Genomic DNA, 144179 nt, shown 5'->3' on the forward strand with positions numbered 1-144179 from the left:
TTTTTTTACAGCCATCTTCTAATTAATGATTTGGAACAATTTTTAAAATGGTTGTAGATGGTTTGAAATTCTTAGGAAAATGTCCAATTTCATATTTTGGTAGACTTGACCATTGTTTACTTTTACTGAACTAATATTTTTGTTTTTTGGTTTTTTTCTTTTTGATTCTCTGTTACAAGGAATGCTTGACTGGGCAAAGGAATAGTGAGATTCAGTTGCAAATTAGATTCCTCACAAATAAAAGATATTCATGTATTTTTTAAAAAAGGAAACAGTACATATTCTCCTTTGGCACTTAATTATTTTTGAATATTCTTGGTCATCTATTGGTCTCAGTCTCATATATGACTTGGATATCAGATTATCGGAGATATTTATTGTAAATGTTTTCTTGCTGCACTGTTTGTATTTGCATTTTAGTTGTATATACTTTTTCATGTAAAATGTTTTACATTTTATATACTAGAAATTTCACCATAATTGTCACAATTGGAAAGTATACCTCTTTTTCACCCCAAGACAACCTGGATGGTTGATGGGAAAGGTCTGTTGCATCAGGCTGGAAGAGGAGCGCAATACAGTGTGGGCCACACAGGCAAAGACTGGGCCTTAGTGAACTTCAGGGGACTGAATCACTAACAGTTGAAGCAGTTTTTAGACTTCTCAACCCACAAATGCCAAATACAACTTAGAAGGTCAGTAGGAAAAGTCTGTCAAACCTGGGCGAAAGAGGAGCTCTGATTGGCCCCAGTCCTGGCATAGCCCCAGGTGGTGGCTGCTTCCAGAACTGTAGGCCCACAGACAGAGCAGGGATCAAGTGGCTGATCAGAGGGGGATTTCAGGGATCTCTTTGCTGGTGCTGTGGCAGGATTCTCTTGCTTTGCCTGTACTTGGATCTGGGCCACAGTCCTATTTAGTGGTCCTGGGCCAAGGAGGAGTGCTGGCACGGTGGAGCTCATGGTGGCAGTGGAGAGGGAATCCTCCTCACAATTCCAAGGCAGAAAAGAGTGCTTGTGGTCACTCATAGACCACAGCACAGGTCAGGAAAGGAGTAAACACCTAGCCCTTGTTCATACCACCTTGGAACAACTGAAAACTTGCAGGTCCCTAGAAGTATCTCTGAAAACAGCTGTACAACACCCCCAAAGCCTGTAAATGAATATTTACCAAAATTATTAATTGCCCAGATTAAAGGAAGAGGAAATAAAATATTTAAATAACTTCATTTTAGAAAAGAAATTGAACAAGTCATCAATTAACTCCCTAAGATAAAATGTCCAATGCCAGATGGATTTACAAGAGAATTCTACCAATCATTTAAAGAACCAATAATTCCAACACTTTATAAACCAGGATGACCCAATAGAATGAAATAAAATTGTAGACCAATTTCATTAATGAATATTAATGCAAAAATTTTAAATAAAAAATTAGCAAATAAATTAAAGTAGTTATCAGTCACACTATAACCAGGTGACATTTATACCAGTAATGCAGGAATAATTCCATACTAGAAAATTGGCAACATAATTGACCATATCAATAATAAGCCAACAGAAATCATATGATTATCTTAATAGATGCAGAGAAAGCTTCTGACAAAATTAAGTACCCATTCGCTCTAAAAGTACTAAAGAGCATAGGATTAAATGGAACTTTCCTTGTAAAATCATAATTAGTATCTATGTAAAACCATGAGTAAGCTTTATAAGTAATAGAGATAAGCTAGAAGATTTCCTAGTAAGAACTCCTTTCCTGACCTGTGCTGTGGTCTATGAGTGACCACAAGCACTCTTTTCTGCCTTGGAATTGTGAGGAGGATTCCCTCTCCACTGCCACCACGAGCTCCGCCGTGCCAGCACTCCTCCTTGGCCCAGGACCACTAAATAGGACTGTGGCCCAGATCCAAGGATGCCCATTATCACCACTATTATTCAATATTGTACTAGAAATATTAGCTTTAGCAATAAGAAAAGAAAAAGAAATTGAAATTAGAATAGGCAAAGAAGAAACAAAGCTATCACTTTTTGCAGATGTTATGATGGAAAATTTAAAGAATCCTAGAGAATCAACTAAAAATCACTTGAAATTTTTAGCAACTTTAGCAAGATCCCAGGATATAATGTAAATTCACACAAATCATCATCACCAGTAAAGCCCAACCCCAAGAGATAGAAAAACCCCACTTAAAATAACTGTAGACAATATAAAATATTTGGGAGTCACGATGCTAAGACTAACCCAGGAAGTATATAAACACAATTACAAAACACTTTTTACACAAATAATATCAGATCTAAACAAATGCAAAAATGTCATTTTTTTCCTGGGTAGACTGAGCTAACATAATAAAAAGTGACAATTCTCCCTGAATTAATTTAGTGATTCAGTGCCATACCAAGCAAACTACCAAAAATTTTTGATAGAGCAAGAAAAAAATCATAATAAAATTCATCTGGAAAAACAAAATGTTAAGAATATCAAGGGAATTAATGAAAAAAAGTAAAAAAAGAAGGTGGCCTAGCCATACCAGATTTAAAACTATATTATAAAGCAGCAATCATCTAAACTATTTGGTATTGGATTAAAAATAGAGTGATGAATGAGTGGAAAAGATTAGGGACACAAAACACAGTAATAAATAACTATAGAAAGCAACTGTTTGATAAACCCAAAGACTACAGTTTCTGGGATAAGAACTCACTATTTGACAAAACTGCTGGGAAAACTGAAAAGTAGCATGGCAGAAACTAGGCATAGGCCATCATCTCATACTGCTTACCAAGATAAAATCAAAATAGATGCATGAAGGGTGGCAAGATAAACAAATTAGGGGAACAGGGAATGGTAAAGCTGTCAGATCACTAGAGAAGAAAAGAATTTATGACCAAACAAGAGATAGAAAACATTGTGAAATGTAAAATGGGTAACTTAATTACATTAAATTAAAAAATTTTGCACAAACAAAACTAATGCAAGTAAGATTAGAAGGAAAGCAGAAAGATGGAAATGATTTTTACAATCAGTGTTTCTGATAAAGGCCTCATTTCTCAAATATATAGAAAACTGAATCAAATTGATAAGAATGCAACTCATTCCCCAATTGATAAATGAGCAAAATATATGAACTGGCATTTTTCAGATGAAGAAATTAAAGCTATCCATAGTCATATAAAAAAATCTCTAAAACAGTATTGATTAGAGAAATGCAAATTAAAAGAACTCTGAGGTACTACCTCATACCTATCAGAAATGGAAAATGAAAAGTATTGGAGAGGATGTGGGAAAATTGGACACTAATGCATTGCTGGTGGAGTTGTGAACTGATACAACCATTCTAAAAAGAAATGTTGAACTATGATCAAAGGGAAATCAAACTATACATATCCTTTCATTCCAAAATACCATTATGAGGTCTGTATCCCAAAGATATCATAAAAAGGGGGAAAGGACCTACATATACAAAAATATTTATAGCAGCCCTCTTTGAGTTGGCAAAATATTGGAAATTGGGGATGTCCATCAATTGGAGAATGGCTTAACAATTTGTGGTATACAAATGTAATGGAATGCTATTGTGCTATAAGACATGATGAGCAGGTAGATTTCAGAAAAAACTTGGAATTACACAAATTAATGCTGAGTGAACTGAGCAGAACCAGCAGAACATTGAATACAGCAATAACAACAGTGTGTGATGATCAATAATGATTGACTTAGTTCTTCTCATCAATAAATTGATCCAAGACATTTCCAAAAGACTCATGGACAAAAATGCTATCCTCATTCAAAGAAAGAACTATGGAATCTGAATGCAGATCAAAGCATAGTATTTTAACTTTGTTTTTTTTTTTGTTTCTTTGTTTTTTGTTTGTTTTTTTCTCTCGTAATTTTTCCCTTTTATTATGATTCTTCTTTCAGAACATGACTAACATGGAAATATGTTTACATGATTGCCTATTTATTAAACATATATCTAATAAATCTAATACATTAGATTGCTTACTGTCTTGAGTGGAAAGGGTGGAAGGAGAAACAATGTGGAAAGTCAAAATTTTATTAAAAATGAATGTTGAAAATTATCTTTATGTGGGTTTATTTTATATCTTGCAACTTTGCTATATTTGTTTATTTTTTCAAGTAAATTTTTACTTGATTCTTTAGATTTACCATCATATCATCTGCAAAGAATTATAGCTTTGCTTCTTTGCCTATTCTAATTCCTTCAATTTCTTTTTCTCTTCTAATTGCTACAGCTAACATTTCTAGCACAATACTGAATAACAGTGGTGATGATGGACATCTTTGTTTCACCCTTGATCTTATTGGAAATCTTTCTAGTTTATCCCCATTGCATATAATGCTTGCTGATGGTTTTTGATAGATGCTATCTATCATTTTATGGAAGACTCCATTTATTCCTATGCTCTCTAATGTTTTTAATAGGAATGGGTGTTGTATTTTGGCAAATGCTTTTTCTGTATATAATATATGATTTCTGTTGGTTTTATTGTTGATCAACTATGGTGATAGTTTTTCTAATATTGAACCAGCCCTACATTCCTGGTATAAATCCTACATGGCCATAGTGTATTATCCTTGAGATAAGTTGTTGTAATCTCTTTGCTTATATTTTATTTAAAATTTTTGCATCTATATTCATTAGGAAAATGGGTCTACAATTTTCTTTCTCTGTTTTGGTTCTTCCTGGTTTAGGTATCAGCACCATATTTGTATCATAAAAAGAATTTGGTAGAACTCCTTCTTCACCTATTTTCCCAAGTAGTTTATATGGTATTGGAATTAGTTGTTCTTTAAATATTTGATAGAATTCACTTGTAAATCCATCTGGCCCTGGATATTTTTTTCTTAGGGAGTTCATTGATGGCTTGTTCAATTTCTTTCTCTGAAATGGTATTGTTTAAGCATTTTATTTCCACTTCCATTAATCTGGGCAATTTATATTTTTGTAACTATTCATCCATTTCATTAAGATTGTCAAATTTATTGGCATACAGTTGGGCAAAATAACTTCTATTTATTGTTTTTATTTCCTCTTCATTGGTGGTGAATTCACCCTTTTCATTTTTAATGCTGGTAATTTGGTTTTATTCTTTCTTTTTTAAATCAAATTAACCAAAAATTTATCTATTTTATTGGTTTTTTTTCATAAAACCAGGTCTTAGTTTTATTTGTTAATTCAACAGTTTTCTTAAGTTCAATTTTATTTATCTCTCTTGGTTTTTTAGAATTTCTGATTTGGTATTTAATTGGGGATTTTCAACTTGTTCTTTTTCTAGCTTTTTTTAGTTGCATGCCCAATTCATTAATCTCTTCTTTCTCTATTTTATTCATATAAGCATTTAGAGATTTAAAATTTCCTCTAAGGATGACTTTTGCTGCATCCCATAAGTTTTGGTATGTTGTCTCCTTATTGTCATTCTCTTGGATTAAGTTATTGATTGTTTCTATGATTTGTTGCTTGACCCACTCATTCTTTAAGATTAGATTATTTAGTTTCCAATTAATTTTTAATCTATCTTTCCATGGCCTTTTATTACATGTAATTTTTGTTGCATCATGACGTGAAAAGGATGCATTTAATATTTCTGCCTTTCTGCATTGGGTTATGAGGTTTTTATGCCCTAGTACATAGTCAATTTTTGTGTAGGTGCCATGTACCACCAAGAAAAAGGTGTAGTCTTTTCTGTCCTCATTCAGTTTTCTCCAGAGGTCAACCATATTTAACTTTTCTAAGATTCTATTGATTTCCTTAAATTCTTTCTAGTTTATTTTGTGGTTAGATTTATCTAGTTCAGAGAAGGGGGAGGTTGAGGTCCCCCTCTAGTATAATTTTGCCATCTATTTCTTCTTGTATCTCCCTTAACTTCTCCTTTAAGAATTTGGCTGCTATAGAACTTGGTACATTTATGTTTAGCAATGATATTTCTACATTATCTATGGTAACTTTTAGCAGGATGTAGTTTCCTTCCTTATCTCTTTTGATAAGATCTATTTTTGCTTTTTTCCCTTTCCTTCCTCTGTAGAATTTTGGTTTCAATCACCATCTCCCTAAATCTGCCTTCCCTTCTATTAGACCCCTCTCTGTTCTTTTCCCTTTACCCTTTCTACTTAGTATAAGGCAAGTTATATTTCTATACTTAACTGATTATGTTATTCCCTCTTTGAACCAAATGTGATGAGAGTAAATTTCAAACAATGCACATCTCCCTCTCTTCTTTCCTTCCATTGTATTTGGTTTTTATGCTCTTTCATGTGATGTAATTTATCCTTGTCCGCCTCCTCATTTCTTCTTGTTCCAGTACAATCCCTTTTCTCCACTTAATTAGATTTTTTACCATCACATCAAAGTCAACTTAAACCCACACCCTCTGTCTAAGTATGCCACCTTTTAAATGTCATAATGATATTACAGTTCTTACGAATTACAAGTATCATCTTCCCTTGTAGGGATGTGATCAGTTTGCCTTTATTAATAATATGATGCCTTTTTTTTTCTTTCCTGTTTACCTTCTTATACTTCTCTTGAGTCTTGTATTTGAAGGTCAGATTTTCTGTTGAGCTCTGGTCTTTTCATCAGGAAGGTTTGGAAGTCCCCTATTTTGTTACCTTTTCACCTCTTCTCCTGAAAGATAATGCTCAATTTTCCTGCATAGTTGAGCCTTGGTTGTAATCCAAACTCCTTTGCCTTATGGAATACTGTATTCCATGCCCTCTGATCTTTTAAAGTAGATGATGTAAGATCTTTCATAATCCTGACTATGGTTTCATGATATTTAAATCATTTCTTTTTGGCTGCTTGCAGTATTTTCTCTTTGATCTGGTAGTTTGGGAATTTAGCTACTATATTCCTTGGAATTTTCAATCTGGATCTCTTTCAGGAGGTGATTAGTGAATTTTTTCCATGACTAATTTGCCCTATGGTCCTAGGACTTCAAGGCAGTTTTCTTTGTAGGATATTGTCCAGGCTCTTTTTTTCATCATGGCTTTCAGGTAAACCAATAATTTTTAAATTGTCTTTCCTGGATTTCCAGGTCAGTTGTTTTACCAATGAGGTATTTTACATTTTCTTGTATTTTTTCATTCTTTTGTTTCTGTTTGACTGATTCTTTCTTTCTCATAGAGTCATTAGCTTCTGCTTGCTCCATTCTAATTTTTAAGGAGTTGATTTCTCCTATTAGATTTTGTACTTCCTTTTCCATTTGGCCCATTTTAATTTTTAAGGAGTTCTTCTCTTCCTTGAGTTTTTGTGCCTCCTTTTCCATTAGGCCAATTGTATTTTTTAAGGACTTGTTTTCTTCAGTGTACTTTTTTCCCCATTTGTCCAGTTGCATTTCTTAAAGACTCATTTTGTACAGTCAATTTTTGTCCTTCCTTTTCTAAGCTATTGACTCTGTCTTGCATATCTCTCATTTTTTTTCCCAATTTTTCTTCTACCTTTCTTATTTGAATTTTAAAATCCTTCTTGAGCTCTTCCAAGAAGGCTTTTTGGGCTTGAGACTAGTCCATATTCCCTTTTGAGATTTCCTCTATGGTTATATTTGCAAAGTTGCCCTCTTCTGAATTTGTGCCTTGATCTTCTCTGTCCTCATAATAAGAACATATGATTATTTTCCAGTTCTGCTTTTTGTTCATGGTGTTTGCCTATTTTCTGATTATTTATAAAAAAAAAAAACTATTGAGTTCTCCTGCTGGAGGAAAGGGGGCACTTACTCAAGCTTCTTTTCCTGCTCACTGGGGCCTTGCCCTTGATTGTTTGCTTCCTGTTCACCCAGGCCTTACACAGGAATGTTTTGGTGCTGGTGGGTTTCTGTCAGCCTGCAGTTTTCCTTCTCTAGTTGTGTTTTCAAGAGTTGTGTTGAGGCACTGGGTTACTTGACTGCTGGAGAATACCATCACCTGTGATCATTTTCCAAGCCAGCATCTACCAGTTCCCCTTCTTGTATTGAGGCTGTTGGGTGGGTCCTGGAGTTTGCGCTTGCCTGTTCCACCAACCTGGGTCTCAGCATCTCCCCCTGGTGTGCTGAGGTGGGGCTTGTCACTGACTTGCTGAGATGTCTCCAATCCTCTACTGCTCCCCCTCCTCCAGAGTAAGAAAGGCCTTTCCTGTTAATCTCCCAGGCTTCCTAGGATACAAGACTGCTGTGCCCTGTCTTTTTACTGACTTAGAGTTTTTCCTAGGTAGATATTTTCTGGGCTTTCAGAGGTCAATAAGGGAGGACGGGAGCGATTGACTTCTTACTCCACCATCTTGGCACACAAATCATCAGCATTTCTACATATTATTAACAAAGCCAAGCATTAATAGATATAAAGAGAAATTCCATTTTAAATTACTGTACACATTATAAAATATTTGGGAGTCTTCCCACCAAAACAAAACCAAGAACTATATGAACACAATTACAAAACACTTTTCACACAAATAAAGTCAGACCTAAATAATTGGAAAAAAATCAGTTGCTCATGGCTAGGACAAGCTAATATAATAAAAATAACAATTCTACCTAAATTAATTTACTTATTCAGTGCCATACCAATCAAACTACCAAAAATATTTTATAGAACTAGAAAAAACAATAACAAAATTCATCTGGAAGAACAAAAAGTCCAGAATATCAAAGGAACTAATGAAAAGAAATGCTAGATAAGGTGGCCTAGCCATTCCAGATCTTAAATTTTATTATAAAGCAGTAATCATCAAACTCCTTGGTACTGGCTAAGAAATAGAGTGGTGGATCAGTGGAATAGGTTAGGTATGCAAGACACAACAATCAATGACTGTACTAATCTACTATTTGATAAACACAAAGACTCAAGCTTCTGGGATAAGAAATCACTATTTAGCAAAAACTGCTGGGAAAACTGGAAAAATGTGTGGTAGAAATTGAGCATAGACCAACATCTTACACCCTATAACAAGCCAAAGTCAAAATGGATACACAATTTAGAAATAAAGACTGATACTATAAGCAAACTAGAACAACAAGGAATAGTTTATCTTTCAGATCTATAAAGAAAGGAAGAATTTATGAACAAACAAGAGGTAGAGAACATTATGAAATGCAAAATGCACAATTTTGATTACATTAAATTGAAAAATTTTTGCACAAATAAAGTCAATGCATCTAAGATTAGGAGGGAAGCAGAAAACTGGGAAAGAATTTTTATAACCAGTTCCTCTGATAAAGGCCTCATTTCTAAAATATATAGAGAACTAAGTCAAATGTATAAGAATACAAGACATTCCTTAGTTGATAAATGCTCAAAGGACATGAAGAGGCAGTTTTCAGAGGAAGAAACTAAAACTATCTATAGTGATATAAAAAAAGTTCTAAATCACTATTGATTAGAGAAATGCAAATCAAAATGACTCTCAGGTACCACATTGCACCTATCAGATTGGCTAACATGACAAAACAGGACAAAGATAAATGTTTGAGAAGATGTGGGAAAATGGAAACACTAATACATTGTTGGTGGAGTTGTGAAATGATCCAACCACTTTGGAGCTATGGCCAAAGGGCTATATAATTATGCATAACCTTTGACCCAGCAATACCATCTCTAGGTCTGTATCCCAAAGAGATCATAAAAATTGGAAAAGGACCTACATGTACAAAAATATTTATTGCAGCTCTTTTTGTGGTGGCAAAGAATTGGAAATTGAAGGGATGCCCATCATTTGAAGAATGGCTGAACAAGTTATGGTATATGAATGTAATGAAATACTATTGTGCTTTAAGAAATGATGAGCAGGCAGAATTAAAAAAAAAACTTGGAAAGACTTACATGAACTGATGCAGAGTGAAATGAGCAGAACTGGGAGAACATTGTACACAGTAACAGCCACATTATGGGATGACTAACCTTGTTAGACTTGGCTCTTCACAGCAATGCAAGAATCTAAGACAACTCCAAAAGATTCATGAGGGAAATTGTTATCCACATCCAGAAAAAGAAATATAGAGTCTGAATGCAGATTGAAGCATACTATTTGCTCTCCTTTTCCTTTGTTGTTTTGTTTTATTGTTTCAGTCTTGAGGTTCCTCTCATTAGCTCTAATTGTTCTTTACATCATGACTAGTGGAACAATAGGTTTAACATGAATGTATATGTAGAGCCTATATTGGATTGTATGCTTTCTCAAAGTGGGGAGGAAGAAATGGGTGGGAGAGAAAATTTAAAACTCAAAATTTTATGGAAATGAATGTTGAAAACAAAAATAGATAAATTTTTAAAATTATAAAAGAATGATTTTATATGTAATTGGAAAAAATGAAATACTATTTCAAAAATATATAAACAATGTAGCATCTGGGACCACTTCCCCTGAATTTGCCAATGCTAACACCTTCTGCTTATGACTCATATTTATCTAACTCATAGTCCTACATAACCTCAAATTTTATAAAGTGTTTTCCTCAAAACACACTGAGAAATAGCATGTAGCACTAAAAGGATTGCAAAATGCTCTATATGTGTTATCTCTTTAGATTCCCTCAGAGCTATTATTTCCACCAGGTAAACTAAGGATGAGAGAGCCCAGGGCCATACAGTCAGTCAATAAACATTTATTAAGTATCTACTATGTGTCAGGTGCTGTGCTAAGTACTGGGACTACAAAAACAGGTGAAAGACAGTTCTGATCCTCAAGCAACTCACAATCTAATGGCAGAGACTATATTCAAACAAAATGTACAAACAAGCTTTATATTTGAAAATAGGAAATGATTAAAAGTGGTAAGGATTTGGAAATTAGGAATAAGAAATTTTGGGAAAACTAGAATTAAAATAGTTTGGGAAAGTCTTCCTATAAAAGATAGGGTTTTAGTTGAGGATTGGAAGAAACTAGGGAAGCCAGGGGAGATGATGAGGAGGAACATTCTAGGTGTGGGGGAACAGGCAGAGAAAAAGTTCAGAGGGGAAAGATCACATGTGTCATTAAGAAAGTGCAAGGAGGCCGATCTTGCTGGATTAATGAAGATCTGAGGAAGTATAAGATATAAGGAGAATGGAAAATTTCAGGTAGGGGTAAAGTTGTGAAGGATTTTGAATGCTAAGAGAATATTTTGTTTTTGAATCCAGAGCCAATGGAGAGCCACTGAAGTTTAGTGAGTAAGGAGGTGCCTTGGTTGGACCTGCACTTTAGAAAATCACTTTGGCAGCTAAATAGAGGAGTAGAATGAGGAAAAACTGGAGGCAGGCAGACTCATCAGTAGGCTTTTTTAATAGTCCAGGCATGAGGTGATGAGGGCCTATATCAAAGTAGTAGCAGCATCCAAGGAGAGAAGGTGTTGCAAAGGTGAAATCATCAGACCTTTGTACGAAATTGGATATGAAGGAGAGAGATAGGGAGAAGTTAAGGATGATACCCAGGTTGCCACTCTGAGGGACAACTAGAAAAAATTGTCCTCAACCATAAAAGGAAAATAAGGTGGAGGTGAGAATTTAGAGTGAAAACTGAGTTCAGATTTGGACATGTTCAGTTGAAGATGTTTACGGGACATCTCCTTTTTGATTCCTGAAAGCCAGCTGGAGTTGTGAGATTGTAGGTCAACAGAGAGGTTGATTTCAGAAATGATTTCAGAATCATTTGCAAAGATATGGTCATCACATTCACAGAAGCAAATGAGATCACCAAGTAAAGTAGCATAGAGTGAGAAGAAGGCCTAGGACAGCACCCAGTGGAATACTTATACATAGAGTGTATGACTAAGATGAAGATCCAGCAAAGGACACTGAGAAGGAATTCTCTGATAGGGAGAAAGAGATCTAATAGAGAGTGGTGATCTGAAATCTAGAGAGAAAAAAATATTAAGGAGAAGAAGGTGATGGACAGTGTAAAAGGTCTCAGGGAGATCAAGGAAAATGAGGGTTGAGAAAAGGTGAATTGTTTGGTAGAGAGCTATGGAATTCAGTGGAATGATGAAATTGGGATCTAGAGCATGTGGAGTGAAGAAGTGAGTGAGAGGAGAGAATGGAGAGACCTTCATTGGAATCAGATTTTTCAAGTAGGTTGACTCCAAAGAATGGAAGAGATATGGGATTAGTTAGAGGGGATGGAAGGATGAAGGGTGGGTCTTTTTGAGGAGAGGGATACAAGAGCATGTTGTAGGCAGAGGGAAGCATCTTGTAGACAAGGAGGGATTAAAGATAAACAATAAAGTAGGGATGATAGAGGGGGTGATGTATTGGAGGAGATTAGATAGAGGGGGATCACTTGTGAAGGCAGAGAGGTGGGCCTTAGTAAGAAGGCCTTAGTAATGAAGTATCTTCATTTGAGATAGTGGTGAAAGAGAACATAGTAGCAGAAGACATCTGAGTGACATGAAATGAGGAAGAGAGGATTATAAGGCATTCATGGCAAATGACCTCATTTTTTTTCTGTAAAATGTGGGGCAAAATTTTCAGCTAAGAGAGTGGGGGGAGTGGGAGCCAAGGGAAGTTTTAGGAAAGATGAAAAAGTTTGGAATTGGTGGAGATTCGTATGGAGTGTGAGATAGTGAGTTTATGAGGGATATTGAGATAGGATTGCACAGCAGCATGGAAGGCTCAGTTGAGGTTCTGTAACATAAATTGGCTAAGTTCCCAGTCAGAATGGCTGCATAATTTTCTCCACTTACATACAACAGCATTTGTGTAAGAGTCAAGGCAATGAATGGTAGAAGTCTTTCAAGGTGCATTCTTGGCAGGAGATATTCAGTGATATAATTAATGGGCCAGGAATTCAAGGGAAGAAGACAGTTGGATTGGTTCACTAAGGGTCAAGAAAAGAGGAGAGAATGCCTAGTTCACAGGTGATATCTGGGAAAAAACTGAGGAATCAAGGGATTCGAGAGTATCTTAGGATTCAAAGTCATGTCTTCGTAATGCCATCTCTACCACTCTGTCCACTTTGTCTAGCTAGAACAAGTCTCATCATCCCTATTTTATTGATGAGAAATATAAGATTAACAGTTTAAGTTACATGCCCAAGGTCACAGACAGCTCATACCAGGAAGATCCTTGATTCAGACTTAGGTTTTCTGACTAAAGTTGCTCTTAAACAACTCACACACTTCCCATCCATAAAGAGTCAATATCCCTATGAAAACACAAATGAAAACCATAAATGCTAGAATAACTGTTTAATGCCAATCTGAGGATTTTGAGGACCAGGAGCTAGGCAAACCCAATACAAACATGATGTCACATAAGGAATGGAGGAAAGCATTCTATGCTTAAATAGCTTCTTTGTCATAATTCCCTGCACCCCAAATTTCACTATTTTGTTCATTTTGGTGAACTCTATAGCCCCAAAGGTCCTTCTTATCTTTAAATCTATTATCCTGTGAAAATACTTATAACATTGGGACAGCAGACACATGAATATCAGTCATTAACTTCTGAGTGAATTAATGTGGTAGAATGAGCATAGAGTCAAAATTCAGGAAGTTGAGCTGCCAATTCTGGTCAAATCATTTAACCTCTCAGTGTCCTTCAGGCTCCTCCTTAAGGCCATTGCCTCATCTGCATTGTTTGAGATAGTGTTGTCTCCCCCACCCGGAAATCCTTTTACCATCAAAATCAGGAATCTGTTCCAAAAACAAAGCTTAGGAGACTGAGGTTCTAGTATGATCTTGAACCTCTCAATTAATCTTTTGGATCCTAATTCCTTCATGTATAAAATGAAAGGCTATAGAGACAGACTCAGTTATTAACCTGAGGTTCACAGATCCCCATGGGGGAGGATAATTTACAGGAGATCCATGAACTTAGATGGGAAAAATTACTACATCTCTATTTCAATATAATTAGTTCTTATTTTATCCTGTGTATTTTATTTTCTTCTATTTTTTTTTCATTTAAAAACATGTATAAGGTCCATAAGACTTTACCAGACTGTTGAAGAGGTCCATGGGAGACAGAAAACAAGTTAAGAACCCCTGGAGTAGGTGGACTCTAGGTGCTTTCCACCTATAAAAGAGGATTATTCTGTGAGCTTTTTGTGTCTGAGAGTTAACTGAGACATCCCTGTGAGAATGAGATAGAAGAAAGTTAAATTTTGATGAAGGTTGGAAAGGAGGCAATGGAAAGGAGAAAGAGATAGGTTAATAGTATAGTATGATATCTAGGGTGAACAGGCCTGAATGAGGTGATGAAAATGGGAACTATAAAAGAAGAGATGAGGAGCAGCCCAAGAGCCATGGGTACTCTATAGATAGGAATTGCTGCTATGGAAAAAAGAATTAAAGGCCTCAGCATTCTCTCCTTTTTCTCTTCATTGAAAGAACACCAACTGGTATCATCAAGGCATGGGAACTGTGTCGAAATTCTGCCACACACTCAGATTTCTGTTTCTACTAAGGATAGAGTTAGACACTACATCTATCACTAAGTTCTTTTTAATTGAATGTCTTCCACACTAATGAGTTATTGGAGCCTTTGTCAACCAGGCCTGCTGACAGAGCAGGGTGAAATGATGTAAGGACATTTAATAGTAATACAACTTTTTTTCAATAGTATTTTATTTTTTTCCCATTCACATGTCAAGACAATTTTCAGCATTAATTTTTACAAAATTTTAATTTCCCAATTTTTTCTCCCTCCCTCCCTCCCCTCTCCTCTTCCTAAAATGCTAGGCAATTTGATGTAGGTTATATATGTGCTATCATGTAAAATATAGTTTTATATTAGTCAAAGTTTTGAAAGAAGAAATACATCAAAAAAGAAAAAAAACAACAAAAAAAAATAAAGTGAAAAAAGTATGCTTTGATTGGTATCCAGACTGCATCACTTCTTTAAATTGTTTCTCCTGGATCTATTTTGCAGATCAGTTGTTTTACCAATGAGGTATTTTACATTTTCTTCTATTTTTTCATTCTTTTGTTTCTGTTTCACTGATTCTTGATATGTCATAGTTATTAGCTTCCACTTGCCCAATTCTAATTTTGAAGGGGTTGTTTCCTTCTATTATATTTTGTGCCTCTTTTTCTATTTTGCCTATTTTATTTTTAAGGGGCTCTTGTTTTCAGTGAGTTTTTGTGCCCCCTTTTCCATTTGGCCAATTTTATTTTTTAAGGACTTGTTTTTTTCAGTATGCTTTTTCCCATTTGCCCAATTTTATTTTTTTATAACTTGTTTTCTATAGTCAATTTTTGTCCTTCTTTTTCTAAGCTATTGACTCTGTCTTGCATAACTCTCATTTCTTTCCCCATTTTTTCTTCTACCTCTCTTATTTGACTTATAAAATCCTTCTTGAGCTTTTCCAAGAAGGCTTTCTGGGCTTGAGTCCGGTTCATATTCCCCTTTGAGGTTTCAGACATGGGTATATTGACAATGTTGTCCTCTTCTGAATTTGTGCCTTGATCTTCCCTGTCACCATAATAAGAAGTTTTGGTCACTGTCTATTTCTGCTTTTTGCTAATGGTGTTTGCCTATTTCCTGGCTTTTAAAATTGAGCACTCCTGCTGGGGTCACTGACCCAAGCTTCTTGTTCTGTGAGCCCGGGACTGGGTCACTGGCTTTGTGTGCTGGGGCCTCAGGTGCTGGCAGCTGGAGGCTGTAGGGGTCTGGCAGCTTACCTGGCACTTAGCTGGGGTCAGCAGTACTGGAACTCTCAGCATGGGGGTGGGAAGTCTGGCCCCTGGCGGACACTTGCTCAACTGGGCTTTTTTAAAGTACTCTTTAAAGTACTAGCTGCTGGAAGATGTCTGCCAGCCTATCCCTAGGAGATCATAAAAATAGGAAAAGGACCCATATGTACTAAAATATTTGTAACAGTTCTATATGTGGTGGCAAAGAATTGGAAATTGAGGGGATGTCCATCAACTGAGGAACAGCTGAACAAGTTGTGGTATATGAATGTAATGGAATACTATTATGCTGTAAGAAATGATGAGCAAGTGGACTTCAGAAAAACCAGGAATGACCAACACAAACTCATGTTGAGTGAAGTGAGCAGAACGAAGAAAATGTTGTACACAGTAACAGCAACATTGTGTGATGATCAATGATGATAAACTTAGCTCTTCTAAGCAATACAATGATCCAAGAAAATTCCAAAAATCTCACAATGGAAAATATAATCCACATCCTGAGAAAGAACTATGGAGTTTGAATGCAGATCAAAGCATACTATTTGCTCTTTTTATTCTGTCTTATTTTGTTTCTTCTTTCTTGTGGTTCCTCCTATTGGCTCTAATTCTTCTTTACAACATGACCAATGTGAAAATATGTTTAATAGGAATGTATATGTAGAGCCCACATCAACTTGTATATCATCTTGGGGAGTGAAGTGGAGAGGGTGGGGGAGGAAATTTAAAACTCAAAAGCTTATGGAAGTGAATGTTGCAAACTAAAAATAAATGAATAAAAAATATGGTCTCCCCCCCTCCACCAAAAAAACCCCACCTACTCAGAAGTCCAAAAAAGGCTTCTCTAAAACATTCAATTTAACTAACCATGAGGCATGTTATTCAGGGTCCCAGACACTTCAAGCTTTAGCTGTTGCCTCCATGGTCATAGCCTGGATCATGACCCCAATGGGAGGGTCCTATTTTACTGGCTGAGACAGAATGCTATAAAATCCCTTCTTCTCCTTGGGCTGGAAAGCCAATCAGTTGCAATCTGCTTCACAGAACAGCAGCTTTTCTAAAGGGAGCAGCTTTAGGTATCCTCTACCTTCACTTCTATACCTAGTCTCATGATGCTACCACAGTCACAATTAGAATTAGACCAGCCTGTGAGGAAAAGGAGCACCCTAACCAAGAAATAGATAACTTAACCACATAATTTAGGGCCCCTAGCATATTTGATCCTAACCTATGAGGTTCATTACACTCAGGAGTCTCTCTAGAAACTCAGGCTCCACTCTGCATCCTTGGTACAAGAAGCAACATAGGAATGCATCTTGGATCATTAAATCCCATGCAATGCAATTCTACTATCATCTTGAACTCCTCATGGATTGCTTCCCTAAATGCCTCACTTGATTCTTCTGGCCAGTTTCTGTGGCCATAGATTTCCCTGAATGCGGCTGGGGCATCTTTTACCACTACAAATGCTCCCTGTGCCAAGTGGAGTGATGGAGCCTGCCCCAACAAATCAGGGATCAGACCCCTGACCTTTGTCCCAAAAAAAGGCAATTGTAAAGGCATCTATTCAATTTCTGGGAAAGCCTGGGAATCCCAGAATAGCCTCTTGTTCCCATGCCTGTAAGCACTCTATTTCTTGAGTTTTGTTCACTCTGCCTGGGATTCATCCTCTAATACCCACATCTTTGCAGTTGAATTGCTCCTTTCCTCAGAATTGTTATTCTTCTTATGCTGCTATACTCTATATCACAGCCTTCCTTCCTTCAGAGAAGGTCTCAGCCCCTTTGTTTAGATGATGCTGGAATTATCCCTATTTCCAGAGAACCACTCCACTGAAGTTCTTCTCCAGTTAAGATAGGCCCTCCAGTGACAGTGGAGGCTCATATTCATGTTATTGAGCCTCTGTTGACAACCATGTTGTCCCTAGCTGGTACAACAGCTACAGGTGGTTCCCTCTACCACTCTTTCAGCAACTTCTTGGTTGTGTTAACCACAGGTCAGGAGAGTACTGGTAGCCTCATCAACAGTCTCCCAGTGCAGATTGATTCACTTGCCTTCATGGTACTGCTAATTTACGAGGTGTTTGACACTCTAACTGCCAAGCAATGAGAGGCATGCACTGTCATTGGGAAAGAATGTTGTTTCTAGGTCAACCAATCCGCTCACATAGAGGAAGACCTTAATGCTCTAAACAGGCAAGAAAAAGAATTATGGAACAGGGGCCAAAACATTCTGAAGCAGGTCTCCCTCTCACCTTCTTTTGACTTATTCTCCTGGTTACCTAGAAACTTTGGCAGTATTCTCCCCTCTGCCCTCTCTGCTCTGATGTTTCTCCTCCTTATTTGCCTTGCCATTTATCTTGGTATTTGTCTTGTATCTCAGCTATTCACTCCTGCCTTACATAAAATCAAAACCATTTCTTGGGTGGATACATCTGCTTGGTCTACAGTGCCATCTCAGGCTTTGATTGGAAGGAGGAAATGTCAGGGAATTTATGATTCTCATATTAATTAATATGATAAGTTTTAATGATTATACTATCTAGATGGGTTGGAACTCCCATATTTCCAGGAGATTCTGACTTGGGAGCCATAGCAACAAGCAACATGGTACAACAGAAAGTGATAAATCAAGAACTCCTGACATACTAGCAATTCACAAATTCCTGGGATTATAAATGCCAAGTGAACTGAACCAGAAGCTACTGCACTACTGTTCCCATCATGCTAACTCAGGTTCTGTACCTGACTGATTGAATAATCACAAGACTCAATGACACTTAAGGCTTGAGACAATCAACTTAAGAATTATCATAAGGGAACAGGACTCAAGAGCACCTGTATTGTTCCTAAAATGGCTGCAGCCATGAGCCTGCCCTGAGAACTGTTTGAAGACCAAAGAATGATTGTGTTGTGATCTGACCTCTTGTGGGTTTTTTTAGGTATATAAATTCTGCCTTTGCATGGCAAGAGAAGGTCCTCTCCCAAGGTAGACTTCCATAAGCAAATTCATTTTCCTCACTCTGAAATTAATTAAACCACTACTTGATTCCTGACACATCTGCCTCTTGCCTGCTCTGTTCAGCTCTGGCTATTCCCAGGTTAGAGACTGGTCAAGTCTGGACTACAATATAAAATTCTTTTGACATATATAGTTCTTTGAGTGATGTCTCCACCAGTAGACTGTCAGCTCCTTGAGAGCAGAGATTGCTTATTTTTCATTTTGTTTTGGTTCCTTTCTTTGTTTTCTGCCTTTCTGGACATGTAAAGGCTTAACATGGTGTCTGGCATACAGTAGGTCCTTACTAAATGCTCATTGACTGACTGAGAGTGCTTTGGGGGATCATCAGATTTGCTCTTAGATTTTTAGCTCTATTCAGTAATAGAGGAAAAGAGAAAATCAGACTCCATTCCAAGGAGATAATTAGATTATATAGGAGTTTAAGGAGCTCTGAACATTCTATTTCTCTTTATCCTTCAAGTATGATGAACTTTGCAGGAGCTCAAAAATATTTATGGTGTGCATGGTCCCCTTTGGGGACTTAGGATTAAGTTACTTAGTCCACATCAGGGCTGTGCACCCACAGAATAATCTGGAATCTGCCAAGCACTAAGTACCTGGGGACCATATTTCTGCCCCTGTATCTAGAACCCAGCACGTTGAAAGTTGAATGAAACAAAACACCATAAAGAGAAACAGTAGTCAATGTTAAACTAGTAGTATATTTATTGTTAATGTAAAGAAATGATGGGGTAGATCAAGAGTACTGTCCCAATATCCAGGTCCACATGAGGACTTCAAAGGTGCCTCCTGATTTCCCATATTCTTTTTCATGCACTGAAAGAAGAAAGGAAGAGGCTTAGAGGAGATGAATTGTGCTTGATTTGGTCCCTTGGCTAATGGCAGTGGCAATGACAAAGTCATATATTAATGAAATTTTAAAAAGAAAACAACATAGAATTTGGAGAGAGACTCTGGGCAGGGATGGGTATGGGTAGCATAAAAGAGAAGAGGAAAAGAATAGGTGAAGTTTTGCTCTCTCTCTCTCTCTCCCTCCCTCTCTCTCTCTCTCTCCCTCTGTGTGTGTGTGTTGGTGTGTGTGTGTGTCTGTCTCTGTATCTCTCTTTCTCTCTCTTTCTCTTTCTCCTCCCACTCTGTCTCCCCTTCCCTATCTCTATATCTCTGTCTCTGAGTCTGTCTGCTTCTCACTTTCTTTGTGTCTTTCTCTCTCTATGTCTCCATCAGGGAGAATGGTGCTGAAATAAGCAAAGGTGAGCAGATAGTTGGGAGAAAAGTGTGATGAAGAGTCAGACCAACAAAAAAGGGTAAAGAGCTCTAATTTTTTTTTAAAACAGATATGTCAGTTGACAGCCAGTACATGGTCAAACATAGACATTGGTTCACTCAGAACAATGAAATACCTTGGGATTGAGGAGAGTGGATGAACTCCTTACTGGCCACATGGATGGCTTCTCTGCTGTCCACCTGGATGGCCTCCATGCTGACCCCCTGGAGGACCTCCCTGCTGTCCACCTGGAAGCCCAGGTTTTTGGTTACCACCTTGCTGCTGGCTGGGGTTCTGATCATCCTCCTGGGAGTCATTTGGTGCTGGTACACCTAATGGATCCTCTGAATTTTGTTCATCCTCTAAGAGGAGACAGCACAGGTAGAGAAAAGTCAGATGAAGGAAAAGGCCTGATAGGCAGTGGATGCAGACAGAATGGTTTGTGTCATAGGCCAATTGTCCAAAGGATGGAGCCCTTGGTACCTTCCCAGTAGTGATGATTGAGGGTGACCCAGGCTTACCTGGAGAATGTCTAATAAGGGTGTAAACAATCCAGGCTTGTCCCATGCTCACAGTAAGCTTGGACAGGATTATGTAATAGATGATCTTATAAGTGATTGGCAAGGAAGTGATGGACTAATTAATGACAGCAACAGAAGGCATTCACAGTTTACTATATCAAAAGAAATCCCTCTATATGTGTCTTGGTCACTCATGTTTCTTACACATGAATCCCCTTCTTTGTGAATGCCCACAAGTCCTGTATGTATTGATACTTCCTACATATTTCTTATGCAGTTGCCCTCTTCTACTTAGTTTATATGAAGAAAAGTAAATTCAAGCTCCATGAAACTGTGAAAGTATTTACATTACATTATATTTTTTATCCTTCAGAATGAACTGTGTCCATCAGTCATTATTTATTAAGTGCCTAAAATGTTCCAGGTTCTATGACTGACTGGTACAAAGTAAAAGTTCTCAGTGGTCCACCACCCCAAACAACCTCCTAACATGATCATAGATTATCTATGTCCCCCACCTACCCTTATCAGTGAATTGAGCAGAGTTCAGGCCCAACAGGACTACTGAGAAGAGGAGCAGTAACCACTTGGTAGCAGCCATGATAACGACATTACCTGTACTGCATGGACCAAAGGCAACTGCTCTTATCCCTTTGAAATGTGAGTCTCTGATCTGAAGGCATTGTTCATGTCCAGATCATTCTCATCCCTATGTTTTGGCTCGATTGAGTTTGAGAACTTGCAAAAGTTTCTACCCAAAAAGTACTGCCAAATATAATACACTACCAAATAATGCCAAAGCCTTTGAAGCCACCCTGCTCCAAAACACCAAATATAATGTTGTGATTACAATAATGCGTAATATTCAATTTTGTGATTTACCTCCCATACAGAAACCTGGGTTCCTTCAGGGTATTTTGATATCCCATATTGTGCAAGTCATTTAAATGTCATTGACTCAGGTTCTTTCACCAGCCTTCTTCCAGTACAGAGGATGAGCCAGTGAGGTCAATATACAGTGGAAGGATAAAATAACAGAAATGAAGTCACTAGTATCAATAATTTTACAGACAAGCTCTCCGTTCCATCCCCTCCTTTTAGAAACTACATAAATATTAGCAGCTGTACTGTACTCTTTGGTCACCTGAGGATACCATGCATTATGGGACCAAGCTACATACCTCTTTCTTTCATTCCTTCTTCACTAGTATTAAATATTTCACTAGTATTAAATATTTCCCAAATATTAAATTAAATATTTCCCAAAACTTAACTAAATTAATTTTCACTAAATGTTTGATGTTCAGAATCCATTCTTCCCCAAAGCTAATGTATCCCTCTATCCTGCTTCCAAATATTCTGCTCACCCAAATTCTCAAATCATGAACTACTACTCTAGGTGAAGAACCTTTCCCTCTTAGTCCATTCCCTTCACAGATTCATAGGTCAGTAAGAACTAGTTCGTAGACGTAGAGTGGGAAGGGATTTTAGAGACCATATAGTACAATCACCTTATTTTCCACACAAAGAATATGGAGCTGAGTAGGTGAGCTGACTTGTACATGGTCAGAAAATAAGTAGCAGAGCCAAGGTGCCAATGATTACCTATCAGTTTCTTCAGTTAGGGAGAAATGATTCATCATTTATTATCCAGAACTGAGATTGGTCATTACAATTAATGATAATTGGGTTTTTTATTAACATTACTATAGCCATTGTATTTATTGTTCTCCTATTTCAGCTTATTTCTCTCTATGTGAGTTCACAAAATTTTTCCTCTGTTTCTCTAAATTTATCATATTCTTCATTTGTGATAATTAAATAAGTAGCTCATTATATTTATATGATCATAATTTGTTCAGCCATCCTCTAGTAGAAGGGCATTTACATAATTTCAACTGTTGTTTTCTATAATTAAAACAAAGTTATAAATAGTTTCTTACATATAAGATTGTTCCTTCTGACTTTGACCTCCTTGACCTATACGCCAAGTAGTGAGATCAAGAAAAAGGATATAAACAAGTTATTAACTACTCTTTCTTAATTCTAAATTATTTTGAAAAATATGTGGACCTATTCACAACTTGACTGAAACTGGATAAATGTGTCTATCTTCCCACTGTTGTTCAGTCCTTTCAGATGTGTCTGAGCTTTTGTGATCCCATTTGGTGTTTTCTTGGCAAAGATACTGGAATAGTTTGTCATTTCCTTCTCTGGCTCAAAATACTGATGAAGAAATGAAGCAAACAAGATTAAGTCACTTGTCCAGGGTGACAGAGATAGTAGGTGTTTGAGGCCAGAATTGAACTCATGAAGATTAGTTTTTCTCATTCTACAGTTCATCACTCTATCCACTGTACCAGTTTGTTGTCTACTATCCCTCAAAAATAATTTGGATCCATCTTAAAATAACTTTATGTTTGAAAATTGTAAGGGTAAACATCAGAGTTGTTTTCATTTACAATCATCTTATAATTGATTTGGAATAATCTTTAAAATGGTTGTACATGGCTTGAAATTCTTTGGGAAAATATTCGATTTTATATTCTGGGAGACTTGGCCATTGTTTATTTTTACTGAACTAATATTTTTGTTCTTTTTCCTTTTGATTCTCTGTTATAAGGGATACCCGACTGGGCAAGGGAATGGTGAGATTTATTTGGAAATTGGATTGCTCACAAACAAAAGACATCAATGTATTTTAAAAAAAGAAACAGTTCATATTCTCCTTTGGCACTTCCTTATTTGGCAATATTCTTGGTCGTCTATTGATCTCAGTCTCATATATGGCTTAGATATCAGATTATCAGAGATATTTATTGTAAATGTTTTTCCTGCTGCACAGTTCCTCTTCTTATTCTAGTTGCATTTACTTTATTCATTTAAGTGTTTTACATTTTGTATACTAAAATTTCACCACAGTTGTCACCATTCCTTCCTTCTTCATTTGTTTCTTTGTTTCTTCCTCTCTTCCTTTGATTCTTTCCTTTGTTCTTCCTTCCTTCATTTTTTTTCTTTCCTCCCTTCCTTAATTCATTCATCCTTCCCTTCTTTCATTTCTTCCTTCCATACTTACTTCTTTCCATTCTTCCTTATTTCCTTCCTTCCTTCTTATCCTCCCTGATTCCATAAGTTTTTACATTTAGGTTACTATCCATTTAGTCCTTATTGTCACACTTGGTCATATATTTAGGATTTTTTAATGCATTTTATACAGCAATTCTTGTCATTGATTAACCAGTCCTTCCCATGATATTTATGTTCTTATGTGTATAGAATAATGAACTGTTGGCTTATTTGGTCTGTTTCATTTATCTATTTTAAAAATTTTAACTAATCCCAAAGAATTCTGAAAATAATTACTTCCTAATATTGTTTCATATTTTATATTAGATTAACTTCATCCCTGCTTTTTACTTCCTTGTGATTCAATATCTCTTGTTTCTCTCAACAAGTGTTTTATTTTGACTATTTCTAACAAGTAACCTCTTAGTAGTTTAATTTTTATGTCACTAAATGTATAAATTAATTAAAATAGTAAAGTCATTTTATCCAATTGATATGCCCTAATATGGAATAATAAATTTGTCTTTAATTATTTTCCTTATTTCTTTCTGTAAAGAAAATTTCTAATGGTAGCTATATAAAACCTACATGTGTGTATGTAGATTAACTTCAAAATATCTTATATATTTTATAGATACATTCATTGAACAGACTTTGCTTTTCTATAAGTTCCTTCTCTTTTTGTTAGTATATAAGAATAGTTACTTTTATGTACTTATTTTATATCCTTTTTCTTTACTAAAACTAAAAATATTCTCACTTTCTCTGATGATTGTCTGGAGTTCCTAAGTAAAATGTCATGTCTTCTTCAAATAGTAATTTTTTTTATTCTTTGAAATTAAAAATGATTCTTAACAATAAAACATAAAATATTTCCTTATATAAGGTAGAAAAGAAAGAAGAGGGCAGTGTGTGAAAACATCAATATCTATTAGATACAATTTGCTTTAAACATACACACAGACATATATGTGTTACATGCATATATAATAAATTCAACATGGAGGTTTCAAAGTTGTCCTATAGTTTGTTCTCTTGTTAACTTCTTTTTGTCTACTGTTGGGCAATTTAAAAATACATTTTATTAAACTCTTTTGCTTTTGAAATCACCAAAATTATTTCTCCTAGTATCAATTTCTTTCCATGAGAGTCCTTCAATATAATAAATAATGTTTTTAAGGAAAAATATGTGACAGAAGAAAAGGGAGAAAACATCAAACCTGATCAACATATGGAAAAAGTCTGAAAATATTTAGAATGCACTTCATTCATGCACCTTCCACCTCTACAAAGGAGCGGGGTGGGAGTATCTTCTCATATCTCTTCCATGGATCACTTTTTTTTAATTTTACAATTTGGAGGTACAGCCAAGATGCTGAAGAGAAGTCAGGAAGTTGCCTGAGCCCTCCTCAGTTTCCCTCTGAAATAACATTAAATCAGCCCTTTAAAGCAATTCTGAAGCAATAAAACCCAGAAAAGATGAAAGGAAACAATATTCCAGCCCAAGAAAACTTAAAAGGACTCAGGAAAGATTTGTCTCACTTCTCTAGAAGGGCAATGCAGACAGGCACAGGTGGTGTCTGGGCAAGCCAATGTCAAGCTCTCAGCAACCAAGGCCTATGGTCCTGGTTCCATAGGGCAGTGGTACAGTAGACAATCCATGAGGCCTATAGTCCCATTGCAGGAAGCAAACTGCCAGTACCAGAATCCAGTGCACAACTGACAGGAGTAGGCTAGGTCACCCCAGCAAAGTGAGTGAGACACCAGCCCAGAAGGCCGCAGAGTCAATATCCAGTGACAAAGTACCTGGCCACCAGCACAAGAAGCTTAGGACAGTGCCCTGGTACCTCTGGAACAGAGCTCCATTTGAAAAGTCAATAAATCATCTAAAAATGGAACAAAAAAAGAAAGAAAGAGCCCTGGCAATATATATAGCTGTGATAGAGACAGGGAAGATAAAAACACAAACTTAGAAGAGGACAACAGTGTGAATATATGTACATGCAAAGACTCAAAGGGAAATACAAATTTGTCTCAAGCCCAAAATGTCCTCTTGGAAGAGCTTAAAAAGGATTTTAAAAATCAAAAAAGAGATGTAGAAGAAAAAATGGGGAAATAAAGGAGGCTTATGCAAGAGAATCATAAAAAAAGAATCAGTAGCTTAGAAAAGGAAGCACAAAAATTGACTCAAGAAAACAACTTTTAAAGTACAACTGGAGTAATGGAAAAGAAAGTTCAAAAGCTAACTGAAGAAAACAATTCATTAAAAATGGAACCAGGCAAATAGAAGGTAATGACTCTATGAGACATCCAGAATTAGTCAGACAAAATCAAAAGAATGAAAAATTAGAAGAAAATGCAAAATAGCTCATTGGAATGATGACTGACCTGGAAAATAGATCCAGGAGAGAAATTTAAGAATTTTAGGACTACCTGAAAGCAGTGATCAAAAAAATCTGGGACAGAAATTTCAAGAAATAATCAAGGAAAATTGTCCTGTTATCCTAGAACCAGAGGGTAAAATAGTCACTGAAATATTCAACTGATCACTTTCTGAAAGGGATTCTAAAATGATACCTCCATGGCATATTATTGCCATATTCCAGAACAATCTGGTCAAGGAGAGCACACTGAAAACAGACAGAAAGAAACAATTCAAATATCAAGGAGCTACAGTTAGGATTACACAGCACATAGCAGCTTCTAAGTGAAAGGATCAGAGAGCTTGGAATATGATACTCTGGAAATTAAGGGAGCTTTAATAATAAGCAAGAATTAATTGCCCATGGGCAGCTAGGTGGCACAGTGGACAGAGCACTGGCCCTGGAGTCAGGAGGACCTGATGTCAAATCTAGCATCAGACACTTGACACTTACCAGCTCTTTGACCCTGGACAAGTCACTTAACCCCAATTGCCTCAAAAAAAAAAAGAATCAGTTACACAGCAAAAAATGATCATAATCTTTCAGGGAAAAATTAGACATTCAATGAAATAGGAGACTTTCAAACTTTCCTGATGAAAAGACCAGAGCTGAATAGAAAATTTGATTTTCATATAAAAGACTCAAGAAAAGCATAAAAAGGTCAACAGGAAAGAAAAAAAAATACATGTTATTCAATAAGGTTAAATTGTTTACATCCCCATAAGGGAAGATGATACTTTTATCTCTTAAGAGCTCCATCTCTATTAGGGTTGTGAGAAGGAGAATACATAGACAGAATGTGTGGGTATAAGTTGACTTTGATGCAATGACATAAAAATTTAGGGGGTAAAAGAAAAGGATTATACTAGGAATAAAGAAAAGAAAGCAGCAGAATGGGGTAAATTATATTACATGAATATGCATAAAAGAACTATTACAATAGAGAGAAAGAAGGGATGGGTTGAGTATTGTTTGAAACTTACTCTCATTGGATTTAGTTCAAAGAGGGAATATCATATACAGTCAATTGGGTATAGAAATCTAGCTTACCTATTGGGAAGCAGGAGGGGAAGGAGAAAAAGGGGTGGGTGATAGAAGGGTGGGCAGATTAAGGAAGGCTTGGTGAGAGGCACTGGTGAAGAGAGACGGTGAAAGGAGAGAGAAAAGTATAATGAAAGGAAAATTAAGATGGATGGAAATACATAGTTAGTAATCATAAACGAGAATGGGAATATGGTGAACTCTCCCATAGAATGGAAGTGGAGAGCAGAGTGGATTAAAAACGAGAATCTTATAATATGTTGTTTACAAAAAACAAACAAACAAACAAAAAATTTGAAAGAGAAAGACACATAGAGTGTAAAGTTAAAAGGCTGGAACAGAATATATTATCCTTGAGCTGAGGTATAAAAAGCATATATAGTAATCCTGACCTCAGACAAAACAAAACCAAAACTAGATCTAATTAAAAGACACAAGGAAGGATAATACATCTTATTAAAATGTACCATAGTGAAGTAATGCAGAAGAAACACAGCAAAACTATGCTAGTGGGAGACCTCAACTTCCCTCTCTCAAAACTAGATAACTCCCACCACAAGATAAAAAAGAAGTTAAAGATGTGAATAAAATTTTAGGAAATTTAGATATGACTGACCTCTGGAGAAAATTGAATGGTTATAGAAAGGAATATTTTTTTTGTTATTAATTTATTTAATTTTAGTTTTCAGCATTCCATTCCATAAGATTTTGAGTTCCAAATTTTCCCCCCATCTCATCCCTGTCCCCACCCCAAGATTATATGCATTCTGAATATCCCTTCCCCTAATCTGCCCTCCCTTCTATCTCAACCCCCTTCTCTTATCCCTTTCCCCTTCTATTTTCCTGTAGGGAAGGATAGAGTTCTATACCCCATTGCCTGTATATCTTATTTCCCAGTTGCATGTGAAAACAATTTTTAACATTTGTTTTTAAAACTTTAGGTTCCAGCTCAGATTCTTATAATCTAGCCAACAGCTCACTAACATTCAGACTCCTTAATAGTCTTCCCAATATGACGGATGTTCTAATAAACCTTATCTTTGGCTGAAAGAAGGCTTGGGTCAAATTCTTTCAGGCAGGACATGTGTGTTGTGATTTTGGAGTTCCAATACCCCTAAACCCCTAAACCTCAACATTTTGGTGGTCCATATTGGAAACAATTTTTAGAGTCAGCATTTCTGGTAAAGGCATCATTTCTCAACTATATATAGAATTGAGTCAAATTTATAAGAATTCAAGTCATACCACAATTGATAAATGGTCAAAAGAAATGAATAAGCAGTTTTCAGAAGAAGAAATTAAGGCTATCTATAGTCATATGAAAAAAATGCTCTAAATCACTATAGAATAGAGAATTATAAGTTAAAACAATTCTAAGGTACCATGTCATGCCTGTCAGATTGATTAATATGACAGAAAAGGAAAATGATAATTCTTGGAGAAGATGTTGGAAAATTGGGGTACTAATGCATTGCTGATGGAGTTGTGAACTGATCCAACCAATCTAAAGAGAAATTTAAAACTATGATAAAGGGCAATCAAACTACACATATGAGGTCTGAATCCCAAAGACATCATAAAAAGGGGAAAAGGTCCTATGTGTACAAAAATATTTATAGCAGCCCTGTTCATGGTGGCAAAATATTAGAAATCTGGGTATGCCCATCAATTGAAGAATGACTGAACAAGTTGTGATATGCAAATGGAATGGAATGCTATTGTGTGATAAGAGATAATTAGCAGGCAGATTTCAAAAAAACCTGGAAAGATTTATGTGAACTGACACTGAGTGAAGTGAGCAGAACCAGGAGAGCATTGTACAAAGTCCCAGCAACAGCATGTGATGATACAATGATTGACTTAGCTCTTCTCAGCAACATATTCATCCAAGACAATTCCAAAAGACTCATGGCAGAAAATGCTGTCTATATCTAAGGAAAGAACTATGGAATCTGAATGCAAAACAAAACATAGTATTTTGACATGTTTGTTGATTTTTTTCTCTCATGATTTTATCCTTTTCTTCTGATTCTTCTTTCACAATATAACTAAGATGGAAATATGTTTACATGATTGTTCATTTGTAACATATGTTAGATTTCTTGCTGTCTTGGGTGGCAGGGAGGGGAGGAGAAAAAAATTTCAAAATCAAAATTTTATAAAAATGAATGTTGAGAACTATCTTTATACCTAATAGGAAAAAATAAAATACTGTTTCAAAAATATATAATATGCACAATATAGAATCTAGAACCAGTTCCCCTGAATTTGTCAAAACCACCCTTTCTGCTTGTGACTCATATTTATTTAGCTCATATTCCCACATATCCTCAAGCTTTAAAAAGTGCTTTCCTCCAAACAACATTGTGAGAGAGCATGTAGCTTTTAAAGGTTTGCAAATTGCTTTACATGTGTTATCTCTTTAGATCTCCAAAACAATTCTTGTGAGATAAGTGTTATTATTACTAACCCCAAATTATAAGCAAGGAAACTAAGGATGAGAGAGTTTGAGTAAGTGTCCTAGGGCTGTCGACTCAGTCAATAAACATTTATTAAGTGCCAACTATGTGTCAGGTGCTGTGCTAAGTGCTGAGACTACAAAAACAGGTAAAAGACAGTTCTGGTCCTCAAGCAACTCACAATCTAATGGCAGAGACTACATTCAACAAAATGTACAAACAAGCTTTATATTTGAAAATAGGAAATGATTAAAAGTGGTAAGGATTTGGAAATTAAGAATAAGAAACTTTGGGAAAACTAGAATTAAGAAAGTTTGGGAAAGTCTTCCTATAAAAGATGGAGTTTTAGTTGAGGATTGGAAGAAGCTAAGGATGCCAGTGGGGATGATGAGGAGGAACATTCTAGGTGTAGGGGGACAGGCAGAGAAAAAGTCCAGAGGGGAAAGATCACATGTGTCATTAAGAAAGTGCAAGGAGGCCGATCTTGCTGGATTAATGAAGATCTGAGGAAGTATAAGATATAAGGAGAATGGAAAATTTCAGGTAGGGGTAAAGTTGTGAAGGATTTTGAATGCTAAGAGAATATTTTGTTTTTGAATCCAGAGCCAATGGAGAGCCACTGAAGTTTAGTGAGTAAGGAGGTGCCTTGGTTGGACCTGCACTTTAGAAAATCACTTTGGCAGCTAAATAGAGGAGTAGAATGAGGAAAAACTGGAGGCAGGCAGACTCATCAGTAGGCTTTTTTAATAGTCCAGGCATGAGGTGATGAGGGCCTATATCAAAGTAGTAGCAGCATCCAAGGAGAGAAGGTGTTGCAAAGGTGAAATCATCAGACCTTTGTAAGAAATTGGATATGAAGGAGAGAGATAGGGAGAAGTTAAGGATGATACCCAGGTTGCCACTCTGAGGGACAACTAGAAAAAATTGTCCTCAACCATAAAAGGAAAATAAGGTGGAGGTGAGAATTTAGAGTGAAAACTGAGTTCAGATTTGGACATGTTCAGTTGAAGATGTTTACGGGACATCTCCTTTTTGATTCCTGAAAGCCAGCTGGAGTTGTGAGATTGTAGGTCAACAAAGAGGTTGATTTCAGAAATGATTTCAGAATCATTTGCAAAGATATGGTCATCACATTCATAGAAGCAAATGAGATCACCAAGTAAAGTAGCATAGAGTGAGAAGAAGGCCTAGGACAGCACCCAGTGGAATACTTATACATAGAGTGTATGACTAAGATGAAGATCCAGCAAAGGACACTGAGAAGGAATTCTCTGATAGAGAGAAAGAGATCTAATAGAGAGTGGTGATCTGAAATCTAGAGAGAAAAAAATATTAAGGAGAAGAAGGTGATGGACAGTGTAAAAGGTCTCAGGGAGATCAAGGAAAATGAGGGTTGAGAAAAGGTGAATTGTTTGGTAGAGAGCTATGGAATTCAGTGGAATGATGAAATTGGGATCTAGAGCATGTGGAGTGAAGAAGTGAGTGAGAGGAGAGAATGGAGAGACCTTCATTGGAATCAGATTTTTCAAGTAGGTTGACTCCAAAGAATGGAAGAGATATGGGATTAGTTAGAGGGGATGGAAGGATGAAGGGTGGGTCTTTTTGAGGAGAGGGATACAAGAGCATGTTGTAGGCAGAGGGAAGCATCTTGTAGACAAGGAGGGATTAAAGATAAACAATAAAGTAGGGATGATAGAGGGGGTGATGTATTGGAGGAGATTAGATAGAGGGGGATCACTTGTGAAGGCAGAGAGGTGGGCCTTAGTAAGAAGTAAGGTTACCTCTTCATTTGAGATAGTGGTGAAAGAGAACATAGTAGCAGAAGACATCTGAGTGACATGAAATGAAGAAGAGAGGATTATAAGGCATTCATGGCAAATGACCTCATTTTTTTTCTGTAAAATGTGGGGCAAAATTTTCAGCTAAGAGAGTGGGGGGAGTGGGAGCCAAGGGAAGTTTTAGGAAAGATGAAAAAGTTTGGAATTGGTGAAGATTCATATGGAGTGTGAGATAGTGAGCTGATGAGGGATATTTAGATAGTAGGACTGCATAGCAGCATAGAAGGCCCAGTTGTTATTGTATAACATAAATTGATAAAGTGCCCAGTCAGAATGGCTACATGATTTTCTCCACCTTCGCTCAGCAGCAATTATGTAGGAGTGAAGGTAATGAATGGCAGAAGACATCTAAGGTGTATTCTTGACAGGAGATAATGAATTATATGATTAAGGGGCCAGGGACTCAAGGGAAAAGGACTGTTGAATTGGTTCACCAAGGGGCCAAGAAAAGAGGAGAGAGTGCCTAGTTCACAGATGATATCTGGGAAAGAACTGAGGAGTCAAGGGATTTGAGAGTATCTTAGACAGGATTCAAAGTCATGTCTTCTAATGCCATCTCTATCATTCTATCCACTCTGTCTAGCTAGAACAAGTCTTATCATTCCTATTTTATTGGTGAGAAATATAAGGTTAACAGTTTAAGTCACATGCCCAAGGTCACAGACAGCTCATACCAGGAAGATCCTTGATTCAGACTTAGGTTTTCTGACTAAAGTTGCTCCTAGACAACTCACCACCCCCCATATATGAGTCAATATCCTTATGAAAACACAAATGAAAACCATAAATGCTAGAATAACTGTACAATACTAATATGAGGATTTTGAGGACCAGGAGCTAGGCAAGCCCAATACAAACATGGTGTGACCTGGGGAATGCAGGAAAGCATTCCATGCTTAAATAGCTTCTTTGTCATAATTCCCTGCATCCCAAATTTCACTATTTTGTTCATTTGGGTTAAGGCATTGTCTCTTGTTAAAACTCAAAATGAGGGAATACAATTCTATAGCCCCTAAGGTCCTTCTCATTTTTAAATCTATTGTCCTATGAAAATGCATATAACATTGGGACAGCAGACACATGAATATAAATCATTACCTCTGGGTGTGAATTAGTGAGAAGCTGATGTGGTAGAACAAGCAGAGTCAAAAGTCAGGCAATCTAACTGCCAACTCTATTCAAATCATTTAATGTCTCAGGGTCCTTCAAACCACTCCCTAAGACCATTACCAAATATTACCTCATCTGCATTGGTACAGATAGATCCCCCGCCTCTGCTGAGAAGTCTTTATACCAGCAAAATCAGAAATCTGGTCCAAAAACAAAGCTTAGGAGACCCAGATTCTAGTATAATCTTGTACCTTTCAACAAAACTTTCTGGACACTAATTCCTTCATCTATAAAGTGAAGGGATAAATGAGGCAAACTCAGTTATTAACTTGATGTCCAGAGAACCCCATGGGGGGGTAAATTACAGGAGGTCCAAGTAGTTAAATGAGAAAAAAAAACTACTTCTCTATTTCAATACAACTAGTTTCCTTTTTAAGCCTGTGTATTTTATTGTGTTCTATTTTTTGGATTTAAAAATATGAGAAAAGATCTGAAAGATTTTGTCACACTGCAGACGGGATCCATGGGAGACAGAAAGGAGGTTAAGAACCACTGGACTTGGTGGACTCTAGGTTTCCTTCCACCTGTAAAAGAGGATGGTCCTGTGGTCTTTTGTATCTGAGAGCTAGCTAAAACATCCCTGTGAGAATGAGAGAAAAGAAAGATAAATTCTGATGAGGGTTGAAAAGGAGGCAATGTGTGGAAGAGATAGATTAACAATATAAGATGATATCCAGGGTGAACAGGCCTGAAAGAGGTGCTGAAAATGGGAACTATAAAAGAAGAGATGGGAAGCAGCCCAAGAGCCATGGGTACTCCATAAATAAGGGTTAGTGCTATGGAAAGGAAATGAATGCCTCAATAGCCTCTCCTCTCTTCTCTTCATTGAAAGAACAACTATTGGTATCATCAAGGCATGGGAACTGTGTCGAAATTCTGCCACACACTCATATGTTTGTTTCTACTAAGGATGGAGTTAGATACCACATCTATCATTAAATTCCTTTGAATTGAATGTCTTCCCCACTAATGAGATATTAGAGCCTTTATCAGCTAGGTCTGCTGACACAGTGGGGTGAAATGATGTAAGGACATTTAATAGTAATAGTATTTTATTTCTTCCACAATTACATGTCAAGACAATTTTCATCATTAATTTTTACAAGATTTTAAGTTCCAGATTTTTCTCCTCCCCTCCTTCCCTTCCACTCTTCCTAAAATGATAGACAATTTCATATAGGTTAAGCATGTGCTAACATGTAAAACATATTTCCATATTAGTCAACCTTGTGAAAGAAGAAACAAATCAAGAAAAAAAAAACATGAAAAAACATAAAGTGAAAAAAATATACTTCCGTTTGCTTTCAGAGTGCATCAGTTCTTTAAATTGTGTCTCCTGGCTCTATTTTGCAGTTCAGTTGCTTTACCAATGAGGTATTTTACATTTTCTTCTATTTTTTCATTCTTTTGTTTCTCTGACTAATTCTTGATATCTCATATAGTCACTAGCTTCCACTTGCGTAATTCTAACTTTTAACACATTGTTTTCTTCTATTAAATTTTGTACCTCCTTTTCCATTTGGCCCATTTTACTAAGTTCTTCTCCTCCATGAGTTCTTGTGCCTCTTTTTCCATTTGGCCAATTCTAATTTTTAAAGGGTTGCTTTCTTCAGTGTACCTTTTTTTTCTCAGTTGGTCAATTGTATTTTTTAAGGACTTATTTCCTACAGTGAATTTTTGTCCTTCCTTTTCCAAGCTATTGACTCTCTCTTGTATACCTCTTATTTCTTTTCCCAATTTTTCTTCTACTTCTCTTATTTGACTTTTAAAAGCCTTCTTGAGATCTTCCAAGAAGGCTTTTTGGGCTTGAGTCCAGTTCATATTCCTTTTTGAGGTTTCAGATGTGAGTATATTGACAATGTTGTCCTTTTCTGAATTTGTGCCTTGATCTTCCCTGTCCCCATAATAAGAAACTTTGGTCATTGTCTGTTTCTGCTTTTTTGCTCATGGAGTTTGCCTAATTCCCAGCTTTTAAAATGGAGCTCTCCTGCTGTAGCACAGTGGCACTGACTCAAGCTTCTTGTGCTGGGAACCCAGGACTGGGTCACTGGCTTTGTGTGCTGGGGCCTCAGATGCTGGCAGCTGGAGGCTATAGGGTCTCGCAGCTTACCTGGTGCTTAGCTGGGGTCAGTAGTACTAGAGCTCTTAACATGCAGGTGGGGAGTCTGGCCCCTGGAAGACACCTGCTCAAGTGGACTTCTTTAAAATGCCTTAAAGTACTGACTCCTGGAAGATGTCTGCAAGCTGGGAGCTGTGCCTCCTGGAGCTGTGCTGAAGCACTGGGAGATTTTGCTCCTAGAGAACAATATAGCACTTGGTTGCTTTCTGAACTGGTGTCTTACCCTTTCCCAGCTGATGTCTGAGATTTTCCCTGCCCTTCTTGAGGCACTCAGGGGTCCTGTTGTTTATGTTTGCCTGCTTCACAACCTTGGGGCTCAGGATCTCCACCTGGTTTGCTGAGGTGGGGCTTGCTGCTGGCTTACTGGGACTCCTCCCTTCTTGTATTTGTCCCCATCCTTCAGAGCATGAGGGGTCTTTCCCATTAATCCCAAAAGCTTCCTGGGCTACAAGACTGCTGCAACTTGTCTTTATGCTGGCTCAGCTGTTCTAGGGTTTTTCCTGGGGTGATAGGTTCTGGGCTTTCAGAGGTCAGTAAGATCAATATCTCAGAGATGCTTTTTATTTCCATTTTTCTAATCAAAAGTGATTTAGAGCACTTCTTAGGCCTATAGATAGCTTTGATTTCTTCATCTGAAAATTACCTGTTCATTTCCTTAGATCATTTCTCAATTGGGGAATGGCTTGTATTCTTTTGTTTTAACTGTTTTATTATTTATTGCAGCAAATTTTTTTTTGCACATAATAGTATTTCCTTTGTTACAAATTACATATAAAGACAGTTTTAACATTCAGTTTTATAAAATTTTGATCTCCAAATTTTTCTCCTTTCATCCCTTTCCACATCCACCCCAAGACAGCAAGCAATCTGATATAGGCTCTACATATACATTCATATTAAAAATATTTCCACACTAGTCATGTTGTTAAAGAAGAATCAGAACAAAAAGAAAAAAAAACCAAGAGAACAAAAAAAAAACCAGACAAAACAATTGAAAAGGGGATACTTTGTTATGTATTCAGATTCCATAGTTCTTTCTCTGTATAGTGATGGCATTTTCCATTATGAGTCTATCAGAATTTTCTTAGATCATTGTATTGCTAGAGCTAAGTCCATCATTGTTGATCATCATACAGTGTTGCTGTTGCTGTGTACAATGTTCTCTTGATTCTGCTTACTTCACTCAACATGAATTCATGTTGGTCTTTCTAGGTTTTTCTAAAATCTGTGTGCTCATCATTTTTTTTAAACTATATTGTTCTGCTGTATTCATATACCACATCTTGTTAAGTCATTCCCCAATGGATGGGCTTCCCCATAATTTCCAGTTCTCTGCCATCACAAAAAGAGCAGCTATAAATATTTTTGTACATGTGAACGAATGGCCTGCATTCTTATAAATTTGCTTCAGTTCTCTATATATTTGAGAAATGAGGACTTTGTCACAGGCACTTTGTCAGAGACAGAGTGTTTCCCAACTTCCTGTTTTCCTTCTAATCTCTGTTGCATTGGTTTGGTTTGTGCAAAAGCTTTTTAATTTAATGTAATCAAAATCATCTATTTCACATTTCAGAATGATCTCTATCTCTTGTTTGGCCATGAGCCTGTAACTCACCTAGCTTCTCCTTTAAGAATTTGGATGCTGGACCAATTTGTCCATATATGTTTAATATCAACATCACTTCATTGTGTTGTACTATTTTTTTCCTTGACCTGATCTTTAATTTGGCTAAAATGTTCCAAGAAGCTTTTATTTTTGGATCTCTTTCCTGAGATGATGGGTGGATTTTATTAAGTCTATTTTGCTTTCTGGTTCCAAGACATCAGGGCAGTTTTTTTTCATAATTTCTTAAAAGATGCTTTCAAGTTTGTCCTTTTGATTATTGTTTTCAAGTACTCCAATGATTCCAACATTGCATCCCCTGGATCTGTTTTTGAGATCAGTTGTTTTTCCAATGAAGTATTTTACATTTTTCTGTATTTTTCATTTTTTGAATTTGTTTGCTGATCTTTGATGTCTCATAGAGTCATTAGCTTCCACTTACCCACTTCTAACTTTTAAGGAGTTGTTTTCTCCAGTTAGTTTTTGTACTTCCTTTTCCATTTGGCCAGTTCTACTTTTCTTTTTTTTTAATTAATAAATTTATTTATTTTTAGTTTTCAACATTCACTTCCACAAGATTTTGAGTTCCAAATTTTCTCCCTATCTTGCCCCTCCCAACACCCCAAGATGGCATGCATTCTGAATACCCCTTCCCCTAGTCTGCCTTCCCTTCTATCTCTCCTCCTCTTTTCTTATCCCCTTCTCCTTCTATTTTCCTGTAGGGCAGGATAGATTTCTGTACCCCATTTCCTGTATTTCTTATTTCCCAGTTGCATATGAAAACATTTTTTTTGAACATGTGTTTTTAAAACTTTGGGTTCCAAATTTTCTCCCTTCCTCCCTCCCCACCCACCCTCATTGAAAAGGCAAGCAACTCACCACAGGTTATGCATGTGCAGTTATGCAAAACACTTCCATAGTAGACATGTTGTGAAAAACTAACTCTATTTCCCTTAATCCTATCCTGCCCCCCCCATTTGTTCTATTCTCTCTTTTGACTCTGTCTCTCCTCAGAAGTATTTGCTTTTGATTACCCCCTTTCCCAATCTGCCCTCCTCTCTCATCCCCATACTCTCTGGTCCCCTTCCCACCCTATTTTTCTGTAGGGTAAAACAGATTTCCATACTCAACTGAATGTGTATGTTATTTTCTCCTTAAGTCAAATCCTATGAGAATAAGATTCACTCATTCCCTCTCACCTTCCCCTGTTTCCCCTCCACTGTAAGAGCCTTTTCTTTTCTGGTTTTTTTTGTCAGATAATTTACCCCGTTCTACCTCTCCCTTTCTCCTTCTCCTATTATAATCCTCTCACCCCTTAATTTTATTCTCCAGATATGACCCCTTCATCTTTAGTTCACCCTGTGCCCTCTATCTATCTATCTATCTACATACATATAATTTTTTTTTCCTCCAACTACCCTAATACTGACATAGGTCTCATGAGTTACAAATATCATCTTTCCAAGTAGGCATGTAAACAGTTCAACCTTAATAAGTCTTTTATGATTTCTCTTTCCTGTTTACCTCTTCATGTTCCTCTTGAGTCTTGTATTGGTAAGTCAAATTTTCTATTCAGCTCTGGTTTTTTCAACATGAATGCTTGAAAGTCCTCTATTTCACTGAATGACCATTTTTTTACCCTGAAGGATTATACTCAGTTTTACTGGGTAGGTGATTCTTGGTTGTAATCCTATCTCCTTTGCCCTCTGGAATATTATATTCCATGCCCTGCAGGCCCTCAATGTAGAATGCTAAATCTTGTGTTATCCTGATTGTGTTTCCACAATACCTGAATTGTTTCTTTCTGGTTGCTTGCAATATTTTCTCCTTTATCTGGGAACTCTCAAATTTGGCTGTAATATTCCTAGGAGTTTTCCTTTGGGGATCTCTTTCAGGAGGAGATTGGTGGATTCTTTCAATTTCTATTTTGCCCTCTGGTTCTAAAATATCAAGGCAGTTTTCCTCGATAATTTCTTGAAAGATGATGTCTAGGCTCTTTTTTTGATCATGGCTTTCAGATAGTCCAATAATTTTTAAATTGTCTTTCCTGGATCTATTTTCCCGGTCAGTTTTTTTCCAATGAGGTATTTCACATTGTTTTTTAATTTTTCATTCTTTTGGATTTGTTTTACAGTGTCTTGATTTCTCATAAAGTCACTAGCTTCCAATTGCTCTATTCTAATTTTAAAGGAAGTATTTTCTTCAGTAATCTTTTGGACTTCCTTTTCCTTTTGGCCAATTTTGTTTTTTAGGGCATTCTTCTCCTCATTGGCTTTTTGGACCTCTTTTCCCATTTGGATTAGGCTATGTTTTAAGGTTTTATTTTCTTCTTTTTATTTTCTTCTTCTTTCTTCTCTTTATTTTCTTCTACTTTTTGGGTCTCCTTTAGCAAGCTGTTGACTTGTTTTTCATGATTTTCTTGCATCACTCTCATTTCTCTTCCCAGTTTTTCCTCTACTTCTCTTATTTGCTTCTAAAATCCCTTTTGAGCTCTTCCAAGGTCTGAGATTGATTCATATTTTTCTTAGAGGCTTTGGATGTAGGAGCTTTGGTTTTGTTGTCTTCTTCTGGTTGTATGTTTTGATCTTCTTTGTCACCCAAGTAAGATGATATAGTCTGACTCTTTTTGTGCTGTTTACTCATGATTCCAGCCAATTACTTGAGTTTTAAACTCTTTGTTAGGGTAAGAGTCTGCTTCCAATGTGGAGAATGTATTGTTCTAAGTTTTGGGGATTTGTACAGCTGTTTTCAGAGATACTTCTAGGGACCTGTAAATTTTCACTTCTTCCAAGGTGGTATGATAAGGGGCGAGGTGTTTCCTCTCTACTGCCACAACAAGCTCCACCATGCTAGCACTCCTCCTTTCCCCAGGACCACCTCTCAGAACTGTGACCCAGATCCAAGCAAGGGCAAAGCAAAAGATTCCTGCCTCAGCACTGGCAGAGAGATCCCTGCAATCTCTCTCTGATCAGCCACTCCAGTCCCTCTCAGTCTGTGGGCCAGAAGCTCAGGAGGCTGCTGCCACCCCACTTGCAGGCTGAGACCTAGCTTCTCTCTCACCGCAGTCTCAGATTCTTACCACTGACCTTCCAAGTTATCTTTGGCATTCATGGGTTGAGAAGTCTGGAAACCACCACAGCTGCCTGTGATTCAGTCCTCTGAGGCCTGCTCCAGGTTTTCTGCGGCCTGCGCACCCACGCCAAACTGACTACCTTTCCCAGCCTGGTTCTATATACCTTTCTGATCAATAATCCAGGTTGTCTTGGGCTGGAAATTTGTTTTGCTCTGTCTTTTTGTGGGTTCTGCTACTTTAGAATTTGTTTAGAGCCCTTTTTTTAACAGGTATTTGAATGGGTTTGGGGGAGAGCTCAAGCAAGTCACTGCTTTCATTCTGCCATCTTGGCTCTGCCCCCCACCCCACATCCATCCATCTTCAAAAGTCCCATTTCTACTTTTCAAGCAATTGTTTTCTTTTTACAAACTGTTCACTATTTTTTTCATAATTTTCTTGCATTACTTTCATTTCTCCCCAATTTTCTTCTACCTCTCTGATATGATTTTTAAGCTCCTTTATAAATTCTTCCATGAGTTCTTTCTGGGCTTGAAACCATTTACCAATTTTCTTTGGGGTTTTGCTCTAGATATTTTAACATCATTCTTCCCTTCTGAGTTTATGTCTTTGTCTTCTCTGTCAGGCCAATAACTTTTTAGGTCAGATTCTTTTTATTTCTTTTTTTCTTTTTTTTTCATCCTTTTTAACCTTTGCCCTTTCTTTTAAATTTGAGTTCTGCTCCCAGAGTGGAAGGGGCATTTTCTCATACTTCTTGTGCCAGTGGCTGCAGGATCTGGCTCTTTACCTTGAGCTGCCCTGATGTTGCCCTGAGGCCCATGTGGGACCCTTGTATAGATTGCTAGTATTTGTGGATTGATTGAACTTGTTAATTAAGTAGTGACATTGTTTTTGAGGGTTCCCCTTTCAAACAGTGCAAATATGATGTGAGAGTGATGAGGAGCTAGTAGCAATTTCTATTAGCCCACCCTAAGAGCAAATAAGCACCTTTCAATTGTATAAGAAATATGGTATTGGCCCCCCTCAAAAAACAAAACAAAACAAAACAAAACAAAACCACTCACTCCAAAGCTCAAAACAAGGCTTCTCTAAAACATCCAATTAAATTAACTGAGGGGCATGTTATTCAGGGTCCCAGATACTTGAAGCTTTAGCTGTTGCCTCCATGTTCAAAACCTGGATCATGACCTCAATGGGAGGGTCCTATTTTACTGGCTGTGACAGAATAATACAAAAATCTCTCCTCCTCCTCATACTGGGAAACCAATCACTCACATTCTCCTCCACTGAGCAGCAATTTCTGTAAAGGGAACAGCTTGTATCCCTTACCTTCACCTCTATACCTAGTCTCATGATGCTACCACAGTCACAAGTGTTAAAATACTTAGATGTAGATCTGCTTGTGGGGAAAGGGAGCACCCTAACCAAGAAATAGAGAACTTAAGCACAGAGTTTAGGGCCCCTAGCATATTAGACCCTTACCTATGAAGTTCATTACATTCAGGAGTCTCTCTAGAAACTCAGGCTGCACTCTGTATTCTTGGTAAAAGCAGCAACATAGGCATCCACCTTGGATCATTAAATCCCATGCAGTGAAATTCTACTGTCATCCTGAACCCCTCATGGGTTGCTTCCCTAAATGCCTCCCTTGATTCTTCTGACCAGTTTCTGTGGCCACAAATTTCCCTGAACAGGTTTGGGGTATCTTTTACCACTAAAAATACTCCCTGTACCATGGGGGGCAAGGGGGCCTGCCCTAACAAATCAAGGATCAGACCCTGACCTTCTTCCCAAATAAAGGCAATTGTAAACATATATATTCAATTTCTGGGATATCTTGGGAATCCCAGAATGTCCTCTTGTTCCCATGCTTGTAAGCACTCTATTCATTGAGTTTCATTCACTATACCTGGAATTCATCCTCTAATACCCACATCTTTGCAGTTGAATTGCTCCCTTCCACAGGACTGTACTTTTTATGCTTCTCTACTCTATATCAAAGCATCCCTCCCTTCAAGGAAGCTCTCAGCACCCTTGTCTAGACTATGCTGGAATTATCCCTATTTCCAGAGTACTACTCCACTGAAGTTCCTCTCTAGGTAAGATAGTCCCTCCAGTGATAGTGAAGGCTCACTTTCATGCCATTGACCTCTCTTGTCCCTGACTAGTGCCACAGCCACTTTGGCCCTCCTGTACCCCTTTCAGGAATGTCTCAGCTGAGTTAACCATGGCTCTGGAGCATGGTGATAGGCTCATCACCAGCCTCCCAATGCAGGTTGACTCACTTGCCCTCCTGGGCAAGTTCACCAGGTTTTTGACATCCTAACTGCTGAGCAATGAGGATCATGTACTGACATTGGGAAGGAATGTTGTTTCTAGGTCAACCAGTCATCTCTCATACAGGAAGATTTAATGCTCTAAATAGGCAAGAAAAAGACTTACAGAATAGGGGCCAAAACATTCTGAACCAGATCTCCCTCTCATCTTCCTTTGATGTATTCTCCTAGTTACCTAGAAACCTTGGCAGTATTCTCCCCTCTGTCCTGTCTCCTCCGAAGTTTTTCCTCCTTATTTGCCTTTCCATCTCTTTTGGTATTCATCTTATATCTCAGCTATCCATTCTTGCCTTACATAAAATCAAAACCATGTTTCAGGTACATGTACCCCCTTTCTCTGCAGTGCCATCTCAACCTTTGATTGGAAATAGGAAATATCAGGGGATTTATGATTCTCATATTAATTAATCTGATAAGTTGTAATGATTATACTATCTAGATTTGTTGGAACTCCTTTTTTTCCAGGAGATTCTGACTTTGGGAGCCATAGCTATAGGCAACATGGTACAACAGAAAGTGATAAATCAAGAACTCTTGACATGCCAACAATTCACAAATTCCTGAGCTTATAAATGCCAAGTGCTCTGCTTCTGTATCCAACTGAGCAATCACAAGACTGAATGACACTTAAAACTTGAAACAATCAGCTTCAGAATTATCATAAGGTGTGGCAGCTATGTGGCGCAGTGGATAGAGCACAGGCTCTGAAGTCAGAAGGACCTGAGTTCACATCTGGCCTCAGACCAAACACTTGACACTTACTAGCTGTGTGACCCTGGGCAAGTTACTTAACCCCAATTGCCGGAAAAAAAAAGAATTATCATAAGGGAACAGGACTGAAGAGCACCTGTATTGTCCCTAAAATGCCTGTAGCCATGGGCCTGCCATGGATACTGTTTCAAGACCAAACAATGATTGTGTCATGATCCACCCTCTTGGGGTTTTTTAGTTATATAAACTCCACCTTTTCACAGCAAGAGAAAACCCTCTCCCAAGGGAGACTTCCATAAACAAATGTCTTCCTCACTCTGAAATGAATTAAATCACTCTTTGATTCCTGACACACCTGCCTCTTGCCTGATCTGTTCAGTTCTGACTATTCCCAGGTTAGAGACCAGTATACTCTAGACTACATTTCAATTTTTTTTTGACATATATAGTTGTTTGAATGATGTATCCACCACTAGAATGTCAGCTCCTTGAGAGTAGAGATTGCTTATTTTTGGTTTTGTTTTGTTTCCTTTCTTTGTTTTCTGCCTTTCTCTACATGTAAGAGCTTAAAGCAATTAATGGCATACAGTAGGTGCTTCCTAAATGCTCATTGACTGACTGAGAGTGATTTGAGAGATTATCAGATTAACTCTTAGATTGTTAGCTCTGTTCGGGAATAAAGGAAAAGGGAGAAAATCAGACTCTATTCCAAAGAAATTGTTACAGGTTATACAGGAGTTTGAGCAACTTTGAACATTCTATTTCTCTACATCCTTCCAGTACAATGAACTTTGCAGGGGCTCAAAAGTATTTGTGTTGTGCATGGTGCCCCTTCAACAATGAGCAAGGTGCCCTTTGAGCACTCAAGACTAAGCCACTAAGTTCAGGTCAGGGCTGTGCATCCACAGAACAATCTGGAATCTGCCAAGCATTAAGTAGCTTGGGACCATACTTTTGTCCCTATATCTAGAACCCAGTATGTTGAAAGTTGAGTGACAAGAAACTCCATAAAGAGAAACAATAGTCAATGTTTAACTACTAGTGTATTTTTTGGTATTGTACAGAAATGATGCAGTAGATAAGAGGTATGTCTTGATACCACAGTTGTCCCAATATCCGGGTCCACATGAGGACTTCAAGGGTACCTCCTGAATGCCCATCTTCCTTTTTATGCACTGAAAAAAGAAAGGAAGAGTTTTAGTGGAGATAAATTGTGCTTGATTTGGATGCTTGGCTAATGGCAGTAGCAATAATAAAGTCATGTATTACTGAAATTTTAAAAAGAAAACACAACAAAATTTGGAGAGAGACCTTGGGGTGGGATAGAGATGAGTAGCATAAAGGAGAGGGAGAAAAGAATAGGTAAAGTTTCTCTCTCTCTCTCTCTCTCTCTCTCTCTCTCTCTCTCTCTTTCTATCATGGAGAATGATGCTGAGATAATCAAAGATGAGCAAATAGTTGGCAGAAAAGAATTGTGATGAAGAGTCAGATGAATAGAAAAGGGTAAAGAGCTGTAAAAAAAAACAAATTGAGACTGATATGATGTCAGTTGACAGCCAGTACATGTTCAAACACGGACATTGGTTCACTAAGAGGAACAAAGAAATACCTTGGGGGTGGGGAGAGTAGATGCCTTACTTACTGGCCACCTGGACGGCCTCCCTGTTGGCCACTTGGATGGCCTCCTTGCTGGCCACCTTGCTGACCTCCTTGAGGGCCACCTGGATGGCCTCCTTGCTGACCACCCTGCTGACCCCCTTGCTGTCCACCTGGAGGATCTCCTTGGTGGCCACCTGGAGGTCCAAGTTTCTGGTTACCACCTTGTTGCTGGCCAGGGTTCTGATCATCCTGCTGGGAGCCTAATGGTTCTACATCTACTGAATCTTCTGAATTTTGTTCATCCTCTAAGGGAAGACAGCACCGGTATGAAAAAGACGGATGAAGAAAAAGCCTGAGAGGCAGTGGATGCAAACAGAATGTTCATTATCATAGGCTAATTGTCCAAAAATAGAGTCCTTGCTACCTTCCCAGTAGTGATGAATGAGGATGACCCAGACTTACATGGTGGATGTCTAATAAGGCTACAAAAGATACAGGCTTGTCTCAGGCTCAAACTAAGGCTGTACAGAATTATGTGACTGATGATCATATAAGTGATTGTCAGGGAACAGGCCTAGCCTAGATTTATATAATGATAGTAGCAGAAGGCATTCACAATTTGCTGTATCAAAAAGAATGAGTTATCCCTCTATATGTGTCTTAGTCACTCATGTTTCTTACATGTGCATCTGCTTATTTGTGGATGCCCACATGTCCCGTATGTATTGATACCTCCTACATATTTCTTTTAAAGTTCCAATCGTCTACTTAGTGTATATGAAGAAAAGTAAATTCAAGCTCCATGAGACTGTGAAAGTATTTATTTTACATCATTTTTTTTTTGTATTCATTATGAACTGTGTCCATCAGTCAATATTTCTTAAGTGTCTAAAATGTTCCAGATCCTATGACTGACCGGTACAAAGTAAAAGATCTCAGTGGAGCCACCACCCCAAACAACTTCCTAACATGATCATAGATTCTCTGTGTCCCCCACTTACCCTCATCAGTGAATTGAGCAGAGCTCAGGCCCAACAGGGCTACTGAGAAGAGGAGCAGTAACCACTTGGTAGCAGCCATGGTGTCAACGTTACCTGTGATGCATGGACTGAGGGCAAGGACCTCCAAGAACAATGTCCACTTTGAAATGTCACACTCAATCCCTTCACTGAAGGTGTTGTTCATGTCCAGATCAGTCTCATCCCTAAGTTGTGGTTGGATTCAGTTTGAGGTCTGGCAAAAGCTCCTGACCAAAAAGTACTGCCAGATATAAATTTGCTAAAGCTTTTGATGCCGCCTTGCCCAGAAACCCCAAACATAATGTTGTGATTACAATAATGGGTAATCTTCCATCTTGTGATTTCTCTCTCCTACAGAAACCCGGACACCTTCAGGGTATTTTGATATCCTGTTTTTCACATGCCATTTAAATGTCATTGACTCATGTCCTTTCACTAGCTTTCTTCCAGTACAGGGGATGAGCCAGTGAGGTCAACATACAATGGAAGGATAAAATAACAGAAATGAAATCATTAATAGCAGTTATTGTACAGGCAATCTCCTGCCCCATCTCCTCCTATTAGAAGCTACATAAACATCAGCAGGTGTACTGTACTCTTTGGTCACCTAGGGATGCCAGGCTTTATGGGAACAAGCTACTATACCTCTTTCCATCATTTTTTCTTCATCAGTATCTTAAATATTTCCCCAAAATTAACTAAATTAACTTCAACTGAATGTTTAGTATTCAGAACCATTCTTCCTCAAACCTGATGTGCACCTCCATCCTCCTTCCAATATGCTGCTCACCAAATGCCTCTTAACTGAACTACTGCTCTAGGTAAAGGGGCTTTCCCTCTGTTATCCTTTTGATATCCCATCCCCAGTTGACTCAGCCCATTCCCTTCCCAGATTCATAGGTTCACAGGATCTACTTTGTAGACTTAGAGTGGGAAAAGATTTTAGAGGCCATATAGTACAATTCTCTCATTTGACAGTTATGAAGCTGAGTAGGTGAGCTGACTTGTCCATGGTCAGAAAGTAGGTAGCAGAGCCAGGGTGCCAATGGCTACCTATCAGTTTCTCTAGTGAGGGAGAAATGATTCATCATTTATTATCCAGAACTGAGATTAGTCATTACAGTTAATCACAATTGAGTTTTTTACTGACATTACTACAGTCATTGTGCGTATTGTTCTCCTAGTTCAATTTATTTTTCTCCATGTTGAGTTCACAAAATTTTTCTTCTGTTTCTCTAAATTTATCATAGCCTTCATTTCTTATAATTAAATAAGTAGTTTGTTATATTTATATGATCATAATTTGTTCAGTCATCCTCTAGTAGATGGGAATTTATGTCATTTCAACTGTTGTTTTCTACAATTATAAACAAAGTTATGAATTTCTTCCTAAATATAGGATAGTTCCTTCTAACTTTGACCTCCTTGATCTATATGCCAAGTAGTGAGATTGAGAAAAAGGATATAAACAAGTTATTAACTACTCTGTATTAATTCCAAATTATTTTGAAAAATATGTGGACCTATTTACAGCTTTACTGAAACTGGAAAAATGTGTCTGTCTTCCCACTGTTGTTCAGTCTTTTCAAATGCATCTGAGCCTTTGTGATCCCATTTGGTGTTTTCTTGACAAAGATACTGGAGTAGTTTGCCATTTCCTACTCCAGCTCATTACACTGATGAGGAACTAAAGCAAACGTGGTTAAGTGACTTGCCCAGAGTGACAGAGATAGTAAGTGTCTAAGGCCAGAATTGAACTCATGAAGACAAGTCTTTCTGATTCCAGACCCCAGCACTGTATCTACTGCACCACTTTGCTGCCTATTATCCAAGAAAAAAAACCAATCTGCATCCATTTTTAAATAACTTTATGTTTGAGAATTAAAAGGCTAAACTTTAGAATTCTTTTCATTTACAATCATCTTATAATTAATGAACAATCTTTAAAATGGTTGTAGATGCTTTGAAATTCTTTGGAAAAAATGTTCAATTTCTTATTCTGGGAGACATGTTTATTTTTACTGAACTGATTTTTTTTTTAATTTTTTCATTCTTATTCTCTGTTACAGAGGATGTCCTACTGGGCAAGGGAATGGTGAAATATAATTGGAAATTCAATTACTCAAAAACAAAACATATGAATGTATTTTTGAAAGAAAACAGTTCATGTGCACTGTTGCCATTTAATTGAGGAATATTCTTGGTCATCTATTGGTCTCTGTCTGATATATGACTTAGACATCTGATTATCTGAGATATCTATTTGAAATGTTTTCCTGAGGCACTATTTGTCTTTTTTTTTTAAGTTGCATTTACTTTATTCATGTGAAATGTTCTACATTTTATTTACTTAAAATTTCACCATTTTCATCAAAATTGGAAAGTATAACCCTTTCTGTTTTCTTCCTTCCTTCTTCATGTATTTGTTTGCTTCTTTCTTTCTTCATTTCTTCCTTCCTCACTTCTTTATTTCATTCCTTCCTTCTTCCTTCCTCCATTCTTCTTTCCTCCCTTTTTAAATTCATACTTCCTTTCTTATTTCGAACGAGTAACTTCTTAGTAGTTTAATTTTTATGTCACTAAATGTATAAATTAACTTAAGTGGTAAAGTTATTTTTATCAAATTGGTATTCCCTGATGTTAAATAATAAATATATCTTTAATTATTTTCCTTCATTTTTTATAAAGAAAATTTCTAGTGTTAGTTATATAAAACCGAGATATGTGTTTATTGGCTAACTTCAAAATATCTTTTGTATTTTATAGATATGCTCAATGGACTTTGCTTTTCTATAATTTCCTCCTATTTTTATTACTTTATAAGAATGGCTAGCTTTATATATTTATTTTATATCTTTTTTCTTTACTAAAACTAGAAAAGCTCTCACTTTTTCTTATGATTGTATGGAGTTCCTAAGTAAATAATCATGTCTTCTACAAATGGTGAATTTTTTGTACTTTACAATTAAAAATGATTCTTAACAATAACACACAAAATATTTCCTTATACAAGGTAGAAAAGAAAAAAGAGGGTAGTTTGTGAAAGTATCAATAACTATTAGGTACAACTTGCTTTAAACATGTACACACATATATACATGTTACATGGTTATATAATAAATTTAGGAGGAAACATTTAAAGTTGTCCTATTGTTTGTTCTTTGTTAACTTCCTTCTGTCTACTGTTGTGCAATTTAAAAGTACATTTTATTAAACTCCTTTGCTTTCAACGTCGCCAAAATTATTTCTCCCAGTATCAATTTCCTTCTGTGAGAGCTCTTCCATATAATAAATGTTTTGTAAGGAAAAATACATAGAAGAAGAAGGGGAAAAATCAAACCTGAGCATTATATTGAAAAAAATTTAAAATATATAGAATGTACCTCATTCATATGGCTTCTACCTCTACAAAGAAGTGGTGGGGATATTTTCTCATATCTCTTCTGTGGCTCATAATTGTTTTTTTTTTTAATTTTATAATATGGAGGTGCAACCAAGATGCTGAGGGGAAGCCAGGAAGTTGCCTGAGCTCTAAGTTTCCCTCTGAAAAAATATTAAATCAAGTTTCTAAAGGAATTCTAGAGCAAAAGAACACACAAAAAGATGGAGGGAAACAATTTTCCAGCACAAGAAAACTTAAAAGGACTTCAGGAAAGGTCTGTTGCACTTCTTTTTTTTTTCTTTTTTTATTAATTTATTAATTTTTAGTTTTCAACATTCACTTCCACAAGATTTTGAGTTCCAAATTTTCTCCCTATCTCATCCCTCCCCCCACTCCAAGATGGCATGCATTTTGGATACCCCTTCACCTAATATGCCCTCCCTTCTATGACACTCCCCTTTTCTTATTCCCTTCTCCTATTTTCCTGTAGGGCAGGATAGATTTCTATACCCCATTGCCTGTATATCTTATTTCTCAGTTGCATGTGAAAATAATTTTTAACATTTTTTAAAAAAACTTTGGGTTCCAAATTGCTTCTCTTCCACCCTCTCCACCCACCCTCATTGAGAAGGCAAGGAAGTCAATACAGGTTATACATGTGTAGTCACACAAAACACTTCCATAGTAGTCATGTTATGAAAAACTATATTTCCCTTCATCTTATCCCAACCCCTATTTATTCTATTCTCTCTTTTAACCCTGTCCCTCCACAGAAGTGTTTGCTTTTGATTACTCCCTACTTCAATCTACCCTCCCTTCTGTCACACCTCCCACTCTTTTATCCCATTTCCCCCTATTTTCCAATAGGGTAAGATACATTTCTGTACACAATACAGTATGTATGTTATTCTCTCCTTAAGTCAAATCCAATGAGAATAAGATTCACTTATTCATTCTCACCTTCCCCCACTTTCCCTCCACTGTAAAAGCTTTTTCTTGTCTGTTTTATGTGAGATAATTTATCCCATTCTACCTCTCCCTTTCTCCTTCTCCCAGTATAATCCTCTCTCAACCCTTAATTTTATTCTCCAGATAACACCCTTTCATTTTCAACTCACCCTGAGCCATCTATCCATCCATCCATCCATCTATCTATGTATCTATGTATCTATCTATCTATCTATCTATCTATCTATCTACACATACATATAATTTTTTCTCTCCAACTACCCTAATACTGAAAAAGGTCTCATGAGGAACAAATAACATCTTTCTTTAAAGGAATGTAAACAGTTCAACTTTAATAAGTCCCTTATTTCTCTTTCCTGCTTACCTTTTCACGTTTCTCTTGAGTCTTGTATTTGAAAGTCAAATTTTCTATTCAGCTTTGATCTTTTCATCAAAAACATTTGAAAGTCTTTTATTCCATTGAATGACCATTTTTTCCCCTGAAGAATTATACTCAGTTTTGCAGGGTAGATGGTTCTTGGTTGTAATCCTATCTCCTTTGACATCCATTATATTCCAAGCCCTCCAATCCCTTAATGTAGAAGCTGCTAAATCTTGTGTTATCTGGATTGTGTTTCCAAAATACTTGAACAGTTTCTTTCTAGCTGCTTGCAGTATTTTCTCCTTGATTTGGTAACTCTGGAGTTCATCTATAATATTCCTAGCAGTTTTCTTTGGACATCTCTATTAGGAAGTGATTGGTGGATTCTTTCCATTTTGATTTTACCCTCTGGTTCTAATATATCAGGGCAGTTTTCCTTGATAATTTCTTGAAAGATGATGTCTAGGCTCTTTTCTTTTTATCATGGCTTTCAAGTAGTCCAATAATTTTTAAATTCTCTCTCCTGGATCTATTTTCCAGGTCAGTTGTTTTTCCAATGAAATATTTTGCATGGCCTTCTATTTTTTCATTCATTTGGTTTTGTTTTACAATTGCTTGATTTCTTATAAAATCATTAGCTTCCATTTGCTCCATTCCAATTTTTAAGGAAGTATTTTATTCGGTGAGCTTTTGGACTTCTTTTTCCATTTTGCCAGTTCTGCTTTTTAAGACTTTCTTCTGCTCATTGACTTTTTGGACCTCTTTTGACATTTGGGTTAGTCAATTTTTAAGGTGTTATTTTCTTCAGTATTTTGGGGGGGGGGGTCTCCTTTAGCAAGTGTTGACTTGTTTTTCATGATTTTCTTGCATTACTCTAATTCCTCTTCCCAGTTTTTCCTCCACTTCTCTTACTTGCTTCTCAAAATCCTTTTTGAGCTTGTTCATGGCCTGAGACTTATTTGTATTTTTCTTGGAGGCTTTGGATGTAAGAGCTTTGACTTTGTTGTCTTCTTCTGGTTGTATGTTTTGATCTTCTGTGTCACCAAAGATAGATTCTATGGTATGACTTTTTGTGTAGTTTGCTTGTGTTCCCAGACAATTACTTGAGTTTTAAAATCTTTGTTAAGGTAGGGGTCTGCTTCCAGTGTGGAGAATGTACTGTCCCAAGCTTTGGGGGTTTTGTGCAACTATTTTCAGAGATATTGAAGAGATAGGAACCTGTAAATTTCATATTCTTCCAAGGTGGTATAATCAAGGGTGAGGTGTTTACTCCTTTCCTGGCCTGTACACTGGTCTATGAGTGACTACAAGCACTCTTTTCTGACCTGGAACTGTGAGGAGAATTCCCTCTCCACTGTCACCACAAGCTCCCCCATGCCAGTGCTCCTCTTCACCCCATGACTGCCACCTAGATCCACCAATCATATCCAAGTATGGGCAATGCAAGAGAATTCTGCCTCAGCACCATCAAAAAGATCTCTGCATCCCCTTCTGATCAGCCACTTGATTCCCTCTCTGTCTGTGGACCAAGAGCTCTGGAAACAGTCTCCACTCTGGGGCTGCACCAGGACTGGAGCTGGAACAAGCTTCTCTCTAACCATGGTCAGATAGACCTTTCCTATTGACCTTCTAAGTTGTCTTTGGTGTTTGTGGGTTGAGAAGTTTGGAAACCACCACACTTCCCCTTGATTCAATCCCTTGAGGACTGCTCCAGGTTCACTGAGGCCTGGTCTTTGCCTGTGTGCCCCATGCTGAACTGCACTGCTCTCCCAGCCCAGCACAACAGACCTTTCCAATTCACCATCCAGGGTGTCTTGGGTGGGAAATTTGTTTCACTCTGTCTTTTTGTGGGTTCTGCTGCTGTGGAATTTCTTTAGAGACATTTTTACATGTACTTGGAGGGGTATGGGGGAGAGCTCAAGCAAGTCACTGCTTTCAATAATCTTGTCTCCTTGTCTCACTTCTGGAAAAGGCAATGCAATCAGCCATAGGTGGTGTCTGGGCAAGCCAATGTCAGGCTCTTAGCCACAGCACAGATCAGCAACCAAGGCCCATAGTCCTAGCACCAGCTTTGAGGACTCTAGCCCCAGTGCAAGAGGCAAACTGCCAGGCCCAGAACCCAGCACACAACAGGCAGGAATAAGCTGGTCCACTCTAGGAGAGTGAGTGAGCCACCAGCCCTGGAGGCCATGGAGCTGAAATTCAGTGACCAGGTAACTAGCTCCCAGCACAAGAAACTTAGAACAGTGCCCTGATACATTTGGAGCAGAGCTCAATTTAAAAATTAAAAAAAATTATCTAAAAAAGGAACAAAAAGCAAAAGAAAGAGCCCTGGCCATATAAACCCATGATAGAGACAGGGAAGATCAAAACACAAACTCAGAAGAGAACAGAAGTGTCAAAATATGTACATGCAAAGAATCAAAGGAAAATGTGAATTTTTCTCAAGACCAAAATGTCCTTTTGGGGGGCAGCTAGGTGGCACAGTGGATAGAGCACTGGTTCTGGAATCAGGAGAACCTGAGTTCAAATCTGGCCTCATACACATAACACTAGCTTTGTGACCCTGGGCAAGTCACTTAACCCCATTGCCTAGCCAAAAAAAACAAAACAAAACAAAACATAATGTCCTTTCGGAAGAGCTCAAAAAGGATTTTAAAAATCAAATTAAGAGAGGTAGGAAAAATGGGGAAATAAGGGAGAATTATGGAAGGGGAGCATAAAAAAAGATACAGTAGCTTTGAAAAGAAAGCACAAAAATTTATGGAAGAAAACAACACCTTTAAAAGTAGATCTGCACAAATGGAAAAGAAAGTTCAAAAGCTAACTGAAGAAAACAATTAAAAATTAGAGTTAGGCAAGCTGAAGTTAATGACTCTATGACACACCCAGAATCAGTCAGACAAAATCAAAAGAATGATAAAATAGAAGAAAATGTAAAATATCTCATTGGAATAACAACTGACCTGGAAAATAGATCCAGGAGAGATAATTTAAGAATTATTGGACTACCCGAAAACCAAGTTCAGAAAAAGAGCCTGGACAACAACTTCCAAGAAATTATTGAGGAAAACTGCCCTGTTATCCTAGAACCAGAATGTAAAATAGTCACTAAAATATTCCACTGATTATCACCTGAAAGTGGTTCTAAAATGAAAATTCTGCAGCATATTATACCCAAATTCCAGAATAATCTTTTTCAAGGAGAGAACTTTGTAAGTAGACAGAAAGAAACAATTAAAATATCAAGCAGCTACAATGAGGATTACACAGCACATAACAGTTTCTAAGGGAAAGAATCAGAGGGTTTGGAATATGATATTCTGAAAAGAAAGGGAGCTTGGGTAATACATAAGAATCAAATCCCATGCAAAATTTATCAAGGATAAAGCAGACTTTCAGTGAAATATGGGACTTTCAAACTTTCTGAAGAGACCAGAGCTGAACAGAAAAAGTGATCTTCATATACAAGACTCGATAGAAGCATAAAAGAGTCAACAGGCAAGAAAAAATACATTATTCAATAAGATTAAATTGTTTATATCCCTATATGGGAAGATGATACTTATAACTCTTAAGAACTGCATCTCTATTAGGGTTGTGGGAAGGAGTATACAGAGACAGAGTGTATAGGCATAAGTTGATTTTGATGTGATGACATAAAAAAACTGTGGGGTAAAAAAGTAATTGTATTGAGAGAAGAGGAAAAAGGGTGGCAGAATGAGATAAATTACATCATGTGAAGAGGTATGAAAGAACTATTACAGTAAAGAAAAAGAAAAGAAGGGGTGGGTATTGTTTGAAACTTACTCTGATTGGATTTAGCTCAAAGAGGGAATATCATGTGCAGTCATTTGGATATAGAAATCTATCTTACCTGTTGGGAAGCAGGAGGGGAAGGGGAAAAAGGTGGGGATGATAGAAGAGAGGGCAGATTGAGGGAGGCATAAGCAGAAGCAGAACAATGGTGAAGAGGTACAAGGTGAAGGGAGAGAGAAAAGTATAATGAAAGAAAAATTGGATGGAGGGGAATACACAGTAATAATAACTGAGAATGGGAATGAGATGAACTCTCCCATAAAGTGGAAGTAGAGAGCAGAAAGGATTACAAGCCAGAATCTTACAATATGCTCTTTATAAGAAAAACATTTGAAGCAGAGAGACACCTAGAGATGAAATGTAAAAGGCTAGAGCAGAATATATTATACTTCAGCTGAGGTATAAAAAGCAGGTATAGTAATTCTGATCTCAGATAAAATAAAATCAAAACTAGATCTAATTAAAAGATACATGGAAGGTTAGTACATCTTGCTAAAACATACCATAGTAAAGTAATATCAATACTAAAGATATATGTACCAAAGGGTATAGAATCCAAATTCTTACAGAAGTTAAGTAACTTACAAGAAGAAATAGACAGCAAAATTATTCTAGTGGGAGACCTCAAACTCCCCATCTCAGAACTAGATAACTCCTACCAAGAAATAAAAAAGAAAGAAGTTAAAAGCTTTTATAAAATTTTAGGAAAGTTAGATATGATTGACCTCTGGAGGAAATTGAATGGTTATAGAAAGGAATATGCTTTTTTCTCAGCATTGCATGGCATCCACACAAAAATGGATTGTGTGCTATGGCATAAAAATCTCAAAATTAAATGCAGGAAAGCAGAAATATTAAATATATCCTTTCCAGATCATGATGCAATAACAATTACATTCACAAAGGGTAAGGGGTAAGTCAGAGCCAAATGGTGGAGTAAAAGCAAAGACTTGCTTGAGATCTCCCTCCAAATACCTGTAAAAATGACTCTAAATGAATTCTAGAGCAGTAAAACCAACAAAAAGACAGAGTGAAACAAATTTCTAGCCCAAAACAATTTTTCTTAGAAAGGTCTGTTGCACCGGGCTAAGAGAGGAGTGCATTTCAGTGTGGACTATGCAGGCAAATATGGGGTCCTAGGAAACCTGGAGCAGGCCTCAGGAGACTGATTCATGGGCAATTGCAGTGGTTTCCAGACTTTGCAATCCAAAAACGCCAAAGACAACTAAGAAAGTCAGTGCAAAAGGTGTGCCCAACCTAAGTAACAGAGGAGTGTGGTACAGCTCTGGCCCTATTGCATCCCCGGGGCAGTGGCCATAGTATTAACAGCTGGTTCTGGAAATCTTGGCCTATAGATGGTAGAGAGGGAATCCTCCTCACTCTCCAAATGCAGAAAAGAGTGCTTGTGGTCACTCATACACAAGAGCTCAGGTCAAGAAATGAATAAACACCTCTTCTTTGATCATACAAACTTGGAAGAATTGAAAAATTACAGGTTCCTAGAAATATCTCTGAAAACAGCTACATAAAAACCCTGAAGCTTGGGACAGTACACTCTCCACATTGAAGGTAGAGCCCTACCTTAAGAAAGATTTAAAAAGTCAGGTAACTGGCTGAGAACGTGAGCAAACAAGAAAAAATATTCAGACTATAGAATCTTACTTTGGTAACAAAGAAGATCAAAACATACAACCAGAAGAAGACAACAAAGTCAAAGTTCCTACATCCAAAGCCTCCAAGAAAAATATGAATCAGTCCCAGGCCATGGAAGAGTTCAAAAGGGATTTTGAAAATCAAGTAGAAGAAAATATGAGAAGAGAAATGAGAGTGATGCAAGAAAATCATGAAAAACGAGTCAGCAGCTTGCTAAAGGAGACCCAAAAAATACTGAAGAAAATAACACTTTAAAAATAGACTAATCCAAATGGCAAAGAGGCCCTTACCAATGAGGAGAAGAATGCCTTAAAAAGCAGAATTGGCAAAATGGAAAAGGACATCCAAAAGTTCACTGAAGAAAACAATTCCTTTAAAATTAGAATGGAGCAAATGGAAGCTCATAATTTTATGAGAAATCAAGAAATTATAAAACAAAACCAAAAGAATGAAACTATGTCATTGGAAAAACAACTGACCTGAAAAATAGATCCAGGAGAGAGAATTTAAAAATTATTGGACTGCCTGAAAGCCATGATCAAAAAAAAAAAGAGCCTAGATATCATCTTTTAAGAAATTGTCAAGGAAAATTGCCCTGATATTCTAGAACCAGGGGGTAAAATCAAAATGGAAAGAATCCGCCAATCACCTCCTGAAAGAGATCCCCAAAGGAAAACTCCTAGGAATATTATAGCAAAATTCTAGAGTTCTCAAATCAAGGAGAAAATATTGCAAGTAACCAGAAAGAAACAATTCAAGTATTGTGGAAACACAATCAAGATAACACAAGATTTAGCAGCTTTTACAATGAGGGATCATTGAGGGCTTGGAATATGATATTCTGGAGGGCAAAGGAGATAGGATTGCAGCCAAGAATCACCTACCCAGCAAAACTGAATATAATCCTTCTGGGGGGAAAATGGATATTCAGTGAAATAGAGGATTTTCAAGAATTCTTAATGAAAAGACCAGAGCTGAATAGAAAATTCAATTTTCAAATACAAGACTCAAGAGAAACATGAAAAGGTAAACAGGAAAGAGAAATCAACTTCTTAAAGTTGAACTCTTTACATTCCTTTAAGGAAAGATGATATTTGCATCTCATGAGACCTTTCTCAGTATTAGGGTAGTTGGAGGGAATATTTATAAACAGAGGGCACAGGGTGAGTTGAATATGAAGAGATGATATCTAAAAAACAAAATTCAGGATGAGAGAGGATTATACTGGGAGAAGGAGAAAGGGAGAGGTAGAATGTGGTAAGTTATCTCACATAAAAGAGGGAAGAAAAAGCCCATGCTAAACTGTACTCCTCTCCCAGCCCAGTCCAACAGACCTTTCCTGTTGACCTTCTGGGTTGTCTTGGGTTGGAAATTTGTTTCACTCTGTCTTTTTGTGAGTTATGCTGGTCTAGAATTTGTTTAGAGTCATTTTTACAGGTATCTGAAGAGGTTTGGGGGAGAGCTCAAGCAAGTTACTGTTCTCACTCTGCCATCTTGGCTCCCAAATAGCCCCATTTTAGAAAAGAAATTGAACAAGTCATCAATGAGCCCCCCTAAAAAAAACAATCTCCAGTGCCAAACAAATTTACAAGTGAATTCTACCAAACATTTAAAGAACCAATAATTCCAATATTTTATAAACCAAGAAGACCCAATATAAATGAACACAATTATAGACCAATTTTCTTAATGAATATTGATATCAAAAATTAAATAATAAAAGATTAGCAAAGAAATCATAGCAACTGTCACCAGGATAATACATTATGACTAAATGGCATTTATACCAGAATTGCAGAGATGACTCTATATTAGAAAACTAACAACATAATTGACCATATCAATAATAAAACTAACAGAAATCACATGACAGAAAAAGGTTCTGATAAAACAAAGTACCCATTCCTACTAAAAACACTAAAGAACTTAGGAACAAATGGAGCTTTCCTTGTAAAATCATACTTAGTATCTATCTAAAACCAAGAGCAAGCATTTTAAGTAATGTAGATAAGCTAGAAGGTTTCCCAATAAGATCAGAGGTGAGACAAGGGTGCCCATTATCGCCACGATTATTCAATATTGTACTAGAAATATTAGCTTTAGCAATGAGAGAAGAAAAAAATTGAATGAATTAGAATAGGCAAAGAAGAAACAAAGCTATTATTCTTTGCAGATGATATGATGGTAAACTTAAAGAATCCCAGAGGAGCTACTAGAAACTACTTGAAACATTTAACAACTTTAGCTAGGTCCCAGGATATAAAGTAACTTCACAAAAATCATTAGCATTTCTATATATTACCCAAAAAAAAAGCCCAGCCTCAAGAGAAATCCCATTGAAAATAACTGTAGACAATATAAAATATTTGGGAGTCAACATAAAGTCACAAAGGGTGACACCGTAAACAAATTAGGAGAGCAAAGAATTGTGTAGCTGTCAGATCTCCAGAGAAGGGAAAAATTTATGACCAAACAAGAGATAGGGAATATTATGAAATGTAAAATGGATGATTCTGATTACATTAAATTTAAAAGGTTTTGTACCAACAAAATTAATGCAAGTAACACTAGAAAGAAAGCAGAAAGATGGGGCAAAATTTATACAGCCAGTTTTTTTTCTGATAAAGATCTCATTTCTCAAATATATAGAAAACTGAGTCAAATTGATGAGAATGCAACTCATTCCCCAATTGACAAATGAGCAAAATATATGAACTGACACTTTTCAGATGAAGAAATTAAAGCTATCTATAGTTATATGAAAAAAATTCTCTAAAACAGTATTGATTAGAGAAATGCGAATTAAAACAACTTTGAGGTACCACCTCATACCTATCAGATTGACTAATATGACAGAAATGGAAAATGAAAAATGTTGGAGAAGATGTGGGAAAATTGGGACACTAATGCGTTGCTGGTGGAGTTGTGAACTGATCCAACCATTCTAAAGAGAAATTTGGAACTATGATCAAAGGGAAATCAAACTATACATATTCTTTCATTCCAAAATACCATTATGAGGTCTGTATCCCAAAGATATCATAAAAAGAGGGAAATGAACTACATGTACAAAAATATTTATAGCAGCCCTCTTTGTGGTGGCAAAATATTGGAAATTTGGGGATGTCCATCATTTGGGTAATAACTTAACAAATTGTGGTATACAAATGTAATGGAATGCTATAGTTCTATAAGATACGATGAACAGACAGATGTTAGAAAAACCTGGAAAAACTTACATGAATTGACACTAAGTGAAGTGAGCAGAACCAGGAGAACATTGCACGCAGTAGCAGCAACATTGTGTGATGCTCAATGATGATTGACTTAGTTCATCTCAGCAATACATTGATCCAAGACAATTCCAAAAGACTCATGGCAGAAAATGCTATCCATATCTAAAGAAAGAACTACAGAATCTGAATGCAGATCAAAACAGTATTTTTTTGTGTGTGTTTTTTTTCTCTCATGATTTTTCCTTTTTATTCTGATTCTTCTTTCAAAACATGACTAACATGAAAATATGTTTCCATGATTGCTCATCTATAACCTATATTAGATTGATTGGTGTCTTGGGTGGGAGGGAAGGAAGGAGAAACAATTTGGGAAGTCAAAATTTTATAAAAAATGAATGTTGAAAACTCTTTACATGTAATTGGAAAAAAAAATACTGTTTCCAAAAGAAAAAAAAACACAACAAACAAACAAACCCATATACACAATATAGAACTGGAACCAGTTCCCCTGAATTTGCCAATGCCGACCCCTTCTGCTTGTGACTCATATTTATATAACCCATAATCCCATATATCCTTGAGGTTTACAATGTGCTTTCCTCAAACAACACTGGGAAATAGCATGTAGCACGAGAAGGTTTGCAAAGTGCTTTACATGTGTTATCTCTTTAGATCCTCACAAGAAACTTGTGAGAAAAGAGTTATTATTACTAACCCCAGTTTTGAAATAAGGAAACTAAGGATGCTAGAGTTTTAGTAAGTGTTCCAGGCCTTTATGGTCACTAAATATACATTTATTAAATGCCTACTAGGTGTCGGGTGCTGTGCTACATGTGAGGACTTCAAAAGCAGATAAAAGTTCCAGCCATCAAGGAGCTCACAATCTAATGGCAGAGACTATGTTCAAACAAATATATACAAACAACTTTATGTTGGAAAATAGGAAATGATTAAAAGTATCAAGGGTTGGGAAATTAGGAATAAGAAATTATGGGAAAAAAACAAGAATTAAGAAGGTTTGGGAAAGTCTTCCTGTACAACATGGGGTTTTAGTTGAGGCTTGGAAGAAGGTATGGAAGCCAGAAGGGATGAGAAGGAAGAATATTCTAAGCATGGGGGACAGGCAGAGAAAATTTCAAGAGGTGAAAGATCAGGTGTCTCATTTAAGGAACAGCAAGGAGGTTTATCTTTTTTTGCTACAATAATAGCTTTTTATTAATTTATTTTGATTTATCAATAATCACTTCCATAAGCTTTTAATTTTAAAATTTTTCTCCCCCTCCTTCCCTACCTCTTTCCCCAAGATGGTGCACCATCTGATAAAGGGTATACATATATATTCCTATTAAACATATTTTCACATAAGTGATATTGTAATAGAACTAATAGGAGGAACCACTAGAAAGAGGAAACAAAATGCAACAGAAGAAAAAAATAGCAAATATTTATGCTTCGATCTGCATTCAAAATCCATAGTTCTTTCTTTGCATGTGGATAGCATTTTCCATCTTGAGGCTTTAGGAGATGTTTTAGATCCTTGTATTGCTGAGAAGTGTTAAGTTTATCAATATTAGTCATCACACAATGTGGGTGTTACTGTGTACAGTGTTCTGGTTCTGCTCCCTTCACTCAGCATCTGACCATTCAAGTCTTTCCAGGTTTTTCTGAAGTCAGCCTGTTCATCATTTCTTATGGCACAATAGTATTCCATTACATTCATATATCACATTCACAATTATGATTACTATGTGTCCTTCTCCCCATCCTTTTCTATTCCTGCATGCTTTCCTTTCTCCTTTCTTCTTTTCCCTTCTCTCTAATGTTTTACTTTTGACCACCACCAAGGAGGCTTATCTTCCTTGATTACTGTGAACCTGAGGGAGTATAAGGTATAAGGAAACTGGAAAATTATAGGTAAGGGGAAAGTTGTGAAGGACTTTGAATGCCTAAGAAAGGTATTTGTTTGTGATTCTGGAGCCAATGGAGAGCCACTGGAGTTTAGTGAGTAGGAAAGTGCCAGGGTTGGGCCAGAACTTTAGGAAAATCATATTAGCAAATAATAGAGAAGCACAGTGAGCAGAGACCTGATGCAGGCAGACCTACCAGTAAGCTATTTTAATATCCAGGCATGAGGTGATGAGGGCCTGCATCAAAGAAGTAGCAGCATACAAGGAGAGAAGGTGTTGCAAAGGAGAAATCATCAGACTTTTACAACAAATTGGATATGGGGGATAAGAGGTTGGCAGAAGTTGAGGATGACACTCATCTTGCCATTCTGAGGGACAGCTATGATGGGATTGTCCTCAACCATAAAAGGGAAATTACATAGAGGGAAGAGTTTAGACTGAAAAATGAGTTCATATTTAGACATGTTGAGTTGAAGATGTCTATGGGACATTTCCTTTTTGTTGCCTGAAAGGTGATAGAAATCATGAGATTGTAGATTAGGTTAGGGTAGGAAAGCTATATTTCAGAGTCATTTGCAGAGATGTGGTCATTACATTCATAGAAGTGAATAAGATCACCAAGTAAAGTAGCATAGAGTGAGAAGAGGGCCTAGGAAGGACACTGTGGACTACTTATACTTAGATGGTATGACTAAGATGAAGATCCAGCAAATGACACTGAGAAAGAATGATCTAATATGTAGGAAGAGAACCAGGAGAGAGTGATGATCTGAAATCTAGAGAGAAGAAAATTTTAAGGAGGGTGATGGATAGTGTCAAAGGCTACAGAGCAATCAAGGAAAATGAGAATTGAGAAAAGGTTTGGCAAATAAGAGATCACTGGTAACTTGGGAGAGAGCTATGGAATTCAGTGGGATGATGAGGTTGGGATCTAGATTATTTGGAGTGAAGAAGTGAGTGAGAGGAGAGAAAGGAGAGACCTTATTGTAATCAGTTTTTTTCAAGGAGATTGGCCCCAAAGAACCAAAGATATATGGGATTAATTGGTGGGGATGAAAGGATGAAGGGTGGGTTAAAGATCTAGTAGACAAGGTAAGATTGAATAACAGAGGGAGTGATGTTTTAGAGGAGATGAGATAGAGGGGATTACTTGTGAAGGCAGAGGGGTGGCCCTTGGTAAGAAGTAAGGTTACCTCATCATTTGAGACAGCAGTGAAAGAGAATATAATGGCAGAAGGCTCCTAAGTGATATGAAATGAAGGAGATGGGATAATAAGGAAGGCATGGCAAATGACCTCAATTTTTTCTGTAAAATGTGAGGCAAAGTTTTCACCTAAGAGATTTGGGGGAGTGGGAGCCATGGGAAAGTTTAGGAAAGATGAAAAAGTTTGGAATCAGTGGAGATTCCTATGGAATGTGAGATAGTGAGTTGATGAAGGCTATTTAGATAGTAAGATTGTCTAGCAGCATAGAAGGCCCAATTGAGGTTGTACAATGTGAATTGGTAATGTCCCCTGTCAGAATGGTTGCATGATTTTCTCAGCAGCAATTATATAGGAGTGAAAGCAATGAATGGTAGCTGTCATCCAAGGTGGATTCTTGGCAGGAAACAGTCAATGATATGATTAAGGCTCCAGGGACTCAAAGGAAGAGGACAGTTGAATTTGTTCACCCAGGGACCAAGATGGAGAAAAGAGCAGAGAGTGACTAGTGCACAGGTGATATCTGGGAAGGAACTGAGTAGTCAAAGGATTTGAGAGTATGTATCTTAAGCAGGATTCAAAGTCAGGTCTTCCTAATGCCAACTCTATCACTCTATCCACTCTACCAACTAACTATCTAGCTAGTATAAGTCTTATCACTCCTATTTTATTGATGAGAAATATAAGGTTAATAGTTTAAGTCACATGCCCAAGGTCACAGTTCATACCAGGGAGATCCTTGATTTAGACTTAGGTTTTCTGACTAATGTTGCTCCTAGACAACTCACTCCCCTCATCCATAAGAGTCAATATCCTTATCCACTGCACCACCTAACTGCCCCCAAGTTCCTTTTAATTGAATGTCTTCCCCACTAATGAGATATTGGAGTCCTTATTCACCAAAGTCCTGCTGACATAGGGGGGTGAAGTGATGTAAGGACATTTAATGGTAATATAATTGTTTTTAATAGTATTTTATTTTGTCTCCAATTACATGTCAAGACAGTTTTCAGCACTAATTTTTACAAAGTTAAGTTCAAATTTTCCTCCCTCCCTCATCTCCCCTCTTCCTAAAATGCTAGTCAATTTGATGTTCATTGTGCATATGCTATCTTGTAAAACATATTTCCATATTATTCAACGTTGTGAAAGAAAAAACAGATCCAAAGTGGGAAAAACATTGAAAAAAATAAATTGAAAAAAGTATGATTCAATTGGTATTCAGAGTGCATCAGTTCTTTATCTGGATGTGGATAGCATTTTACTATGTGTAACCTTTGTACTTGCCTTGTATCATTGTATTGCTGAGAAGAGTTGAGTCATTCATACTTGATCATCTCACAATATTGCTGACATTATGTAGAATATTTTCCTGGTTCTGCTCATACCACTTTGCATCAGGTCATGCAAGACTTTCTAGGATTTTCTGAAATCTAACTGTACATCATTTCTTATTACATAATCGTATTCCATTACGTTCATGTACCAGAGCTTATTCAGTCATTCCCCAATGGTTGGGTATCAACCCAATTTCCAATATTTTTCCACCACAAAAAGGGCTGCTATAAATATTTTTTACACATTTAGATCCTTTCACCTTTTTAATGATCTTTTTGGAATACAGACCTATTAGTGGTATTGCTGGATCAAAGAGTGTGCACATTTTGTTTGCCCTTTGGATATCATTTCAAATTACTCCATGGAATGATTGGATCAGTCCATAACTCTGCAAACAGTGTATTGAGTCCCAATTTTCCAACATCCTCTCCAACATTTATCATATTTTTTTCTGTCATACTAGTCAATCTGATAGGTGTGAGCTGTTACTCTGAGCTATTTTTTTGCATTTCTGTAATCAAAAGTGATTTAGAGCACTTCTTCTTATGCCTATAGATCGCTTTGATTTCTTCATCTGAAAATTGCATGTTCATGTCCTTTGACTATCAATTGGGTAATGACTTGTATTCTTTCATAATTTCTTAAAAGATTCTATCTTTTTGATTATGTTTTTCAGGTACTCCAATGGTTCCAACACTGTCTCCCCTGGATCAGTTTTTGAGATCAGTTGTTTTTCCAATGAAATATCTTACATTTTCCTCTATTTTTCATTCATTTGAATTTCATTGTGATCCTTGATGTCTCATTAACTTCCACTTGCCCAAATCTAATTTTTAAGTTGTTTTCTCTGGTTAACTTTTGTACTTCCTTTTCCATTTGGCCAGTTCTACTTTCTAAGCAATTGTTTTCTTTTTCCAAGCTGTTGACTCTTTTTTCATAATTCTCTTGCATCACTGTACTTTTTTTTCCCAATTTTTCTTTCACCTATCTTATATAATTTTAAGCTCCTTTCTGAGTTCTTCCATGAATTCTTTCTGGGCTTGAGAATATTTACCAGTTTTCTTTGGGATTTTGCCCCTGGGTGTTTGCGTCTTGATCTTCCCTGTCATTCTAATAACCTTCTAAGATCAGATTCTTCTTTTCTTGTTTTTTTTTCTTTGCTCATCTTTTTTGACCTTTTCCCTTCCTTTTAAATTTGATTAGAAGTGGCACTGTCTCAGGATCCTTTTGCCAGTAGCTGCAGAACCTGGCTATTTACCAAGTGTTGCAATGATGTTGCCTTGAGGCCTCTAGGGGACCCTTGTTTGGATTGCTTTTATTTGTGGATTGGTTGTACTTGTTAGTTAAGTAGTGACATTGTTTTTGAGGGTTCATCTTTAAAATAGGACAGATATGCTGTGAGAGTGTTGAGGAGGTAGCAGCAGTTTCTATTAGCCCTCCCTAAGAGCAAATAAACACCTTTCGATTGTAAAAGAAATATAGTCTCCCCATGCCCCCAAAAACACCCACTCAGAAGCCCAAAACAGGACTTTTTTAAAACACTCAATTTAACTAACTGTGGGGCATATTATTCAGGGTCCCAGTCACTTCAAGCTTTTGCCATTGCCTCTATGTTTGAAGCCTGGATCATGAATCCAATGGGAGGATTCCATTTTATTGGTTATAACAGAATGATACAAAAATCCCTCCTCCTCCTCATGCTGGGAAAAAAATCAGTTGCAGTCTGCTCCACAGAGCAGCAATTTTTGTAAAGGGAACATCTTGTATCCTCTTTCACCTCTATGCCTAATCTCATGATGCTACCACAGTCATAATCATTAAAATAACTGGAAGTACATCTGCCTATGGGGAAAGGGAGCAGCCTCACCAAGAAATAGAACTTAACCTCAGAATTGAGGAACCATAGCATGTTAGACCCTTACCTATGGGGTTCATTACACTTGGGAGTCTTTCTAAAAACTCAGGCTGCACTCTGCATCCTTGGTATAAGTAGCAACATAGGCACCCAAATTGGATAATTAAATTCCATGCAATGTAATTCTACCTTCATCCTGAACTCCTCATGGGTTGCTTCCCTAAATGCCTCATTTGATTCCTCTGGCCAGCTTCTGTGGCCACAGATTTCCCTGAACAGGGCTGGGGCATCTTATAATACTACAAATGATCCCTGTACCAAGTGGAATGAAGGACCTGCCCTAACTAATCAGACATCAGACTCTTGATTTCTGTTCAAAATAAAGGCAACTGTAAAGGCATCTATTCAATTTCTGGTATAGTCTGGGAATCTCAGAGTCACCTCTTGTTCCCATGCCTAGAAGCACTCTACTCCTCAAGTTTAATTCATTCTGCCTTGGATTCATCCACTAATACCCACACCTTTGCAGTTGAATTTTCTCTTCCTCAGGACTATTTTTCTTATGCTGGTACACTCTCTATCACAGCTTCCCTACCTTCAGGGAAAGTCTAGGCACCTTTTTCTACAGCATGCCTAAATTATCCCTATTTCCAGAAAACCACTCCACTGAAGTTTCTTTCCAGTTAAGATAGGCCCTCCAGTGACAGTGGAAGCTCACTTTCATGCCATGGAGTGTCTGTTGACAGCAATTTGGTCCCTCACTGGTATTGCAACCACTTTCGATTCCCTGGACCTCTCATTCAGGAACTTTTTGGCCAAGTTAACCACAGGTCTGGAGCTTACTGAAAGGTTAATCACCAGCCTCCAAACACAGATTGACCCACTTGTTTTCATGCTCCTGCAAAATCATTGGGTGCTTGACACCCTAACTGCCAAGTAATGAGGGGCATGTGCTGTAATTGGGAAAGAATGCTGTTTCTAGGTCAACCAGTCCTCTCTCGCAGAGGAAGACCTTTAATGCTTTAAACAGGCAAGCTGATCAATGGAACAGAGGCCAAAACATTTTGAATCAGGTCTCACTCTCATCTTCCTTTGACTTATTCTCCTGGTTACCTGGAAATGTGGACAGCATTCTCCCCTCTGCTCTCTCTGCCCTGATGTTTCTCCTCCTTATTTGCTTTGCTGTCTATCTTGGCATTCATCTTGTATCTCAGCTATTCATGCCTGCTTTACATAAAATCAAAACCATATTTCGAGTGGATCCAACTTCTTGGTCTGCAGTACTGTCCCAGCCTTTGACTGGAAGGAGGAAATGCCATTCTATTTCTCTATATCCTTCAAGTATGATGAACTTTGCAATGACTCAAAAATATTTGTCATATTGATGGTTCCAGTCCAACCATGAGCAAGATGCCTTTTGGAGACTCAGAACTAATACACTTAGTCCAGTTCAGGGCTGTGCATCCACAGAATAATCTAGAATCAGCCAAGTACTAAGTAGCTGGGGATTGTATTTTTGTCTTTATATCTAGAAACCAGTATGATGAAAGTTGAGTGAAACAAACATCATAAAGAGAAGCAAGAATCAATGTTTAATTAAAGGTGTATTTATTGGTATTATAAAGAAATGATGGAGCAGATCAAGAGGTATGTACTATCCCAATATCCTGGTCCACATGAGGACTTCAAGGGAGCCTCCTGAATGGACATCTTCCTTTTTATTCACTGAAAGAAGAAAGGAAGAGGCTTAGAGGAGATACACTGTGCTTGACTTGGTCTTTTGGATAATGGCAGTAGCAATGCCAATGCCATACATTCCAGAAATTTTAAAAAGAAAACAACACAAAATTTGGAGAGACCCTTGGCAGGGAGGATGAGTAGCATGAAGGAAAGGGAGAAAAGAATAGGTGAAGTTTTGATATCTCTGTCTCTGCCTCTGTCTCTGTCTCTCTCTCTCCCCCTCTCCTTCTCCCCCTCCTTCCCTTTCTCTATCTCTATATCTCTGTCTCTGACTCTGTCTGCCTCCCACTTTCTCTGTCTCTTTCTCTCTCTCTCTGTCTCTATTATTGAGAACGGTTCTGAGATAAGCAAAGGTGAGTAAATAGTTGGAAGAAAAGAAGTGTGATGAACAGTCAGACAAATAGGAAAGGAGAAAGAGCTCTAAAGAAATTTTGTGACTGATACGATGTCAGTTGACAGCAAGTATATGTTCAAATATGGACATTGGTTCACTGAGAAGAACAAAGAAATATCTTGTGGGTGGGAAGAGTGGATACCCTCCTTACTGGCCACGTGGATGGCCTCCCTGCTGGCCATCTGGATGACCTCCCTGCTGGCCACCTGGATGGCCACCCTGCTGGCCACCTGGATGACCTCCTTGTGGGCTACCTGGATGGCCTCCTTGTGGGCTACCTGGATGGCCTCCTTGCTGGCCACCTTGCTGACCTCCTTGTGGTCCACCTGGATGGCCTTCTTGTTGGCCATATTGCTGACCTCCTTGTGGGCCACCTGGACGGCCTCCATGCTGACCACCTGGATGACCTCTTTGGTGGCCACCCGGATGGCCTCCTTGCTGACCACCTCGATGGCCTCCTTGCTGTCCACCCTGCTGAACTCCTTGCTGTCCACCTGGAGGATCTCCTTGGTGGCCACCTGGAGGTCCAGGTTTCTGGTTACCACCTTGTTGCTGGCCAGGGTTCTGATCATCCTGCTGGGAGTCTAATGGTTCTACATCTACTGGATCTTCTGAATTTTGTTCATCCTCTAAGGGAAGACAGCACCGGTATGAAAAAGACGGATGAAGAAAAAGCCTGAGAGGCAGTGGATGCAAACAGAATGTTCATTATCATAGGCTAATTGTCCAAAAATAGAGTCCTTGCTACCTTCCCAGTAGTGATGAATGAGGATGACCCAGACTTACATGGTGGATGTCTAATAAGGCTACAAAAGATACAGGCTTGTCTCAGGCTCAAACTAAGGCTGTACAGAATTATGTGACTGATGATCATATAAGTGATTGTCAGGGAACAGGCCTAGCCTAGATTTATATAATGATAGTAGCAGAAGGCATTCACAATTTGCTGTATCAAAAAGAATGAGTTATCCCTCTATATGTGTCTTAGTCACTCATGTTTCTTACATGTGCATCTACTTATTTGTGGATGCCCACATGTCCTGCATGTATTGATATCTCCTACATATTTCTTTTACAATTCCAATCTTCTACTTAGTGTATATGAAGAAAAGTAAATTCAAGCTCCATGAGACTGTGAAAGTATTTATTTTACATCATTTTTTTTGGTATTCATTATGAACTGTGTCCATCAGTCAATATTTCTTAAGTGTCTAAAATGTTCCAGGTCCTATGACTGACCGGTACAAAGTAAAAGATCTCAGTGGAGCCACCACCCCAAACAACTTCCTAACATGATCATAGATTCTCTGTGTCCCCCACTTACCCTCATCAGTGAATTGAGCAGAGCTCAGGCCCAACAGGGCTACTGAGAAGAGGAGCAGTAACCACTTGGTAGCAGCCATGGTGTCAATGTTACCTGTGATGCATGGACTGAGGGCAACTACTCTTATAAGGACCTCCAAGAACAATGTCCACTTTGAAATGTCACACTCAATCCCTTCACTGAAGGTGTTGTTCATGTCCAGATCACTCTCATCCCTAAGTTTTGGTTGTATTCAGTTTGAGGTCTGGCAAAAGCTCCTGACCAAAAAGTACTGCCAGATATAAATTTGCTAAAGCTTTTGATGCCACCTTGCCCAGAAACCCCAAACATAATGTTGTGATTACAATAATGGGTAATCTTCCATCTTGTGATTTCTCTCCCCTACAGAAACCTGGACTCCTTCAGGGTATTTTGACATCCTGTTTTTCACATGTCATTTAAATGTCATTGACTCATGTCCTTTCACTAGCTTTCTTCGAGTGCAGAGGATGAGCCAGTGAGGTCAATATACAACGGAAGGATAAAATAACAGAAATAAAATCATTTGTCCAGGCAATCTCCTGCCCCATTCTCTCCTATTAGAAGCTGAATAAACGTCAGCATCTGTACTGTACTCTTTGGTCACCTGGGGATACCAGGCTTTATGGGAACAGGCTACCATGTGTCTTTCCATCATTTTTTCTTCACCAGTACCTTAAATATTTCCCCAAACTTAACTAATTTACTTCAACTAAATGTTTGGTATTCAGAATCCATAGTTCCCCAAAGCTAATGTATCTCTCCATCCTTTCCCCAACTCTTCTGCTCACCCAATCCCTCTTAGCTGAACTACTGCTGTAGGTGAAGATGCTTTCCCTCTATTATTTCTTTTTGATATCCTATCTCCAATTGATTTAGTCCATTCCCTTCCTCAATTCATAGGCTTATGAAAACTATTTCATAGACTTAGAGTGGGAAGGGATTTTACAGGCCATGTAGTCTAATCCTCTTATTTTCCAGGTGAAGAACATTGAGCTAAATAGGCAAACTGATTTGTCCACAGTCAGAAAATAGATAGCAGAGCCGGTACCAACGGTTACCTACCAGTTTCTCTATTAAGTGAGAAATGATTCATCACTTATTATCTTGCACTGAGACTGTTCTTTACAATTAGTCATAATTGGGGTTTTTATTAATATTACTATCATCATCGTGCATATTGTTCTCCTAGTTCAGCTTATTTCCCTTTATCTGAGTTCACAAAATTTTTCTTCTGTTTCTCTGAACTTATCATATTGTTCATTTCTGATAATTAAGTAAGTAGTTCATTATATTTATATGATCATTATTTGTTCGGCTGTCCTCTACTACATGGGCATTTATGTCATTTCAACTGTCGTTTTCTACAATTATAAGCAAAGTTATGAATAGCTTCTTACATATATGATTGAAACCTTTGACTTTGACCTCCTTGACCTATATATGAACTAGTGAGATTGAGAAAAAGGAAATAAACAAGTTATTAACTATGCCTTCTTAATTCCAATTTATTTTGAAAAATATGTGGATATATTCACAGCTTGACTGAAACTAGATAAATGTGTCTGTCTTCCCATTGTTGTTGTTCACTCTTTTCAGATGTGTCTGAGACTTTGTGATCCCATTTGGTGTTTTCTTGGCAAAGATATTGGAGTAGTCTGCCATTTCCTTCTCCAGCTCATTATACAGATGAGGCACTGAAGCTAACAAGGTTAAGTGACTTGCATATGGTGACATAAATAGTAGGTGTCTGAGGACAGAGCTGACCTCATGAAGATGAGTCTTTCCCATTCCAGTCCCCAGCACTGTATCCACTGCACCACTTTATTGTCTATTATCCAACAAAAATAAACTGTATCCATCTTTATATAATTTTATTTTTGAGAATTACAAGGTTAAACTTCAGAGTTCTTTTCATTTACAGTCATCTTATAATTAATGATTTGAAGTAATTTTAAAAATGGTTGTAGATGCTTTGAAATTCTTTGGAAAAAATCTTCAATTTCTTATTCTCACAGACTTGCCATTTATTTTTACTGCACTGATTTTTTTTTCTTTTTTCATTCTTATTTACTGTTACAAGAGAGGCCCTCCTAGGCAAGGGAATGATGAGATATATTTGGAAATTAGATTGCTCAAAAACAAAAGATATAAATATATTTTTTTAAAAAAGAAAACAGTTAATGTGCACCTTTGCCACTTAATTATTGGGGAATATTCTTGGTCATCTATTGGTCTCAGTCTGATATACAACTTGAATATTCAATTATCTGAGATATTTATTTGAAATGTTTTTCTGAGGCACTATTTGTCTACTGTGGTGCAATATAAAAACACATTTTTTAAACTCTTTTGCTTTTGATCACTAAAACTATTTCTCCCAGTATCAATTTCCTTACTTGAGAACACTTCCATATAATAAATAATGTTTTTTAAGGATAATATGTTAAAGAAGAGGGGAAGAAACATTAAACATGATCAATATATTGAAAAAGCCTGAAAATATATAGAACATACCCCATTCATTGACCTTCCACCTCTACAAAGGAGTGCTGTGGGCATATCTTCTCACATCTTTTCTGTGGATCATTCTATTTTTTTTTAAATTTTACAATATGGAGCCAATAACTTGGAAAACAAAGCACAAAAATTGACTGAAGAAAAGAAATTTTTAAAAAATTAAATTGGCCAAATTGAAAAAAAATTTATCCACTGAAGAAAACAACTCCTTTAAAAATACAAAGGGCCAGGGGCAGCTAGGTGGCACAGTGGATAGAGGACCAGCCTTGAAGGCAGGAGGACCTGAGTTCAAATCTGGCCTCAGATCAAACACTTAATACTTACTAGCTGTGTGACCCTGGGCAAGTCACTTAACCCCATTTGCCTGGAAAAAAATACAAAAGGCCAAATGGAAAAAGAGGTACAAAAGCTAACTGGAGAGAATAACTCCATAAAAATTTGAATTGGGCAAGTAGAAGCTAATGATTCTATGAGACATCCAGAATCAGTCAAACAAAATCAAAAGAATGAAAAATTAAAGGAAAATGTAAATTCTCCCATTGGAATGACAACTGACCTGGAAAATAGATCCAGCAGAGACAATTTAAGAATCATTGGGCTACCTGAAAGCCACGATTAGAAAAAGAGCATGGACAGTATCTTTCAAGAAATTATCAAGGAGAACTGTCCTGTTATCTGAGAACCAGAGGGTAAAATAGTCACTTAAAAATTCCACTGATCAAGGGGGCAGAGCCAAGGTGGCGGAGGGAAAGCAGTGACTTGCTTGAGCTCTCCCTCAAACCCCTCCAAATGCCTATAAAAATGTCTCTAAACAAATTCTAAAGCAGCCGAACCCACAAAAAAAACAGAGTAAAACAAATTTCCAGCCCAAGACAATCTGGATGGCTGATGAGAAAGGTATGTTGCACCGGACGGGGAGAGGAGCACAGTTCAGCCTGGGCACACAGGCCGCAGGGACCCTGGAGCAGTCCTCAGAGGACTGAATCGTGGGCAGCTGTGGCTTTTCCAGACTTCTCAACCCACAAACACCAAAGACAACTTAGAAGGTCAGTGGGAAAAGTCTGTGACTGCGGTGAGAGCAGAAGCTAGGTCTCAGCTGCCCTCAGGGCAGCGGCTGCCTCCTGAGCTTCTGGCCCACAGACTGAGGTGGAATCGAGTGGCTGATCAGAGGGGGATTGCAAGGATCTCTTTGCCAGTGCTAAGGCACGAATCTCTTGCTTTTCCCATGCTTGGATCTGGGTCACAGTTCTGAGGGGCAGTCCTGGGGCGAAGAGGTGTGGTGGAGCTTGTTGTGGCTGTGGAGAGAAAACACCTCGCCCCTTATCATAGAACCTTGGAAGAACTGAAAATTTACAGGTCCCTAGAAGTATTTCTGAAAACAGCTGAACAAACCCCCAAAGCTTGGGACAGTACATTTTCCACTCTTACCTTAACAAAGAGTTTAAAACTCAAGTAATTGGTTGGGATCATGAGCAAGCAGTGCAAAAAGAGTCAGACTATAGGTCCTTTGGTGACAAAGAAGATCAAAACATACAAACAGAAGAAGACAACAAAGAGAAAGCGCCTACATCCAAAGCCTCCAAGAAAAATATGAATCAGTCCCAGGCCTTGGAAGAGCTCAAAAGGGATTTTGAGAAGCAAGTAAGAGAAGTAGAGGAAAAACTGGGAAGAGAAATGAGAGTGATGCAGGAAAATCATGAAAAGCAAGTTAACAGCTTGCTAAAGGAGACCCAAAAAAATACGGAAGAAAATAATACCTTAAAAAATAGCCTAACCCAAATGGCAAAAGAAGTCCAAAAGGCCAATGAAGAGAAGAATGCCCTAAAAAGCAAAATTGGACAAATGGAAAAGGAAGTCTAAAAGATTACTGAAGAAAATACTTCCTTAAAAATTAGAATAGAGCGATTGGAAGCTAGTGACGTTATGAGAAATCAAGACACTGTAAAACAAATCCAAAAGAATGAAAAATTAAAAAAAACAATGTGAAATATCTCATTGGAAAAACAACTGACCGGGAAAATAGATCCAGGAGAGAGCATTTAAAAATTATTGGACTACCTGAAAGCCATGACCAAAAAAAGAACCTAGACATCATCTTTCCAGAAATTATCAAAGAAAACTGCCCTGATATTTTAGAACCAGAGGGCAAAATATAAATTGAAAGAATCCACTGATCTCCTCCTGAAAGAGATCCCCAAAGGAAAACTCCTAGGAATATTGTAGCCAAATTCCAGAGTTCCCAGGTCAAGGAAAAAATATTGCAAGCAGCCAGAAAGAAACAATTTAAGTATTGTGGAAACACAATCAGGGTAACACAAGATTTAGCAGCTTCTACATTAAGGGACCACAGGGTTTGGAATATAATATTCTGGAGGGCAAAGGAGATAGGATTACAACCAAGAATCACCTACCCAGCAAAACTGAGCATAATTCTTCAGCTGAAAAAATGGTCATTCAGTGAAATAGAGGACTTTCAAGCATTCTTGATGAAAAGACCAGAGCTGAATAGAAAATTTGACTTTTAAATACAAGACTCAAGTGGAACATGAAGAGGTAAACAGGAAAGAGAAATCACAAGAGACTTATTAAGGTTGAACTGTTTACATGCCTACTTGGAAAGATGATATTTGTAACTCATGAGACCTTTGTCAGTATTAGGGTAGTTGGAGGGAAAATTACATGTATGTATAGATAGATAGATAGATAAATAGATAGATAGATAGATAGATAGATAGATAGATAGATAGATAGATAGAAAGATAGAGGGCACAGGGTGATTTGAAAATGAAGGGGTCATATCTGGAGAATAAAATTAAGGGGTGAGAGCAGATTATACTAGGAGAAGGAGAAAGGGAGAGGTAGAATGGGGTAAATTATCTCACAAAAAAAACAGAAAAGAAAAGGGTCTTACAGTGGAGGGGAAATGGGGGAAGGTGAGAGGGAATGAGTGAATCTTATGCTCATTGTATTTGACTTAAGGAGGGAATAATGTACACATTCAATTGGGTATGGAAATCTCTCTTGCCCTACAGGAAAATGGAAGGAGAAGGGGACAAGAGAGTAGGGGGATGATAGAGAGGAGGGCAGATTGGGAAAGGGGGTAATCAAAAGCAAATACTTCTGAAGAGGGACAGGGTCCAAAGAAAGAATAGGATAAATGGGGGGGCAGGATAGGATTAAGGGAAATAGAGTTAGTTTTTCACAGCATGTCTACTATGGAAGTGTTTTGCATAACTGCACATGTATAGCCTATATTGAGTTGCTTGTGTTTTCAATGAGGGTGGGTGGGGAGGGAGGAAGGGAGAAAATTTGGAACTCAAAGTTTTAAAAACACATGTTCAAAAAAAAGTTTTCACATGCAACTGGGAAATAAGAAATACAGGAAATGGGGTACAGAAATCTATCCTGCCCTACAGGAAAATAAAAGGGGAAGGGGGGAAGAAATAGAAGGGAAGGCAGGCTAGAGGAAGGGGTATTCAGAATGCATGCCATCTTGGGGTGTTGGGAGGGGCAAGATGGGGTGAAAATTTGGAACTCAAAATCTTGTGGAAGTAAATGTTGAAAATTAAAAATTAAAAAAACAATTTTAAATTTCACTAATCACTGCCTGAAACTGCTCCTAAAATGAAAACTCCATGGCATATGATAGCCAAATTCCAGAACAATCTGGTCAAGAAGAGAATACTGCAAGCAGACAGAAAGATGCAATTCACCTATCAAGGAGCTATAGCCATTATTATGCAGGAATTAGCACCTTCTGCATTAAAGGATAAGACAGCTTGGAATGTGGAATGGCAAGTGAGCCTGGATTACAATCAAGAATCAATTACCAGCACAATTTAGCATGATCTGTCAAGGGAAATATGGATATTCAATGAAATCAGAGATTTTCAAATTTTCCTGATTAAAATACCAGAGCTGAATAGAAAATTCAATTTTCAAATACAAGACTCAAGAGAAGCATAAAAAAATCAACAGGAAAGAAAACAACAACAACAACAACTTATTCAATAAGCTTAAATGTTTTGTATCCCTACGTGGGAAGATGATACTTGCAACTCTTGAGAACTGTATCTCAATTAAGGCAGTTATAAGAAGTATACATAGACAGAAGATGTAGGTATAAGTTGACTTTAATGTGATGATATTGACAAAATTAGTGGATTAAAAAAAAGAATTGTACTGGGAGAGGAGGACAGGGGGAGGCAGAATGAAATAAATTATATCATCTAAAGAGGCATGAATGACCTATTTTAGTACAGTATAACAAGAGAGGGGGTGAGCATTGTTTGAACCTTATTCTTATCAGACTTAGCTTAAAAAAAGGAATAACATATACACTCAGTTGAGCATAGAAATCTATCTTACCCAATAGGAAATTATGAGGAGAAGGAGAAAAAAAATGCAGGGTCTGATTGGAGGGAGGGCATACTGAGGGAGGTGGTGGTCAAAAGCAAAACACAAGTGAGGAGACGCAGGGTGAAAGGAGAGAGAAAAGTTTAAAAAAAAAAGAGGGAAAAATAGGATGAAGGGAAATACACAGGTAGTAATCATATCTGTGAATATGAATGGGATGAATGGTCCCATAAAATAAAAGTGGATAGCAGAATGGATTAAAGATCATATTCCTAAAATATGTTGGTTACAAGAAACATGTTGGAAGCAGAGAGACACACAGAGAGTAAAGATAAAAGGCTGGAGCAGAATATATTATGCTTCAGCTGAAGTAAAAAAAAAAAAAAAGCAGGGGTACAAAGCTGCCAGATCTATGGAGAAGGGAAGAATTTATGACCAAGCAAGAGATAGAGAACATTATGAAATGAAAAATGGAAATTTTTTATTACCTTAATTTTAAAAGTTTTTACACAAACAGCACCAATGCAACCAAAAACAGAAGGAAAGCAGAAAGATGGGAAACAGTTTTTACACTCAGTGCTTTTGATAAAGGCCTAATTTCTAATTTTTATAATTAATTTATTTATTTTGAGTTTTCAACATTCACTTCCACAAGATTTTGAGTTCCAAAATTTCTCCCCTATCCTTACCCCAAGATGGCATGCATTCAGAATATCCTTTCTCCTAATCTGTCCTCCTTTTTATCATTCCCCTTCTTCTCTTATCCCCTTCCCTTCCTGTTTTCTATAGGGCAGGATAGATTTATATACCCCATTACCTGTATATCTTATTTCCCAGTTGCATATAAAAATGATTTATAACATTTGTTTTTAAAACTTTGAGTCCCAAATTCTCTCCCTTCTTCCCTTCCCACCCACCCTCATTGGGAAGTCAAGCCATTCAATATAGGTTATACATGTGTAGTCATGGAAAAACATTTCCATAATAGTCATGTTGTGAAAGACTAACTATATTTCCCTCCATCCTATCCTGCTCCCCATTTATCCCCTTCTTTCCTTTGACTCTGTTCCTCCTCAAAAAATGTTTGCTTCTCATTACCCCCCAAACTGTCCTCCCTTCTATCATCCCCACACTTATCCCATTCCCTCCTATTTTCCTGTAGGGTAAGATAGATTTCCATACCCAATGGAGTGTGAACTTTATTCTGTCCTTAAGTCAAATCCTATGAGAGTAAGATTGACTCATTCCCTCTCACCTCTCCCATCTTCCCATCCACTGTAAAAGCATTTTCTTGCCTCTCTTATGTGAGATAATTTACCCCATTCTACCTTTCTCTTTCTCCTTCTCCCAGTACAATCATTTCTCACCCTTTAATTTTATTTTTTAGATATCATCCCTTCATATTCAACTCACACCTGTGCCATATGTCTATCTATACTCCTTCTGTCTTAATAATAAGAAAGGTCTTATGAGTTACAAATATCATCATTACATGTAAGAATGTAAACAGTTCAACTTTGAGAAGTTCTTTATTTCTCTTTCCTGTTTACATTTTCATGTTTCTCTTGAGTCTTGTATTTGAAAGTCAAATTTTCTATTCAGCTCTGGTCTTTTCATCAAGAATGCTTGAAAGTCCTCTATTTCACTGAATGTCCATTTTTTTCCCCCTAAAGGATTATACTCAGTTTTGCTGGGTAAGTGATTCTTGGTTTTAATCCTAGCTCCTTTGACCTCTGGAATATTGTATTCCAAACCCTGCGGTCCCTTGATGTAGAAGCTGCTAAATCTTGTGTTATCCTGATTGTGTTTCCATAATACTTGAATTGTTTCTTTCTGGTTGCTTGCAATATTTTCTCCTTGATTCAGGAACTCTGGAAGTTGGCTAAATATTCCTAGGAGTTTTCTTTTGGGGATCTCTTTCAGGAGGAGATCAGTGGATTCTTTCAATTTATATTTTGCCCTCTGGTTCTAAAATATCAGGGCAGTTTTCTTTGATAATTTCTGGAAAGATGATATCTAGGCTCTTTTTTTGATCATGGTTTTCAGATAGTCTAATAATTTTTAAATGCTCTCTCCTGGATCTATTTTCCAGGTCAGTTGTTTTCCCAATAAGATTTCACGTTGTCTTCTATTTTTCTTTCTTTTTGTTTTGTTTTACAATTTCTTGACTTTTCATAAAATCATTAGCTTCCATTTGCTCCATTCTAATTTTTAATGAATTATTTTCTTTAGTAAGCTTTTGGATCTCTTTTTCCATTTGGCCAATTTTTCATTTTTTTCTTTTTTTTTAGGCAATTGGGGTTAAGTGACTTGCCTATCTTCATGAGCATCTCTGTACTTTGTTGTTTCTTAGACCATAGGCATATAGTACTTTCTTGGGCAAATACTTCTAGCTTAGTCTGCCTCTCAGAAATTCTGCTTTACTACCCAAACCTTCAGGAATCCTCCTCCTCCTCCAACCATGATTAGGATGAGGCTGATTCTCATCCTCCTTCAAGAATCATCAGTACCTTCTCAAATCGTAAGGAGCCATCAGAGTAGTAGTTATGTGGATCATAGTTCTACTGGAGGCAGTGTGGCATAATGAGTAGAGAGCTAGCTTCAGGGTTAAGAAGACCTGGCTTCATCTCTTGCTTCCAGAATATAGCATCTGTGTGACCTTGGACAAGCCACTTATCTTCTCAATGCTTTAATCAGTTTCTGTGACTATAAGTTGCAGGTGAAGTGCTGGAATGCATCTGTGGAGACCCACACAAAGCTCCTAATACAAATGAAATCACAGTTTTGACTCTCCCCACCCACTACACCCTCCAATTAATCTACCAATTTGACATTAACAATTGAAAGTGAAATAAATTTTGATTCTGTTTTGGTTTTCATCATTATCATTTCATTAGTCTTCTGATTCCTAATCATATGTTACCCCCCCGAAATTGGTAAGTGATGGTATTATGATGAAATTAAATTTAGGAAATAATTGTATAAGTACTCTATCTATATCTATATAAGTACTATATATATATAATGAGTTAATTAAAGAATATATAATCTTTCTCTTTGGGTTGTGATGACAACATATTTGTCTTCTTTTATTGAGAGAAGAGAGTTATCTCATTCCATACTATAGCCTACTTGTGAATTATAGGGGCAGCTAGAATGTCACATTAATAATTATAATAGCTAACATGTATGTAATGCTTACTCTCTGCCAGGCACTTGTCACAAATGAAAATTCCAAGAGACAGAGTTTCTGGGTAATTAATGATCAATTTATTAATAAGGCTAGCAATTAATCAATAAATTGATGGTCAGTGGTTTCTCTTGGTAACCAAAGATTCAAAAGGAGAGCCTGAGTTGCCTTAAATACCTTTTGAAAGGGAATTCCTCTGACAAGTGAAAATCAACTTTGATTGGTGGACATTTAGTGAGAATGTGGGCTAAAAGTCTTCACAGCCCCTTCTGCTGAGAATGTGCCTTGATCGTGAAACTCAGCAGTCTCCAGCAATCTGGGCAAGGGAAGCCATTTACATCCAGATGCCTTTGGTTGTTTTTTTTTTTTTTTTCCTTTATGAGCTGGGTCACCCTAAACTCTAGTGCAGGGGATCAAGGATAGGGATTAATTTCCTCAGGGTAGGAGCTTGCCCAGACTAGATTTTTTTATACTCTAAAGTTAGGTCTACCAGTTGAGTGGGGTCCTGCCCAAAATTGAGAAACATGTTCCTTGAGGTCTAGGAGAAATCTCATCAATCAGTCATGACCTTTAGAGACTGAATGACTGATCTTAGCAGGAGTTGGGTCTTTACAGGAAAAAAAAAAGGTAAAAAGGTGAATCACAATTAATAATTAGTTATTAACATAATAGTGTAATATTAATTCTCTCACACTGTGCTAAGTATTTTATTATTATGTCTCATGCAATCCTTACAACAACCTCAGGAGATAATTCTTATCATTATCTCCACTTTATAGATGAGGAAACTGAGGCAAAGTTAAGTAATTTGCCCAGAGTCACATAGCTAGTAAGTTTCTGAGGTTGGATTTGAACTCAAGTTTTTCTGACTCCAGACAGGGTACTGTATGGACTGTGCTACCTACCTAACCAGCAAAATATCAACAAAAATAATCCAACTCAGAAAATTAAAGTGGAGATATAAGGATTTTTAAAAGGGACAATTAGCTTTTGTTTTATTTATATGGATATTTCTGGCAAAAATGTTTTGTGCCAAAATATCTGATTGCTTAAATCCTCCTCTTTGTTTTGAATGCTTAAATATCTTTTGTTTGTCTGATGGGATTATTGAAAGAATATATAGTTTACATGGTTCTCATGGAGGAGGAAGATGATTTCATTTTTTGACTGTTTCATTTTTTTGATGACTATGACAGAACAGTGCTTTACATATAAGAGACAATTATTGAATTGAATCATTCTAGAAATGTTTTCAAGAACTTAATCCTCTTCAAAAGTTGTAAAAAAATGATACTAAGCCATTTTAATTCAAAATTTTAAAATTGCGTTGTGTTTGTGTGTGTGTGTGTGTGTGTGTATGTGTGTGTGTGTCCATCCTACTGGGTCTAAAATACTTCATTTCTTTAAATAATTTATTTCTGATAAAGATTAAAAGTGAGTAAATTAGAAGCTTAATTTCATTTTGAATTAGCCTATTTCAAGCAGTCATGTGTCCACATATGCTGAATCAAAAATAAGGCATTAAAAGCTCTTAAGTGTCAAGTGTTTGGTCTGAGGCCAGATTTGAACTCAGGTCCTCCTGACTTCAGGGCCGATGCTCTATCCATTGTACCACTTAGCTGCCCGATCAATTCTGCTTTTAAGGCTTTCTTCTCTTCATTAGCTTTTTGGACCTCTTTTGCCATTTGGGTTAGTCTATTTTTAAGGTGTTATTTTCTTCAGTGTTTTTGGAGTCTCCTTTAAAAAGCTGTTGTTTCGTTTTTCATGGTTTTCTTGCATCACTCTCGTTTCTCTTCCCAATTTTTCCTCTACTTCTCTTACTTGATTTTCAAAATCCTTTTTGAGTTTTTCCATGACCTGAGACCACTTCATATTTTTCTTGGAGACTTTGGATGTAGAAGCTTTGACTTTGTTTTCTTCTGATTGTATGTTTTGATATTTCTTGTCACCAAAGTAAGATTCTATTGTTTGAGGTTTCTGCTCTTTGCTCATCTTCCTGGACAATTATTTGACTTTTTAACTTTTTATTAAGGTAGGGCTCTACTTCCAGTGTGGAGGGTGCTCTTCCCCAAACTTCAGGGGTTTTTGCAGCTGTTTTCAGAGGTACTTCTAGGGACCTGTAAATTTTCAGTTCTTCCAACATGGTATGATCAAAGGAGAGGTGTTTCCTCCTTTCCTGGCCTATGCTCTGGTCTATGAGTAATCACAAGCAGTCTTTTCTGCCTTGGAATTGTGAGGAGGATTCCCTCTCCACTACAACCACAAGGTCTGCCATGCCAGCAGTCCTCCTTGCCCCAGGACTGCCATCCAGGACTGTGACCCAGATCCAATCATGGGCAATGCAAAAGAATCCTGCCTCAGCACCAGCAAAAAGATCCCTGCAATCCCCCTCTGATCAGCCAGCCAAGAGCTCCAGAAGCAACCACTGCACTGGGGCTGCATCAGGACTGGGACCAGACCATCCTCTCTCACACAGGTTGAACAGACCTTTCCTACTGACCTTCTAAGTTGTGTTTGGCATTTGTGAGTTGAGAAGTATGAAAACCACTACAGCTGAACTTTGCCCCTTTCCCAGCCTGGCACAAGTGACCTTTCTCATTGACCATCCAGGTTTTCTTGGGCTGGAAATTTGTTTCACTCAGTCTTTTTGGGTTCTGCTGCTCTAGAATTTGTTTAGAGTCATTTTTTGCACGTATTTGGAGGGGTTTGGGAGAGAGTTCAAGCAAGGCACTGCTTTTACTCCATCATCTTGGCTCCACCCACAAAGGCCTCATTTCTCAAATATATAGAACTGAGTCAAATTCATAAGAATGCAAGTTATTCCCCAATTGATACATAGTCAAAAGATAGGAACAAGAAGTTTTCAGATGAAGAAATTAAAGCTATCTATAGTCATATGAAAAAAATGCTCTAAATCTCTATTGATTAGAGAAATGCAAATCAAAACAACTCTGAGATACTGGCTTACACATAACAGATTGGCTAATATGACAGAAAAAGAAAATGATAAATGTTGGAGAAGATGTGGGAAAATTGGGACATTAATGCATTGTTTGTGGAGTTGTGAACTGATCCAACCAGTTTGGAGAACAATTTGGACCTATGTCCAAAGGGCAATGAAACTGTATATACCTTTGATCAAGCAATACCATTACTAGGTCTATATCCCAAAGATATAAAAAAAAGAAAAGGACCTACATGTATAAAACATTTATAGCAACTCCCTATGTGATGGCAAAATATTGGATATGGAGGGGATGCTATCAATTGGGGAAGTCCTAGACGAGTTGTGGTATATGAATGTAGTGAAATGCTACTGTGCTATAAGAAATGATGAGTAGGCAAATTTCAGGAAAAAAAGGGAAAAACTTATGTAAATTGAAGCTAAATGAAGTGATCAGAATCAGGAGAACACTGTATTCAATAATAGCAACATTGTGTGATGATTAACTATCACTGACTCAGCTCTTCTCAGCAATATAATGATCTAAGACAATTCCAAAAGACTCCAGTTAGCGATGTAAACAGTTTAACCTTAGAGAATAATATGCTTTTTTTTTCTTTTCCTGTTTACCTTTTTATGCTTCTCTTGAGTCTTGTATTTGAAGACTAAATTTTCTGTTCAGCTCTGGATTTTTCATCAGGAAAATTTGGAAGTCCCTTATTTCACTGAATGTCCATCTCCTCCCTTGAAAGATTATGCTTGGTTTTGCTGGGTTATTGATCCTTTGTTGTAATGCAAGCTCCTTTGCCTTCCAGAATATCATATCCCAATCCCTTAGAGCCTTTAATGTAGAAGCTGCAGGGTCCTGCATAATCCTGACTGTGGTTCTACGATACTTAAATTGTTTCTTTCTGGTTGCTTGCAAAATTTTCTCCTTTACCTGATAATTCTGGAATTTGGCTACTATATTCCTTGGCATTTTCAATTTGGGATCTCTTTCAGTAAGTGATCAGTGAATTCATTCAATGACTACTTTGCCCTCTGATTCTAGGATAACAGGGAAGTTTTCCTTGATGGTTTCTTGAGTGATACTGTCCAGGCTTTCTTTTTTTTTTTTTTTTTATCATGGCTTTCAGGTAAACCAATAATTCTTAAGTTATCTCTCCTGGTTCTATTTTCCAGGTCAGTTGTTTTTACAATGTAGTATTTTACATTTTCTTCTATTTTTTCATTCTTTTGATTTTGTTTGACTGATTCTTGATGTCTCATAGAGTTATTAGCTTCCACTTGCCCAATGCTAATTTTTTAGCAAATTGTTTTCTTCACTTAGCTTTTGTACCTCCTTTTCCATTTGGCCAATCCCACTTTTTAAGGAGTTGTTTACTTCAGTGGACTTTTTTTTCCCATTAGCCCAATTTTATTTTTTAAGAAATCGTTTTCTATAGTCAACTTTTGTCCTTCCTTTTCCAAACTGTTGGCTGTTTATTGCATACCTCTCATTTCTTTTCCCAATTTTTCTTCTATCTCTCTTATTTGACTTTTAAAATCCTTCTTGAGCTCTTCCAAGGTTTTTTGGGCCTGGGACCAGTTCATACTCCCTTTTGAGGTTTTAGATGTAGGTATATTGACAATGTGGTCCTCTTCTGAATTTGTGTTTTGATCTTCTCTGTCGCCATAGAAAGAATCTCCAGTCAATGTCCATTTCTGCTTTTTGGTCATGTTGTTTGAGCTCTCCTGCCAGAGCACAAAGAGCACTGTCCCAAGCTTCTTGTGCTGATGGCCAGGGGCCTGGTCACTGGCTTTGTGTGCTGGAGCCTCAAGTGGTGGCAGTTGGAGTCTGTAGAGGTGTGGCAATTTAACTTGTGCTCAGCTGGTGTCCTAGTGGCAGTGGCTGGCATGTGCTGATGACAGGTGGGGCTTTTATGTGTTTCCCTTGGGCTACCCTGAAGCTCATGGGATGTGGGGCGGGGTTCTGGCCTCTGGAGGATGCCTGCTCACCTGGGGCTGTGCTGAAGCACATGAAGTTCTGGCTGCTGGAAGGCACCTATCCAGCTGAAGTTTTGCTGAAGCACAGGGAGGTTCAGCTGCTGGAGGATGCCTGCCCACCAGTGCACACAGTGGTTCTCCAAGTTGGAGTCTGCTGGTTCTCCTAACTGTGCCAAGGCCTGCAGGAGGTCCTGGTGTTGTCACTTTCCTGCTCCACCAACCTACGGCTCAGGATCTCCTGCTGGTTTGTTGGGTTGGGGTTTACTGCTGCCATGCTGGGACTCCTCCTGTCCTGGACTGCCCTCCCCTTCCACTAGAGCAAGAAGGACCTTACTTATTAATCACCCAAGCCTCGCTAGCTAAAAGACTGCTATACCCCATCTTTCTGCTGGCTCCACTATTCCAGGATTTTTCCTGAAGTGACTATTGCAGGCTTTGTTTGGGTGCCTTATTTTATGGTTGTTTGGAGGTGAATATGGTAGAGTTACAGCAATTTTCTGCTTACTCTGCCATCTTGGCTCTCAAAAGTCTATCTCTGGATATTTTCTAATAGTAATATCACTATTGGCAGAAATTTGACCTTCAGAGGCATGGGAAACCAACCAGTATGACAATGCCTTATCTTGTAATTTTCAGACAGTTAACTTCTCCTGTTTATTTTCCTTCTGAAGATGTCACAGGCTCCATTTCATTTCCTTCATATCTCATTTCCCTAAGTATCTATCTTATCACTTACAGGAACATTGCCCAGCAATCATAGTGGCTAGAGAATCAGTTTCTGCCTTCATTCTTCTAACCATTTTTGGAAATTTTCATCACCATTTTGGAAAACTTGGGATTCTGATGTTTGTTTAGGTAATGGAATTGAAAATAAACCTGGTCTACCCAGCATTCAAGAATCATGCAATTGTCCTAAAACTGAAAAGAAAAAAAAATCCACACTATAGTTTATACAAATAGTGATTTTACCTTGAGTGGACAGAGCTTATACATAACTGAATGTTGTTTAGTTTTTCAGGAATACTGCTACCACTTGGAACATGTTAAGGTGTGATTCATATTCATGGGAAGAAAGAATGGAACTCTTAAAACATCTCTTGAAGTGTTAAAGATGGGGGCTTTGAGGTGGAATTTTATCTCCTCAAAACACAGCTGAGGCCCACAGTATCAACATTTGTGAAACAGGAGATTTGGGAAAAGACCAAAGATATTTTTTTTAAGTTGGAGATATCATAACCTAAGTACCTCATTTTTGTTCAGTTGTTTCAGTCATGTCTGACTTTTTTGTGATCTCATATGGGGTTTTCTTAGCAAAGATACTGGAGTGCTTTGCCATTTCCTTCTCCAGCTCATTTTACAGATGACAAAATTAAGACAAACAGGGTTTAAGTGACTTTCCAAGGGTCACACAATTACTAAGTGTCCAAAGCCAGATATGAAGCATAAAAAGGAGTCTTCCTAACTCTAGTCCCAATATTCTATTCACTGAATCACCTACCTGCCCTTACATGCCTTAGGTTAGATGATTTCATGGTATAGGGGAAGAAGCAGATTGTTAAACAAACCTGTGAATAATTTAAATAAACCATGAGAGCCCAAAAATCATTCCTTTGTACACTAGTTGAGAATTAGAACTTTGGGAAAGGTGATCACAAAATTTTGAAGTACATAGGAAACAATCCTTAGATTATTCTATAGGACAATAGAGCATAATTTTAGAATTTTCCTATGGCATTTTATTAAGTATCATTGTTTTTATATCTATCTATATATTTATATATGCATATGTGTATGCATAAATCTTTTTAAATATATAGATATGCTGTAAAACATTCATATATACATATGGGCATATGTGTGTGCATGTATTTGTATAACCAGGTGGTAGCATTGTCTGGAAGGGTTTAAAAGTTGAAGGTGGAAAATAAAATGAAAGAAGGTAGTGATCAATCAATTCTCTGGTTCCCACCTTCAGAATGTGGGTATTCTCCTGCTAGGCAATTTCCATTCCCTAGTTACCACCCTCAACTCTACTGCTGAAGAAAAACTTTCTACATACATGTGTGAAGTGAGCTGGGTGGGAGAGAGTATGAGGAAATGTGACCCAACTTTTCAGGATTGTCCTAGACAGCAAGTGGGAATCTGGCTCATTTCCCTGTGGGTATAGCACTCTGACATATCCTCACCCCTAATGTAGTTCAATCCTGCTCATTAAGAAATTTTTAAAAAAGTTAATTAATAAAAATCATACCACTTTCCCTTAATTAGTTTTAGTCTAGGGAACTACCTGTGTGTATATGTGTGCATATGTGTACACACACATGTGTGTGGTGGGAGAAAGAGAAAATAATTCCTTTTGCCTCAACAGAAAGAAAATGTTTATCCTTTCTATCTCTTTATCACTGTACCTCAAGTCATTCCCTGGGTCTTTCTCTTTAAGTCCAGTTATCCACCATGAAGGACATATACACATCAAAAGCAGTCAAGGACAGTGATCTTTTTTTTATCAAACATGAGACAGTTTTTTAATTTAAAAATTATTATTTATAAACTTTTTCTCTTTTTCAATTTTGAGTGCCAAATTCTTTTCCTCCCTTTCACCTTTCACCAACTCAAAAAGAGGGCAAGCAAAATGATATCAATTAATTATGTATGTGGAATCTTAGAAACATATTTCCATATTAGCCATATTGCAAAAAAAAGCAAAAAGAAAATAATGAACTTGATAAAATTATACTTCAATTTCCATGCAAAGTTCACCAGTTCTATCTCTGGAGGTAGATAGTAGTTTTTCATTACAAGTCATTTGGAATTATCTCCAATCATTGTATTGATCACAGTAAAGTGCTTCACAGTTGATCATCATAGGGTTAGCTAGGTGGCATAGTGAACAGAGCTCCAGCCTTGGAGTCAAGAGAACCTGAGTTCAAATCTGGCCTCAGACACTTGACACTTACTAGCTGTGTGACCCTGGACAAATCATTTAACCCCAATTGCCTCACAAAAACAAAAACAAGAACAAAAAACAGTTGATCATCATTACAACATAACTGTTACTGTGCACAGTGATCTCCCAGCTCTCACTTTACTTCATAATCATTTCATAAAGTTCTTGCCATATTTTTTATGGAATAACCCCACTCATTATTTTTATAGCATAATAGTGCTCCATTGTAATCATATGCTACAACTTGTTTAGCATTCCCCAATTGATGAGCATCCCCTCAATTTCCAATTCTTTGCCACCAAAAAAATGCTATTAGTATTTTTGTACATATAAATCCTTTTCCTCTTTTAATCTCTGTGATAGATGACTTATTGGACCCCTATTTTATTCCAGTTAATATTAGTCAGTTTGATATGATTCCATAAGGGTAGCACTGTAAGTTCTGACAGTTGGCTTCAGCGCTGTGAACTGAAAATTGTAAGTTCACTTGCTTAATCTTAGCAAGCTAACTAGAGGACCTCCACCATTGATTTTCCTTATTATGGTGACCAAGCCCAGCATGACAGAGGTGACTTGTATATATGGAAAGTCACCCAGCTAAATTTGTTGCTACTCCATCCTTTTTATCCCTCTATTGCCTACCATGGGGAGATGACCATAAGCATGTAGCCAATGAGTGACCCAGGTTGCTGGACTTCAGCTTGCCTTTCTACCAGGCCATCAGCCTATGTAGATATTTTGACATTTGGTCATTAATCCAACCTCATAAGATTACTCATTGTCTTGGTAGGACCTCTTGGAAGGTTAAGGTAGGTCTGTTAAGGTCTGCTCACTAGCCTATTTGTCAACCAATGGGTTTATATATTTTGTGTAGACCTTCCTGGAGGGTCAAGGGCAAGGTCTATTCATCAATAAGACTCTGTATTTTTGGCCTGCTCCATCTGTGTTGTCTGGGTATCAGGTACTGTAAAACTAAGGCACTGGAAGAAGAGAAAATCTCATATCATGAGGAAGAACTGAGGTCCACTTCATTAGAGGGAGCCATGGACCCTTTAATAAAGTATCATTGGCTCAGAGCTCTGCCTCAGCAATTGTTTTTCTTGTAAATTGGACAATTTTGAAAATCCCCACATCTTTTTGAGGTATAGACTTAGTAGTTGTATTTCTAGGTCATAGGGCCTGCAAAGTTTATAGCCCCTTGGGCATAGTTCCAAATTGTTCTACAGAATGATTGAACCAGTTCACAACCTTACCAATAGTTTATTAATGTACTTATTTTTCCTCATCTCCTCCAGCATTTGTCATTTCTAATAGGCATAAGGTGGCACCTCAGAGTTGTTTTAATTTACATTTCTCCAATCAATAATGATTTAGAGCATTTTTTCATATGACTATGAATAGTTTGATTTCTTCTTCTGAAAAAAATGCCTGCTCGTATCCTTTGACTATTTATCAATTGGGTAATGGTTCTTATTTCTATAAATTTGACTCAGTTCCCTATATATTTGATAAACAAAACCCTTATCAGAGAAACTTGTAAAAATTATGTTACTTCATTATCTATGAGATCTTTTACCAAAATGTAGTTTTCCTAATTATCCCTTTTGAATAAGTCTGTTTCTGCTTTTGCTTTGTCTGAGATCATGATTGCTAACCCAACCTTTTTAAAGTTTAGCTAAAGCATTTTAGATTCTGCTGCAGTCCTTTATTTTAACTCTGTGTGCACATTTCTGTTTCAAGTGTGTCTCTTTTAAATAACATATTGTTGGATTTTGGTTTCTAATCCATTCTGCTATCCACTTCTATTTGATTTCATTCATATTTGCAGTTATAATTACTGACTGTGTATTTCTCTGAATCCTATTTTCTTCTGTTTAGCATGCTCTCCTTTTCTTTTTATTCTGTTCCCTTCAAAAGTCGGTTTTGTTTCTGACCACTGTCTCACTTAACCCAATCTTGCTTTTATCATCCCCTCCCGAATATATCTAACTCCTTTCCCCTTTTATTTCCCTATTGGGTAAGAGATTTCTATACCTAACTGAGTGTGTGTGTGTGTGTGTGTGTGTGTGTGTATTCTTCCTGCTTTGAACCAATTCTGATGAGAGTAAGGCTTAGGCATTGCCCACCATGCCCTATTTTTACAAGCTCTTCCTTACAAGCCTCTTTTATGTGAGAAAAATTTCCCCATTCTACCTCTCCATTCCCTCTTCTCCCAATGAATCTCTTTTGCACCCGTTCATTTTTTTGAGATCACCCCAACATAATCAACTCATACTCATGTCTTCTGTCTATGTAGACTCCTTCTAACTGTCCTAATAATGATAAAGTCTTAGGAGTAACATGTATCATCTTCTCATATAGGAATGTAAACAGTTTAACTTTATTGAGTCTTTTATGATTATTCTTACATGTTTATCTTTTATGCTTCTCTTGAGTCTTCTATTTGAATTTTAGATTTTCTATTCAGCTTGATTTTGTTTTATTGTGTTTTCCCATCAGGAATCTCAAAGATTCCTGTATCTCATTAAATATCCATTTTTCTCCTAATCTGTCTTTCTTGCCTTTAATGTAGAAGCTACTAAATCCTGTGTAATTCTGACTATGGCTCCATGATATTTGAATTTTTTTTTCTGGAATTCTGCAATATTTTCTCCATGACTTAGGAGCTCTGGAGTTTGGCTATAACATTCCTAGAAGTATTCATTTTGGAACCTCAGCAGGTTATCAAGGGATTCTTTCAATTTCTATTTTACATTCTAGTTCCAGGATATCAGGGCAGTTTAATTCAATAATTTCTTGAAATATAATATCTAGGCTTTTTTCTAATCATGGCTATCAGTTGGTCAATTGATTTTTTAAATTATCTCTCCAGTATCTATTCTCAGGTCAGTTATTTTTCCAATTTTTCCACGTTTATTTCCATTTTTTCATTCTTCTGACTTTTATTATTTTTTTGATATGTTGTAGCATCATTAACTTTCACTTGCACAATTCTAATTTTTAAAGAATTCTTTTCTTCAGTGAACTTTTGTACCTCTTTTTCCATTTGGTCTATTCTGCTTTTTAAAGAATTATTTCCTCAGTAAATTTTTGTGTCTCTTTTACTAACAGGCCAATTCTATTTTTAAGATGTTATTTTCTTTATTTTTTGTGCCTTTTTAAAAATTTTTTATTTTTTTTACCAATCTGTTACTGGCAAAAATTACATGATTTTTTACATGATTTTCTTGCATCACTCTCATTTGTTTTCCCAAATTTTCCCTCACCACTCACCTTTTTTTAATCTCTTCTAGTAATTCTTGTTGGGCTTGCATCCAATTAGCATTTTTGAAGTTTTGTTTGTAACTTTTTTCAAATTGCTGTCTTCTTCTGAGTTTATGTCTTAGTCTTTCTTTCCACCACAGTAGGCCAAATTCTTTTGTTATTGTTGTTGTTGCTGTTTGGCACTGTGATTTGGCCCTGCTATTCTGGAAAATAATTTGGAATGATAGCCAAAAATTTACTAAATACAGAATAACCTTTGAAAAAGTAACACCACAACTAGGCCTATATCCTAAAGAGGTGAAAGAAATAAAAAAGTACCAAATTATACTACCCTATTTCTAGCTTCAGTTTTTACACAGTCCCTCCAATACTGGACATTTTCCTTTTTTTGTCATCTTTTCTAATATGATGAGTATGGGGCAGGACCTCAGAAGTTTTTAAATTTTGCTTGATTATACAAATTTGTTGCAGAGATTTTTTTAATATGTTTTCATGGAGTAGAAAGAAAAACCAATCAAAATTGATGAATAAAAATTAATATTAAATTGAAAGTGAAACTAATTAAAATAGCATCAAATTGCAATAAAACTCAAGTTAAACACAATGGTACTACCTTGTTAAGATTAAAGATTTTGTTTTTTACTTTTACCAACAGTTGTAGTTATTCTTAAGTACTATTTTATTTAATGGTTCTTGGGGGATATGCTTTGTGAATTTATGTTTCTCTGCTGCAATCATAATTTATCATTTATGTAACTCTCAGTACTTAGAGCCCAGGGTTGTTAGCTGACTCTACAGGCAGCCTTGACAAGTGTCCAGCTGGAAGCACTGACAACGGCTCCAGTCACAAATTATCAACAATTAGTTACAGTTAATGGACTGACCAAGAGAAGACTACCATCCTGAACAGAACAAATGGATGGATTGTTCTCTATACAAGCACTGAATACATGCTGGCTAATGGTTAGGCAGATGTGATATGCAGGTTTTACATAAGCAGGAGCCCTTAAATTTCTGTCTCTGGACATGAAACAACAGAAATGCTCTGCTTTCACACTTTTTTTTTGCCCAGAGCTTATTTTAATGAATTCCCACCCCACCTTGTGCCAATGTAATCTTGAGAGCCCCTGGATTTATTTAATTAGTGCTCACCTCCCAGTTCTATCAGGGATCAGCAGGTTTAAAATTCTGGCAAGGTTATAGAGCAGATCTTAAGTTAGGAGCACAGGAGTTTCAGGCTCCCTCAGTTGGGAAGCCATATTTACCTGTTTCCACCAAACCTCACTACTTACAGGCATGCTCAAGCCTATAGCTGCTCTAGGATACCATGATATCTGGTATCAAGAAAGCCATCTCATTGCAGTGGTCTCTTCTTTTATAATTTTATTGCTGGATGACTACAGGGCTCCCCTTGCTGGTTACCCTCAGAAAAAAGGGACCCTTAAAGAAGTAACTAGTTAAGAATACTGAGAGCTACTTATTGAGAGCTACTCAGGCAGGGACTTGGACAAATATTCACTTGCTATTTGCTTTCAGCTCCAAGGAAAGATCCTGAGCTTAATAAGAGATGCTCCAGTTATTAGACCAAGGTCACCTAACCTTCATTTCCCTGGTGGTTCTGCTTCTGAGTTACTGGACTACAATACCTTGCCTTAGCTACAGTATAAGTTTGAGGCCTCCTCACCCTGGAACATCCCTCCAGAATGCCAGGTCACTTCTTCCCTTGGTGACTTCTTTCCAGGAACCTCCATTTTGGTAAGCCAAACTTTATTCCTCTCATATTTATTTCTGAGTTTCTAGACTTTGATACTGTTGTAGTCTGAGAGGTTTAGACCCCTCAAGGACAAGAGTATAGGATGGGGTTGTCTAGAATGAATTCACAGACTCAAGCATTCTTTGAGTCAAGGTGGCAAAGATTTATTGTTAGACTTTACAGCAGATGGAGGTCCTTAAGGAATTCTGCCATGGTGGGCAGAGCTCCTTAGGGAACTTGCAACCTAACAGGAATGATGCTAAAGCTTATATAAGAAAAGTATTGAATTATGTGGTAAGTATGCTCATTAGGTGATAACATACAACTATTTCATTCACTACTGGAAACCATGGCAGGGGGAGGGGAAAGAGAGGGTTCCTAAAGGGTAACAAGATAGTTTTAGAAATTGATGTTTCTAACTTGACCTCTGGATTGTATATGATAACTGTGTGAATCAGTATATTATAGTTTTTGTATCAATATAGTTTTGTTGATACAAGATAGGACAAGAGAAATTCTAGAGGTCAGCTTGTTCTTGTGACAGGGAGAGATAGTTTGCCTCACTGGGCCCACTCATGAGTTACTGCCAAAGATAAAGTCTTTGGACTGGAGAGAAACTATCAAGAATAGTGCCTTGAGGCTAGGGAGAAATATTGTCTTGGAAGTGGGGTCTAGGTACAAGCACCCCAACATCCCATCAATACCATATCTTGTGAAAGTACTTTCCTACCCTCTCACCTTCTGCCTTCTCAGATTTTTACCTCCTTTTCAAGGGTTGTCTCTGCTTATTAGAATAGAAGCTTGAGGGCAGGAATTGTCTTCATTTTTGTTTTTATTTGTGTCCCCAGCTCTTAGCGCAGTGCCTTCTTTGCACAAACCAGCAGCTTAATAAATTTTGTTGTCTTGCTTTATCTCAAAAATCATCCATTCACTTAAATGCTCTCAGACTAGCTTGAAATACTTGTAATTATAAGTCTCATTTATAGACTATGAGTGTGGAGAAGCAGAATGTTTTCCATTAAAGGTCTTGACAAACATTTGCCTTTTATCCTAAGTTAACAATTGTTGCTATGTATATTTTCCAGCTACAGTGAAAACTCAAATCTATTGAATTTTAGAAGAATATAGTAGAAAGAATCAGTAAGCCAATAAGTCAACAAATAAATATTTATTAAGTTCCTACTATGTGCGAAGCAATATGCCAAGCACTGGGGATGCAAAGAAAGACAAAAAGAAACCAATTCTTGCTTCCAAGTTTAATGGGGGAGACAGTTATGCACAGATAAGCTATATAAAGGATAAATAGGAAATAATCAACTGAGGGAAAGCACTAGAATTAAGAGAGACTCAGACCTGTAAATGATGGTATTTTAGCTGCAACTTTAAGGAAGCCAGGGAAGCCATGAGGTGGAGATAAGGAGGAAGAACATTTCTAACATGGGAGACAGTCAGAGAAAATACCCAGAGAGGAGAGATAGAATGTAGAGGAAGGAGCAACAAAGAGGCCAGTGTCACTGGATTGAAGAATATAGGAGTAGGGTGGGGAGTGAAGATATAAGACTACAGAGGTAAAGGGAACTAGGTGGTGAAGGTCTTTGAACACCAAACAGATGATATTATATTTGAGTCTGGAGGACTGGTTTGGTAGTTAAAGAAATTGGGTTCAAATCTAGTCTTTGATAATATTTGTGTGACCTTGAGCAATCCACTTATCTTTTTTTGGGCTTCAGTTTTCTCAAGTATAAAATGAGGGAGTAAAGTCAAGTATATGTTCTCCAAGGTCCCTTCCACTTTTCTAAATCTGTGATATTCATTAAGCACCTGTTTGAGGGGAGTTGGTCAAGGCCTCAAAGGTGACTTTAATCATATACAAGCCGTGGGAAGTCTATACAAATTAGGGGCAACCTTGATGAAAGTATTAGTAAGGAACAATCAAACTTTTACAAGTGAGGTTTAACAATAGACATCTTTACCAACTCACAATTAACTGAAAGATACAGAGAATATAAGATCCCATTAATCATTTGTTGGTTATTTTTTAATAAAGCATTATATTTGGTAGAACAAAACACTGCTTTATCAGTTGTTGTTGTTGTTTTTTAATAGCAATATGTCCCCAGCTATACAGCTCAGCTGTAACTACAGGAGCATCTTTGGCTAAAGTCACTACACTTCTCCCTCTTAGGATTCTGATAAAGTATGCTTGCATAACATTCCACTCTACCTTGTAACTGGAGAAATCTTAGGTATTTTGTTATACACAAAAAGGCAAGCCTTCAATGCCCCCCCCAATAAATCTCAGTAAAAGAACTTAAGTGTAGTCAAAATTTATCTATAAAGCATTTGCTGACTTGGCAATATTCCCAATATATTCCTAAGATTTATATTTAATTGAAGGACTGATATACAAGGAATCAAGAAAGAGAAGATATCAAAGGTTAGAAAACAATCTTGGACCTTATTAATACTGAAAAAAAGTGATTGAAGAAAGATCAATAATTACTGAGCTATATGCATACTTTTCCGTTTATATGAAAATTTTATGAAAGTCACCTATGCACATATCAAGGGCATTCTTGATGAAGATATCAGTAAGGAGTAAATAGGTTTCACAGGTGATCTTTAATAATGAACCATATCATTACCACTTCACAGTTAACTTAAAGATAGAGAAAATGTAAGTTACCATTATGTCTATTGTTTGTTTGTTCTTTTAAAAAATTACATTTGGTAGGACAAAATACTAAGTTAGAGCCTTTTTTGTTTAACAGCATTTCTCTATCTCCCATCCATACATCATGAACATTCACGATTCCTTGGAAGATTTATCCACACAAATAATACTTTATATGAGCCTCTGATAATAGACAGCAGGTAAGAAATAAAACAGGAAGATGCATACTTGGGGAAATATATTTGCCATTGTGATGGAGCAAATCTAATCAGAAAATCCAGGTCTGGGAGGAATTCTCTGTGAGTGGTGTGATCCTCTAGATACTCCTGATTGCAGATGACTTTTTGCTGATTAAGCCTCATGACATTACAAAAATTCTTAAAAGAAAATGGTATTATAATCATTCAAAGGGGTTTGACCTGCCCATCTCCATAGGAAAGACCAAGTGGATGAAGAATATCTAGTGCCCAAATTTCAACATGTGTTTTGATGGAAACCCTACAGAGCCTGTCCAAAAGTTTGTATCTCTAGGACAGACAGTACACAATCCCAAAGAACTGTCCAAATTTGAGAAGAATTTTTATCAGGATCATACTGATTTGGCTAGGTGCACAAAAGATCGAAACCTATCAAAGAAGCAGATAAATTACAGTATGAGGTCACAACTGCCCCAAACCAACTCTAAATTTCTACAAAACAAATTTTCTTGCAAATGTAATGGATGTAATTGCAAGTTATCAAACCTACTGCTATCCAAGCCCAAGAGGGGTCTGTTGCTGTAAATGGATTGGATATGGTTGGATAAGGTTGGAGTAGAACAGACTGGATCAGGGAAAACATTGTCTTATTTGCTGCCTGCCATTGTTCACATAATTCCTAGAGAAAGGTGAGGGGTCTATTTTTTGGTGCTGGCACCAACTCATGAACTGCCCCAACAGGTACAACAAGTAGCTACTGAATATAATAGAAAATGCTGTCTAAAATCCACTTGAATCTATGGTGGTGCTCCAAAAGGACCACACATATGAGACTTGAAAAGAGATATAGAAATTTGTATGACAACACCTGGAAGACTGATAGACTTTTTGGAGTGTGGAAAAACTAATATGAGAAGAATACTTACCTTGTGCTTGATAAAGCAGACAGAATGCTTGAGATGGGCTTTGAGCCTTAAAGCAGGAAGATTGTTGATCATATAAGACCTGATAGACAAACCCAAGTGTAACTTGGCCAAAAGAAATGAGATGGTTTGATGAAGACTTTTTAAAAGTTTACATTCACAAGGGGCAGCTAGGTGGCACAGTGGATAGAGCACCGGCCCTGAAGTCAGGAGGACCTGAGTTCAAATCCAGCCTCAGACCAAACATTTGACACTTACTAGCTGTATAACTCTGGGCAAATCAGTTAACCCCAATTGCCAAAAAATAAAATACATTCACAGCAACATTGGTGCTCAGATTATGGATATGTGTCATGATGTAGAAAGGATGAGAAAATTATTTGATGAAAATCATGAGCAAAAAGAAAAATAAGACTATTGTTTTGTGGAAACCAAAAGAAGAAACGATGAACTTATCAGAAAACTGAGGAGGGATGGGTGGCTTACAATGTGTATCCATGGTGACAATAATCAACAGGAGTGAAACTGTGTTCTAAATGAATTTAACATGAAAAAGCTCCTAACCTGATTGCCACAGACATTGCAGCTAGGAGGCTAGATTTAGAAGATATGAAATTTGTCATCAATTATGACTACCCAAATTCTTCAGAGTATTATATCCACCTAATTGAATGAACTGTCCATAGTGCCAAAACAGGCACAACATGTACTTTTTAACACTTGAAACAAAAAAAAAAAGTAAATGACCCCATCTCTGTACTTTGGAAGGCTAATCATGCAATAAATCCCAAATTGCTTTGGTTAATTGAAGACAGAGTTTCAGGCTGTTCCAGGGTTCCATGAAGATTGACAAGAAAGAAAGACAATGAGCTGGACCCAGAGCTGAAAAGATAGAGGAGAGAGGATTCTATTGCTTTTGGGAAATTACAGAGCTCTTTTACTGACTCTAAGCTTCACATGGAAGCAAAAGCCAATCTTTTCACTAGCTACATTTTACTAGTGTGGCTATATAGTGACAAGACGTAAAAGACCTCTGCCTATAACTAAAGATGAGTATCACAAAGAGAAATGGGGAAGCATATGGTAGGTGTGGGTAGGCTATGACATATCACCAATAAGAAAGTTAAAAGAAGAACGAGGTAAAGAACATTATCAAGCAATTTTATAACAGAAAGAGAATATTGTCTGATCACATGATGAAGCAAGTGATGACAGGTAGACAGCCAGAATATCTTACTGGTACCCTCACCATAAGGAAAGAAAAAGTTAGGAAGGTCCTCTACATGTTAGATCTACCCTTTGAGGTGAACTTTTTGGAGAACATCAACATGAGTCACACAGTATGGGCAAGCATGGATGGGGTTGCACTCTACATTATTGGAGGGAAGTCCCAAAATGATGAGATTACAGACCCATTTGTGGATTTGTGGATTCTTGAGAGATTCTCATGGTATATTAAATAAAGATTTTTACCAAGACTAGAGCAGCCTTGCTTGTATGTCATGGGGCTGTCTTAGGGGAAAAAAAAAGTTATGAGCAACTAAAAAGTAGAAATAACTGAAAGTGAAGATACAGAAGCAGGTAATACAAGATGGCAATTCATTTCTCCACCATTTAAAATTCCAAGAAATAGCAAATAGAGATAGAGAAGGTTCAAGGATAGAGCTCCTTCTGAGGTACCACCCACTATATACAAGTATACCCTATAATAATACTGTTTTATTTGTTACTATTATTAATTTGTCTTACAATGATGATTAGCTTTGATTTTAATTCTGTTATGATGATCGGGTGACATGTTTAGGAATAGCACGGGAAATGAAAAGCTTTGGAGAGATTTGGGGGGAAAAGAAATTGGGAAAAGAACCATTTAAGTACTTGTTAATATGCATGTAGAGAAGGAAAAAAAGCTAAACCAGCTGCATAATGTTCCCTCAGACAATTTGATATATTTTGCAATGACTTCTATTTACCACATGTGAAATCTATGGCTACAATAGTTGCCTTTTACTATTTGCTTGAGTCTATTTTGATCTTGATTTTATTCATTGGATTGAATGCTCTTATTTTAATAGATTCACTCAATTAGAAGACCCAGTTGGTGCTAGAAAGCATTGTTGTAGTGGATAATCTGATGAATCAGCAATCCACTAGCAATGGGATAATGTTAGCAGACTGCTCATTTTGAGGGGTTCATTAGAATATTGAATCCATTCGAGGTATATATAGAGAAACAGTGGAAAGGATTGCAGAAGTGGCCTCAAGAAGGTAGTGGTAGGACTTTTCCAAATATCCCAGTTAGGGAAAAAACATATAAATAAGGAGAACGATTTGGTGACCTCTCTTATTACTCATATTATTAACTCAGCTACTTACTCCAAGTGGTACTACTCCATTTGTCTGGGGTAAGGTACCATTTTCATGATAATATCTTAATAACCTTGAAGTGGCTAGTTCTCACCTAGTTAACTACTGACCTAAATATTATACTTCTTACACAGCATGACACTGTATTGTATAAATCAACAAACATGAAGTCATACTTTACTCAGGATCTGAGCAGAACTAAAATAAATTGGGCTCAGCAATGCCATGCAAGGTCAGTTGTAGTGGAACAAAATCAATGTCAATAAGAGTATGTTCCTCTATCCCTATTTCATAGTAAGTTATTTAGTTCCTTAATAAATATTCCCAACTGTGATATAATGACCTATTGTGCAACTGTGGAATGTGTGTGTAGAGATGACAGAAATATTTGCAAAACCAGGTTGAGCTTTATGGAGAAATTCTGAACAAAACATACCTATCCCTACCCTAGGATTCTCACATATGGGAATGAAGTCCATGCTCATATTCTCTGGTGTACAACATTTATTTTTCATAACCACATGGACAGGTAGCTTTTGGAAGCCTTTATATTTCTTCTCAACTTGAAGATTACTCTTCCCTCAGGTCCAGGGAACTGGACCAAGTTTAGCTGACCAAATCATTATGATGATAATGGGCTACCTTGCCCAGATAAATGGAGTAGTAACATCTAGAGCAGCCCAGTTAATACTATGAACCATAAGAGGAGTCACCAACCTATTCTCCTTCCTATTTATATATTGCTCCCCTCTACTTTGCTCCCTACCACCACCATGGCTCAATTCCACCTATCTCCGGAGTATATTCCTGGGAGAGCCAGGAAAGGATATTCAACAAAGATGTCAATTGAGGACACTTCCAATTAATTCAGCTGCATGAAGATACCCTCTCTGAGTTTCCCATTGCTTTCTTCAGTATTTTTTGGGTCTCCTTTAGCAAGCTCTTGACTTGTTTTTCATGATTTTCTTGCATCACTCTCATTTATCTTCCCAGTTTTTCCTCTACTTCTCTTACTTGCTTCTCAAAATCCCTTTTGAGCTTTTCCATGGCCTAGGACTGTTTCGTATTCTTCTTGGAGGGTTTGGATGTGGGAGCTTTAACTTTGTTGTCTTTTTCTGAATGTATGTTTTGATCTTTGAAAGATTCTATGGTCTGACCTTTTTTGCACAGTTTGCTCATGATCCCAGCCAATTACGTAACTTTTAAACTCTTTGTTAAGGTAGGGGTTTGCTTCCAGTGTGGAGAATGTACTCTGCCAAGCTTTGGGGGTTTTGTGCAGCTGTTTTCAGAGATACTTCTAGGGACCTGTAAATTTTCAGTTCTTTCAAGGTGGTACGATCAAGGGTAAGGTGTTTACTCCTTTCCTGGCCTAGGCTCTTGTCTATGAGAGACCACAAGCACTCTTCTCTGCCTTGGAATTGTGAGGAGGATTCCCTCTCCACTGCCACCACAAGCTCCAGGATGCCAGAGCTCCTCCTCATGCCAGGATTACCACCCAGAACTGTGACCCAGATCCAAGTACAGACAAAGTAAGAGATTCCTGCCTCAGCACACCAGTGAAGAGATGCCTTCAATCCCCCTCTGATTAGCCACTGGATTCCCCTCCATCTGTGGGCCAAGAGTTCTGGAAGCAACCACTGCCCTGGGGCTACACTGGGACTGGGGCTGGGATTGAGCTTCCCTCTCACTATGGTCATAGACTTTTCCTACTGTCCTTCTAAGTTGTCTTTGGTATTTGTGGGTTGAGAAGTCTGGAAACCACCACAGTTGCCCATGATTCAGTCTCCTGTGGTCTGCTCCAGGTTTGCTAAGTCCTGGTCTTTGCCCTCACTCTCAGCCCAGAACAATTGACCTTTCCAATCAACCATGAAGATTGTCTTGGGCTGGAAATATGTTTCGCTCTGTCTTTTTGTGTGTGTGTAGAATTTGTTTAGAGTCATTTTTACAGGTATTTGGAGGGGTTTGGGGGAAAGCTCAAGCAAGTCACTGCTTTAACTCCTCCATTTTGTTTTTGTTTTTGTTTTTGTTTTTGTTTTTAGGCAATTGGGGTTAAGTGACTTGCCCAGGGTCACACAGCTAGTAAGTGTCAAGTGTTTGGTCTGAGGCCGGATTTGAACTCAGGTCCTCCTTACTTCAGGGCAGGTGCTCTATCCACTGTGCCACCTAGCTGCCCCTTAACTCTTCCATTTTGTCTCTGCCCCACTTCCCATTGCTTTCTACCAGCTAAGCATTGGAGAGTACCTCAAGCTCCTTCTTGCTGTTTTGGAGTCAGGTGAACAGGAAGTAATGTCAATTGCCTATCTCTTTAATTCCCTGATAAAATTTAGCTTTACTTGCATGGCAAAAGCAGTTAGGGTATTGCTCTGGTGACAGAAGTCAATTTAAGCAACAGGAGACAGCCTATAAGGCTAGAAGTGGGGAATATAAAGCTGTGGAGGTGAGGATAATAAGTAGGAGAGTTTTAAACCAAAAGTTTGTGAGGGGGGGGTAATGTGAAATTCTGGGAAAGATAGGTTGGAGCCAGACTATGAAAGAATTGAAGAGTAAGGAAGAAAAAAAGGAGAAGGAGAAGGAGGAGAGGGAGAAGAAGAAGAAGGTTTGAATTTTATCATGGAGGCAATAGAAAAACCACTGATGATCTTTGAGCAAGTGAAGAATATAGTCTGACCTTTGCTTTAAGAAAGACGTATTACTTTGGCAGATGTGCAGATGAAAGACTTGAGAAGAGCAAGACTGGAAGCAAACAAAGGGAGGCTAGTATTGTAGTAATTCAGGTGAGAGGTGATGAGGGTCTGAACTAGGGCTCTGGCTATGACAGTAGCCCTACTCTGACAAATGTCAGAGACATTTTGTAGATACAATCATCAAAACTTGGCAATAAGTTAGATATGGTGATTAAGGGATAGAGAAAATGAAGAGATATGAAATAGGCAATAATATGATTCCATCAGATGGAATTAGACTAGTTGGATGGCCAGGCTCAAAGAGTAGGTGTTAATTATTCAAGGAGTAGTATGTTCTCCAGTAGATGTGAGTTTGTCCTATGCTTTTTAATACGTTCATCAATGACTTGGATAAAGGCATAGATGGCATGGATGCTTGGGTTCCTAGAAGAATAATGGTGTCCTTGATACTTGAAGAAATTAGGTAGAAGGGTGGGACTCAGGGAAAATATAATGAGTAAGCTGAGTTCAAATCTAATATATATATATAAATATATATATAATACATATATATATATATATTTATATATATAGCTGTGTGACTCTGGGCAAGACTCTTGACCTCTGTATCTGCCTAAGTTTCTTCTTTTGTAAAGTGAGATTAATAATAGCACCTATGTGACAAGGTTGATTGGACATGTTGAGTTTTAAATATCCATGGAACATCCAGGAGGAGGTATTTTGAAGTTATTTGGTGATGCAAGATTGCAGCTCAGGAGAGACATGAAGGCATAGATATGTAGATTTGGGAATCATCTTATGTAGGTAGTAAGTAAACCTACAGTTTAAATCATAGCTATGCCACCAGTTTTGTGACAATTTGCAATTCACACTTCTCTGAGTCCAATTTCTTCCTTTGTAAAATGGGAATAATGACTTTTAAACTACTATTTCATAGGGCCATAGAGCAATATAGAATGCAAATTAGTGTTCCAAACATGTCAGCAAGTGTTCTCTATTAATAGAGCCTCAATTAGCACTGCTAATAGAACTTCAGATCTGAGAATCCTTCTTTGATCACTCCTAGACAAGGAAGCAAGCATATGAAAAGGAAATGACTGTCTCAATCTGCTCAGTCCATGCTATGATAAAATCCCTGGCATTTACATAGAACTTCAAGGTTTGTAAAGCACTTTACATCTTAACTCATTTTGTCCTCATAGCAATTCACTGAGGAAGGTGCTATTATTGTCCCTATTTTATAGATGAAGGAACTGAGAGAGGTTCAATGACTTCCCTAGAGTCTCACAGCTAGTAAATTTCTCAGGTAGGATTCAGTCTCAGGTGCTCCTGACACCAAGTCCTCCATGCCATCCACTGAGACACCTAACTACCTAGATGAACCTATAAAATGAATATCCCCCCATTTAATAGAAATAGCAGCTATTGGGGTAACACACTCGTTAAGACTGTTGCAGGCTTGGAGGAGATTCAAAGTGTGATCAGTCACTCTTGCTTCTTGGCTCCTGACTATCCTATAAGAAGTTAGGTCACTTGGGATAGCACATGTCATTGGCTATGTAGATAAGGTAAACTAATAGGTAATCTCCTTTGAATGAGAACAAACTAAGGCAAACTAAATGCGACACTTAACTGGTAGGCAAAAAAAAAAGCCTAAAGGAGATTTAAGAGAGCAATAACTCAGACTTCTTAGTTCTCATGGTGACTCAGCTTGATGCTTTCATAGGAGCAGCCTGAATCTCTCTCCATTTATTGGAGTTAAATTGCTTCCTCTTCATGTGGCAGTTTTTAGTTGGTGAAGGCCGCCAGCTCCACACTAATTTATTTGTTCAAGTCAGTAGCATTCAGCTCCCTACAGAGGTTACATAACTGCCTGACCTTTTCAATTGGAAAAGTGCAGAGCTTGGCCCACTGGGGCCAAGAGGTAATTCTGCCATGAGCAACCATTGTCCTCAAAGAGTCAATGCAAATATTTCAACAGGTAAATAATCATTCAGAGAGCTTGGGCAAAATATCACTCACATGAAACAAAATGAATAAGACAAAACAAGATGAAGAGATGTCATATAGTGGGTAAATTAAAAGGAAAGAATCTTTTAATAAATATGAAGGCACACTGGGCTCCCACCAAGAGTGATTTAGAAAGAAGAATCAATTGAGTTAGTGGATATGTTATTTTAAAAATGAAATAATAAAGAACACTCATAATACACATACACACACACACGCATGCACACACTGACAATTGCCTTTTTTTTGGTCATTCTCATTATAAAATTACATGGTCATAAATTGTTTTTTTCCTAAGTGCAGTAATTTTTTTTAAAAAGTTGTCTAGAATATGCATCAGTAGTTGGGGAAATGGTGGCATCTCAAAAGAAATCCACAAGCGAAATTTCCAAATGTCCTTTAGCTGTAATAAAAGCGAATAAAGAAGGGGAATTTGTTATTTAATCCTTTAAGATCTATTGATAACTTATAGGTAATTAAGGAAGCTTAAGACTATACCTCAAGCAGTTTCAAGAAATTAAAAATGCATAATATTGAGAGTTCCCCGAACTATAAATCATATGTCTCATGTCTTGGGAAAGCTTTGGAGTCATAATGGTTAATGGGTTAAACTAATCTGTGCCAATATAGCACCCCTCTGAGATAATAGGATATTTTAACATAGTGATGAGTGCTGGAAATTTTACCTATATCAGTAAATTAAAACATTTTCATACGGGAGAAGGTGAATTGTTGATGCCCTTTTAGTCTGCTTGATAGGATGAAAGATTAAGAGTTATAAGGGAACTCCCTTTCCATCCCCCATTGAGACGGCAAGCAATTCAATATGTTATACATGTGTAATAAAGCAAAACATATCCATAATACTCAAGTTGTGAAAGAAAACATAGACAAAACTCAAGAAAAATAAAAATGTAAAAAAGTATGTTTCAGTCTGTATTTAGACACCATCAGTTCTTTCTCTGAGGATGGATAGCCTTTTTCATCATAAGTCCTTCAGACTTATGGATACTTGTATTGCTGAGAATAGTAAGTCATAGCTGATCATCACACAGTATCACTTATTACTTTGTACACAGTACATTTCACTTTGCAGCAGCTCATATAAGTCTTTCCAGATTTTTCTGAGAGTATCCTGCTCAACAATTTTTACAGCATGATAGTATTCTATCATAATCACATACCAGAGTTTGTTCAGCCATTCCCCAATTGAGGGACATCCCCTCAATTTCCAATTCTTTGCCACCAGAAAAGAGCTGCTATAAACGTTTTTGTACTTATAGATCCTTTTCCTTTTCCTGTTTTAGAATACAGATCTAGTAGTGGTATTACTAAGTCAAAGAGTGTACATGGTTTTATAGCCCTTTGTACATAGTTCCAAATTGCTCTACAGAATGTTTGAATCAGTTCACAACTCCACTAACAGTATATTAATGTCTCATTTTTTCTCACATCCCATCCAACATTGGTCATTTTCTCTTCTGTCCTATTAACCAGTCTAATAGGCACAAGGTAGTACCTCAGAATTGTTTTAATTTGCATTTCTCCAATCAATAGTGAGTCAGAGCATTTTTTCATATGGCTATAGATAAGTTTGATTACTTCATCTGAAAACTGTTCACATCTTTTGATCATTTATCAATTAGGGAATGGCTCCTATTTTTATAAATCTGACTAACTTCGTTAGATGTTTGCTTTTATCAGAGAAACTTGCTCCAAATTTTCCCTCAGTTACTATTGCTAACTGTATTTCCCTCTACCCTACTTCCCCATCTCTTCCTTCACCCTGTCCCTCCTCAAATGTATTTAGCTTCTGACTACCCCCTCCCCCAATGTGCCCTCCTTTGTATCACCTCCCTCTCCCTTGCTTTTTCTTTTCCCCTCCTACTTTCCTGTAAGGTTAGATAGATTTCTATACCCAATAGAGTTATTCAATTATTGAGTTATATAGAAATGTCATTTTATCTTTGAGCTAATTTTGATGAGAGTAAGTTTACCCTCCTCTCTCCCTCTTCCTCTCCACTGTAAAAATGTATTCTTGTCTCTTTTATATGAGATAATTTACCCCATTATACCTCTCCATTTCACTTTCTCCCAGTACATTCTTCTTTCACCCTTCAGTTTTATTTATTTATTTATTAATTATGATTATTATTATATTATCCCTTTCTATTCAACTCACACCTGTGCCCCCTGTCCATATATACTCCTTCTAACTGCCTTAATAATGAGAAATCCTTATGAGTTACAAGCATTATCTTCCCATGTAGGAATATAAACAGTTTAACCTTATTAAGTGCCTTGTGATTTTCCTTGCCTGTTCACCTTTTTATGATTCTCTTGAGTTTTTTTTATTTGAAAGTCAAATTTTCTATTCAACTCTGTTTTTTTTTTATCAAGAATGTTTGAAAGTCTTTTATTTTATTGAATGTCCAATTTCCCCCCCAAAAGATTATACTCAGTTTTGCTGGATAGGTGATTCTTGGTTGTAATCTTACCTCCTTTTCCCTCTGGAATATCATATTCCAAGCCCTTCAATCCTTTAATATAGAAGCTGCTAAGTCTTGTGTTATCCTGATTGTGGCTCCACAATACTTAAATTGTTTCTTTCTGGCCACTTGCACTGCTTTCTCCTTGACGTGCAAGATCTGGAATTTGGCTATAATATTCCTAGAAGTTCTCTTTTTGGGACTTAGGAGTGATTGGTGGATTCTTTCAATTTCTATTTCATGCTCTGGTTCTAGAATATCAGGGCAGTTTTCCTTGATAATTTCTTGAAAGATGATGTCTAGGCTCTTTTGTTGATCAGTCCAATATACATATTTTTTTAATTATCTCTCCTGAACCTATTTTCCAGGTAATTTTTTTTCCAGTAGGATATTTCACATTGTCTTCTATTTTTTCATTCTTTTGGTTTGGTTTTGTTGTTTCTTGATTTCTCATAAAGCCATTAGCTTCCATTTGCACCATTCTAATTTTTAAGAAATATAAATATATATATATATATTTACTGAGCTTTTGTACCTCCTTTTTCATTTAGCCAATTCTACTTTTTAAGAATTTTTTTTTCTTCAGGGAATTTTTGTACCTCTTTTTCTATTTGGCTAATTCTGTTTTTTAAGCCAATTCTCATTGATTTTTGTACTTCTTTTACCATTTGGCCTAGTGTGTTTTTTAAGGTGTTATTTTTTTCAGTATTTTGTGTGTGTGTGTGTGTGTGTGTGTGTGTCCTTTACCAAGCTGTTGACTCATTTTTCATAATGTTCTTGCACCACTCTCATTTCTCTTCCCAAGTTTTTCTCTACCTCTCTTACTTGAATTTCAAAATCCTTTTTGATCTCTTCCATGGCCTGAGACCAATTCATATTTTTCTTGGAGGCTTGGAATGTAGGAGCTTTGACTTTGTTGTCTTCTTCTGAATGTGTGTTTTGATCTTTCTTGCCACCATAGTAACTTTCTCTGGTCAGAGCTTTTTTTTCATTGTTTGTTCATTTTCACAATCTATTACTTGGCTTGTGACTCTTTGTTAAAGTAGGGCTCTGCTTCCACAGTAGTAGATGAACTGTTCCAAGCTTTAAGGGTTTTGTGCAGCTATTTTTAAAGATACTTCTAGGGACCTGTAAGTTTTCAGGTCTTCTAAGTTGGTATAATCTCAGGAAAAGTGTTTACAACTCTCTTGGTCTGTACTCTGGACTGTGAATGATTACAAGTACTCTTTTCTTCCCTGGAATTGGGAGGAGGGTCCTTGCTCCACTGTGCTAAAAGCTCTGGTGAGCTAGTGCTCTTCCTTGCCCTGGGACTGCCACTCAGGATTGAGTCTTGATAAGGACCTGCTGCCTCTTTATAAGAAGATATATAGCTATACTAGGCAACATATGCATCAATGCTGGTCTATGGTGAAGAGGGAAAAACTGGAAGAATTAAAAAAAAGTAGACATTCGCTCAGTGCGAAACACAAAGAATAATGTATAGAACCTTTCTGGGTGCCTGTATGGCAAATGAAGATTGTATAGAGGGAGAAGAGGGAGAATTGGGCTACTAGTGGAAGTTTATGGATCAAGGAGATGCTCAGTGGATACCTCAAAAGGTTGTCAATAGCTGGACTATTGAGTTACCAAATAGATTCCATGGAACCACTAATGGCCAACTTGGAGGCCAAACTCTCCATAGGATATTGTCTGGTTGTTCGGATAGAAATAGAAATATAAATAAGATGGCCATTTTCAGTATTGTGTGAGCCTCTGAATGAATATATAAAAGAATGAATTCATATATTATGCCAAAAGGTAAGAACAATAAGGTTTAGCAGAATGAATAGTAAGACAAAAATTGTGCATATGTGTGTGTGTTTTTCCTTGGGTTGGGGGGCAGGAAAAGCTTCTATTAGAGTCACATTGGGAGTCCCAGATATACTACTCAAAAGAACATTAGAAATCGTTCAAATTATTCTAATAATTTGAGCAGAATTTTCAGGAAAAAGAAGTTTCTGAATAATAATAAAATCATTCCATATGCCATTTTAGATCCACAATACCAGCTTCCCCAGCAGAGACTGCCATTCAGTAACTGCTGTGAGTAGTGGTCAGGCACAACTTGGGGGTAAAATATACATACATATATACACACATACATATGCATGCGAATTTATTTTTACTTATTTTTATTTATTTCAAATTATTTTATTATTTATTTTATTATTGAATATCTATTATCTTTTTAATTATTCAATTATTTATTACCCCTCCCCCAAGATAGTGGAACAATATGCATGTCACAAAGACTTTACCAAGGCAAATTTCTTAATTGAAAAATAATGACATGTTGATGTTTTCTGACATATTTTCTTATGTAATTTTGAGCAAAGCTCTAGAGAGATCAGCTGCTATATTCATGTTTTCCACAGATTCCAGGTAAAATTCCAGGAAATCCAGCATTCAACTTCTGGGCAATTCATCTCTATAAATGAAGCCAAGGGGTGGGCACTGGGGATAACATGTCTTCTTTGTTGTGCTATCTCAGTATTTCTTTTAGTGTCATCATGCCTATGTAGCAAAACCAAATGATAAATGACTTTTACATACTATCACAGAAGCAACAACTGAAGTATGGGAAGTCTATGATGATGAAACGGTAATGATAAATTGGTGGTTGCTTCCCAAGTGTTATCAGAGTAACATTCAACAATGCCTGGCATTCAAGGCCCTCCACAATCTGGAATTACCCTACCTTCCCAGCCTTATCTCCTGCTATTCTCCTCAATCTACTTTATATGCCAGCCAATGTGGATGATCCTTTGCACCTTCAAATATTCTATCTTCTCCCCCAAGACATCTCTCATCTCTATGCATTTGTTTAGGTTGTTCCCCATGCTCTCTCTCCCTTTCTTTTCTGCCTATTCATTTCCAAACGTCCCCTGCTGTATGAAGCCTTCAGGTATCCATATTACTGGTAACAACCTTACCCTTCTACCCTCCTACAGCATTTAGCTTTGTACTCTCCAGTACACTTATCATGGAATATTAAAATAGCATCATTATCTTTGGGTCTTTATCTTTATTGGACTCTATGCTTTCCAAGAGTTTGGAATGTATCTTATCTCTTCTGTGTACCTCTCACAGAGTCAGACACAGTGCCTTGCACTAAGGTACCTAATAAATGAATAAATTTCATTAAGGCCTAATAGAAAGAATATGGTACTAAGAAAAAAGTTATGTATTTTTTTTAGTCCTGTGGCTATTCCATTTTTTCACTGTGACTTGCAAACATGTCTCAATCTCAATCTCATCTGTAAAATAGGGATAATAATATTCAAATTACCTATCTCAAAGAATTATTGTGAGGATCCTGCACTTTAAGGTTTACAAAACACTTTGCCCAGATATTATCTCATTTGATCCTCACAACAATCCCCTGAAGTAGTTTATAGTATTATCCCCAACTTGCAGTTAAGGAATCAGAGTCTGAAGAGGTTAAATGATATACAAAGGGTCATATAGCTAGTGAGAGATTGAGGTAGGATTCAAACTCAGGTCTTCCTGACCTCGAAAAACTACTTTGCCACCTAGCTTTATGTGTGTAAAATGTCATAAGATGCTTTGTAAATATAAGGCCCTATGTAAATTTATTGTTGTTGTTGTTTGTACTTTTTTGAAGAGGAATGATGACATTATGGGTGATGTCTTGACTTGCACATGAATTGGATTTAAGTGAGGTAAAATTGCACAAAGTCATCAGCCTCATTCTCTCTTTCTGAGTCATCAAAGTCCAGTGGCAGGACAAAAGTCAAAATGATTAGTGATGGCCAGGGATACAGTGTATGACCTTGGAATCTTCAATGTCTGACCAAATTCTAAGCACTCCACAGTGCCTGCTTCGGTGGCCTTCATGGCTATTAAAACAAATTGTTATCATCCACCCATTCCATTGCGGTAAGTCTTAACATGCTTAGGGTAAACATCCTCCTAACTTACCAACTGGTTTGAGGTTTATTGGTTACCTTCAATCTAGTTTAGCCCATCTGCTGAGATGATTTACTGGGCCCATATCATTAACTACAATCGAGAAAAATTCACCAAAGTAGATTGCCCTTTTATCCCACTCTTATTCCTACCCCACCTCATTCCATACTGATTTAGAGACATAGTAGCTACAACTTTCTCAAACAAAGCGTCCTTATGGAATGGCTCCCCATAGCCTTCTTACTTATACCAAATCTCCCACTACATTTCCTATAACCAATCCATATTAAACACTGGTGAGATAATCTTGACTGTCTCCCATTGTCTGGACAGTAGCTCTAACTAGGCAAAAATGCAAAAACTTTTGGTACCTTTACAACCTCTATGTGGACCACCCAATTTCACTGAACCAAAACACTAAAAAACAAGAGCCTTGTATTTCTATTCTTTTCCCACTAAAACTTGTCTTTAGTAAGCTATTATTGGAAAATATCTGAGAACCTAATTCATACTCAGGGGCTATTAAACAAAACATTTATTCTATCCCACCAGCATCACTAGGAATATTTGTATTTTAGCAGAAGACAGTGCCTTAGGCAAAATGAATGAGTCTTTAGTGATATAATTTCAGGTATCTTTCATGTTCAATGAGTTCAGTATTTATGTTGAGAGGGTTTTTTATTTTTAATTTTTTTTGTTCTTGAGAAGATTATTTACCAATTCCTTCAAGTCATAACTCTATGGTATCTACAAGTAAAACAAACCCTGATCTCAAGTAAAATAACTCGATTTACCTCATCATTGTATCCTGTCAGCTGCTATCTCTGTCTCTTTTACAATTCCAACAGATGCTAAATCCTCCCCATTCCTCAGTGCCCTTCAATCTTGCCTAGCCAAATAAAGCCTCTTCTCTAGATGTATTATCCCACCTCCAGCCTCAAGCATTAACCTGCCCTGGTGGATCTTTAAGGCCATTACCAAAATTACCTTCTCTAACCATCATGTGGACTGGTAATTTCTCATTATGTTGTGAAGCAAGGCCAAGATCTTCATTCTTTTCCATCAGGTCTTCCATATATATATGAATATGGAATACATATATATATAGGAATATGGAATATATATGTGTGTGTGTGTGTGTGTGTGTGTGTGTGTGTGTGTATGTGCTTTGTTTATATATTTAAATTCAAGAAACCCCTAGGCTATCAAACTTCATTTGTCTCTTTCTATCCCTTCATCCTCCCACCCCCATGCTTCCTGGACCACTCTTTTTGCTTCCTCCTTCATCTCACCATCTTAGTCCTACTTCTCTTGGAATGGAACACCCTTTCCTCACATCAAATGCTTGTTGACTGACATCCAGTGACCAAATTCTCTCCCTACCACCTTCTCAATCAACATGGAAACTCTTCGTTTTTTCCTTAACTTTTATTGAAAATTGGAAGTACCTTCTCTCTATTTGCCCTGAATTACAGATGTTTGTGCACAAGTCTAATCTTCCCTACCCTTCGAGGGGTTTAAGCAAGGAGACTTATACTCATGTTTGCATTCTCTATAGCCTAGGTAAAGCAATGCCTTCTTGAAGCTCTCTTCCCCAGCTTGCATAAAATGAATCCCTGTGTCCAAATGTGGTCCACCAATAAAGAAAAACCAAATACCCATACCCCATGTCATGTCACATTAGCTGAAGGGTTTCAGTTGAAGTGCTGGCAAAGTTGTTCTCAGCTTGCTGTATTCTGGAGTCTTTACTCCCTTGGAACCACTGATAGTTGCTGATTAGTGTGAATAACTACACACACACACACACACACACACACACACACACTCCAAAATATAAAATAAGATATCTGCTGCATGTACCCAATGAGGCCGGTCACTCTTCTCTGTGGATGGGAAATTGGAAGTAAGCTCAGCTGTTATGCTTTAGATAAACATTCCCATGATGGCTGTAATCATGACTCACTTATAAATTTATAGTGTATACAGTGTGTGGGCCTTGGAGCAGCATAATTCATAGACCCAGCAACACTGATGCCTAGGAATTCCCCCACCATAAAAATAAGAGGAGACTTAGGACCAGACACTATGAATTCTACATCTGCCCCATGCTACTCAGCTTCAATAAATATCTCTTTAAGACCTTATTGAGTACCCAGAAGATTTAACTAAATGAGAACTTAAGTGTCTTGCCTCTGGATCCAGGGATCTCATGAACACTTGAGCAGACTGTGGGGTCCTATAAAGTCCTTTGCATTCTTGACTATCCATTGGAAATGGTATTAAAGAAGCTTAACATTTTGGAATAACAGAGCTCTCTGTGTTATTTTTTTCCTTTTCAGAAAGTGCAGATCTTTCCCATAGCTTTCAAATTATTTTTACTATCACTAGTCACTTAGTACAGTCTTTTTTCAGAATGTTTCATGCCTGTGACCTCTCCCCAGTATAGAATCATTCAGGTATGTCTCAACAGCTGCCATAGAAATGCTAGAGTGCAATTAGGGTTAGGTGTACTTTACACATTTACACATTTCCCAAGTCAATATGGTGAGCTATAATAACTTGAAATATTGGCTTATTTTATTATTATACAGACTTTTCATCAATGTGGAGAATTCTAAGTGTGGAAACTCCTGCCACCAATGCAAATCACCAATTTGTCTGCAACTTATATTAGTCTGGGGCACTTTGAAAACAGGACTTGAACCCAGGTCTTCCTGATTCCCAGGTCAGATCTCTCTTCTCTATGCCATGTTACCCTCCATTTCCATCTAACATCATTAATTGGCTCTATAAAAGCATGATGTCAGGAGAAATGCCATTATAGCAGGCAGTTAGTTTTATAGGAACAATGTTACATATATTATAAATGAGTGACCGCATAAAAAATATTATAGCAGGTTTTGTGAGCTAGGATGGGGTTTAGTTATAATGCATTAATACTGTTATTGTTAATAAGAGCAACATTGTGTGGGATGTGCCTATATAAAGATGACCTGATTGGCATTTTAAAGTTTTTGTTTACAAAAATACCATTAACAGTCTGGTTCCTGGGTACCTAGGTAGAAACAAATTCCCTAGCTTTACCTCATTTAACTTTTAATTAAATTGAATTCATTCAATCATGATGTATACACCTTACTTCTCTGTTTTTCTGTACCTAAGTCTATATTTATAAACAATTTAGGCATATGGACTACTGGATTAGGAGCATAATTAAAACCGTGTGCTGCTGATGTAGCTGCACAAAACAACATTTACACTGTTTTCACATAGTGACGATTAATCCATTGCTTGTGAAGGACAAAATGCACTTTGTGTGCCAGATGGGTGAGTCAATTTCATCTCAGCACACATTTTTTCTTGGAGTCCCAAGCCCCAAACTCCTCCTGGACCTTTTCTCTTTTTGGAATGTTTCATGTGTGTGACCTCTCCCCACTGTGGAATAATTCAGGTATGTCTCAACAGCTGCCACAGAAATGTTAGAACCCATCAGATATACTGGGTGTACTTTACACATTTCCCAAGTCAACCTGATGAGCCATAATAACCTGAAAGACTGGCTGGTTGTATCAATATTCAAGGGTTGACATGGATTTCTCCTCCCATTTTGGATGGAAACCGCTGTGGGGAAAAATATCAAATGGAAATTCAACCACTAGATTGAAGGGCAAATGAAATTGATTTTTAAAGGGCTGGCTTCAAGCCATAGAAACAAGGAAAGTTGAGACAAAAGGGTGCCTGAATCCCTTGCTAAAATTGTTGAAATTGGAGAGAGAGAGAGAGAGAGAGAGAGAATGAATGGAAGAATGGGACCTAAATGCCTCACTTTTTGGCATGCCCAGTTTACTACAAAGTAAGGTAGAGAGACCCTCTTTACAATTAAAGATAAACTGTCTCCAGAGCACAGTGTGGCTGTACTAAAAGGAGATTTGCTGAAATATAGGCAAAATGAGGGAACATCACAAATCTTGTCTTATAACTGGGTAGAGTCTGTTTGTTTGGAAATTTTTTTTTGTAAACAGACAGTTTGTAGTCTCCAATGAAATCCATAAATAATGTTCGGATGAAATAATAAAACCCATTTGTTCATAAAATCCAGGACCAAGATTTTTTTTCCTAGCCATCTTGTTATTTGGATCCCTTTTGTCTCTGAACCCCCCTCCCCATCTGTTCTTCCTCATTCCTCACTTATTTCTGCCTTGGCCAGTTTGGCTCTTTTTGTAAACACAATAGTCCAGTCTCTCTGAGTGTGGGCTCTACATCCAAGGGCTGGCATGAGGATACAATGAGATTTTATATACATATACATATATATGTAAACATATACATATATGTGTGTGTGTGTGTGTGTGAATTTAAAAGTACAGTATAGCAATGTTAAGTACCAATATCCTAAAGGAGTGCTATGCTATAAGACCTGTTTACACTGTAGAGCAGCATTATGTAGAATTGACTATATTTCTATTGATCAGCCAGAGAAGAAATTACCTGTAATGGTGCCTGAAAAGTCACTGAAGCCAAATACTTGGCTTCAAATAATATTTGTATTTGATAAAATCAGGGAGTGTTCCTAGTAAGAGAAGCCACTTTCTAAAGATCCATTTATGTTTTCTTTCTCACTATGTCTGATGAAGCAGAGGCAATATGTATTTCAACATTATTATAGTATTATTATCAGACACAGCAATGATGTAATATTCATGGGACATCAATAATATATTCTCTGCTATTTCTAACAAACCAAGTTTTACTTTTCTTAAAAGTCGTCTGAGCTTTATAAGCTTGGAAATTAATATCCTAAAGACCCAATTTATCTCCTTTGCATCTTAACATTTTGATTTTTATCTCTTCAGATTTAACTGTATTTGCATGCACATCATTTGTACATGATGAATTACAAGAGAGTTAATTTAAATATTGTTTGTGGTCCAGCCAGTCTGGGTATTGCTGTCCAGGATACATAAATATTGCAACAGATCTAATTTTATATGTTCTCAACCAATGATTCTATAGCACGCATGGCAAAGAATTCAAAAGAAATAGAGATCCACAATAATTAGTGGCACGATTCCAGTAAGCATGACCATGAAACCCAGAAGAAAATTTTTTTGACCTTCTGGTCCAAGGTGTTTGAGTGTATGTGACTTTATAGCACATAGCATTTTTTTTAAAGGAAACTTTACTTTTTTCATTTTTTAAAATATATTTTTAATTTTCAACATTCACATCCATAAGATTTTGAGTTCCAAATTTTCTCCCTATCTCATCCCTCCCCAACCCCAAGAGAGTATGCATTCTGAATACCCTTTCCCCTAATCTGCCCTCCCTTCTATCTCCTCTCCCTTCTCTTATCCTCTTCTTCTTCTATTTTCCTGTAGGGCAGGATAGATTTCTATACCCCATTGCCTGTATATCTTATTTCCCAGTTGCATTTGAAAATAATATTTTATTATTTGTTTTTAAAACTTTGGGTTCCAAATTTTCTCCCTTCCTCCCTCCCCATCCACCCTCATTGAGAAGGCAAGAAATTTGACACAGAATATACTTGTGTAGTCATGCAGAACACTTCCATAGTAGTCATGCTGTGGTAAACAGCATATGTAGTAAAGTGTATTTCCCTTCATCCTATCCCACCCCCGTTTATTCTCTCTTTTGTGTGGGGAATGGGGAAATAGGAAAGGCTTCATGCAAAAGATTGTGTCTGAATTGCATCTTAAAAGAAGAGAGGGATTCTTAAAAGGAAGAAATGTGCTCCAGGCACAGTGGATGGTCAGTACCAAAAGATAAATGTGAGATGGAGTGTTGTGCATGAGGAAGAGAAAAGACTATGGCTGGATCATAGAGTGAGGGATGGAGAAAAAAATGACCAATAAAACTGTTAAGGTAGGGTGAGGTCAGGGTATGTGGGGCTTTAAAGGCTAAACAGAAGAGCTTATATTTTACTTTAGAGGCAATAGGAAGCTACTGGAGTTGGTTGAATGGGGGAGTGATGTGGCCAAATCTATGCTTAAGAAAAACTACTTTGGCAGTAGTATATTAATTTGACAGGAATAGGCAGAGATCTGTAGTAGGAAGGTCAATTAGGAGGCTGTTATGATTATCCAGGAGAGATGATAAGTGCCCTGAAATAAGGTGGTTGTATGAATAAATAAAAAGGGTCAAATGTGAGAGATGTGAAGATAGAAAGAGCAAGATTTAGCAACTTATTGATATTTGGGATGAGGGCAAGTGAGGAATTAAGGATAATGCTGAAATGACAAAACTGAGATGCTGGAAAAGTCGAGGTACCTTCCCTAAAAATAGGGAATTTCAGAACAGGGGTGGGTTTGGGAAGAAAGAAAATGAGTTCAGTTTTTGAGGTGTTCAATAGGTGGTTGGTGGCAAGAGATTCAAGCTCAGGAGAAAGATGGGGACTGGTTATATAGATCCAGGAATTATTTGCAGAGATGATAATTAAACCCATGGGAAAAGAAGAGTTTACCTAGGGAGAAGATAATTGCACCTAGAACAGAACCTTAGGGGGCATTCCTAATTTGAAAGAATGATGTGAATGATGAGCCAACAAAGGAGACAGAAAAAGAGCATTCAGACAGGTGGGAAGTGAAGCAGAAGAGAGTAATGTCACTTCAGGGTAATAACAATATAATAGAGTTCCCAAAAGTCCTTTTCATTTCTTATTATGATGATCTGGGTTATTAGATGTTCTATATAGGTTTTTAGATGGAAGTCTTGCCATGGGGAATAATTTAGGAAATTTGTAGTATTCATGGAAAGAAGTCAATCAGTGACCACTAGTGGGATATGTTTGCTTGGAAAATGTATGGGCATGGACCAACCTAGAAGGGAGAAAAGCAAGCTACTTTACAAAGACAAGACAAAACCAAACCAAACCAAACAAAAATCAAAAAACAAAACCTTATTCCCTAACAGGAAACAGTCAGAAAGCTTGTTGACAAATGTGAAATCAATCTACTCTTCTAAAACAGTAAGTCACAGAGCTTAATCAGCATGTCAATCAGTCAATAAATATTTATTAAGAGCCTATCATGTGCCAGGCACTGTGCTAGATCCATAAAAAGGTATTTCAAATTCTATGGGTATGCTCAAGAAAATCAAAAAGGGTTTAGAAGGCATTGCCAAGGACACAGATATAAATGACCTTATGACACAAAATCATCATTGCCTCACCTTTATGCAAGGCTTTGCAAGCTCTTCCAAATCAGAAGAGGTCCTGCCTGGGTTGAGTGAAAGCCTGCATATATGTCATCTGGGAACTAGCCAAGCTAGATTGCAAAGTACCCTTGCTGAAAGGTGGCTATCAGGTGGTACCAGGTGGGGCACGGTGCTTTCTACATTATTCAATGGTCTGCTCACAAGGATGGAATCTTGGAAATTTTGAAATATACTTTATATAATAATTTTAGTTTAACAAAATGTTTTGACATCCATTTTCTCATCTTCACAATAATATGAAGTAAATGGAATGCGAATTACACTGGCATTCAAATTTTTTAAAAATGGAGTAGGTGGTCAGCATAATGATATTCTAGTCTTGATTGCAGGTCTGACCTTTGGGATATCCCCTCACCACTTGGGGCCTCAGTTTCTTCTGAAAAATAAGGAATATAGATTTGATCATGAACTAAGATATCTTTTAACTCATTTTATATTTCCAAGTTTCTGTTATATTAAAGATTTTGCCATGAGATAGTAGATGTCCTGAAAAATGCCTGTTTTGGCCAGACCTGAAATGAAACAGGTTGGAACTATCTAAAATTGGCTTGGAGGGAATAATAGTGATTAAAGGAGTATCATTCAAGAATTCCTAAACATGCAGTTTACTGTGTGGCAAATGGAAAGAGGCACTATAGGCCTGGAGCTATTATTTAGAGATAACCCATTATGCAACCCACTAAACATAAGAAAAACAAATCCTGGTTGAGGTAGTAGGAAGGGAAAACAGTGTTAACTAGAAAAAAGTTAGTGGGATCTGATGCACTTGAGTCAGAAGAACTGATTTGAAATCCCAGCTTTCACACTTGATAACCACTGTAACTTTAGACATGCTTCATTAGTTCCCTGGACTTTAGTTATTCTCATTTGTCAAATAAGAGTGGTAATAAATAATCTCTTTTTTAAAAAAAATTTTTTGCCCCAATTCATGTAAAAACAATTTTTAACATTTGTTTTTATTTTAATTTTTAAGTTCCAAATTCTATCACTCTCTCCCTTCTCCTCCCCCTTCCCTGAGCCAGTAAGCAAATAAATTATTTCTTAATGTCCCTTCTAGTTCTAAATCCAAACACCTTATGACGTACCACTATGAGGAAAAGGGACATAGTAGCTTCACAATCACCTCTCTAGGCCTCAGTTTCCTGATGTGTAAAATTGGTAGATTGACTAAATTGGATGACCCAATTTGAAGTCTGTTCCAAGCCTTAGTCTATCAAGTTTTGTCTCCATGAGTCGAGGAGAAGAGATAGAATAATTTGGTGAAGGTAAAAGACACAGAGAACAAAGAAAGCAGAGGGGCCCACCATTTCTCCCCAGTTTGTTGGTTAAAGTAAAAGACCTAGGGCCATCTTACACATCAGAATCTAGGGATCATAAAACCATAAAATGTGTTGCTGACCCAATTCTGACTTGCTTACTTTCCATGCTCCCTGCCATGAAATATTTTTAGCCCTAGAACTGAACATGGTTTTGAAAGCAGTTTCTACAGCAACCCATTTTACAGGGCTCTCAGTGCCTGTTGCTTTGCCCCAGTCATATCTCTTCCCACAGAGCCTAGATTCAAATGGAATCTTATCACAACAGCCTTCATCCAGGATCCAGAACCAAAACAGGCTTTCACTTCCACAATTGTGGCTTGCAGTACTGTTTTTTCTTTACTTGACCTGTTTTAATACCATCTTTTCCAATTCAGCATGTCACTGTTAAGTCAAAACTGGACATCCCCCCCTTTTTTTGCTTCAATTCCTATAGCTAAACTAAAAAGTTGATCTCTACACAGTAAAATAAACATTATTGCAACCTGTCACTAGAATAGAGAATTGCCTTGTAAGTTAGATCAGTAAGGCAAACCTCAAAATAAGCCTAATGTCAGCTCCCATGCACGCAAGGAATTTTAGAGGGAGTGTTTGGGATTTTTTTGTTTTGTTTGTTTGTTTTCCCCCTTAAGTAGTTTATATTTTACTAATAGGAAACATGTATGTAGATAAGTCATATATATGTATATATATATAGCATATATGCACATATATTTATATATGCATATATGACATCAAATATGAATATTGACAAGCAATGGAAATATGTGTGTATATACATATGTGTATACATACACACATAGATATGTGTTTATATGTATGTATATATGAAGTAGATAGAATACATGCACAGAGCAACAATGGGGCTCAGAATAGGCATCTTCCAGGAAGTGGCACTGATCTGAGCCTTGAAAGAATCTAGGAATTCTCAGAGGCAGAAATTTGGAGAGGATGATTTTCAGGCAAAGGAAGCCCGTGCAAAAGCATAGAGATGGGAATTTGTTTCATGGTAACATCATATAAGCCAGTACATCAACAATACGTGTGACAGACAGTAAGCCCTCAGTTAACAAGGATCTGTTAAATACTGTGCACCAAGGACTGGGCTCAGCTCTGGGGATAAAAAGAAAGGCAAAAACATGTATACCCTGTCCTCAAGGAGCTCATACACCATCTAGGAAGTGGGGGAATAGTGTGGAGGTGGGAGACAAACTCAATCTCAGGCTCCATTAGGAAAAGTCTGTCATCTAGGATTGGAGATAATAGTCCCTGGTCAAACCATAAATGAAGTATAGTGGGAAATTGATTTTAGGAAGATCATTGACAAATGGCAGGGCATCCAGAGGAAGATGGTCAGTACAGAAAAAGGTCTCATGTTCATTCCACCAGGAGAAATTGAAGGAACAGGGGATGTTTCACCTTTTTATGACTCTCTTGAGCCTTTTATTTGAAGGTGAAATTTTCTGTTGAGCTCTTGTCTTTTCATCAGGAAGGTTTGGAAGTCCCCTATTTCATTGAATGTCCATCTCCTCCCCTGAAAGATTATGCTCAATTTCTCTGGGTAGTTGATCCTTTGCCTTACAGAATATTATATTCCATGCCCTCTGATCTTTTATTGTAGAAGCTGTAAGGTCCTGCGCAATCCTGACTATGGTTCTATGATATTAAATTGTTTCTTTCTGGCTGCTTTCAATATTTTCTCTTTGATCTGATAATATTGGAATTTGGCTACTATATTCCTTGCTGTTTTCAATTTGGAGTCTCTTTTAGGAGGTGATCGGTGGATTCTTTTGATGACTAATTTATCCTCTGGTTCTAGGACCACAGGGCAGTTTTCTTTGATGATTTCCTGAAGGATGTTGTCCAGGCTCTTTTTTTATCATGGTTTTCAGGCAGACCAATAATTTTTAAATTGTCTCTCCTGGATCCATTTTCCAGGTCAGTTGTTTTACCAATGAGGTATTTTACATTTTCTTGTATTTTTTCATTCTTTTATTTCTGTTTGATTGATTCTTGCTCTCTCATAGAGTAATTAGCTTCCCCTTGCCCATTCTCATTTTTAAGAAGTTGTTACCTTCTACTACATTGTGTACCTCCTTTTCTATTTGGCCCATTTTACTTTTTATGGAGTTCTCTTCAGTGAGTTTTTGTGCCTCTTTTTCCATTTGGCCAATTCTACTTTTTAAGGACTTGTTTTTCTACAGTTAATTTTTGTCCTTCCTTTTCCAAGCTATTGACTCTTTCTTGCATACCTCTCATTTGTTTTCCCAATTTTTCTTCTACCTCTCTTATTTGACTTTTAAAATCCTTCTTGAGCTCTTCCAGGAAGGCTTTTTGGGCTTGAGACCAATTCATATTCCCCTTTGAGGTATTGAATGGGAATATATTGACTATGTTGTCCTCTTCTGAATTTGTGCCTTGATTTTCCTTTTCCCCAAAATAAGGACCTATGGTCATTTTATGTTTCTTTTTGTTCTTGGTGTTTGCCTATTTCCTGACTTTAAAAAAAAATGTTGAGTTCTCCTCCTGGAGTGAAGGGGACACTTACCCAAGCTCCTTTTCTTGCTCACAAGGGCCTTGCACTTAAATGTCTGGTTCCTGGTGGCCTGACCCAGGTCTTGCACATGGATGTTTCAGGGCTAGTAAATGGCTGGAACCTGGAGCTTTGCCTTATGGAGTTGTGCTTCCCAGAGTTGTGTTGAGGCACTGGGAGATTTTGCTATTGGAGAACTCCATTGCTGATGGTGGTTTTCTGATCTGGTATCTACCAGTTCCCCTTCCTGTATTGAGGCTCTTGGGGGTCCTGGTAGTGGCACTTGCCTGCTCCGCCAACCTGGGTCTCGGGATCTCCCCTGGTTTGCTGAGGTAGGGTTTACCACTGGCTTGCTGTACTGCTCCCCTCCCCTAGATTGAGAGGGGCCTTTCCTGTTAATCTCCCAAGTTTCCTGGGGAAGAAGACTGCTGTGCCCTGTCTTTTTGCTGGCTCAGGGTTTTTCCTGGGTCAATATTTTCTAGGCTTTCAGAGGTCAATGAGGAAGAGTGAGAGTGACTTACTTCTTACTCTGCCATCTTCTGGGCTTTTGTAATAAGAGCAGCACTTGTAGAAATCCTCATACTGATAGTAAATATAATGTTCTAGTGGGGCCCTATACAAAGACTATTAATGCATCTCATATTGTACTTAGTTCTCCCCATGTCCCTGCAATAAAAGGAGACATCCATTTAAAAAAATACCCCAAATTGTGTTGAAAGGGGAGGGGACTATTGGGGTGGTAGAATAATGCCATCATCACCAGCAAAAACAATACTAGAAACAAGATTTTTTAACAGGTTCCCTTCCATTCTAAGTGTGGACACATTTTCCATTCCTTTTTCCCTTTGCTCATCAGGAAAGATAGCAGAACTAAAAGCCCTGGAGATTCCTGCTCAATTAAGCCCTGCAGGTAGTTGATGCTGCCAAAGAACTATGTGTGCAGAGAGAAAATGTTAACCTAGTTTGAGATTAGGGTAGGGTTGCCTACCGACTGGTGTTTTACTGACCTGGCTGGCATTTTATCACAGAGGCTGATTGCTTCTTACAGATACACAGTGTTGTGATGAGTTTTAAAATTTAAATATATATATGTATATATGTATATATGTATGTATATATGTATATATGTATGTATATATGTATATATGTATATGTGTATATATGCATACTCTTAAAGATCATATATTCTAATGCAGGAAGTGCCACTAGTATTTTTAAGGCTCATGGGTACTCTAACCCTCAATTCTTGACTCAGCCAAAGGATAGGCTAGGTCTGCATCTAGAAGCCTTCTTCAATTAAGCAACCCCCTTTCTAATTCTGACTTCTCCTTTGGTCCCACCACTACAGTTGTTCATATCATAGATATTTGTATTTTCATACGTGCTTTCTCCTAAAGTATTTTTTTTTCTTTTTGTGAGTATGAGTTGTGTTTTGCTATATTGATGGCCATTTCACTAAGGGTAGGGTTCCCAATCCTTCTTCCACCTCAGAGACCCAAGCTCAATGGTCAGGAAATAAAGGACAGAATGACAGAGGTCTAGTTTGGACATGGTACTTCAGACTTTTATTAGTTTCTAAATTTAGAAGGTACTGATGATGGCACTTGTTCTCTTCTGGCAGGATAGAAAGAACTGAATTTAGTATATACTTAGTGAGAATAATTGAAGCTCTCAAATGGCTTCCTGCCTCTAGATGAGTTCCTCCATGGCTCTATGGCAGCAGTAGAATCTCTGTCTCCCCTACAACAAAATTCAGTTCTCTTCACCCCAACTGAACCAACATTAATGTCATTCACTAACCCCAGTTACACATATCAGAAAATTATAACTAACCAAAAAGGACAGCTATCTGAGCTAGTCATACAAAAGGATCCTTTGGGATTCTAGGCTGCATAATATGCCAAATTAAAAATTGTGGAGAATCAAAAAAGAAAAGAAAAGAAGGCAGCAGGTGCTCATCCTTATGAGTTGAGAGAACGGGAACATTCACTTATCGAGTTAATTTTGTCTTCTTGAGCTTTTTGACTTAACTTAGGATCAGAATAGGAACTAGGTATAATTGATGTATGCAGTTGCTTAGGAAATGACATACAAAGGACACTTTCAATGTTGTTTTCCATAAGTTCTATTACAATGCCCCAACATGTTACAGTGATTTACTTGTTTCCTTTAAGGCTATGCCCACGTAACAAAACCTATGACTAAGCTTTAAGTGAGTATAGCTCTGACAAGAGATTGTTCATGGCCTCACTAAATGCAGAAAAGCTCATTATCATAGGGTCAACCACAAGCTGAAAAACATTGGGACACAGGAATTTATGAAGGTCAACTTTATTATTTTGCAGGATTACAACCTGTATTAATACTAAGGTTACCCATCCTAGGAACTCAGAGATCTTTTGAGGTATTGGAGAAATAAATACATGTGCATTTAATAATGGAAATTTCTACTTTCTGTGACTCTATGATTATTTATTTGGTGATGCCAAGTAATGTGATTATAGAAAGGTTTCCAAAATCCACTGGCCAGTGACACATGGAGGATACAGTTTCTAGATACAGGGAAGTACAGTTTTCAAACCTTGTCTTGGGCACATGACTATCAGCCTGATTTACTTGATAGAGAAGCATGGTGGTACACTCTATTTAAGTAATGAGCTAATGCCAGAGCTAGAGTACTAATGATTATTTGAATTTCTCCAGGACACTGATTTTTAATATTTTTGGAGGGTTGTGTCATCTTCAATACTGGTACTATATACTGAGTAAATGCATGTATTAGCTAAAACCTTTTCATTTCTTCTTTAAACTCTGATATTTCTATATATGATATGAATTTAAATTCTAGGATCCCCACTTAAAAATGGCAGACTGTGACTTTTTTCCCTTAATTAATTGTGTGTGTGTGAAAGAGAGAGAGAGAGAGAGAGAGAGAGAGAGAGAGAGAGAGAGAGAGAAACTAAAGGCCTTCAGATCTCACAATTAAGAAATCATTGAGGACAGCTAAGTGGTGCAGTGGATATAGCACCAGCCCTGGAGTCAGGAGGACCTGAGTTCAAATCTGACCTCAGACACATAACACTCACTAGATGTGTAACTCTGGGCAAGTCACTTAATCCCAACTGCCTCACTCCCCCCCAAAAAAATCATTGGTAGCTTTGGAAAGAGCAAATTCATCTATGATGAGACCAAAATATTGATTTCAGTAAGCTATAGGGCAGACAGCTTCCCTGCCCACCAGGATTTCAGTTATGAAAGAGAAGGGATCCCTAATGGAGTACAAGTAAAGAGGTTGTCCTTGGCAAGAAGTTAAAGTGCTGGAGGTAGAAAAACAGAAATGAAATGGTCCTTGTTTTCAAGGAGCTAACATTTAAAGGAAATAGCAAGTAAATATAAGTACAAAACATACAAAATAAATGCAAACTAAGTTTAATGGTAGTAGAAGGAGATACTAGCAGCTAGGAAAACCTAACCTAGATTATATATACAGATGTTAGTGGGTGCTCCTCCTACCATATCCCATGGTTTGGTGGTAAGTTCTTGAAGGACTTCTAGAGGACCTTCTACTATGTAAATGCCCCAAAAGTCAATGCCAGAAAATCCTGACTTTAGTGATATGAGGCTGATGATGTTATAGACTTCACTGGAGAAGGAGCTTAGTACAGGTAAAAGAAAAAGAAAAAACTGAGTCACAACACTAACTTTAACTAGCAGTAGAATGGTGTCTAGAAAAAGTTTTTGGACATGGAGGACAATGAAGATCAGAAACACCAGGCTTCACCTCTCCCATTTCAGAGGACTAAGTCCTATAGCTTAATGACATTGTCCATTTTCTGAATCATACCAAATTTATGCAGTTTACACTGATCTTGTGATGTACAGGACTGGCACCAGAAACAACAGGGTGAAAAAGGCACCTTCCAGAGTGAGAATGCTGCTGGAAAATGATGAAGAAAGAAGTTGAAAGAGTTAGGAGTTGAGTCTGAAGAGTAGTGGGAAAAAAGGATGGGCAATTGAGGGATACCAATAAAGATTAAGAAAAAAGGCCATTTGACTTGAATTATAGCATGTGGAAAGGGCTGGAAAGACAGGTTGAGATCAGATTGTGAAAGGCTTTAAAAGCAAAAGAAGAGCATTTATATTTTATCCTGAAGGCCGCTGATTGCAAGGTGGGGGTGGAGGGTATGGAAAGGTTGACATGGTCAGATCTATGCTTAATAAAAATCCCTTTGGCAGAAGTATGGAGGCTGGACTGAAGTTGGCAAAGAGATGATTCAGGGAGAGCAATTAGGCTTCTGTTGTAATAATAATATAGAAAGAGAAGATGAGGATCTGAACTAAGTTGATAGCTATATGAGTAGAGACAAGGACTCAGATGAAAGAGATGCTATGAAGGAAGAAGTAGGAAGATTTAGCAACCAGTTTGATATGTGGGGAAAAGGTAAGTGAGGTGTCAAGGACAATGTTGAGATAATGAACCTGCAACACTGCAAAGAGGGTGGTGGTGCCTTTGACAAAAATTAGGATGTTCCAAAGATGGGTCAGTTTACAGCAGAAGATAATAAGCTCTGATTTTTGGACATGTTGAGTTTAATATATCCCTAGATTATCCTGTTTGAAATGGGTCCAATGGGTGATTTGGGACTGAAGCTCAGGCAAAAGACTGGGGCTAGGTCTGGGAGTTAGCTACCTAGAGATGACAAACCCATGGCAGCTGATGTGATATTAAGAGGAAAAGTGTCATTAGAAACCAAGGTAACTCCCAACAATTCCATTCCTGGTCTCCCAAACCTTCCTGGAGAAATCATTGTTGACCACTAGGTACTGATTGGAATCACTATGGACAGACCTTATCAATTATATATTACAATGATCAAAGAACAATGACTGGCCTGCTTAGTAGGCAGGCCCGAGTGTTGCTATCCTTCTCTCTTGGAGCCTGAGCTCTATCCCCATTCTATCATCAAAAAATCAGATGGGGGGGCGGAGCCAAGATGGTAGAGTGAAAGCAGTGACTTGCTTGAGCTCTCCCCCAAACCCCTCCAAACACCTGTAAAAAAAATGATTCTAAACAAATTCTAAAGCAGCAGAGCCCACAAAAACACAGAGTGAAACAAATTTTCAGACCAAGATAACCTGGATGATTGATCAGAAAGGTATATAGAGCCAGGCAGAGAGAGGAGCGCAGTTTGGCGTGGGCACGTAGGCCTCAGCAAACCTGGAGCAGGCCTCAGAGGACTGAATCACGGGCAGCTGTGGCAGTTTCCAGACTTCTCAACCCATGAACACCGAAGACAACTTGGAAGGTCAGTGGGAAAAGTCTGTGACTGTGGTGAGAGAGTCTCAGCTGAAAGTCCCCAGCTCGGCCCGGGGTGGTGGCTGCCTCTTGAGCTTCCAGCCCACAGACTGAGGGAGAATTGAGGGCCTGATCAGAGGGGGATTGCAGGGATCTCTTTGCCAGTGCTGAGGCAGGAATCATTTGCTTTGCCGTGCTTGAATCTGGCTCACAGTTCTGAAGGGTGGTCCTGGGGCAAGAAGGAGTGCTGGCATGGTAGAGTTTGTTGTGGCGGTGAAGAGGAAACTCGCCCCTTATCATACCACTTTGGAAGAACTGAAAACTTCCTGGTCCCTAGAAGTATCTCTGAAAACAGTTGTACAAACCCTGAAGCTTGGACAGTCATTCTCCACGTTAAAAGTAGACTCTTACCTTAACAGAGTTTAAAACTCAAGTAATTGACCAGGATCATGAGTAAGCAGCTCAAAAAGAGTCAGACTATATTATCTTACTCTGGTGACAAAGAAGATCAAAACATACAACCAGAAGAAGAAAACAAAGTCAAAGCTTCTACATCCAAAGCCTCCAAGAAAAATATGAATCAGTCCCAGGCCATGGAAGAGCTCAAAAGGGATTTTGGGAAGAAAGTAAAAGAAGCAGAGGAAAAACTGGGAAGAGAAATGAGAGTGATGCAAGAAAATCATGAAAAACAAGTTAACAGCTTGCTAAAGAGACCCAAAAAAATACCAAAGAAAATAACACCTTAAAAAATAGCCTAACCTAAATGGTAAAAGAGGTCCAAAAAGCCAATGAGGAGAAAATGCCCTCAAAAGCAAAATGGCCAAAAGGAAAAGGATGGCCAAAAGATTACTGAAGAAAATACTTCCTTAAAAATTAGAACAGAACAATTGGAAGCTAGTGACTTTATGAGAAATCAAGATACTGTAAAACAAATCCAAAAGAATGAAAAATTTGAAAACACTGTGAAATATCTCATTGGAAAAACAACTGCCCTGGAAAATAGATCCAGGAGAGAGAATTTAAAAATTATTGGACTATCTGAAAGCCATGATCAAAAAAAGAGCCTAGACATCATCTTTCAAGAAATTATCAAGAAAAACTGCCCTGATATTTTAGAACCAGAGGGCAAAATATAAATTGAAAGAATCCACTGATCTCCTCCTGAAAGAGGTCCCCAAAGGAAAACTCCTAGGAATATTGTAGCCAAATTCCAGAGTTCCCAGGTCAAGGAGAAAATATTACAAGCAGTCAGAAAGAAACAATTCTAGTATTGTGGAAACACAATCAGGATAACACAAGATTTAGCTGCTTCTACATTAAGGGACCGCAGGGCATGGAATATAATATTCCGGAGGGCAAAGGAGATAGGATTTCAACCAAGAATCACCTACCCAGCAATACTGAGTATAATCCTTCAGGGGAAAAAATGGTCATTCAGTGAAATAGAGGACTTTCAAGCATTCTTGATGAAAAGACCAGAGCTGAATAGAAAATTTGACTTACCAATACAAGATTCAAGTGGAACATGAAGAGATAAACAGGAAAGAGAAATCATAAGAGACTTATTAAGGTTGAACTATTTACATTCCTGCATGGAAAGATGATATTTGTAACTCATGAGACCTTTGTCAGTATTAGGGTAGTTGTAAGGAAAAATTATATGTATGTATGTATATAGATATAGATATAGATATAGATAGATAGATAGCTAGAGGGCGCAGGATGAGTTGAAGATGAAGAGGTCATATCTGGAGAATAAAATTAAGGGGTGAGAGGATTATACTAGGAAAAAGGGAAAGGGAGAGGTAGAATGTGGTAAATTATCTCACAAAAACAGAAAAGAAAAGGCTCTTACAGTGGAGGGGAAATGGGGGAAGGTGAGAGGGAGTGAGTGAATCTTATTCTCATAGGATCTGACTTAAGGAGGGAATAACATACACACTCAATTAGGTATGGAAATCTGTCTTACCCACAGGAAAATAGCGGGGAGGAAGGGGACAAGAGAGTAGGGGGATGATAGAGAGGAAGGCAGATTGGGAAAAGGGGTAATCATAAGCATATACTTCTGAGAAGGGACAGGGTCAAAAGAAAGAATAGAATAAATGGGGGGGCAGGATGGGATTAACGGAAATAGTTTTTCACAGCTTGTCTACTGTGGAAGTGTTTTGCACAACAGCACATGTATTACCTATATTGAGTTGCTTTTCTTTTTAATGAGGGTGAGTGGGAGCAAATTTGGAACCCAAAGTTTTAAAAACACATGTTTAAAAAAATGTTTTTGCATTCAACTGGGAAATAAGAAGTACAGGAAATGGGGTACAGAAATCTATCCTGCCCTACAGGAAAATAAAAGGGGAAGGGGATAAGAGAACGGGGGAGAGACAGAAGGTAAGGCAGACAAGGGGAAGGGGTATTCAGAATGCATGCCATCTTGGGGTGGTGGGAGGTGTGAGATGGGTGAAAATTTGGAACTCAAAATCTTGTGGAAGTAAATATTGAAAACTAAAAATAAATAAATTTATTAATAAAAAAAAGAAAGTGAAAAAAAATCAGATGGGCTATAATTGGCACATTTGTCCATAACCTCAGTTCTGGATTCTTTGGGGTCTTGGAGATGTACAAGCATTGTCTTTTAAGTACCTCCTTCTCCCCTCTTGCCATCCACCTTTGCTCCATGCCATGTACTAAAGAGTCTAAACTCAAATGATCAAAATTGATTCTATATCATTTTCTTATTGATCCTGTTTACAATTCATTAATTTTGTTCTGTGACTGCTTAAGTATGGTTCTCTACCTCTAAACTTAGCAAATGACCTATACTGGGTTGTTTAGAAATCCAGTTCTCTTGCTAATCACTGTTCTATCCTGGCCTCAAGGAATTCTGATGTGAGAGGACATTAGAGAATCCGGCCCAGTATATATACACTACCAAGCTATTCTTCAAGGACGTCTGGTTTGCTATCCAAAGAAGTCTGGGCCACTATCTTGCAGACAGACTAAAACAATGAATACTTCTTGGACTAAGCAGAGAAAAAGGGGGTAATTTCTAGTCCCTCATTACCAAACTTTCAACCAATCATATTGTTCCTCATGTATCAGTAACTAATTGTGTTTCCTCAGCTCCATGATGTCACCTACCCTGTTGTGTTCTTTGTTCTGTACCCCCCAAAACCTGTAAAAGAAAACTGTTCCCTTTATCTTACTGAGGAATTTGAGGCCCTGTTTATTGGTAGATTCACATTTTACCAGTAAATTAATCATGTTCACATCTTTGTACCTCAGTTTACTTTTTTAACTGTTACAGAACAAAATCTGCATTGCCCATTTCTTAAATCACATTACGTAGGGAGCTGGTTTTTTCTGTCTGTTCATTAAGCTGGAAATTATTAGTAATTCCCTGAAAGGCCCGGGCAGGGAAGACCAATAGACTTACATGCTTGAGGCACAGCAAAGTTGTACATGGATGATAATATGAAGATACTATGGGAGTATCAATTGATGGAAATGGATATATTTAGCCCAGAAATAAGAAGACTACATATGAGTATAATCTCTGACTTTAAATATTTGAAGCAACTGAAGCAAAAAAAAAGCAATTTTTTTGTCCTTTTACCCCAAGAGAAGATATAGTGTCATCAGATCAAAGACTTCAGTGAAATGGAAGGAAGGGCTTCTTAAAAATAGAGCTATTAGAAAATGGAATGGGCTGTCTTAGACAGTGGTGAGTTTCAATAATTATAAATTTTTAAAAGAAAGCTAAATGACTATTTATCAGGAATATTGTAGATATGATTCATAGTCTAGGCATATATTGGAGTAGATGGCCTCTGAGGTAACTTTCTGTTTAGAAATACCATGATTTGATGATATTCAGAGAATTCCTGATAGTACAGAGAGACATTGAAACTGAAAAACTCCTGAGTTTTGATGTTTCATAGTCAACACTGTGATGAAATAAGATTATTGAAATAGAGAATATTAAGTGTTCAAATCCCGTGTTGTCTACTCATCATTGCCTGTATGACCTTGAGTAAGTTACTTAACATCTCTGTGCCTCAGTTACTTTATCTGTAAAATAAGGCATTGGGTTCTTTATACAATTATATCATCTGAAGAAAGTGATAATTTTATATCTTCTTTACCTCTGATTTTCCTTAAATTCTTTTTTCTTATCTTATTTCTACAACAAACATACCTAGTCAAATAAAATTCTGAGTCAAATAAAAGCGGTGACAATGGTCATCCTTGTTTCACTCCCGAATTTATTGGAGAATTCATTCTATTTTATCTCCACTACAAATAATAATAGCTCTTGGTTTTAGATTTATATTATGTATCATTTTAAGGAAAGATCTACTTATTCATATTTTCTAGCGATTTTAATGGAAACAGGATTGCAATTTGTTGAAAGCTTTTTATGCATTTATTGGTATTAATCATGATGATTTTGTTATTAATATGGTTAATTAAGTTTGAATTTGTTTTGCTTAGCTATGTATATTGTTACAAAATATGAATTTTATTTTTGTTAATGCAATGGGAGGTGGTTGGGAGGGAAAATGGATTTCTGTTAATTTAAAAAAATGGATGGTGGATGCTACAGATATGTATAGTTGCATGTACTTTCAGATGAGTTTACTGTATTATCAGTCTTGCTTAAATGTTTTACTTTGTTGCAAGAGGTAGTTCATAAAGTGAGAGTAATCTGTAAATGCATATAATGCAAAAACAAAACGCATCAATAAAGCTGAAAGTGACAAAAACACAATAAAATAAGGGGATGGGCTTAATGAGCTCTAATGTCTCTTCTGGCCTTAAATCTATGATCCTAGGCCTGTATGTTGAAATTGGGTACTACTGGTAACTACAGACGAAGATACAAATAAGTGTATCACAAAGGCAGCAGATTTGAAGTTTGAGCCTGGACATCACTAAATGAGGTAACGTTTCCAAGTGTAATAAAGTAACCCATATTTATAAAGAACTGAAGATTATAAAGTACTTTCCTCCTAACAGCTCTGTAAAATTATGTACAAGTATTATTACCCCCATTTTATCGATGAGACTTTGAAATGTTAAATGGTGAGTCCAAGGTCACGGAGGTGTTATATATAGGATTTCTTTTCAGCCTAGGTCTCAAGACTCCATGTCATATTTGTGACTCTCACTGATAGCCTATTTAAAGTTCTCTGTGTGTATTAATTTTATTTTTTTTTATATAGCAAACAGTTAATCCCTGTTACAAACTTCTGCATTGCTTAAAGGAAGATTTGATCACGAAAGGACAATGAGAGTGTTCAAGAGTCTGATTCTTCATCTCTATCTAAATTACTATCTCAGGAGGAAAAGAAAACCAATTTACCTTGAGGCTCTCATCAAGGTACAAAGGAGACAGTCCAGCTGCCACATGCTAATAAGATAGTGGCTTCTAGATAAGAACAACAAACTAAAAAGCCAAATTGTGCCAAGCAAATACTTTTTAAGTGAGGGTGTTAGGCACAGAGTAAAGCCCTGTTTATTTAGTTAAAGAAATCCAGAGAATTGTGGTTCTGATTAATGTATATTTTGGCTAATTCAGAGTTAGCATATATCTAATGGACATGTTACTGGTTCATAAAAAGACGAGAGATTTAACACAAAAACTACCAATGAAAGAGAAGGAGAAGAAAGCACAGCACACTATGGGGATACTCTGGCTTTGGTGAGGGTGGGTTTCAAAGAATTCAGAGAAAAGATGACCAAAACACAATATAATATAGGTGATTTGAGGATAGAAAATAGTTCATGTGTAAAAGTGTAGGATTCAGTTGACTATAAGCTCAATACAAATCAGCTATGTGACACCATAGCCAAAATAGCCACTGTGATTATTGGCTGCTTTAAAAGGTGTATAGTATCTAGAAGAAAAAGGATGTTTTAGTGTCATTACACTTGGAACTGGTCAGAGCACAAAGTCATCACAACATTTCTACTCATGGGCGCAATATTTTATTTTGAAATTTTATTTATTTTTAGTTTCCACAAGATTTTGAGTTCCAAATTTTCTCCCCATCTCATCCCTCCCCCCACACCAAGATGGCATGCATTCTGTACACCCCTTCCCCTAATCTGCCCTTCTTTCTATCTCTCCCCCTCTTCTCTTATCACCTTCCCCTTCTATTTTCCTGTAGGGCAGGATAGATTTCTATACCCCATTTCCTGCATTTCTTATTTCCCAGTTGCATGTGAAAACAATTTTTTAAACATGTGTTTTTAAAGCTTTGGGTTCCAAATTTTCTCACTTCCTCCCTCCCCACCCACCCTCATTGAAAAGGCAAGCAATTTGATACAGGTTATACTTGTGTAGTCATGCAAAATACTTCCATAGTAGTCATGTTGTGAAAAACTAAGTATATTTCCCTTCATCCTATCCCACCCCCCCCTTATTCAATTCTCTCTTTTGACCCTGTCCCTCCTCAGAAGTGTTTGTTTCTGATTACCCCCTCCCCCAATTTGCCCTCTCCTCTATCATCTCCCTGCTTTCTTATCCCCTTCCCCCCTATTTTCCTGTACAGTAAGACAGACTTTCATACCCAATTGAGTGTGTATGTTATTCATTCCTTAAGTCAAATTCTATGAGAATAAGATTCACTCATTCCCTCACACCTTCCCCTGCTTCCCTTCCAATACAAAAGCCTTTTCTTTTCTGTTTTATGTGAGATAATTTACCCCATTCTATCTCTCCCTTTCACCTTCTCCCAGTATAATCCTCTCTCACCCCTTAATTTTATTCTCCAGATATCACCCCTTCATCTTCAACTCACCCTGTGCCCTTTATCTATCTATCTATCTATCTATCTATCTATCTATCTATCTATCTATCTATCTATCTATCTATCTATCTATCTATATACACACATATAACTTTTTCCCCTCCAACTACCATAATACTGACAAAGGTCTCATGAATTACAACTATCATCTTTCCATGCAGGAATATAAACAGTTTAACCTTAGTAAGTCTCTTATGATTTCTTTTTTCTGTTTACCTCTTCATGTTTCACTTGAGTCCTGTATTTGAAAGTCAAATTTCCTATTCAGCTCTGGTCTTTTCATCAAGAATGCTTGAAAGTCCCCTATTTCAGTGAATTACCATTTTTTCACCTGAAGGATTATACTCAGTTTTGCTGGGTAGGTGATTCTTGGTTGTAATCCTATCTCCTTTGCCCTGCAGAACATTATATTCTGTCCTCTGGTCCCTTAATGTAGAAACTGCTAAATCTTGTGTTATCCTGACTGCATTTCCACAATACTTGAATTGTTTCTTTCTGACTGCTTGTAATATTTTCTCCTTGACCTGGGAACTCTGGAATTTGGCTACAATATTCCTAGGAGTTTTCCTTTGTGAATCTCTTTCAGGAGGTAATCAGGGAATTCTTTCAATTTCTATTTTGTCCTCTGGTTCTAAAACATTAGGGAAGTTTTCCTTGATAATTTCTTGAAAGATGATGTCTAGGTTCTTTTTTTTGATCATGGCTTTCAGATAGTCCAATAATTTTTAAATTGTTTCTCCTGGATCTATTTTCCAGGTCAGTTGTTTTTCCAATGAGATATTTCACATTGTCTTCTATTTTTTCATTCTTTTGGATTTGTTTTACAATGCTTTGATTTCTCATAAAGTCACTAGCTTCCAATTGTTCCATTCTAATTTTTAAGGAAGTATTTTCTTCAGTAATCTTTTGGACTTCCTTTTCCATTTGTCCAATTTTGTTCTTTAGGGCATTCTTTTCTTCATTGGCTTTTTGGACCTCTTTTGCCATTAAGGTTAGGCTATTTTTTAAGGTGTTACTTTCTTCAGTATTTTTTTGGGTCTCCTTTAGCAAGCTGTTGACTTGTTTTTCGTGATTTTCTGGTGCCACTCTCATTTCTTTTCCCAGTTTTTCCTCTACTTCTCTTCCTTGTTTCTCAAACTCCTTTTTGAGCTCTTCCATGGCCTGGGGCTGATTCATACTTTTCTTGGAGGTTTTGGATGTAGGAGCTTTGGTTTTGTTGTCTTCTTCTGGTTGTGTGTTTTGATTTTCTTTACTACCAAAGAAAGATTCTATGGTTTGATATTTTTTTGTGCCTTTGTTCATGATCCTAGCCAATTACTTGAGTTTTAAACTCATAGTTAAGGTAGGGGTCTGCTTTCAGTGTGGAGAATGTACTGTCCCAAGTTTCAGGGGTTTTGTGCAGTTGTTTTCAGAGATACTTCTAGGGACCTGTAAATTTTCACTTATTCCAAGGTGGTATGATAAGGGGTGAGGTGTTTAATCCTGGCCTGTGCTCTAGTCTGTGAGTGACCACTAGCACTCTTTTCTGCCTTGAAACTGTAAGGAGGATTTCCTCTCCACCACCACCACAAGTTCCACCATGCCAGTATTCCTCCTTGTCCCAAGACCGCCACCCAGAACTGCCACCCAGATCCAAGCACAGACAAAGCAGGAGATTCCTGCCTCAGCACACAAAGAGAACCCTGCCATCCCCCTCTGATCAGCCACTCGATTCCCCCTCAGTCTGTGGGCCAGAAGCTCCAGAAGCAGCCACTATCCAGGGGCCAAGCTCAGGGACTGGGACTGGGACCACTCTTCTCTCTCACCACAGTCACAGACCTTTCCCACTGACCTTCTAAGTTGTCTTTGGTGTTTGTGGATTGAGAAGTCTGGAAACCACCACAGATGCCCACGATTCAGTCCTCTGAGGCCTGCTCCAGGTTCTCTGAGGCCTGTTTTGCCTGTGCTCCTCTCCAGGCCCGGGTGATATACATTTCTGATCAACAATCCTGGCTGTCTTGGGCTGGAAATTTGTTTCACTCTCTCTTTTTGTGGGTTCTGCTGCTTTAGAATTTGTTTAGAGCCATTTTTTACAGGTATTTGGAGAAGTTTGGGGAGAGCTCAAGCAAATCACTGCTTTTACTCCACCATCTTGGCTCTGCCCCATGGGTGCCATATTTTAGTAAGGTTGTTTGTTTATCCTTCATCTTCAAAGAGGACTGATGACATCATGATGTTGGAGTAAAATAGTGGATGATGGGTGATGTCTTGACATGCATGTGAATTGCATTTAAGTGAGTAGTAGTCATCAGCCTCATTCTCTCTAGCTCAATCATCAAAGTCCAGTGGCAGGACAAAAGTCAAGGCTATTGGCAATGGCCCTGGATGCAGTGGATGACCTTGGTATCTTCAATGTCTGATCAAGCTCTAAGTGCTCCACAGAGCCTGCTTCAACTGCCTTCATAGCCATTGGAACAAGTTGTTGTTATGTGTCTATTCCAGTGGGAAAATCTTCACACTTTTGGGGTAGATATCCCCCTAATTGACCAACAGGTTTGAGGTCTCTTGGTTACTCTGCCTACCAAGTCAATTTTAATGAGGTGTGGCCACCATGAATGCAATAGCTTCTTGGAGTCACAGGTGAGAGCTGGGTTAAGATGGATCCCAAAGATGGATGTGCAGCCCTGGAAAGGACTCAGCAAACCCTCACACTAGTGGTGCTAGTCCACCCAGAACTCCCCTGGATATTCACTTATGGGTACCATATTTTAGGAAGGATATTGACAAACTGGAGGTCATCAGGAGGGAGATGTTAAACATGCTATGAGGATCAAAAAAAATGCCGTACAGTTGGATGAGACTCTCTGAGGTACCTTTCAACTGAGATTCAGTTATTCTGATTCTATGATCTATGATATTTTAAATATATTTTTAGCTTGATTCTCAAGGTGTTCCAAGATTTTATGACATCTTAAACTCATAAATATGTTTTGTCATCATATAAGATTGTTGATTTAGAAAGTTTAGAACACCAAACTGACTCTGGATTAATTAATATATCCTGGATATTGCTCTTTTGAATAAATTCCTGATTTTAACTCTGTTTGTTATTTATCTTTTCCTTATAAAAGTAAAATCTAGAATAAAATGAAGATTCTCTGGTACTATCTGGTATTATCTGGAACTATTTCAAATAAATGGAAATTTACTCCAATGGACATTGTCAGCCCATAGAGTTGAAGGGCAATTTGTCATTCATGAACCTAAAGAGGCTTATGTCAACCAAGTCAAAAGGCACAGTTTGATTCTCCTCAGTTTTGATACCTGGTTGCTCAACTCACTTTCTCTGATTTGCTGCTAACCTGGGTTCTGTGCTTTTGCTCACTCTTACCCAGATTTGTTGACTCTGCACAATGCTTTATGTGCCAACTCTGCTTTTTCTCCACCTTGCTTACTGACATGCTTATTTCTGTCCCTACCTTCATAATTTTGTGAAGCTTTGTGGACTATGGATCACCCATCCTCAAATTCATATGTTCTCATATCCTTGTGTCATAGCTGCTAGTAATATGCCTTTCAACTCCTGTAAACCAATTGGTTGCTGATCTCTATTGGTTCCAGGAAAAGTAAGATTAAAATCATTCCTATTAACTCTGATTGTCTTAGAGATCCTCTCTCCTACCACTGGTCTCTAAACCCTGCAAGTCCCAGCAGACATTAGCACAGGAGCATATTGCCAAAGTTAGCAACTCTGTCACTTTAAACAAACAAACAAGCTCTGGAATTTCACTGACGTTGGGACCACCTCATTGAAGAAACCCCACCTCCTAATCTATATCAGTAGTGGATCTTTAATTTACAGCCAAGGAGAGTTGCCTGAGGCACTGAGGAGTTGGGTCTTGCCCATAATCACTATGTGATAGAGGTGAAATATGAACCTACATCTTCTTCAATCTCAGGCCAGCTCTCTAACTTCCTCCCCACCCCTAGCCAAGCCCACCCCTACACTGCCTTTCCTGGCACCTCTGCCATAATATAGAGATTGCAATTTGCAAAGTTTCATAACATTGTAAGGGAAAGATCTCATAAAGATAAAGAGTTTGAAGAGATCCATCTTAACTAAATTTTTTACCTAACATAGGATAAAACTGTGAGAGTACCTCTGAGATTAAGATGTTTATTTTCTATGAGTTACCATACTATGTAGGTGCACTGGACACAGAGTAAGCCCATTTGCTGAAAGGAGCCAATCAGGAGCCTGCGGTGAGCCAAAGTATTGCTCATTCCCTGATGCATTTGCTGGTATTTGCAAGAGTTGTTTAGCTGAACATGGAAACAGTAGACACTGGTAGCAGCATCTTCAGAAGACAGCAGTGCATATTTCTTCATCACATTTTACTGGCAGCAGCCCTGAAGCCCATCCTGGGAGCTGTAGGCTGAGTTGCAAGGATTCAATGACTTTCTGTGGCCCAACACCTGTCTCTATGAAGAGAAGCATCAGAGTATAGCAGCATCTGCCTGGCCCCAGTCAAAGTGAGCAGGATGGCTTTGTATACTAACCCATTTGCCTTTCCTGTACACTATTCTCTTTCTTTATTAATTTTATAAATTTCATTCTAGAGCTGAGATTGCCAGTGGTCATGTGCACCACAATGAAAAGCACAACGTTTAAAAAAAATATTGCCAGTGACTATTATTTAATCCATTTACCTAAAATGTGTGGGCTCTCTTAAATCCCACCTCTAACATTTGCTAACTGTATGATGGTGACTCAGTTTCCTCATCTCCAAACAAAGATAAAAATACTTGTAACAGCTATCTTATAGGTTGTTGAGAAGATCAAATGAAATAAAACATGTAAGATACTTTTCATACTTTAAGTTCTCTACAAATACCAGCTGTTACTAAATATCTTTACCTACAATACAGAAAGAGATGAGCATTGTCTCTCTCTCTGTCTGTCCCTGTCTCTGTTTCTTTGTCATACCTGCATTAGTGTTGACAAGTCAACAAGCATTTATTAAGTACTTACTATGTGTCAGACACTGTGCTAAGTCCTGAGAATACAAATACAAGCAGAAAGAAAGACAGTTTCTGACCTCAAGAAGCAAACATTCTACTGAGGGAAGACATTGTTTGTGGTATAGTAGAAAAAGAGTTGGATTTGGAGTCCTAGGTTCAAATTCTACCTCTGAAACTAAGTAGTTGTGTGGCCATGGACATATGATTTACTATCTCTGAGCCTCAGTTTCCTCATCTGCAAAATAAGGGTAATGATACTGGTAGTACATTTTTCAGAGTGTTGTGAGGTTCATGTGAGATAATGCATGTAATTACCTTAATGTGTTGTGTAAATGTCAGCTACTATGATTTTGTTACATTAAACTCTGAAAAAATATTTGTACAGTAGACAAAGAACTTCTACTGAAAACATCTCACTGAACTATTAAATGGCCATCTAGAACTAAAAGGAGCCACAGAGTTCATCTAATCCATTCCCCTAATTTTAGAGATGAGGAAAATTCATTTATAATGCACGATGCCATCTTGAAATCTAACTGTACTCTAAGGTTTCAGAACATCAGCTTTTGAAGGTATCATTTCCTATTTATCTTCACGAAATGATGCTTCAAATTTCATATGCAATAAATATTTGAATAATTTAAATGATCATATAAATGCCAACATTGCTCAGTCGTATGGAGTTTGAATTGGGAAATAATTTGTTATCCACTCTTCAACGGTTCAAATTGCAGACCAATCTGCACTCTCTCATACGAAGGCATTTCGAGAATGGCATAATCCAAAAAAACCATAAATCCTACTCATAGGGTGCTTCTGTTGCTATTATTGTGGAAGTCAGACTTGGTTTGCATTGAGAAAATACTCCCATGAATTACTGAAATTTAACAGTCCCTATAAACAATGGAGATGTAGATTTAGGAGGCATATAAATATAGGTGCAGAATGAATGAACAAGGTGATTTAGTTCAAAAACATATTTCATATTTTTAAATGAAACATTATGAGGTTTCCCCTCTTGTGCACAAACAAAAAAGCACTTAGCACAAAAGCTCAGTCATTTGATGGTAATGCATTGAGTTCAGGAAAGACTAGCACCTCAGGTGTGAGAACTTGCCAAGCCCTTTTCAAGCCACTGCTCATCCACCTTTGGAGTCCACCTTCACCTGACTCTCACCTGTGGCTCCAAGAAACTGCAGCAAATGCTGCAACCACACCCTGGTAAACTGTCTCAGCAGATGGGCTCAACCAGGTTGAGAGCAACCAACAGACTTCAAAACTGTTGGTGAGTTAGGTGGATGCCTACCCCAAGCATATGAAGACTTTCCCCAGCAGAATGGGCAGATGAGAACAATTTACTCCAACAGCCATGAAGGTATGGTGCTTAGTAGGTGCTTAGAGCTTGGTAAAACATCAAAGATGCTAAGATCATCCACTACATACAGCCCATCACCAATTGTCTTGACTTTTGTCCTGCCTCTGAACTTTGATGACTCAGGAAGAGAGAATGAAGCTAAAGACTTTGAACAACTCTGCGTCACTTAAATCCAATTCACATGCAAGTCAAGATATCACCCAGGATGTAGTTGGTCCTCTCCAAAATGAAGGATGAACAACAATTTAGATATATTAGACTAATTGACTTCTGAAGCTCCTTCTAAGTTCTGAGATTACAGAATATAAATTATTCATGATTTATAAATTACTATAAAAATTGGGGGGAGTGGGGAGAGAGTGAGGTTGTCTTCCCAACCACTAGCATGATGCTTTATACATAGTAGGTGCTTAATAAATGTTAGTCAGATTGCTAGTTAGATTGTACTTTATGATTGAAAGAACTCAAAACCACCTACTCAATTGCAAACTGCTTTAAGGATTAGCATTCAGTAGCTCCCTTTTAGCAAAGACTTGGTACAACATTTTTTTTAGCAAGTACTGTAAGGGCAGACTGGCTGAATTGTAGCATAATGCTGCTGGGATAATACATAATCCAAGTTATCTTTGTAATTTTAAAGTTATAAGGAGAGGATAGAGCGCTGATCTTTAAGCCAGGAAACCTGATTTTCAATCTCGCTACATAGACTTCCTGGTTATATGATTATGGGCTTTGCCCTGAGAGATTTCTCCATGTGTAAAATGGGGTAATAAGACTTGGAAAAAGTTTGGTAGACCTCAAATTAATGTAAGTTGTTTGTTGCTATCGTCATATCATCTCAGCACTCAAGTTGTCTACAGAGGAATTTCCCAGACAAGATGCATTAGCATTATTAACCTGGATCAACTTCTTTGTTAGCAGCATTATTTTTTCATTATCTGAAATTAACATTTCTATAGCACTTGGCTTTGGTGAAAGAATTGGATGTTAATTACAACACACAGTGCAGCTTCAGTTTCTCCAATCCTGAGTCATCATCTTCCTTGCCGTCCTGATTGTCCATTCATCCTCAATCTATCACTGGATAGATCCAGGAACAACAAGTACTTGTGATTCTTTGCTTGTCATTCTCCATCAGGAACCCCTTTATTTACTAACTACCCCAAATTTTTTATTTCAACCCACCATTTCCTTTATTAATTCCTTTGCTTCTCATTATTTCTATGATATTAGGTCTTCCCAGCTTTCTTTTGGGGTTCATCTTTTATCAACTTAGGCTGTGTGTAAATCCAAGTGAGGGGAAAAGTATACATGCCCATGAATCAGGGGACTTAGAATCTATTCCTAGGGCAGATAATAATAAAAACAATAATAGCAATGATTATTATTATAGAATTATATATAACATATTACATAATCATATCATAATTAGTAGAAGAAATTTAGAATGATTATTCATAATAATAATAACAATAAAGCACATTAAGGATTGAAAAGCATTTTGATAATATTATCACATTGACCACTGCAATAACACTATGATACAGGTGCTATTATTATCTTCATTTTTATGTTGTTAAGTCATTTCAGTTGTGGGGTTTTCTTGGCAAAGTGGTTTGCCATTTCCTTCTCCAGCTCATTTTACAAATGAAGAAACTGAAGCAAACAGGGTTAAGTAAATAGCTTAGGATCACACAGCTAATAAGTGTCTGAAATCAAATTTAAACTCAGGAAGGTAAATCTTCCTGACTCCAGGCCCAGCAATCTGTGCACTATGGTGCCACCTAGCAGTCCCTAGTAAAATCCTGTTTTTACAGGTGATGAAACTAAGTTGGAATAGAGATGAATGAAGTGACTGCCCCAAGGTCACACAATTAATAAGTAGTTAAGGAAAAATTTGAATTCGGGTCTTCCTGTTTCTAAATTTAGCATTCAGTCACCATGCCACCCATATACCTTTAAGTGTGTTATCTTAGACAAGCCACCTTGCCATTCCATGTCCAATTTTCCTCATTTCCTCACTTGTACTAGATGACCTTTAAAGCCTTTTCAAGCTATTTCATTACATACACTCCCACTGTGGGGGTCTGCTTTATATTTCCAGTCTTCACGTTTCACTAGCCCAAAGAAAATAAAGTGACATAAGATTAAAGATCTCATTTAACAACTAGTGAATTATATAACAGGTGTTGGAGCTCACCACTCAGAATTTTGACTGAATGAAACATTCAACTGGTACTTAATTACCTTTCTTCCTGACTTACTTTCCTCCCCACCTTATCTCACTAAGAGCTACAAGTATAGACTAAAAGAGTATGGCACATTGAAACTCTGATAAAGTTTTTGAATTAAAATAATTTAAAATAATAAATAAAAAGTGATTAGTTTTCTATCACTCTTTGTTCTCAAAGGATAACAGTTTATAATTAAATAGAATTTATAATTGTATACATTACTTCAATCTGTCACCATAAAAACTCTGTGAGATAGGTAGTTCAAGAAGTGTTATGCACATTTTACAGATAAGGAACCTCATATGGAGGGCTAAGTGCTGAAGTTGGGTCTCAAAACTGAACCTTATGACTCCAAATTCAATTATTTTTCTATCTCATCATACCCCCCCATTTTCTCCTTTATTTTATTTTTATTATAGTACTTTATTTTTCCCAAGTTACATGTCAAGAAAAATTTTAGCATTCATTTTTTGCAAGATTTTGAGTTCCAAATTTTTCTCCCTCTCTCACCTTCCCCTTTCTGAAGATGGTAGGCAGTTTGATATAATTTATTCATGTGCTATCATGTAAAAAAAAACAAAACTTCTGTATTAGTCACAATTGTGAAAGAAGAAACACAAAAAAAACACGAGAAAGAATAAAGTTAACGACTAAAAAATATGATTTGATCTGTATTGAAAATCCATCAGGTCTTTATCTGGATATGGATAGCATTTTCCTTTGGAAGCCCTTTATGTGTGTCTTGGATCATTGCGTTCCTGATAAGAGCTGAGTCATTCATAGTTGATCATCACACAACGTTTTCAATGTTCAATGTTTTCCTGGTTCTTCTCATTTCACTTTGCAACAATTCATGCAAGTCTCTACAGGTTTTTCTGAAATCTACCTGTTCATCATTTCTTATTGCACAATAGTGTTTCATTACATTCATATACCACATATTGTTCAGTCATTCCCCAATTGATGGGCATCCCCTCAATTTCCAATATTTTGCCCCTGTGAAAAGGACTGCTATTAATATTTTTGCACATGTAAGTCCTTTTCCTTTTTTATGATCTCTTTGGGATACAGACCTAGTAGTGGTATTGCTGGATAAAAGGGTGTGCACAATTTTATAACCCTTTGGGCATAGTTCCAAATTGCTCTCCAGAATGGTTGGATCAGTTCACAACTCCAACAACAGTGCGTCAGTGTCCCAATGTTCCCACATCCTGTCCAATATTCATCATTTTCCTTTTCCTTTTTTTTTTTTGCCATGTTAGCCAATCTGATAGGTGTGAGGTAGTATCTCAAAGCTGTTTAATTTGGGGCAGCTAGATGGCTCAGGGGATAGAGCACCGGCCCTGTTTTTGTGTCAAAGGAAATATTTCTTTGCAAAAGCTATTTGATGTGAGGTGGCTAAATGGTACTGGACCACTAGTTAGTCACTGCTTACAGGGGTCTGTTTCAGCCAATGTCATTAGAAAATAAGATACTAGGGACAGCTAGGTGGTGCAGTAGATAGAGCACCAGCCCTGGAGTCAGGAGTACCTGAGTTCAAATCCGGCCTCAGACCAAACTCTTGACACTTACTAGCTGTGTGACCCTGGGCAAGTCACTTAACCCCAATTGCCTAAAAAACAAAACAAAACAAAAAGTTGTTTCATTTGCATTCTCCAATCAAAAAATGATTTATAGCACTTCACCATATGACTATGGATAGCCTTGATCTCTTCAGCTGAAAACTGCATGTTCATATCCTTTGACTATCAATTGGGTAATGACTTGTACTTTTGTAAGTTTGACTCAGTTCTATATATATTTGAGAAATGAAGCCTTTATCAAAGACACTTGCTATAAAGATTATTTCCCAGCTTTTTTCTTTCCTTCCATTCTTGGTTGTGTCGGTTTTGTTTGTACAAAAGTTTTTTAATTTAATATAATCAAAATTATATATTTAACATTTTGCAATGCTCTCCATCTCTTGTTTGGTCATGAATTCTACCCCTTCCTATAGAACAAATGGGTAGACTATTCTTTGCCCTTCTAATTTGCTTAAGGTATCACCCTTTGTCTAAATCATGCACTTATTTTGAGTTTTTCTTGGTATACAGTGTGAGAGGTTGGTGTACATCTAATTTGTGTCCTATTGTTTCCCACTTTTCCCAGGAGTTTTTGTCAAGTAGGGAATTCTCATCTCAAAAGCTGGGGTCTTTGGGTTTGTCAAATACTAGGTTACTATGATCATTGACTACTGTGTCTTGTGTACCTACTCCCTTCCGCTGATCCATCACTCAATTTCTTAGCCAGTACCAGACAGCTTTGATGATTGCTGCTTTATAATATAGTTTGAGATCTGGTATTTCTAGGGCACCTTTCTTTTAATTCTTTTTTCATTAATTCCTTTGATATTCTTGACTTTTTGTTCTTCCAGATGAATTTTGTTATTTTGTCTGGCTCTATAAAATAATTTTTGGTGGTTTGATTGGTATGGCACTGAATAGGTAAATTAGCTTAGGCAGAATTGTCATTTTTATTATATTTGCTTGGCCTACCCATGAGCAATTGCTGTTTTTCCAAATGTTTAGATCTGACTTTATTTGTGTGAAAAGTGTTTTGTAATTGTGTTCAAATAATTCCTGAATTTGTCTTGGCAGGTGGACTCCCAAGTATTTTGTATAGTTTACACTAATTTTAAATGAAATTTCTCTATCTCTTGCTACTGAGCTTAATTGGTCATATAAAGAAATGCTGATGATTTATGTGGGTTTATCTAACATCCTGCAACTTTGCTAGAGTTGTTAGTTATTTCAAGTAATTTTTTATTTGATGCTCTAGGGTTCTGTAAGTATACCATCTTATCATCTGCAAAGAGTGATAGTTTTGTTTCTTCATTGCCTATTCTAATTCTTTCAATTTCTTTTTCTTCTCTTATTGCCAAAGTTAACATTTCTAGTACTACTTCAAATAATAGTGGTGATAGTGGGCAAATTTGTTTCACCCTTGATCTTGTTGGGAAGCTTTATCCCCATGTCAGATAATGCTTGCTGATGGTTTTAGATAGATACTGCTTATCATTTTAAGGAACACTCCATTTATTCATATGCTCCTCTAGTGTTTTTAATAGGAATGGGTGCTGGATTTTGTCAAAAACTTTTTCAACGTCTATCTTGGTATGTTGTCTCATTGTTGTCATTCTTTTTAATGAAATTATTGATTATTTCTATGTTGGTTCTTTGACCCACTTATTCTTTAGAATTAGATTATTCAGTTTCCAATTAATTTGTAATCTATATTTCTACTGCCCTTTATTGAATGTAATTTTACTGCATTATGATCCAAAAAAATACATTTACTTTCTGCCTCTTTTACATTTTATTTTGAGGTTTTTATGCCCTATTATTACAGTCAAATTTTTTGTAGGTGCCGTGTGCTGCTGAGATAAAGATATATTCCTTTTATTACCATTTAGTTTTCTCCAAAGTTCTGTCATATCTAACTTTTCCAATATTCATTTTACCTCCTTTGTTTCTTTCTTGTTTATTTTTTGGTTGGATTTATTAAATTCTGAGAAAGAAAGTACAGTTAAGGTCCCCCACTAGTATACTTTTGGTATCTATTTCTTGCTGTAACTCACTAACTTCTCCTTTAAGGATTTGGATACTATACCACTTGGTGCATATATATTTAGTATTAATATTGCTTCATTGTCTATGGTACCTTTTAGCAAGATGTAGTTTTCTTCTTTATCTCTTTTAATTAGGTCAATTTTTGCTTTTACTTTTTAAATTTTTTTTTTATTTTTAGTTTTCAACATTTACTTCCACAAGATTTTGAGTTCCAAATTTTCACCCCATCTCACCCCTCCCCCCACCCCAAGATGGCATGCATTCTGAATATCCCTTCCCCTAGTCTGCTTTTCCTGCTATCTTCCCCCACCTTCCCCTTCTATTTTCCTGTAGGGCTAGATAGATTTCTGTACCCCATTTCTTGTATTTCTTATTTCCGAGTTGCACGTGAAAATATTTTTTTAAACCTGTTTTTTTAAACTTTGGGTTCCAAATTTTCTC

The 144179-nt window shown here is 37.3% G+C and overlaps 2 protein-coding genes and 1 pseudogene across 7 annotated transcripts; 1 reads left to right on the forward strand and 2 right to left on the reverse strand.

Annotated features, from left to right (window-relative positions):
• Positions 1-43265: 43265 nt before the first annotated feature.
• Positions 43266-44929, reverse strand: LOC114038381 (tenecin-3-like). 2 transcript variants are annotated; one of them, XM_027855666.1, is made up of 3 exons: positions 44842-44929; positions 43884-44034; positions 43266-43416 (listed from the first exon to the last, which is right to left on the reverse strand). In XM_027855666.1, exons 1-3 carry the CDS (start codon positions 44918-44920, stop codon positions 43410-43412), a joined length of 237 nt encoding a protein of 78 aa, XP_027711467.1. In that variant the 5' UTR covers positions 44921-44929; the 3' UTR covers positions 43266-43409. The 2 variants fall into 2 exon arrangements, with proteins under 2 accessions (XP_027711467.1, XP_027711465.1); XM_027855664.1 differs by having other exon boundaries at positions 43884-44145.
• A 21259-nt stretch (positions 44930-66188) lies between these two features.
• On the reverse strand, positions 66189-68122 carry LOC114038451 (tenecin-3-like). Of its 5 annotated transcripts, none has more exons than XM_027855711.1 (3): positions 68040-68122; positions 67075-67344; positions 66189-66306 (listed from the first exon to the last, which is right to left on the reverse strand). In XM_027855711.1, the coding sequence occupies exons 1-3, from the start codon at positions 68116-68118 to the stop codon at positions 66236-66238; spliced, it is 420 nt and encodes a 139-aa protein (XP_027711512.1). In that variant the 5' UTR covers positions 68119-68122; the 3' UTR covers positions 66189-66235. The 5 variants fall into 5 exon arrangements, with proteins under 5 accessions (XP_027711512.1, XP_027711511.1, XP_027711510.1 ...); XM_027855710.1 differs by having other exon boundaries at positions 67027-67344; XM_027855709.1 differs by having other exon boundaries at positions 66994-67344.
• A 26048-nt stretch (positions 68123-94170) lies between these two features.
• On the forward strand, positions 94171-119748 carry LOC114038413 (annotated as a pseudogene).
• Positions 119749-144179: the final 24431 nt, after the last annotated feature.

This window comes from Vombatus ursinus, unplaced genomic scaffold (genome assembly GCF_900497805.2).
Source record: "Vombatus ursinus unplaced genomic scaffold, bare-nosed wombat genome assembly UNPS02011014.1, whole genome shotgun sequence".
Lineage (NCBI taxonomy): Eukaryota > Metazoa > Chordata > Mammalia > Diprotodontia > Vombatidae > Vombatus > Vombatus ursinus.

Coding starts and splice junctions, on each gene's coding strand:
- LOC114038381 (XM_027855664.1), bottom strand. CDS start 44,920: ATGGCTGCTACCAAGTGGTTACTGCTCCTCTTCTCAGTAGCCCTGTTG. Junction 44,146..44,841: donor TGCTCAATTCACTGATGAGG/GTAAGTGGGGGA, acceptor GTCTTCCCTTAG/AGGATGAACAAAATTCAGAA.
- LOC114038451 (XM_027855708.1), bottom strand. CDS start 68,118: ATGGCTGCTACCAAGTGGTTACTGCTCCTCTTCTCAGTAGCCCTGTTG. Junction 67,345..68,039: donor TGCTCAATTCACTGATGAGG/GTAAGTGGGGGA, acceptor GTCTTCCCTTAG/AGGATGAACAAAATTCAGAA. Junction 66,307..66,969: donor CCCACAAGGAGGCCATCCAG/GTAGCCCACAAG, acceptor TTCTTCTTTCAG/TGAATAAAAAGGAAGATGTC.